We start from the raw sequence: 144,179 nt of genomic DNA on the forward strand, positions 1-144,179 counted from the left end.
GTCAGTGTACACTACTGAGCTAGACCAACAGCCTGACTCTGGATAAGGCAGTTTCATATGTACCACCCCATTCTCTGCTTCTGTACAGATAATCCTCCAGGCAGAAAGACCATGCATTTGAGAGTGCAGAAAGACCCATTTCCTGACAGCTATCTGATACGCTCCAAAGTGAACTGAATCTATTGCAGTGTGGATGGTGCCCTATATTTGACCTCACATCTGCGAAGAGCTGCATACAGAGACCAGGGTGGGGAGGTGACATAGAAGCCCATGAAGTATGCTAGTAGAAGATTTTCCCTTGCATGATGCTTTCTGTCTTTAGTAAAGGCATCCATACAATGCCAATGGAGCCACCACACCTTTTCCTCCAAGCCATGAGAGGTTGAGGACGGTCTTTGCTGGAGCATCACTGCCACCTCTGACAACCCCATAAACACAACTAGTTGCTGGCCAGGACCTTCCCCCGTCCAGCCTGAAAGCCTTTGAAGAAATGGATGCTTGTGAGTCTGCAGTCCCCCTACCGCATGGGATGTATGCCACCCTTTTGGTTGCAGTGGTCATTCCCACTGTGGGTGTTATTGGAACTCACCAATAAGAATTATGATAGAGATGACAGCTCCCAATTGGGATGGCTCCAGGTTTTTTGTTTTGTTTTGTTTTGTTTTGTGTTTTTGGAGGGGGCACTTCAGCTAGATATCCTCCATGAGCCTCCCACAGCAAGTCTTGCTCTTCACCAACACTATCACCAGCTGCTGCTGCTGCTTCTCCTTATCACAGCTATCACCTGCTTGCATGCCAGGCAGAGAGCGAATGGGTAAGCACAGAGTGGCACTTTCCCTGCTGCTGCACCATTGCCTAGGCAGAAATGAGAGAGATGCAAGAGACCAAGCAGGTTGCAATGGGGAGCAGGAGGGGCAGGTCCAGGGGGCTCTTCTGAGAGGACCCTTGACTGATGCCCCATCATGCTGACCCACCATGCAGTCCTTCGCTAATAAATAAAATAAAAATAAAAACCACCAAAATAAGTGACATCTGATTCTCCTATGTTAACCAGGGGAGATAAGGGCAGGCTAGCTTGTTGGCCGTTAATAACTTCAGGTGTAAAGTAAATTACTTGGGCGAAGTAACTTGTCAGTTCAGATTAACATGTGCCAAAGCAAACACCCACACAGATATGTTAGCACAGATTTGTGTTACCTGTCACATGCTCATCAAAGGGAGTTATCAGGAAATATTTCAAAGAACACAAGGAAGATTAAGTAGGAGGTTGTTTACTTAAATGTTTGCTCTCCATTGCAGGATGCTTTCAGACTAGTTAAAAAATGGCACTATATAACCTTTAGGCACTTGCTTTAAACATGGTTATTTAAGGAAGTCCGTAGCTGAGAAAATGAGTTTTCTGATGCTCCTGGTCCCACCCCCACCCCCCAAAAATAATCTTGTTTTTTGGTCTTATGGAATGCTGCTTTTGTTCCTTGCTGGAATTTTAAGCTCCTTGGGTTGTGTTTTATTACGATTGTGGTTTAAGGAATTTTGTGGGGTTTTTTTTTATATTGTTAGATGTTTTGATGATGTAAACCATCTTCAGTTCTCCCTTCTGCCCTTTTTATCTTACTTTTTTTTAAAAAAAATATCTTATTTCTACATGTTAATATTTATTATTATCATTATCATAGATAAGAGATTTCTACCATGCTCCTTCAACTCTAAAAGGGTTTCTGGAGCAGCTAACAATGAAATCTAACTGCCAAATAATGAGTTCAAGTTAAAGAAAGTTTTGCAAATCAAAAGAAAACTGGTTCTCCCTCCTTTGTAACAACATTTTTTTATTTCCAGTTACAGGTGGGTAGCCGTGTTGGTCTGCCATAGTCAAAACAAAATCGAAAATTCTTTCTAGTAGCACCTTAGAGACCAACTGAGTTTGTTCCTGGTATGAGCTTTCGTGTGCATGCACACTTCTTCAGATACCATCTGAAGAAGTGTGCATGCACACGAAAGCTCATACCAGGAACAAACTCAGTTGGTCTCTAAGGTGCTACTAGAAAGAATTTTCAACATTTTTTTATATTCAATGTGGCTAATGTCACAGTTTGACTTCACCCCCAGAGGAACATTCCATTGTCTCTCAAGACAGAGGGCTGCCAACAACAACATGTCACAAGTATAACCCGCCCTTCATCATAAGATGTTCTCAGGGTGGGTCACACTATATACCAACCCATAAAACCGCATATAAAAACAAAACATGCTTAAAAACTCAATATACTGTTCAATGAAGACCCACATCTGTTTCACAGTTTAGCAGACAGACCCATTATTATTCAAAATGCATGAAAGAAGGAAATTTTTCAAACTCTCAGTGTTTTGATTAAATACTTGTTGGCCTGATGACACAGACCTAGCAGATAGCATCCACTCCTTGTTGACTGTTGTTGTTGTTGTTCAGTCGTGTCCGACTCTTCGTGACCCCATGGACCAGAGCACGCCAGGCATGCCTATCCTTCACTGCCTCTCGCAGTTTGGCCATACCAGATTAATTTGGGGCTTTGTTTTCTTTCCTAATGCAATTGTCTACTCAACGACACTTTAAAAGTGGGAGAAAGCAATCAAGCAGGATCTTAGGGGAAAGGAACTGCCCTCAATTCATTATACTGTCACAAGGGACTCCTAATAAGGATCGGACATATCAGATGTAGTTTGCACTACCGTTGACCTGTTGGATCCTGTGCCAAGAGGGCTCTCAGTTGGTGGGTTCCTTAATGGATCTAGGACCCAACAACTGCCCCATCTTACCAGTGCATGGTGGCCGCTCTGGTTCAGCAGAGAAATAACATACATTGCATCCTCCATGTAGCGTATAATTGCACAACTCTATTTGGGAAGTAATGCTCCTAGCATGGCAGCTGCTATTCACACTGATATTGAATGCAGAAGTCTGCACCATATGGATGTTGCTGAAGATTCTCAGCACCTTGCCAAAGTCATATGCCTGTCACAGCATTTTGCCTGGGCCAAGTGGGTCAGCAGCTTGCAAACTATAGCTGTCTCAACTGGCACTACTGGTTGCAAGCCAAACAGCAGCAGGTGCAGTGGGGGGGGGGGAGTGTAGATTGGATGAGTTTTGACTTTGGCTAACATTCACACAACTTATGTTCCATGTTTGCATGGATTTACTCAAGCTACATATTCCACACTCCAATTTGGCTTTGTAAATATATGGATCTTACCACCACATCTCTAAAAAGTGACCGCCACATTCGTAAGTCTATTGGCCTCTTCACTCATTCAACTGTGCATGTGTCACTAGGGCTATCAAAGAGGGTAATGGCAGGGTGGGCTTCTATTCATGGTCTCAAAAGAAACAAGTCATTGGCACACATGTTTGATTTAGATATGGCTTGTGGGCAATATCTAATTCCCTAAAGCCTGGGGGTTTATGGACAATCTTCTTAGGAGCTACAACATTTCTCTGTAGAGCACACAAATGAAAAGTGTGGTTGTACACACACAACACTAAGTTAAGTTTTAACTGTGTCTGTGTGAGCTAAAAGACCACTTCTGAGGTTTCCCTTGGACCATGAAACAAGAACACTTCTCTGTGGTAGTACTCTGTTCACTTGGGTGTTTAAAATCCAGAGAGCAAGTTTTAATTAAAAGAGAAAACCCAGAGGCATCTCACCACAATGTGATTTGCAGAGGCAGCATTGAAAAGGCCATACAACAAGTGGACTCCTAAACAACAAGAGCCAAATCCTATACTGTCCAGTCCTTCAAACACAATCAGTATGGGGGAAAATATTTAGCTATAGTGAAATAACATACGGTTAAACACTGGCATTAATTGTTTTGAAAACGCAGCACACAACAATAGCGGGGGTAGGTATACGAGTGACAAAGATAAAAAATAACGCATGTTAGCTCTTGTCTGATTCAAATCTTTCTGACATATTTCATGTAGCTATTGCTTTCCCTTACCTGGCACACGCAAAAGCACTCTAAAAGTGACATTCCTTTGCAATTACTTTGACACATTGCTCTCTGCAGAATTGCTCTTGCATGCACCAACAGCACATAAGATGTCCGGTTAGGATATTTTCCAGTGAAATCTGGACATACAAAAACATGTCTGATTTATTGCACCCGAAGGGTTTCAAACAAAGTCGGCCAAAGACTACCTGTTGTTAAGCCTCATTGAAAGGAATGGAGGTTATACATCAAAACCAACTAACAGAATTTAGCATTTATGTAGCACCCCTCCATACAATCACTTCAGAAAATCCTTCAACTTTTGAAAACAGACTGGCATTATTATCCCCATGTTACAGAAGAAGGGCTGACACAGAACTGATTCACACAAGTATTTCTGTCATCTGAGGACCTTAAACATTGGGGGGTAACTTACATGTGTGAACAGACTATTACAGTTAACTACGTAAGGAAAAGCCTGCTGGATCAAACCAACCAGTTGCCTGTGGGAAAACCTCAGGCAGGACCTGAGCACATGAGCACTTCCCCCCCCCCTTGGTTTCCAGCAACTGGTATTAAGAAGCGTCCTTGCCTCAGACTATGGAACAGAGCATAGCCAGCATGGCTAGTGGCCATTGATATCCTTATCCCCCACAAATTTGTCTTTTAAAGGCATCCAATGTGGTGGCCATCTCTGCCTCCTGTGGGAGCAAGCTCCAGTTTGACTGTGTGCTGCCGTTATGCTGCAGCCTGGTTTTCTCACCACTTCATATACAATGCTCTTCAGGGCTGGGAAAGACTCTTGGCTGAAAGTCCAGCGAAGAGCCACTGCCAGCCCATACAAGGAGACATTTGACCTCCGAGTCTGGGGGTACAACAGTAGAGACACAATTCTCGTTCTCCGGTCCTTTATATACACAGCACATTCTGGTTTTTGTTTTAATCTGCCTTTGAATCTGAGAATAAGCTTGTCTATTTTTTTATTTTTATTTTTTGGCAAAATAAAAACAAACTCTGCACGTTCTTTCAGAAAGCATTTTGGCAGTTCTTATAAATCACAAAATCCCACACAAGAGATGTGTTTGAAAACCTCAAACTCCCGTCCAACAATGCCCTCTACTGGAAGAATTAAAGCATGCAAGAAAGAGATGCGGCTAACAATTCTGCATTTGAAGAGGCCTCCGTGAGAGAACACAAGAGGCATTTTCTGACTGGGGGCGGGTGTCACCAAAAGAAAAGAGTAAATTACTGTTCTTTCTCTGCATCGCCTAAACTTTTTGCATTGTTCTGTCAGGGTTTGCCGGACATATACACTCAGCTCCAGAGTTGCTTGGTAGACAACATGTATCTAAATTCATATATCTGTTGAGCCTCTAAGTGCCTCCCCCACCCTGAAAAGAGTATTCGATGCTGCTGCTCATCCTGTCCGTAGACCTATTGTAATGTATGTAGCTGTTCATAAACACTACTTTATAACTCCACCCACAAATGTTAAATCCAGTATTTTAGGTATAATGGCAGGGATTTAGGTGTAGAACTGGATTGTCCACCTTTGGGCGTTATGTTCAGCTGGATTTTTTTTCCCCTTCTGCATTTTTTTAAACAATCCAACAAATAAATAAGCACCTGTAATGAAAACCTGAAAAAAAGAAAAGGAAAGCAGGACTATAAAGCTCTTAAATGAAAAGGAGGCCACGGATGCATTCAAAGCCATCACAACAGTAATGGATTGTTTTTATTTCAGCCAGGTAAGTGAACAGTTAGTGTTAATTTATTAAAGGTTTCAAGGTAAAGAAATCAAATACTGTATTCCAAACAAATAATTCAAATTTATTAGAGAAAACGTTTGCTCCTTAAAGCTAATGCTGTCGTCCCCCGCCACCACGTGACGGACGTTTTACATTTTGCAAAAACAGAACTGTATTTCCAATTTGAATCAACAAGGTAGAAAGGAACTTAGGAAATTAATCTGTTCTTTGCGAGGTCCATAATCTTGATCAGCCAGGGCACGTGGTTAATTCACTCAAACATTTTAAATTTGAACATTTTATACCACTATGTCATTTGTTCCTTGTGGTAAATATCAATAAGAACTTCTAAGAAATAGTATACATTAATACTCAACATGTGGTCTGACACATTTGGACATTTTAAAAAGTGTCAGATATATGGCATGGTATTCGTATCGTAACAGCCGAATAACTTTTCAGCATACCAAAAAATGTATTTTAAGTAAGGCCCAGTTCTGACAAACAGCAGAGGAGGTGGTTAAACTTGCTGGGTTGTACCATTTTCAGATTTCAGGTGGGGGTTCACAGGATTGAATGCTTCTCCATGTGAAAAAGAAGAAAAACACATCTGCATGTAGAATGCTGGCATGAGAGGGAAAGAGATATGTTTTCTTTGCATGTAGGTGCATTCAAGTATGTAAGAACACAGGTCTACCACGTCATCTGCAGACTGTGGGAACTAGTCTTCCCCCTGCCCATGGCCCAATAATTTTTTTTCCAGCTCAGAGTACCACAAATAAGGATTTCCGGTGCTACAAGGAATAGTTAACTCATTGTGCGTGAGTTTCTGAAAGGAAAGGCTGAGGTCTTCTTTCTATTTTCGGTGGATTTGATGACAACGTGGGCAGTCAAACAAAGTTTGGGGAAGATGGAAACACAGTTTAATAATAATAATAATAATAATAATGAAGGCAACAAGATTCATTACTTTACTGCTCACACTATATACTAGTTTTGCGGTTTCACCTGAAACCAACAGCAATCATGAAACGTCATGAAAGATTTAATTAAAAAAATCTCCTAGAGCAATTACTAAAAGAATAATTATATCACACTAGGTCAGTAAACCCCAGAAGAAATAAAATAAAATAAAACCAGTGTCGTCACATATCTTAGGTCCATTTCCCACACAGTATCCACTTATTTAGACACGATCCATAAAAATCTGCCATGTTTGGCCACATTGCACATTTTTTTGTCTTAAAAAATGTTGTATACAGTTAAAAAATGCCTCTTTTTTCTTTTAGATTCCTGGTACGAATTCTGAAGTTAATGTCCAACCCTAAAGTTAAAAGATCAGCTAAAAGGAGTTTAAATTATTATTTACAAATCCAGCAGGTAAGAGTGTCCATCATGGCTTCTTTCCATCCTCCTAGCAGCTGTCCATCTTGTAGAAGCTTCTACAGGCATTGGGCTCCTGGAGGCTTCATCATTGATCATCTGTCATTTTAAGCAATTCCAGAAGGGCCCCAACAGCACCGAAATAACCCTTCAAAGTTATTGAAAGGAGAGGAAGGCATTAGTACGTAATGTTCTTTGAGCTCAAACCAATTGTCACAGAGCCAATGAGTTCAGCACAACATGAAACAAATGCTCTCTGTCTCTCTTTAAACAAAGGTGCAAGTCTGAAAAACATCTGAAACATCAGACAAGCAGGTACTGCAAAACAAAATACAGTGCTGTTTGAGAGCAAAGGAAGGAATCCATACCAGCCAGGGCCAATTCTACTGGAAATTCAAGTGAATGCTGGGAGCAGCAAGCAAGCATATTGTCTATTCAGTAGAGTTGTCCTCAGAAGTTCCGAACACTTAAAAGTAGTTGGGCCCAGTAAAAGATAACATAAATATTCCACATTTTGTACAAATACATTGGGCGTGAGGCGTTTACACAAAAGCCGGAACTTATTTTGTTTGCATGCATATGTAGTGACATTTGGATGTCATTTGGAACTTCTTCCAGTGGAAGAAATGTTTGGACCCTTGGAAGAGAGTCATGTCATCATAACAGAAACAGGTCATTTCCTTGCCTGTGTTTTTCATGCACTGAGCTGTAAGTAAGGCACTGGGTTGCTGTACAAGTCCCTACACCTGAGGACGTGGATAGAGACTTCTATAAGTGTACTATAAGAGTCACAAGGATATCTAAGTTTGCCAGTATGCTGTGGTACGGAAATAGGCCCTAAGGGAGATTTCACAGTTTTTTTATAGCTTTTTCATTCTACTCTCAATTGGTTAAATGACCCAAAGAAAATGGCTCAGCTTCTTATGCATTACAGGTGCCATTTGGAAGCTACGGTACTTTAACACAGCGTGAGAACCGTCACTATGTGCCATATTTGTTTTGCACCATTTCACCATGTGACTAAAGCAGCTTTCTCCACAATGTTGGAAAGAGCCAGAAAGGGTATGTGGAGAAGAAGGAGCTGCTGCATCCAAATGGTTCACCCAGTGAAGACAGCATCCCCTCTGAATGAATTAAAACAGCCTTCAAGTGGCACTCTTTCCTAGAGTGTGTGTATGTCACACACACACACACACACACACAGAGAGAGAGAGAGAGAGAGAGAAAGAGAGAGAGAGCTGTGTTTACATGTCATGTTAAACCATAATTTAGTGCAAAATCAAAGGGCAGGAATGAGCTTCAGCAAGCCTTAGGCTTGCCCTTTCCTCTCCCACCTGTCTAAGAGGCATTTAGAAGTTGAGACTCTGTGGTTAATCTTAACAACCGTTAGTTTAAACAAGCCTGCTTCTGTAACTGTGGTATGAAGTTGACTTGTTTGAAAATAACAATAGCTAATGGCAACCACAGGGTTTGTCTGGATGACGTGACAAGTCACATTCAGCGAAAGTAAAAGCCATAGTTCTTGATACCAAAGTAACCCAAGCCGGGTTGTTTAAACTAACTACTGCAAAGATTAATCACTGTCCTGGGCACTACAGCAAACTGTGGTTAATGTAAACCTACTCAGATTATTGGAATAATCACTTATATGTGTCCCAAGTTTAAGAGGAATACATCATGAATATACAAAAGATTGTGGATTGCCGCCCCGAGGAAGAAGTACCCCTGATGCAGGTACTGTATTCTATTCAGAGCCAGTTTTTTTTTTTAAAAAAATAAATAAATGTCTTTGCTGTTTTTGTTTTATTTGGCATTTTAAATTTTGCATGTTTTAGCTGGTTGAATGGTTTTATTCCTTGTAATTTCATTGTAGTGTTGGTTTGACAGCACATTTGCAATTTTAAATTTTTTTGTATGCCACCCTGAAATTCATTTTTGGACAAAGGGTGGATTATAAAATTTTGCAATAAAGAAATGAAAGCCACTTGTCAGGAGGAGATGGGAGAAGGAAGCATGCAAGCCCAAAACTCCGTGCAACTTGTTCATGTCCTGGTAAACGAAAGTATTGTGCAACATGCAAACGTAGCCAGAAACTCCCTGGATCTACCACTACCAAGCACCTGCATTCATGAAAACAAATATTTACAAAAACTCATATTTGACTCTATAACACACACAAAAATTCTTTTTGCATTCCATTGCTTCAATACTAATTAAGTATTGTCTTCTACAGTTCACAGTCTTTCCCCACTCCTGCACAGTTGTGTTAAGACCAATCAATTATCCCAAATTAAAAGTGTTCCTTTCCCATCATCATTGGCTGGCTGCACATAAACTAAAACGGCAGATATCACCTCTTGAATGGGTCTTTCTATTCACATTTCGGGAACTGAAGAAAATCCTATCACAACTCAAACCATGACTTCACTAGCAGATCAACCGAGTTAAAGATATATACATATTTCTTTTGAACAGTCTTTACCTCGTGTTCCAAAAAGAGAGCTTTGAGTTGTCCCTTTGACCAGTAGTCCATGGCATATGCAAGTACCTTCATAGCGACCATGTTGATTCTCAGGAAGTTTCCGACAAACACCACCCTCTCAATGTTCTGCAACATTTAAGCAAAAATTAGGAAAATATATACATTCAACAGGGTGCCATGTTTAGCTTAAAACTTATGGAATTCACAGCTATGATATTCATTCAGTGTTCATCAGATGTCTCCTAATGGTAAAGCATCAGAAAGACAACCAAAACTAGATTACCTTATTTAAATGGAATCATACACCGGGGGAACATTTCTCCTTAAACTAGAATGCTATTTTTGAGGGCAATGTCATGAAGTTTCTGTACAGTCAAACCTCGGCTCCCGAACGGCTCCGTTTTCGAACGATTCGGCTCCCCAACCCCGAAAACCCGGAAGTAAATGTTTCGGCTTTCGAACGTTTTTCGGAAGTCAAACATCCGACGTGGTTTCCGCTGAGTGCAGGAAGCTCCTGCAACCAATCGGAAGCCGCAATTCAGTTGTCGAACATATCGGAATCAGGAACGGATTACATTCGACAACCGAGGTTTGACTGTAGTGTAGTACTGTTAAGACCGTCAGAGTTGTTTGACAGCGGGTTGGACTCCCTAGGGAGGTTGTGGACGATTTTCACTTAGCAAGTACCTTTTTTAAATAAAGTAGCCCCCATGATAACACAACCTACCAAATGTCCTCCAGACAGCCACCAAAAAACTATACTAGCCCATCCTCTCTCTCACCCATACACATTGTGATACGTATTCTGTGGTAGATGAACAAACTAAGGAAGAGAACAGCAAGGGAGAGACACTCTAGGCTCCAATCCTATACACACATCCATCAGTATTTAGCATGACTGATCTGCTTTGGAAAGAACAGGATAGCAAAAATTGTTCAAGTTCACACTACTTAGGGCGGCCAAAGTGTTATCCCAATAGTGCAGTTTCAGTCCCAAACTGACAGTCCAATTAACACCCTTGGGGGCTTGGGTGACTAAATAAGCACCAGCCGCTTCTTATGAATCACTGCAAGTTATTTTTTGCTTGGAAATCTTTCAGGTGCTAATGTGATAAGGACTAGTGTTAATCAAGCACATCTGAAGTCTGCCTCCCCCCCCCCCCCGACAACTCAGTGCTTTCCCTACACTCCACTCAATAAAATCAGGAAATACTTATGTTTGGCATTTGTATGGTGCTTTTTTGAACTTCTCTTTGAACCCCCCCCCCCCCCAGAACATTTTTATCTTTACAAGTACCCTGTTAAGTGGGCTGGTGCTGCCTCCATCCCCGAATCTGAAGCTAAGTGATGGCCGCTTAGAGGCCACCCATCTTGATTTGAGTGAAACCTTTCCTGGGACACAGTCCATGCCCTTTACCACTTAAGCTTCTAGAAATGTTTTTTTTTAAAAAAAAAAATCCTAATTGCTTATAGAAACATGGGAGGCTTCATTTTTAAGATTACTTAGGGATTCTATAACACAATGCATTTAGCTAGCTGTCTTACTGTGTCAAAATGTACATGGCTCAATCATGGTCTTAAGAGAAAATGGGGAGCTTAGGGAGGAAAGAACAACTGGCTACTTGCTTTCCACCTAACACAGGCACAGAAGCATTAGGCAGCTTCCCATGTTCAAATGTCTGTTAAGGTAGCAATAATGGTTTGGAAGAACATACAAAATGAGCCATAGATTAACAAACTCAAGACCTTTGCAAAAAATGTTGCTGGGTTCAGAAGACCACTGGGGTGCAGGTGCAAGCACAGAACCCTAAAATCCATTTTTTTTCCTCTGTCAAATGCAATTCATTAACTCATTCCTTTATTTGTATGTCCCTTTTCCGCACACATATCATGCTCAAAGTGGCTTACAACAAAGCAACAGGGATGCATTTCAAACAATCACCACAAAAACAGTTTCATAGTAACATAGCAAAACAATAACATAGCAACAATTTCATAATGTAGCAAAATAATAGCAATTTCATAGTGACAGTTTATCTGAATCTGTGCAATCCCATCTATTCATATCTGTATTGTATCACAAGTTCCTTCATGATATTCATGCTTTCCACAAGCAAATCACCATCCTCCTCTTTCAAAACCAAATATGTCAGGATACAGGTGGCGATCAGTCTCTTCATTTTAAATGTACCCTGTGTTGCTCACTGCAGCTAACTCTCTATGCTTTGATAGCCCTGTACAATGCTGCTTGAACTCCATGCCACAAGGCAACACTGTAAAGAAGCTGAAAGCAAAGAGAAAGACTACTTGTTTCCCCGAGAAGCTTCTAACAATACTTCTATACGAAAGGTTTCTTATCAATTCAGGAATACTGAAAGACGTTCTCAGTCGCCAACACTGAAGCAATTAACAAATTGATTCGTATGTACTGGATTTGCTGGGCTTGTTATATTAGACTTCTGCGACTCCACCAAATGCCCCCAAAGTTATGGCAGACATGTGGCTGTTGTCAAAACAGTGAACCTGTGTCTTTTGCTTCTCTCTCTCTCCCTTACTGCAAGAAGCGAAGCTACGGGGCACCAGGCAGAGGGCCTTTTCAGTAGTGGCGCCCGCTCTGTGGAACGCCCTCCTGTCAGATGTCAAGAAGATAAGTAACTATACAACCTTTAGAAGATATCTGAAGGCAGCCATGTATTGGGAAGTTTTATTGTTTAATGTTTTATTATGTTTTTGTATATGCTGGAAGCCACCCAGGGTGGCTGGGGCAACCCAGTCAGATGGGGGAGGGGTATAAATAATACAATTTATTATTATTATTATTATTATTATTATTATTATTATTATTATTATTATTATTATATTTGCAACGGAGTATTCCATTGTTGTGAGTTTACCTGCCTAAACAAGTGACACAGCCAATTAAATGAACAGGAGGTAAAATATGGAGCTTACATAAAATGTTAACTATAGATAGATAAGACTGTCCTTGTCCGCAGACTCATAAGTCTAGTAGAAACAACACAAAAGGGGGGGGGGAATGGGTAGAGAACAAGAAAGTAAACACTGGAGCAGCTGCTGCTTCAATGGCTGAAGGATACCCTTGGCAAAAGGTATTAGCTTCACAACTACAGGTGTTGACTTGCCGAAAGCCACCACTGAGCGTCACTGCTGAACAGTGATGCTCTTCCTAGCTCTGCAACGCCAACTTGCAGGTGTCAAGTTAACAAATGCACACCTTCAAAGGTGCCATGCCATAGTCAACACGACTATCAAACCAGGTTCCATCAGGCATATGAATATGACTGGAAGCTCTTGTGGGTTGACCTTAAAAAGAATGCAAATATGTTTTTGGACGCTACAGGATTCTTCAGACGGTAGCCAAACTAAAATAAATAAATAAATCCAGAATGCTTGAATGAATGACAACCAATTCGACAGCAAGCATTCAGGAAGAATTTCACGCAAAGGACCTATCAGTGTACAAAGTAGTATTCACTACCAGCCTCGTTCACCACCACATCAGTTCACACGGTTACACTGTTAATATTGGTGGTCTAAGAGGACAAAGGCTTTGCACAGAGGTGGGACTCCATAGCTGGTGGTCAACTATTAGAACAAACCAGGAGACGTCAAGCACTGTGTATGAATGAAGAGGCACTGTGTTTCTGTTCATTTTAGCCATTGAAAAGAAAACTCTGTGGATCATTCTGTCAAAGTTTCACATGAGAGCATGGAGTGCACTGTAAAAAAAATGTTATTCGGTATTTAACTAATGCAAAAGCATAGATCAAAGTAATGCAGGAGCACAACAGCAGCTTTCAAAAGCTTGCTAATCAGCACGTTCTTACCTCATTCAGAGCACACATCCGAGCGATGGAGCCGATGTTATTGGTGATGGTAACTAAGGTCGCTCTTGCCAGGTCCTCTTTGCTGATGGAATCTCGCTTTTCTTTGCTCATCATGTTGCCGAAGCTGCGTGATAATACTAGAGGATATGATCTTTCTTACATTTTTCAGAAAGGCCAAGGTTTCTAAAAAATATGTTTTCCAGTAGTTTGCCCGGCACAAACAGGCGTCACCATTGCAGGATGCAAGACACGCACACAGACACAGAGGACGTCAACTAACTTTAGTGAGCTAGCACCACCTTCTTACAAAATTGCTGCATTTTGTATTGAAAGCTTTTACCAATTTTTTTTAACATTGTGGATACTTACTAGTAAGCAAGTCTCCTAAACAACAGAGTCTTGCAACATCTGCAGTCCAACTTTGACAGGTAAGCAGACAACTTTACATCATAGGGCTGGCATGGGTTGTCCTGCTCACCTGACAACGCCACTTGCGAGCGCATTCCACATGAGAACTCAAGTCACACGGCCAATTCAGTAGGGCTGAACTCCTCGCCTCTCAGCTGACAAGACGGTAAGTTCAAACCCTATTTTCTGCAGTGATCCACTGCACAATCATTTCCCCATGGGGAACACAGTCAAGCAGCCAATCCAACCGCCTCTCTACCTGTGCCACACCTGTCATCACACATGGGGGCAGATGTGCAGGTGGATGTTTGCCACCCCTGCTTTAAAGGCTATTAATTTTGGTATGAAATACACAGAGAAGCTGTTGGATATTGAGGAAGGGAAAAATTACTTTCAAGGCAAGATTAATGTACAAGCAATGCATCCTGAAAGCAAAGCAATATGATATAAGTGAGCTGAAATTAATCAAACTAGGGTCCTAAGCAGTACACACAATTAATTATACCCACATAAGCATTACAGGCAGAGGCCCAGCTATAAATTTAAATACAAACACAGGCAACCAAACTTTATTTTCAGGAAAACTGTTTTGGGAGGGTCCAATTTGATGCAGAACGCATACAAAACCTTTTCCACAAAACCTCTTATCCACTCCAAATTAACCCCCAGTGATCTACCCCCACCCCCACCCTCGTGGTAATGTGCAGGGAAAAAGCTTAGCAGAGAAAATTTGGAACAGAAAAGCAACAGGTAAGGAAATGATTACGTAAAACACACACACTTCTCCCTACTCCAAACTGTCCCACCTGAAGCAGCTTTTCCTGAAGAACAAAACAGCTACCTACTCGGGTTTGGTTGCATGCAACATGTTCTTAGGCTCTCAATATCTAAATCCAGGTTTCCCAAACTTGACTCTCCAGCTGTTTTTGGACTACAACTCCCATTATCCCTAGCTAGCAGAACCAGTGGTCAGGGATGATGGGAGTTGCAGTCCAAAAACAGCTGGAGAGCCAAGTTTGTGAAACCCTGCTCTAAGTAATTTCCCATAATCTGCAATAACTCATTTATATGTGACCAGTTGGTATGTACCTTGATGCTACGGCAGATCCCTGAAGACCAAACCGTTCATAGTCTCCTCCATAAATATCCTTCACCAACTTATCAACATTGGTGCTGTCCCCTTTAGCTGCCATTTCCAGAGCTTCTTCGAAAGTCTCACAGCCGGTCAGCAAACAACACAGGCCCAGGAATGTACCACCACCGAGACTAGGAGGAAGAGAAGAATCATTTCAGCCAACTTGCAGGTTTTCCTCTGTTTTGTTTTATGCTGGTTTTGATGTGTGTGTTATTTGTTTATTGTTGTAAGTCACTCTGGAGTTACTTTTGCTTGGGTTTTTTTAAAAGCAACTAATAAGTTTAATAAATAGTAATTGTTAGTAACAACCGTCTGGATTCCTAAATAACCTGTTCTCTGGGCAATCTTCAGATTCCTTTCTCCAAGAAAGCCCCTCAAATTGTGAAACTTCACTACTATGCACCGGGGTGGTGGAGGAACTGCCTCTTGATAGCTTAAGGTATGATGCATCTGGTTGTAATCTGAAGACTGTGGTCTATTCAAACGTAATCAGACATGGCTCCCTGGTCAGGGCAGGAGTAACAAGCCATAAAGCCTTGGTTTGTCACCATGTCTGAATCTGGGATTGTGTCTCCCACGGGCCCCCCAAAAAACATGATCAGAAAGCCAACAAGAAGTCACAGCAACTGCGATTTAAGGAGAAACAAACCACAAATCCCTGATTTGGACATAATGACAAGCCATGTTTCACAGCTTATTGCTGGCACCAGGGGAGGAGTGGAGCAGGAAGGATCAAGCATTTGACACCAGCATCCTGTTCAAATCCTGATAAGCCTTATCGTTCCATGTGAATGAATCTATTGTCATACTTGCAGGAAGAAAGATAGCAGCAGTACTAGAAGAAAATGCCTGTGTAGACATCCTGTTTGAAGATAGTACTTTTCAAGAATCTGATTTTCAAGCTAAGCTTAAAGCAATAAGTTGTTGATATCACACCTGCAAAAAGTTGCAGGTCTCTTAAGAACATTCTGCTCACTCAAACATGTTGGCTAATAGTCCTGTGGAATTAAGTGGGGAAGTTTGCTTTTGTCTCACATCCATACAGTGCGGTTTAATAGCTCTGAGGAAGAAGGTGGGTTCAAATCACAGCCTGCGCCATGGTGTCTCTTAGCTCTGAAGCCTCAGCTCAGGGTCATTTTATTTATTTTTCTGCCTCACATATGCTTGAGGAGGTTTAGATACATTAACCAAACTTCAGGAGGCCCTCTGTAAAAACAATAAAATAATTCAGAACCTCCAATCTAGAAAGGTTAGTATTTTCTTTCAGCAGGAGCTGTTTCCTGCAGACAGTATATTCACCTGGTCCCTGTAACTCTCTTATAGTTGTCCTTGGAATACACAGCTAAGATGCTGACCCCGGAGCCTATGTTAACCAGCAACATAGGAAAAGGGTTATCAAGGCAGCAAGGCTTTTTCTGACACCGTTCAGGATCTGCAGGGTTTTCGAAATAATAGCACTCCGGGTGGCCGTTGAAACCGACAGAATCCACATAGAGCAGGCCCTGGATCAAGCAGTCCAACTCATCTAGCTTATGAAGCTGGAGGTCAGCAATCTGGAAGAGAAGTTAATAAATGAACCCTCGTTGATACAGTGTTAAGAAACCTAATGGAAGAGTCAAAAGGCCCTGCTGAAGTACTTTGTACTGTTTGAGTTGCACAACAGGTCATCACAAAAGTAATAAAGAACTATTTGCACAGGAAGTTCATAAGCAAGCAGGTTAGCCATCAGCCTGAAAACAAGTGCATCACAAAGTCAAGCCATGTTGTGCATTTCGATGTTTGGGTTTTTTTCTCTCTCCTTGAAGACACTGCGATACTCACAGACCATAGTTGCTGGGGCTTTTTAAGGAAATCTTTTTATTATTATTATTATTATTATTATTATTATTATTATTATTATTATTATTATTATTAGGTTTTGAAAGAAGGATCTACCCATCCCACTTTCACCTGAAGTCAAATAGGTTTTTAATATTGTCCCCAAAGCCTGCACTACCTGTTTTCCAAGAGATGAGTCAAACAAAATGCTTTTGTATCTTATGAGAAGAATATTGCCCTCAAACATTGTCAGTTCCCATAACAATGTATGTTGCCAGCTTTAAAGTGCAATTATAAAGCCAGAATCCAGCTATGCAGCCTAACAGCAACTTTAAAACAAACGCGACCTTTCAAATTTGAGGGGCAGGCAACATGGCCTTTGTCCACTACCTCACAGAAAAAAAGGCCTTCTCTCTAGTGCAGAGGTTTTCGAACCGTGTGCCATATAGCTGCCGGCTCTATAGGCAAATGGTGGCATAACTGGGCTTCTGAGGCTCGCAGCATGTTTCCCCACAGAGGAACTGCAGAAAGAATGCAGATGGTCAAGGGAACCATGGGCTCACAAAGGTTGAAAACCTCTGCTCCAGTGTGAATACCAACAGCCTGGGGCTATGCTCTCCCCTAGCACACCTCTGGTGCTGATCTTCACTTACTTCACTCAGGTACCAAATCTGCAGCTGTGAGATGCACACAGTGAAGAGCAAAGACTCCACTGAATTACACACCTTGGGTTTGAGCTCCCTGGCCAACGGTTGCCAATCCCTCATGTTGAACAAAATTTGTGCAAAACAAAATAAAATAAAAAAAATTCCTTCAAGTAGCACCTTAGAGACCAACTAAGTTTGTTCTTGGTATGAGCTTTGTGCAGTTGAATATAAACACCACACAAAAGACAATCCTAATTAAAAATCCACCTTTCACTTTGCACCGAAGTTCCCATTAGTCATTATAGTTGTAGGTGGTAGAGAAAGAGAACCAGTTTTTACCATGAAAACAAACACACACACACACGTGTACCAAGAACTGGTCTGTTTTCTTAGTCAACCCTCTACAACCACACAGGCAATATAATTGAGTTTTGTATAATGAATGAAGGGTGTATAACTGAAACTGTACTCCATCACAGGACTGGAAATATCAGCTGCTTCTTGTTACAGTGTTGAAACAGCTCTGTTACCATCCCTTCCCTGGAGGGTTCCATTCGTTAGTGAAATACGTACAATATGAAACCCATAGCTGTGGAACACCAGATGTTTGCGTATAATGCATGCTCTGAAAATTGTGTTGGGTGGGGGTTTTAACTGACATGTCAAAAGATGGCTGAGAATAATCGTTCCCACCTCTCTTCTAGAATTAAGGTGCCGTAAGGTGAAAAACAAAAGAACGTGTGTGCATGTGTTACATAATCCTCAGCGGCATGCTCACCCACAGAAAGCAATACAGAAAGAGTATCGTCTTACTTACCTTGCCTCACCCATTGCCTCAGGACAGCAGCAAACACCGTAAACATGCTGAGAATTGTAAGTTGACACAGACCTGCCTGAATTCTTAGTGGAATCTGTTCAAGGGTTGTGTGATTTTGAAAAACAAGTGCTTTTGAAAAACAAGCGATTCAGAAAACCAGTTCACTGAGCTCTCTCTTAACCACTCATTCAAGCAGCCAGTTTTCCTTAAAAAGCATGGATGTGTAATCCTCTAATTCAGCGGTAACCTACTGGCCCTGCCCTCACATCCTTTACATACATACACCAACCACATATTGAGGACATGTCTGGGGTGGGTTGGGGGAGAGGAATACCTGCAGAATGCATAGACTTACTCTCCATAATCTGATTGTGTACAAGGCTGCAGATAGAAGCACACTATAGCCACTAACTACATAACCTCCATGCCCACAAAAAAACACCAATAAGGGAAGGTCAACCTGACCCCAATGGAACACCAATGCCAAAAAAACCAGGAACTTGCTTTGTTGACAGACTGACTACAATACAGTTTGAGGCTGTGTGGCATGCTGAGTCGAAGCTGTGCTTTCCTGCATTTAATCTTAATATTGATAAAAATAATAGATATAAGGAGAAAATTCTTAGCGTGGTGTATGTGTAACAAATATTGCCACCCCTGTGCCTCCTTTCTCCCCCCCCCCCCCCCCCGCCAAGACCCCAACTGTAGTTAGCACTTCTAGTTAACTCCCCTCAATTAGCACTTATTGAAGCTTAAAAGCGGGTTTGCTGGCTTGGAGTAACAAAAATAAATAATGGCGTCCTAAGGTCTGACTGACACAAACACACACCCTGTATTTGATCTGGCAGCACCAGGAAAAGGGTAGGAAAGAGCTCCTTAAACCAAGACATTGTGCAAACAAAACATACCATTCGAAAGTCTTCTTCAAACTTGTAAGCTCCGCCTCCCGTGGCACAAAGCGTGGTGTGCAAGCTTGAGAAGTTCTTTTCACTACCCATCTCTATGAACCTGTGCATAGCACAGCTTGGAAAACGAATGAAATGAAGGTTCCCTTTCCGCCCACACATAGTCAAGTTTTTCAGTTCGAGGTGGACATCTCGAATCCCAGTTTTGCCATAGGCTGTATTGGAAGTCAAGTACTTCCTGATGCTTTTCAGGTTTTCCACCTCCTCCTGTTCCTCCTCGGCAGTAATGTCCTTTGGTTCAAAGTAGACCAGTTTCACAAGCGTCCCACCAATATCCATGCCAAACCAGGGGAACGCTGGAGAAGGGGCAGGAATAAAAGAGAGACAAAAAGAAGAATTAATGTGAGCATTCTTAAAGTATTTCTAAAGGCGGAACTTTAAGGGTAACAAAGCCATTGAGCTTAGAAATGTGGCGCTGATTGGAAAGTGATATTCATGCCCATGTATCTGAAAGCTTTCGTTTGCGTGTTTTAAGTGAAGTTTCAGGTGGCCTAGGATGCCATTTCAGAAGGGCAAAGGGATTCCAGCAGGGCAAGAGTCCCACGGAAAGTTTAAAGATCCTCTCTTGGATATAACTCAATAATAAGCAGCAAAGCACAAATCATATTTTGGTTACTTATTTAGTACCTCTTCTGTTATGTACTGAGTTGAATCGGATCCAAAATGCAGCAGTCTGATTGGTCCTAGAACAATAGGATCCAGAATGCAGCAGTCTGATTGGTCCGCAGGAGCCACCCAATCCAGCTCCAGGTGGAAGTGAATCCGCAACCTGATTGGCATACAGGAGTATCCCGTAATTAGCCAACCACGTGGGGCCCATTATGTAAATAATGTATATAAAGCAGACGTTTTGGGGAAACTGGCATTCCTCGCTACTATGAGCTGGATAGAGAGCATGAAATCCACACTTGACTCCGTGTATATTTCATCTTCAAAGCAACCGTATCAAGACAGTTAAAATCATACTTCCCTCTCTCACTCACTCTCTGAGCCTGACATGCATATTTAGCATGAAAAATCATTGAATTGTTTATTACAATGGTAGTTCAGAATTTAGAACCAGTAAGCTCAGCCACAAATACACATTCTCCTAACCCCTTAACCTCAACCCCCAGTTGGCTGCAAAAACAACCACCACCACCATTTTTCCAAGAGCTGTATCAGCAAGTTCTGAATATTTTCACCCATTGTTCCTTTTTCTCTATCCTCTCTGCCCAGCTTCATTAAAATTTAGACTGTAAGCAACTTGGGACAGAGACTTGTCCTTTTTTAATTAATGTTACCCTGTTGTGCCAGGCACATTCACAGTACTGAGCATACAGGTATTTCCTGACATAAATGGAAAACAGAGCAGTGAAAAGCAATCACCTCCCAGCCCTATTTCCCCATAGCAACTTCCGTCTTAATGATAACCTGCACAGGTTCCCACAATGCTGGTGCTGATGGAGGCAAAGCAGCAGGAATACTTTGTGTTAGGAAGAAAGAGCAAGCAGATATCTGTGTTCTAGGATGCAGCCCACTCACTATTCTACTTTTGAAAAGCGGCACTGCCAACACCACCCTCACTGCCCATGGAATTGTTTACCCATGCCTATTATTAAGCCTTACGTTCACACTCAAAGGAACAGCGCACAAATGTAGAATTACGTATTTCTCATTACAAACACCTCCTCAAATCTGGATCTACGCACAGCAGGTACACAGTATGTTATTATGGTTGATTCTTAGAATTACCGAATAGAATGAGCCAGGATAAAAAGGGAAAGGAAGAACACTTCCTGGCCAATCGCTTTCCCTATCTCCCTCCTTTGGGGAAACAACGCTCCAAAAATAGTTCCCCTGCTTCTATTTTTGGAACTGACACAAGTGCTACAGGGGGTGGTTAGGAACATGCCTGCCCCAACCAGTTGCTCCAAATTGAACAAGGAAACAGATGGAAAACAGCCTCCCGTCAAAGGAGAAGATGCCACCAGAAACATATGGGCTGTTTATGTAATTTATCCTCTGTGTTACCTATGCATCGTTGTTGAAATAAGCTACATTTACCGGTATTTATTTGCTACTGGAAAACATTTAAACAGAAAGTCTATTTGAACAATCCATTTTCTATGTTGAGGCTGCCCCGAAACCACCACTAGCCCATGATCACGCTCCACACATCAATTATAACATTAAGGGCTACAATTCAGGGAGTACACCTTACTGAACACTTACTTTGAAGCAGTGTTCAATGCTCCCATTGTTCTAGACGCGTTTTGTGAAAGGGAATTTCTTTAGCACGATCAGCTTCTGAGTTCTGGGCACAGTACTGCGTCCTAAAATTTCAGATTAAAACTGCAGAGTGGAAGGAAAGGAGGACCTTTTTCTGCCTCCCCACTTCCAGCCACCCTCTGAAGACTGGAGAACAGACCCCCTTGAGAATATTAGGGGGTGGGCAGGTGAAGGACCAGACCATGTGAAAAATGAACATAATATTTTAGCTGCACTTCATTCATTTTCAGCTTTGTATTCTTGTTATAAGAAAAGCGTGCCTAGACATTGTTACACCCATTTAGATCTTAGCTTTCTTACCTCAGTTTCTAACACTGCTTTGAAGTACACATGCCTAGGATTCTATTTCAATTGGATTTACTACTGAGTAGGCAGAAGGCCACTCATCTATAGGCTGCATGCAGCATTGCAATGTCATTGTACATTCTGGGAGAGAACAATAATGACATGCAGATACTTCATGCACCAGATAGGGCAGGGGGGGGGGGGCATTAAGAGCCCTTTAAGTGAAACTGCTGCTGCAAGGCATGGAGTACTGATGACACAGGGATGTGCTTTCCATGTGGCATACGAGGCTGCATTTAACTCAGTCTGGAATAGAAAAGCAGTTGGGGCAACACTATATTCTTAACTTTCTCTTGGGAGTGAAAAATGCAACTATTCTGCACAAATGTGAAGAAAAGGGCAGAATGTTGTCCCTTCTTCCAGAGACTGATGTTTTCTTGGAGAGGGGCGGGAGTAGACTAACATTCTCAAGTTTAATTTTTAGCTAGCCATTGTGGAGGGCTTAAGAACCAACAGCACTCTTTCTGAAATCTCCAAATGGGCAGCCTAAAAAAACCTAAATATATTGGTTTACACAATCAATTACAAATTAAAGGATGAAGAAACCTCAAAGAGAAGCAAACCCAGCAGATGCTGTAGCCAAGGTATTTCTATTCCCCACCATCTCCCACTCCTATACTTTTTCTGGACATGTCACCCACTCTTGGATAAATCTAACCTGTTGTCTAGATAAAGAGAGATAAAAGATGTACCGGAATCAACCCTGAAGTCTTGAGCTAAGGCAGACAAAAGAAATCCAAATACGATTAACAGAGATACCTAGAAGTTTCCCCAAACCCTTCATTAAAAGAATTGTTTTCATGTATTTCCATTGTTTTGCCAGGACAAGGCTGACCATAGAAAGAGGCATAGTAAATTTTATAATAGTGGGAAGGGTGCTTTAAATTCCTAGAAGGTGCCCTCAGATTCTGAATGCCTACTGGTGAGCAGGCAAAACTCTAGACACGCTACAAATAGTTGCTGTCAAAATATTCAAACGGTGACTGTTGTTCAGTCCAATCAGCTTCTGGAGACTGCACAGCTTTTGGTTTTGGATTTTCATTCTGCGTTTCTGGCAATTTAGAGGAGAAACCTAATGTTTAAGCTCTTACTGATAGTACCCTTATGACTGAAAGGCAGTGTTAGTATAGTATACAGTTAACCCAAAAACCTGATCCTATGAGTACTCATAAGCAGGTCCCACTGAATTTAATGGGGCTTCGTCTTACATAAGCAATGCAGAGGATTGCAAGTTAATGATTCCCCACAGCCTTTTATGAAACCTTACATTTATTACGAATTGTTATTGTGAGTTTTCCCTTCTTGTTCGTAATGTGGCCCTGAGGATTTAAGCCCTTTCATTCATATTCCCAGAGCATCTCAAGGTCCATTTTCTAGAAGTTTTAATTTCTAGCGCTTAAGAGATAAAGAACATTATGTACCTAAGAGGGAAACTGAATAGGGCACTTCTACACCCACATACACACACAGTTCACAAAAAGCTTTTGTTGCTTCCAAACCTGTTTTACTTCACAGTAAAAAAAAAAAAAAAAGCTAGGCACCTCATCATTTTGCATGTCTAATTTCTTACCGTACAGCAGTGGTTTTCAACCAGTGTACCATGGCAACCTAGGGTGCCTGCTTGCACAGCTGTTTATTGCAGCAGCAGCCCTGGCTATAAGCTCCGCAGGCGAATGGTGCCTCTGGGAGGAACCATTTCTTTGGGGTGGGGGCAGCTCAGAGACTAGAGACAGCAGCAGCTGCTGCCCAGAGGACTCTCAAGGAGAGAGGAGAAGAGGCTGAGGGAACCCTCCACAAGGTAGGGTGAGAGGCTGCCAGCTTTGCAGGCAAGGGCTGACATAACTGGGTTCCTAAGCCCCACATGGGTGCCACAGAAAGAATGCAGTTGGCCAAGGGAGCCATGGATTCAAAAAGGTTGAAAACCACTGCCATGCAGATTTCCTTTTCAATTCTACTAGTTTAATGCACAAAAGTAATCTGTCAACTAATGAGAGGTTTCTGCAAAGCCTTCTCTCCCATTGCAACACAAAATCAGTTACACCCTCACCAGATGGATTTGTCAACCTAAGACGACAAACGCATGACAGAGAAGCTATGCTGGCAGAAATGTTCTCTTATTTACCGGGTAATATATCCCAAACTTTAAATATTGCACTTCAAATACCATGAAGACAATTTGCCATCATAGTGATCCCATTTCCCATTTCCAAGTAATCAGCTTCTGACTGGCATTTCTACAAACAAGCAAAAACAGGAGCCAGGTTATTTCATACTCTACATATTGAACCCGGTAAAAAAAAAATTAAAAAAAGACGCCGCCTTCAGCTATAAAGGCTGAAGATTAAGCTATATTTGTGTTGAACAGAATCTGCGCTATGAACTCTTTTAACAGACACATCAAGGTGTGTTTGTTTAGTAGCTTCCAACCACAGGTTGTTCATAATGCTAGGAATACACATACGTGACCTTCCATTATTGCCTACCCCCTGATAACACCAGATTTCCTCCACCCAAAGCCGGTGCACAACTCATATCCGCTCACAGAGGACGTGTACTACTGACCAGCGAAAGAATGAAAAAATGATGCCTCATAGCTTGACCTGGCTGCAGCAACAAGTGAGGCTCTGAAGAGGTCATTTGGCTGACCGGGCTGTTCAAAATATTTGAAGTTCTACACTATTTACACAAAACTAACTCCCTGCTCTCTCACACACTAAAATGTACTCTGTTGTTAAAGTTGTTGGTTTTTTTGGGGGGGGGGAAACACCCCAGCACAGTGGATGCCAAAGTCTGCCCGATAGGAGACTAATCTATAAACCACCAGGGAATACTGTGAGTATATGTTTCTGCAGTTACCTGGTGCAACATCAAAGATCTTACTTTTAAAGACACCCTTCTATTTAAGTACTAGCCTGGTACCCATAGGCAACCAAGGACTGGAAGCAGGCAGGTGCATGAAATTATACCCAGACAAGTGAGTCACCCAGGCGAGTAACATGCTTCTCCACACACAGGATAGAAGCTGCCCTCTCTCCAGCACCCAGGATACAAATTTTCTCAGTCAGTCCCCAACAGGGTGGTAACTTCGGGGGGGGGGGGTTGTTACTTACAATGTCATTTTCATAAAACTCCAGAAGGCTTGAGGTCAGTGCCAACAGGATAATATTTTAGATTATCTAGATTAAACGCTGCAAAAGCTCACATCGTATTGCACTATGATGCATTGAAGCTCACAACACTAATCCCATTACAGATTTATACAAATCCTGGTTTTTAAGCAACCAAGAACTCTAATTACAGGTACATTCACACTCGCTCTATCAACTTAATTATTTGTGGATGGCAAATTAAAGGAACTTGCCCATTTGCACCACAGCGAAAGAGTTCCTCTGGCAACAGGTGTTCACCAAAATGAAAATGCAGAGCCAGCATAAGTTAAGTCTCATCTACTGATGAGAAAGCTTAAAGCTATACTTGAATCTATACAAATCCATGGCCACCATTGATTGGCAGGCGTGTCCTTACCACCTGGAGCCTGGCACAGCCTACACCTGCACTTCAGTGCTACTCCACCATCCCTGTACAGTGAACTTTAAATTCAGGGAAATTTCAAAAGACAGCTTCTGTTTACTGAGAGACGCAAGAGGGGAGGAAAGTGAACAGTGTAAATAAATGACATCCAGTTGTGCCAATGCAAACTTTGCATCAAGCTACAGCATGTGCAGACGCAGTAGGTGCTCTCTCTCTGTCTCTGGATCATAGCTTACGGCTACAATGACCTGACCTCATGCATAAGCTGCGCAAATGGAACATGTCTGAACACAGGAAGATGCCTTATTTGAGTCAGACCATTGATCCATGCAGCTCAGTACTGCCTACACTAACAGGCAGTGACTCTCCAGGGTTTCTGGCTGGGGGCCCTTCCTGGAGATGCTATGAGTTGAACCCACCTGAGCCCTTTCAGTGTCTTGCAAAAGACGAAGAGGGATTGTCCCATTGTTGGGAAGAAGAAACATCTTGCTACAAACAGAAACGCAAGTGTATTTTGACCTGCGTTTCCACTCTTCCCAATTTTTAAGAGCAAGCAAAGAGATCCTGGGAGTTTTGTCAGTCCGTTCTTGACAGGGGGGTTGTTTTATGTACTGTGTAAAGAGTAGCTGCCTCTTCTCTTCCATTGGGGGGGCAGACAAACAGAGAAAAGGATTTCGACTTCCCTCTTTCACCATCTCTTTATCACCTAAAGCACATTTCAGTTTGCTTGCCAGTGTCAGCACAAACAACTTGCAGGGCCCCCCCCTCCCCGGTGTTAGGAGTCGTATTAATTCCTACACTACTTGCAAGCCATTAATCCAACACAAAGGAATTTGAACTGCAGAGATGAAATCATATGACTGACCTATCAAGGGCACACAAGCTTTAAAATCCACATGAGGGCAGCAGAGAAATTACAGTACACAAACAAGACACTGGCCAGTGGTATTGCAGTTATGTTAATTGGTTGTTGGCATCCATCTGTCTTGGAAGTGATGGAGGAGTGCGCCTTTGGGGGTGAAGTCAAACTGTTGGAAGGTTGCAGCGCCTGACGTGCTATGTATTCCCATGTGCCATGTGCATATATCAATTGCCACAATGGATTAGCTCACCCTGACCTACTCTCTAAGCAAGGCCTTTGGGGGCACACATTGAAGAAGACAGGCCCAAAGCTTTCTGAAAGATAATTCTATTTATTCCAGCAACAGTTTCGTAGGGAACAGAGTACATAAGATCTATTTGGGTTTAACGTCTTCTCCCATATACATAATAGACATTAAACTGATAAAACCCATTCTGATTCCAGACATTCTGGCTTACTAGCATTATTTTATCCCATTTATATTTCTTCTGCCCTCCCATCTCGCAGGAAATCAGGGAGCAACAATCATGAACATAGGCTAGGCTAAGTTTTGTGGCCAAATGGAAATTGAACCTCAGGCCAATACTATATGCTTACTGTACCACAGCGGTTAATATTTATTTCATTGCAATAATTGTAACATGACAAGTTACAGGTTTCAGCTTGTGGATAGCACCTGAATATCCTAAGATTGTTAATTTTCTTGGGTTTGGGATTGTTGTTGTGGTTTTTTTTTAAGAGCATCTATCCTTTAGGATTGAAAATAAGATTTAAAAGATGCCTTTAATGCTGTGAAATTCCCATGGCCTTGGAGAAGTTACACCCCACCTCACACCCTTGGCAACTTCTCACTGAAATGTCACACACCCATTATTAGCAAATCCAATTAAAATGCTAGCACTGTACAACTGTATTTTAAAAGAAATCGCTGAATATTTTATATTATTTAAAATTATCATACCAACATTATTCATTGCATGGTTTGGGATTGCTTCCTTTTACATCTCATCTGCTCTGAAGAACTTGTTAGCAATTCCCGTGCCTAGTCTCATTACTTTAACAAAATCCGAGAGATGGGAGAAGGTGTCCACTACTGTTGTTATTTCATGTTGTACCAGGTTATAGGAACTTGCATTGGCACAACCCAGTTCTAAGTATCTGCCTGCCTTTTTAAAAAAAAACTACAACTCCCACCAGCCTCAGCTGACATGCCAGTGCTTGCTGGAGCAGGTGGGAGTTGTAGTCCAAAATACCTAATGCAAGGGTGGGGAACTGGCTCCAACTGGTAGCCTGGACCCTTACCTCCTCCATCTCAGACAGGTGGGCAGGGCTTGGTTGAAATGGCCAAATGGGCAGCCCTAACTAGATCTGCAGGCCAGAGTTCCCTCCCCACTAATCTAAAAATGTGCCCGGTTGGGAAATGCTTTTATAAAACTGGAATGTTGAAAGAGGAGGACGAGGATATCAAAGGGTTCAAAAACCAAATCCTGTGTGAGGAACAACAGTAGGAGCTAGATATGTTTAACCTTTTAGACAATGGAAAACAGCTGCCAGGTAGAAGGGGGAGCTTGTTCTGTGCTGCGCCAGAAGGCAAGACTAGAACTAACAGGTGGGAAATTATTAAGGAGGCAGCAGAGTTCAGCTAAGAGTTAGGAAAAACTTCTGAATGCTGCCTCAGGAGGTGGTTGTCATCATGAAGAGGGTGGCTGGATGACGAGAGCAAGTGGAAGGAGCCAGGAGAGGCTGAACAAGGGGAAATCCTAGTGGGTTGGGGGGTGATAACTTGGCGCCATGATAGGATTCTGACCCAGGGAAAGGTCCCAGAGGATTGGGAGATCTGGATTCAGAGGAAAGGTCCTGTCAGAGCAGCAGCCTGCCTCCGTGGTATCAAAAACCCCATGTGATACAGTACCAGCTGCGGCGGTAGCTCCAGTGCCTGGGTTCAAGTCCAACTATGAGCAGGCTATATCTACACAACCTCCATCTCCCAAGGATGCAGAGGCGCCTGAGTGAGCAGGCCATGCTAGCCCAGCCTCTATGGAGTTGTTCCTGTTTGCTTGCCCAGCCCTGAGGCTCAGGACATCAAGCATGTGAATAAGCTGTGCGCACCTTGTTCTTCAAAAGTAAGAGTGCGGGGGCCATGCCAAGTATCAGATCAACATCTTAGGTAAGCCTACACATGTATTTTAGTGCTCTGTCATGTTTTGCCTGCTTGTAACCTGTAGTCACATGTTGGGATGCTGCACTGACTTCATCAATAAAAGTTTCAAAACCTCCAGTTGTGAGGGTTTAAGGTCTGAGGGGAAGAGCAAGGGCAGTGATGGGCTCTCATTTGACAAGAGGTATTTAGCAGAGACTCAATGGCCATCTGTCAGGGATAACATAGTTGCATCCTGCATTAAGGCAGGGGTTGGATTAGACCAGGCATGGCCAAACTTGGCCCTCCAGATGTTTTGGGACTACAATTCCCATCATCCCTCACCACTGGTCCTGTTAGCTAGGGATGATGGGAGTTGTAGTCCCAAAACATTTGTTTTTTTTTTTTTTATAAGAATTTATTGACATTTTTACTTATAACAACATACAACCTTAACCACACCTACATTTATACACATACAAAACAAATACAATTACACATCTAATACAAAAATTGCCATGATTTTTCTTCTTAATTAAACATCTCAAAAAAAAAATTTCTTTTTCCAATCTTGACAGTTGACTTCCCCTGCCTTTTCACCTTCGAGTTTATATCCATAATCTACTTTTTAACCTCTTCATTTAAAAAATTAAACTTAATTATATATATAAAATAAAACATTCATCTTAATCTTCATCTTAATCTTAATCGTCTTAATCTATAAACTTAAACCCCTTAAATTGACTTTATTTATACTACATCCTCATAAATCCTCACAAATCGTCCTCAGCAAATCTATCTCTTCTATCCTTTGAACTGCTGCTAATAACATAGAAACTTGAAATATCTCTTTTCATGTTCAAACAAATAATAAAACAAACTATTGTTGACAGTGTTCACCCTCCGATTTCAAAATACCATAACAGATTGCTTTAGATTTTACTTAATACTTCACCCCACACCCCCTCTGTCCATTCTTCTTCTCCTGATGGCATCAGCACTGAACTTCCATGCAACTTCCCTCTCCCAACGTCCACAGATCCAGGCACAGTCCAAAGCTCTCCTTGCCACGAGCTCCGAGGTATCCAACTCTCCCTCTCTCAGCTTCTCCGGTTCTTTGTAGCATTCCTTTTCTTCTTGTATATACCTTAATTCTCTGTCCCTGGCCCCCGAGCTCACACCTCGGGGACTGGATATAGCAAATCTTGACATCGCCTTGGGGCTGCCACCCCCAACAAGCGAATTTCTTCTCCGAAGTAGCTCATTCATTTCTTCCCATCTTTCCATCCATCCTCTCAGCTCTTTGACAAGATTTTCTTCCAAAGTGTCAAAAGTTTTGTTAGCCTCCTCTGTGGGCAGTTGGTTCCATTTCAGACCCCCACACAAGACTTTAACTTTTCTGTAAAGTAGTTCCACCTTCAAGGCAGTGAGCCTTTGTTCATCTGTTAGTCCAGAGTTCAATACCAGTTCAAGGACGAAACCCAGCATACTGGCAGAGGAGGAGGAAGTGGGTATCATATTTCTTCCCCTGTCTCTTTGTTCGTCGCCATTTTCCTAGGCTGGAGCGCAAACACCGCAACTTTAAATAGAGATATTTTCCGCTAGTTAGCTTCCCAAGAAAAAAGTTTGCCAGTCTCATGTATCGTTTTTAGATACTTTATAACCAGTTCTGTGGCAGCAATCCCTCAAATTGGTTAAATTCTTAGGCTCGAAGGGAGGGAGGCAGGCTGCCTTTCTCCTTCCCCCCGGATCGTTCCAAAAACACGATTTCTGCCAAGATTATTTACTCACGACCACCGGGTTCCTTTAGCTCCATTCTTCACAGGTAGAACTTAGACGCTCACCGCGGGCTTTGCCGCCGCATTTGCATCCCGGTTGGGGCATATCCCCGTAAGCCCGGCTCCGTTGTCCCTTCACCCCCACTCCCCCTTTACAGGGGGGCAGGGGAAGGGTTCGGAGCCTCCGCGGGCGCAGCCGGGGAGCCCAGGGTGCGGGACGCTCTTCCCGCACCCCGACCGGAGCCGCGCGCTGCGGTAGCGCGGCTCCTAACCCCCGGGATGGACAAGGCGCTTCAGACCCGAAGCAGCCTTCGACCACCCGGCGATGGCGTCGCCGCCGGAAGTCCGTAGTCCCAAAACATTTGGAGGGTCAAGTTTGGCCATGCCTGGATTAGACGATCTCAAAGTTCCATTCCAACTCTGGGCACTCTTAACCATTCAAAGAAAAAGCATATGACTGTGGCTTAGTTCTCGAAGTCATATATTTTGGGGGGTAGGGGCACGTATGATGGTATGCCCATGGGGGGGGGAGAATCCTACATAAAAAAGGAATTCCCCCCCCCCACACACACACACAAGCTTAGGCTAGGTTGGAGGGCCTTCTCTTGACATCTAGCTTCCTATGTGCAGGTAAGTTATTTTTTTCTGGACAATTCAATCATGTGAGCCCCCACGTGCTATTTGAAGTGGTACAGCTCAGACCCATGTTTGCCACCTCAATGAGAAGGAGGTCTAAAGCAAACAGGAGGTATCTAAAAGATTACAAGGATCACTTAATTTGATGGCTGCTGACAGCTGGACAATCTAGGGGAAAGTTCATTTGTGGATACTGTGAGAGTACCTTTAACACAGTGCACTTTAAACTGGACTAATTGTCCAGAATTGGGAAGGGGGAAAAAACATTCAAGCTGTGTGTGCTATCTAGATTGGGGGTAGGGAATTCTAATCTAATTTACTGAATGAGGGTATAGACTAGAGCAAGAAATGGGTGGATCTGCAATTACCTAGATGGCCTACAAGGGCGAGATCTTTATGTATGAAGTTCATGACTTTTTCTCCCTTGCTGGAAAACCCTGTGCACAGCAACAAGGTTATCGCCTCAGAAAATGCATGCTTAAATATTCATTCATTATTATTTTTTAGATCCTTACATGCGGACATGAATCAAACAGCAAAGCAAAGGCTGCTGCACACCACACATTACTTTAATGTTCAGACTGCACACATTAAGATCACGCCAGGTCACTCGTTATTGCAACACAACATCTCTCACTGCAAGTCATCTACCATGCAGTCAATAAGCGCAGGAAGTCAGAAGTGGAAGACTGCACCTCTCACCCTATTCGTGCGACCGCAATCTGCTTTAAGCTGTTTTTAATATTATAGTTTTAAATTGCTGTAACTTGCTCTGGGGTCTTATGGTGAAAGGCAGGTAAGAAATGGGGTAATAATAATAACAATAAGTACATGGTTGTGCGGGATGACACAGCTTCCTCCTCCAGTCCTGATGTAATCACTTGCCTAACAAGTACTTAGGACACACCTAGCCTCATGGTGGGTAGTAAATACTGTATTAACAGCCACCACCAATAAGGTGGTGGCTGTTATTATTTATAGATTTCTCTTGATTTCTTCAGAATTTGTGGCTTGCAGCAGAACACAAGAACTCTGCTAAACAACATTAGGTTTGTGTTTTCATGACAGTTCTGTCTATGATGCTTAATCTGTCCTGCATCATTCATATTTATACAGATGCATCATTCAAACATATACACATGATGCAGGTTAGAATCAAGCCTAGACTGTTTCACTAACACTGTCCAGTTTAGGGTTGTCAAAGTGCTTTCTAGAACGAGGAATTATTTGATTGGATTTATGGAATCACAGGATTGTAGCATTGGAAGGGAACCCGAGGGTCATCTAGTCCAACCCTCTGCAATGTGATCAGGGTTCTGAAGGCTTGGGATAGGCGACAACATGCCATTTCCCTCCCCCCTCACTATTCTCCTTCCCATCAGTGGTTTTAGTCGAGCCTCTAGAAAAAGATAGTTTCAAAGTTGAAGGGAAGCCTATGGACTGGATTGAATATTTAAGAGAATCATTAATATCATGATAAATTGCTATCAAGGAGAGGGCAGTCTTCTGGATGTGCAGGACCCAGGCTATTTAGGGTTTTACGAATGATCACCAGCACACTGAAATAAGTTCAGAGCACTGGGAGGTCTTACTGTCAACTCTGCTCTCCGCAGAGATGCAGAATTTCTGAGCGTTTTATAGGCAATAATGCCATTATCACCACCACCACCAATGAAAAACCTTCTTGGTTTTTTGTGAGGAGGGCACAGAGAATGGAAATACGTGCAGCATTTATTTGACTAGCACTACTCAACTCAATTATATTCCTGGGGCATGAAAGGGAACATTCAAAAGCATTAACTCTTGAATCCTCAGATAAGGCCACTTCATTTGCATTGGTTTGAAGCCAGTTTCTGTATAGGCTTTAAAAAGAAAAAGTTTGTTTTGGTAGCCAAGGTACACAAAGCATGAAAAGCAGTTGCATACTGCAACTCCAGAAAAAGTGCTTTCTGGCAGGCAGGGAGGAATAGGAAGATATATAGACTCAAGGGCAATTCTATACACAAACGGATATGGTATAAAGAGCTGGGTGAGCCCTGCCCTGATTCAAAGCACTGGATTCAAATTTGCATTTATTTTTATTCCCCACCCTTCAAGGTACTTTGTACAATGCCCTCAGGCACATGCAAGCTGGAAGAGCCCAGCTGTTCCAGGGAATGTCTGATTAAAAAATAACTTTTGAGAGAAGTTATAGTTTCGGGAAGAAAGCAAAACGAACTACATCAGTACCACCTGCCACTGCCGCTGTTGGCTAACTCTTTCTCTTGTTTTTCCCTCTGCCCAAGGAGGTAGCTATGACCAGTCTCGGTAAGGAAACTAGGCAGCTCGGAGTTCTTTCTCCAGAACTGGGACCCATGCCTGACCCCATGGAATGCACTGAAGAGCACTCTCTAAGAAGCTGCTGCACAGGGGAACCCTGAACCACAAGTAGGTTGAACAAAATAAACACTCTAAACCAGGGGTAAGGTAAAGGTAAAGGGACCCCTGACCATTAGGTCCAGTTGTGTCCGACTCTGGGGTTGCGGCGCTCATCTCGCGTTACTGGCCGAGGGAGCCGGCATACAGCTTCTGGGTCATGTGGCCAGCATGACTAAGCCACTTCTGGCGAAGCAGAGCAGCACACGGAAACGCCATTTACCTTCCCGCCGGAGTGGTACCTATTTATCTACTTGCACTTTGAGGTGCTTTCGAACTGCTAGGTGGGCAGGAGCTGGGACCGCACAACAGGAGCTCACCCCATTGCGGGGATTTGAACCGCCGACCTTCTGATCAGCAAGCCCTAGGCTCTGTGGTTTAACCCACAGCGCCACCCGCGTATAAAAGGTAGTCAACCTTTTTATACCTACCGCCCAATAATGCATCTTTCTTGATGGTAAAAGTTTCCTTTTGTTGTTGTTGTTCAGTCGTTCAGTTGTGTCCGACTCTTCGTGACCCCATGGACCAGAGCACGCCAGGCACGCCTATCCTTCACTGCCTCTCGCAGTTTGGCCAAACTCATGTTAGCAGCTTCGAGAACACTGTCCAACCATCTCCGCCTACCAGTGCTCGATGGAAGGATTCAGCTTGTGCCATAGAACCCCCTACCACCCACCTAGAATCCTGAAACACACACTAGTGGGTGGTAGGGACCAGGTTGACAACCCCTGCTCTAAACAGATGCAACCTATAGACATCACCTGGCTACCCAGCATGAGATCACCACAATTTCCATCTTGAGACCAGTAATGAATGTTCCATCACAACGCAATGGAATATATCTGTTGAATCCAACTAGAGTTTCAACATAACGCAACATGAGCTCCATCTATTTCAAATAACCTTCTTTTTCCACAGGTCTGGATTTCCATGCTGCTTGCTACCAAAAAAGAGAGATCTGAACTAGTGTACATTTAATGCCTATATAGCTCTGGCATTACAGTATAACTGGACTGATTTTTTTCCCTTGACACTGAAAAAATAATGTTTTGTGCCATGCAAGAAATTAGTAGTCAGAGATGTACAACTTCTGGAGGCATGTGTTACCAAGACCTATTCGTTAGGAAGTTCCCTTCCTACAAAGCAGCTGATGCAATTTTCATTGTACCCTTTAACATACATAGCTAACAAGCACCTTTGCAGGCCAATGTTGAATAATCACATTAAACCAGTAAGACTGGATTTTTCATTGTTATGTTCTACTCAGATCTGTTTAGTGCCAACTCTCTATTTTAGTTCATTAATGGGGGGTGGGGAAAATCACCCAGAGGGTTTTTTTTCCCAGCTGGCCCAAATGTATCTCAGTGTAAGGATTCTGTACTGTCGTTTTACATTATTTTTGCCCATTCTCTTCAGAAAAAAAGTATTAAAATGTTATTGTATTTTTAAGGTCTATGTAAAACAACAGAATTTGCAACCTGTTTTGCAAATAATTTTTTTTAACTTATTGCATTTGAGTGTAGACTGGAGCTAACATTATCAGCACAAATGTACTGGCCTAATATTTATTTCATTTGTTTATTAAATTTTTCAGTTGCTTTATCTTGCCGAGGACAACACAAAGTGATTTGCAACCAAACAAACAGACAATATACCCCATATATATATTAAAATCAGGAGGAAAGAGAAATAAAAACATCCCACTTTGCATTTGTTGAAGATGAAATGCAACACTGTCTTTGACTATTTTTCTTAAACACAAAGTTTAAACATGACATTAACAACAACTGAACAAAAGGAAATTGGAAAGCTTCCTTTCACCTTTGCTTACTCAAACCAGGTTTGAAGATTACATGTACAATCTACAGAAATCAAATGACCAAATGCACAGTGCATAACTATTTTTAAGTTTTGCTTGATATATAGAAAGACATATACACCTTCAGGGTGTTTGTTATCTGACTAACTCATACTCAGGGTAGACCCACTGGGATCAATGGATTAAAGTTAACTATGACTAACCTAAGCATGTTTATTTTAATAGATTTGCTCTGAGCATGACTTTAGTCAGATGCAACCCATGGTATACAAAATTGGGGGGGGGGGTGTAGCAGGCCAGCTCTGTAAACCTGCAAACAGAGAGTATTCCAGATAGTAGTTTATATTTTTCCTATTTTTAAAAAATTGCATTAGGAAATGAAATAGAAAAAATGGCACTGACGCAGACCCATCAAGTCCGGGGGGGGGGGGGTCAATTGGCACTTGAGTGACTCCATGAAGTCTTACTAACTTACCTGCATCAGAATGAACAGTATCTTTGGAAATTTTTCCCTTTTTTAAGATGAGTATGTTCCACCTTAAAGAGTAAGTGATGCTTAGGCTTAATCACTACAGTAGGGCTGTGCATTATTTACAGAAGTAAGATATTCATCCAAAGCATCCACAACCCACAGCGTTTGTACCCTGCAGCACCGCGTCTGCACACACGCATGACGCAATTCAGCGCTTCTGAGTATGCGCGAAGCACGATTTAGTGCTTCTGTGCATGCACGAGCGCCAAAACCTGGAAGTAACCCGTCCCGGAACTTCTGGGTTTGGTGTGGTCCGCAACCTGAAAAGACGTAACCAGCAGCGGCCGTAACATGAGGTATGACTGTACAGTATTTGTGTTGCCAGCCATAATAAATAAATCCATGTGTGAAACAGGATTTAAACCTCAGCTCCAGTGAATATGTGATTCCCATGTGCTCACGTTTACTTTATCATTTCTATCTCTTATCCAGCTATAGAACTGATCTCTCATACTAGCCTGCTCTCTCTCATCATGCATCGATGATGCTACATAATGAGATAACAATAAACTCTCGAGTATTTGTTTTCAATGGGAGTATGAGTGCACCTTTTCTGGCTGAGCAAGTTATCCAGAGAGGTGGTTGGCTTTCCTTAAAACAAACAAACAAAAAAGGCAGAAGAATGACAGTCAGCTCACTGCTGTTAATCCTAAACATAACGACCAGCAAGTCCCACTCAAAACAATGGGTCTGGCTTCCATGTAAACAAAATTAGTAATAGGCAATTAATCCCACCGTTTCAGTCATTTCCAAGGCCCCCTTTAGGGGCAAAAAATGCTATGAATTTCTAATTATTCTTGATTATCAACTAAAACCCACCCATCCAAAACAGTCTCACCTACAGGAGTTTAACTCTGCCATCTAATCAAAACCTTCCTCTTTTCTTAAAATGCTTTCCCTACATTTAATGGAAGGCAAAGACAGAAAGAAGTTCAACTGTCAGTGCCATTTACTTACAATGCCTCTCATCAATTATAAGCTTCATTTTGAGCTGCTAAAAGGCACAGAGAGCGGCTTCCAGGAGGCTGGCAATCCAAGCCTGCGCGTCTTTTGCACCCCCAACAATCGGCATCTGCTTTAGCAAGGTCACATTTATGCAGGCTGTAAATTGAGAAATCTCTCATTTTAGCGACTTGCACTCAGCGGTGTAGAAACCGAGGCAAGCCCACTCCCTCCCGGCCTCCTCATTGGTCGGCCGCGGGACCGGCCTACGTGGTATCAGTGGGTGTGATCGCCGGGAGTGCGGCCCTATTGGTCGGAGCGAAACGGTACTTAATGAACTGATTGTTGTACGTTCGAGCAGGAGGCTACCGCACGCCGCTGGCGGAGCGCGCGCGCAGGAGGAGCTCTTTGGAGAGAAAACCGAACAATGAGAAGGAACGATTGGGTGCTTTAAGGCAGAAAAAGGCATAACGAGCGCGCTAGTAGGGCAAACCAGCCTTTCTAATCTTACCTCCTTCCTGCCTTAAAATATATACTGTGTGTGTGTGTGTGCGCGCGCGCGCACAGACAATATATATATATATTCACATATGATATTATCTGCAGCCAGCTAAGTATTCAAGTCGTTGCTCTTCATGCCTTGGATTTCGTCACAGGCAATCACATTTGACAGCACACACGTGAGCAAGCCAGCAGCCAAGAAGCGCCCTCGCCTCATTCACAAGGCAGCCCCCCCCCCATCCAGCCCCGAGGTGGCCGAATGATGGTGACTCAGGCAGGGCTGCTTGCCATACGACTGAAACAGCCTGGCCTGCGCTGCATCATGCGATGCACAGGGCTCATGCACGCCTGGAGATGCACAGATGCATGCGCGCGTGCATACTTGCAAGCCGACCGCGCTGCCCCCCAGCCCGAGGCGGGCCCTCCTCTGCATTCCTCACTTACGTGGCCTGTTTTTCTTGCCCGAGTCCATCCTCCGGCGCGTCCGGCATTTCTTCGTCGGCGAGCCCTGGCTGGGCACCGGCGGGTCCTGTCGGAAGAGCAGCGGGCGAGCGGGAGCCTCCCCATTGCTGGGCAGCCCGTGGAAGCCGTTGTGCAGCAGCCCATTATGCAGCGAGCAGGTGGGGGTGGGGGCCGACGCGGCCGCCGAGGAAACGCCGGCTTGGCTTCGCAGCCGCTCCCCCATGGCGGCCGCACCGACGACGACGACGACGACGCGGAGGAGGCGGCGGCGGCGGCGGCGGCGGCGGCGGCCCTTCGCCCGCTCCCTCTTTGTCCTCCTCTGCCCTGCAGCGCGCGAGCGAGGCAGGGAGGAGACTCTCAGCGCCCGCCGCCTTCGCTCATGCCTCCCCACAGCGGCTCCCTGGAGCCCGGAATGCGCCGCCCTCCCCGGCGCAGGCGTCCTGCCCTACGCAGAAGAGAGGGAGGATTGACGAGAAGGGGCGGAGGCAGCCGCAGAGTTCCCGGCTCCTTGCAGGCTGAGCTGGAGCGGCGGCGGCGGCGGTGTCCTGAGGAGGCACCTTCTCCCTCTCTCGCGCGGCTTTTGCCTGGGCATGAGGCGGGATTGCGCCTATTCCAGCGAGAGAGAGCGCTCCCCCTCCTTCGCGCGCGCACTTCATGTCTCACATAGGGACTCCTTAAATCGCCCTCGCGTGGAAGACAAAACGTGGTGAAATAACCCTCCGCGACCTTTTGTTCCCTGGACGCCTCGCGTCTTCTTGACAGCTCTCGCCTTTCCTGCTGAAGAGCTCGAGGCGCAGCTCCTGAGTTTCCCTTCACAACGGCCCTGTGAAGCAGGCTAAGCTTGAGGGATGGGGATGGTTTCTGAGCCCTGGTCGGCAGCTAGGGAGCCACAATTCCCTCAAAGCCCCCCCCCCCCCAACACTCACACGATAAAAAGTTACAGGCCATTTGAGGGGAAAGGACAAACCTGGTAAAAGGGTAGCAAAAATTCCTTGCTGGGCATTGCTTGGAGTGTTGGACTAGGACTGAGGAAACCCCCGATTCAAATAAATTTCCACTCAGCTGTCTCTCAGTGGGGGCAGAATCGCTATATACAGTATCTCAGGTTGCTGTGAGAGGAACAAGTGTGTTTACTGACTCCCTCTAGCTCTTTGAAAGGCATGGTTTCGTTTTGATATATATATTTTAACTAAAAATAATATATCCTTCCCACTCATCAACCTGTCCCTACTTCTTGCAGAAAATGCCATTTCCACTTGATGGATGTCAACAATTCTCTTTGGCCAAGAGACCTCCCATTCCCAGCCTTGTTTGTTGACTGTATCTGTTTGGGATCTTTATACACAGTCCTGAAGTTTTACTTGGTGCTGGTTTTATCACCCTCATCTCTTGGTCTCTTTCATGTCCTTTTCCTGCCACTGTGGATTGTGTTTATTTCATAAAATGTAAACACCATTTGGTTGTAAATACCTCAAAACAATTTACAAAGAGAATAAATGGATGCACCTAAAGGGAAAAGGGTGTCAGATGGAGACACCCTTGTTTCATCTTGGTGTGTGCTTGACACAGTTGTAATTTGCAAATTGAATTTCCCCATAATGATTGATTTTTATCCCTTCCACCAATCCTGTGAAGTAATATGCTGTCATTAGGGCTACTTCATACTTTACAAAATCCCTTCTGTACAATAACAATTTGTATGAACTTTCACACGATGATTGCACATCAAGTTTTTTGCAGCATGTTCTCGCAATAAGGACACCAATAAGCTATAGTCAGTTGCAGGTTTCAGTGTTTATACAAGTCACTTTATTTCCTATGCAAAGTTTTGTAGGAAAATCACAGATGGAGAATCAAGGCCAGTAAATACAATTGAATCTTATGCACATTTATTCAGAAGTATGTCCCAATTAATTCAAAAGGACTTACTCCCCAATAAGGATGCTTAGAATTGGAGCCATTGTGATTTACCCAACTAAGGCAGGATTTGCATCCTTGTATGCCAGGCACGTCAACAGGTAGATTGTGATATACCGGTAGATCACTGGATATCTGTGGTAGATCACTGGCTCCCCCCAAAGAAGCTAAACAACTTTGGCTCCCCTAAAAAAAACCCTGCACCCCCCCCCCAAAACGGGGCTTTCCTCCTCCCTATAAAAACGCAACAACTTTGACATGAACCCCAAAAAACGGCTTTCCTTCCTAAGAAAAGTTCAACAACTTTGAGCTGAACCCCCCAAAAGGGGGTAGATCACTGCCAGTTTTAACTCTGAAGAAGTGTGCATGCACACGAAAGCTCATACCAAGAACAAACTCAGTTGGTCTCTAAGGTGCTACTGGAAAGAATTTCCTATTTTGTTTCCTATTTTGTTTCGACTATGGCAGACCAACACGGCTACCCACCTGTAGTTTTAACTCTGAGTAGATCACAGTCTCTTGGGAGTTGGCCACCACTGTTGTATGCTTTTTGTAATGCTTACTGTGAGGATTAAACCCTTTGTTATTGTTTCAGTGCCAAAGCTTAACCCTGAAGAGTAAAATGATAACTCAGAGTATTTTCCCCTCACCTCTGAATAACCATAGTCAGTTCTTTCACTGTAGATTTGAGTGAAGAGCTTGAAGAGCAAAGGGCATGATTTCTAGTGCCTCTGTTTTTAGATATTACTAAATCCTGTCTATTCACAATCAACTTCCATAGGTGGCTCCCACTGCATGTGGGCCAACTTAGGGATCACACAGTTCTGCCCCTGAGCCAAGGCCAATATTGCAAATACATTATCACATCATGGCACATGGCACTTTCTGCATAATGCAACATGGGGTCACATCTCCCATTACTTTTTCCAGATTCCTTTTCTAATGTGGGTGCATTAAAAAAATGTGCAAATTCCTGTGTATTTTAAGTACCGGTAGTGTGAATCATGAATAAGGGACACAATCACACCGTTCTTCACACATCTTATTTTGCAAACTCCTGTGAGTCAAATGAAAACATACTTTTCAGTTCTATGTCAGTATGGAAACAACTACCACCAAATTTCTATATTCAGAGCCACTAACATGGATCAGATTCATTCTTCACTGATAAAGGTGCATGCCAAAGGTGAGAAAACACATCTTTTTAGCCACTCTTAATTTTGAGTACGAGAAATATATGATAAAATGTATTATAGATGGTGAAGCGAAGGACACGCTTAGGAGTTGATGATGCAGGCGAGCTGTGCGTAAGCAAGCTGATTGCTAGCTCGGAAGAGGCTCTTTTTATTAGCAAGAACATGCACATGTTTAGGAACAGTCTGACCTTTAGCACTTTTACATCATGAGCTGACACATATGTTTCTTCTGATACAGTATTTGCAAGACCTGCTCCACCACAGTCATGAGCCATGCCTCTGCAGAGGAGGCAAAGGTCACAGACAGGGCATAGCAGCAGACCACTGAGAGAGCAAGAGGTTAGATAGAGGGCATGGCGCTTGTCTGTGGGCGGAAGTGTGCTCCACACCCGGCGGTACGCCCGGTGGTCATTCCTTTAGATGGTGGGTAACAAATTCAAGCTGAGTGAACTTCCACCGTTGTTACACCGTTGACTGACAATTCCTTTGTTAGGTTTATTGCTAGTTAATAACTAGGAATACATAGTAGCTTGGTCAGAGCTAATCTATATGCTTTTGGCCAAGGTGACAGCTCTCCTGCTGAGGGATGACCCAGATATAAGAAGTGTGTGTGTGAGAGAGAGAGAGAGTGAGAGAGTGTGTGTGTGCATTTTGCTCTTTTGGAAGGGTCAGAAGAAATGCAGGCAGATAACTTTGAACTGATCAGGCAGTGTCTGATCTCTTTCTGATTATCTGATGTAGGGTAGCAGATATGCAGCCTTGTAGGAGGGCTGCTTTGCCTCTGCTTCTGTTCTACTTATATATAAACAGTCTTAAGAGCTGGTCTTTGACCGTAATAAAGAATGATGATGATGATGATATAAACAGTCTTATTTTTCTAGAAAAAGAGGTGCCGGAGCACAGCATGCACTTCTTCCTTGTTCTCTTAGAATGGCAATGGTCAGTGGTGTGCAGCAAAATTTTTCATAAGAGAGCAGCATGATGTCTAGATGTCCCGCACCTAAGCATAGCGCTTCTCTCCATAAGCCAGGCAGAAGCTTCCTGGGCTTTGGGAAGGAGGAGCCAGGGCTCTGGCAAGACACTGGAGCCCATCTGCCTCCTTTGCAAAGCTTTGGGAAGGTGGCGGGAGGGACCGTGGACCCTTGGAGCATCACACTTTCCTCCCTAAGCTGAGCAGAAACTTCCCAGGCTTTGGGAAGGAAGAGCCAAAGGAACATTTAGGGGACTAGCTTAGTCCCTCTAGTCCACTGACCGCATGCCACAGGCAATGGTGCCCACCTGAGAGGTGCTGGAACTGAGCTCCCGCTGGGGGAAAAAAGCCCCAGTATATAAAACAAATATTAAAAAGGTACTGTAAGTCGGCTGCAGTGTTCTCTCATCCAAAGAATGCTAAACCTGCAGTTCCCCTATACAATAATGTATCACTATTTGCAGATGTGGAAAGTGCACTGCATTATATGCAACACAACCTAAGAATATTTTCTTATGTTCCTACTTGGAAGTAAGCCTGCTGACTTCAGTGGGACTTTCTCCCTCCTTAAAATGCCTATGATTGCAGGCTAAATCACCGAATGAAGTGGGAAGTGGGTCTTTTCACACTTGATAAACTTGGTGTGGGTGTTTATGTGGTCTTTATATAGAAGCCATATTATTCTAAATGACAGTCGTCAAAGCAATCTGCTTATAAAAAAATAAAATCCACTTCTCTCCTCATTTGTGTAACTGTATGTACTGTAAATAGTACTCCTCTTTATCCAAACATCCCTGGTTTTATCCAAACAAATCTGAAGTGTTGTAGATCTTTCTTACACCATGCAGATGAACAAAATGTCGTAGACAAAACAAAATAAAAAATAAAAAATTCCTTCCAGTAGCACCTTAGAGACCAAATATTTGTATCTGAAGAAGTGTGCATGCACACGAAAGCTCATACCAAGAACAAACTTAGTTGGTCTCTAAGGTGCTACTGGAAGGAATTTTTTATTATTATTATTATTTTACTATGGCAGACCAACATGGCTACCTACCTGTAAAACGTTGTAGAGTTCGTTACCGTGTTGACGTGAATGAATCAGTGAATGTAATATCTGGCACAGTATGAATACAAATACGTTTGAAGATTTGATTTCCGGCATTTATTGTGAAAACTGTATTTTTAAGTATTTACCTGTAAATGGCTATACTTCTTTCCTGCTATTAGATGGGGCTGTGCTTTCCCATCCAGATGCACATCTGCGTTGCTTTAACTCTGCAGCAGGCAGTTTCCTACTGTGAACCTTACATCTGTGTTTCTCATCTACATAGGTAATTTGGGAACAAATAAATAGGAATGGTACTAATGTGTGTAAGTCAGCTTCCATCACTCAGATCTAAAACCAGGGCCGTCTTAGCCATAAAGTCTAGTGGCGCGGTGCACCAGGGCACCACATTCTGGAGGGCGCCAGGAAAGGGGTCCGGGGTCACGTCGGCGGCTCAGTAGGGGTGGCAGCCTGCCCCCCGCCAGGGGAAAGTCAGGAGGAGGCGACCGGCGCCGGCGAGCTGGGTGCGCAGCAATCAGCCCTGCCTCCCTCCTTCCCTCCCTGGCTGGTGTGTGCACCCTGCCCGGGAGGCGGGCGCAATCCCCAGCGGCCGCCCCTCCTCTCGGCGCCGCAATTGGCCGCTGGAGCGCTTCTCCAGCCTGCCACTACGCAGGACTGGAGGAGGGCATGGGGAAGGCAGGAGGAAGCGATCAGCGATGGCGATTTAGGGGTACTCTCATTTTGGCTGCCCCGTTCCTCCCCCCCCCCAACCCCCAGACGAGGGACTTGAAGTGGTGGCGGCAGCGCCGCTCTCGCCCGCCTCTTCTTGGGCTGCGGACGCGGGGAGGCTGTCGGCCACTTCAGCCAAGCAGGCGGAGGCAGAGCACAGCTGGCAGCGTCCTCACCCACCCCTCCGCACCCTCCAGCTGTCCGCCGCGCCTGGCCCTGCCCGGCGGAGCGTGAGTTCGGCGTCCCCGCGCGCCGCGCCACACCCTCTGGCTGCCTGCTGCGCCTGGCCCTGCCCGGTGGAGTGCAAGGGGCGCCGGAGAGATCTTCGCGCCAGGGCGCCGGATTTACTTAAGACGGCCCTGTCTAAAACCATATGTGTACTTGTCACTTTCCTGGGCTTTCATAACACTGCACAGTACTGTTACAGTAAGTCAGCATATACACATTATGTGCAGCTCACACTTCAACAGATAAAACTTTTGCTACTGAATCTACTGAAGTGGTCAAGCCTGTTAAGACAACTTACTTTAATAAGCTTTGGGGCCTGCCTCTTAAGACTTGACAAAGAAATTTAGATTGCCAGGATGACCCAGTGATATGTTACCATGGGAACCAAATAGTTAGAAGTCCATTGTTTTTCAGTACAGGACCATTTATAGGTAGGTAGCCGTGTTGGTCTGCCATAGTCAAAACAAAATAAAAAAATCCTTCCAGGATTTTATTTTTTATTTTGTTTTGAATACAGGACCATGTTAAGGAGCACTGGCAGATCAAGCTGAGATTGCAGTTTGAAGAGAGACAGACCACTGGCCTTAGGCTCTGAAAAGCAATCAGCATCTAAGATATTCTGAGAAAAGCAGATTTGGGCGGCATTGGGAGTATTCAAAGCTGTGTTTCCACCTTTGCTCAATTGGTGTATTTGTAAATAAATATGAATATTTCACAACACCATAAGCCTCCTGTGACCTCCTTTCTAAAGGGAAACCAAGCCTGGGAAAGCACTGCTCCCCTAGAGCTTTTCACTTTTGAGGAGGGGGAATCTTCAGAGATCTAAGATGAGAGAAGAGGAATTCTGCTCACAATGTGGGGTATCCTCCTATGTGTCAAGATTCACAGACCCTGATCAGTAAACCACAAATTAATTTGCATATTGCATCTTTGTTCCATTGCTATACAGTAAGCCCACAAATTTGAATGCACTGAACTTGTGCACATTCAGCTTTACACGCTTAATAATAATAATAATAATAATAATAGTTTAAATTGGGCAGGCATCCAGGAAAGCCCCACCATTGAACTGAATGTGTTTTGACCATACACAATTTTGGCTTTGGGTGTGATCTCTGGAATGCAACCCCTGTGTAAGTCGCAGAGCTACTATATACTAAAATTTTCCTGACACATTATATGAGGCCATTGACCATGCTTGCTGGGGCTGATGGGAGTTGTAGTATAGCAACATCTGGAGGAACAAATGTTCTCCACCCTTGCCTTATACTTTAACAACTTGAGATGGCATGCATAGCTCAGTTGGTAGAGCATGAGACTCTTAATTTCAGGATCCATTAAGCAAAATATTACTGCATTTTAAGGAAGTTAGACAACATTACTCCCATGGTCCCTTCTAACCCCACAATTCTATGATTCTATGATACGTCTCATATATGTCCTCATATATGTCCACACAAAAATAAGCTACATTGACTTAGGTGGGAGTTAACTCCTGGTATTGGCATCTGTCTTTCTTGGGAGACAATGGAGGAGTGCACCTTTGGGGTGGAGTTAAACTGTTGCCAGGTTACAGCGCCTGCTGTGGCTGTAGAGACCAATATGGGAGAGACATGTTTTCTTGTGGATAGGGCAGATGAAGGTGTCTGGCTGCACTGCTGCAGATGTACCATAGCATTTCTTCTCTCTATGCTCCTCCCAGCGGTCATTCCTAGTTAAGTGAGTATAGGATTGCAGCCTAAGAATCTGAAGTCTTTGTTTTGCTGTCTTTGAATCTGAAGTTTCGGTTTAAAACATAGTTACATACAGTGGTACCTCAGTTTAAGAACAGCCCTGTTTACGAACTATTTGGTTTACAAACTCTGCAAAACCGGAAGTAGTGTCCTGGTTTGCAAACTACCTCGGTCTAAGAATGGAAGCCGAACGGTGGAAGGGCACTGGTGGCGGAAGACCTCATTAGGGAAAGTGCACCTCGGTTTAATAATGGTTTCGGTATAAGAACAAACTTCCGGAACGGATTACATTCGTAAACCGAGGTACTACTATACTGTACTTCCCTTACTTAAATCACATTAATGAGAGTTAAAATAATGCAGCAGGTGCCTGAGTTGTTTTATACCCTGCATCTCAAAAATGGCAATTAGGCACCAAGCTCCCAAAGATATTGCACAAGGCTAACTTCTCTTGCATTGCTTGGGGCTTACAGACCTCTGGCTGCAGGCTAGGTCAAAACAAGTGTAATAGGTGCAACATATACTTGCAAGACCCAGGAACCAAAAATATTTCGCCAGAGCATTTCATGTGAGTTATTCTTATGCAATGCCAACTCGAGAGAGTGAATCGTGTTCTGGAAAGCAATTTTAATAAGTAGCATTCATGCGCCTTCTCAAATGACAGAGAAAGCACCGTGTAGGGCAGATAAATACAAAAAGAACTTGTTACAGTTACTAGCAAATCTATGCTCCAATAATTACCATTCCTTTCTGTTTTACTCTGTCTACATTACTGCAGTCTTACTGCTACTTATACATTTTGTTCAATAGATTATACTGTACTATGCCTTAGTGGGACAACACTTCTTGCCATTTCTGTTCACTGAGTTATATATATTCAACCCTTTATAGCCTGCTTTTCTTTCGTTCTAAGGAATGAACATATTGACTGATCTCTGCTGCTACACTTCCAAGGCAGTCCTGGCTGCCTCCATCATGCCTTGTTGCCTGACTCTCAGACCTTGTGCACCTGGTAGATGACAGCAAGGCATCTGGCACTGACAGCAAGCTAGTTTGCAGAAGGATGCATCATTCAGTTTAGGAATTTTTTAATGCCACTGTAGTTTTAACTTTGGCCTTTTACAGGGGCCCTTCTGCCATTATATTTATTCTGCCTGAAAAGCAAGTTAAAGGAAAACTTAATAACATTAATTTTGTTTCATAGATTATACTATGCCTCAGTGGGACAACACTTCTTGCCATTTCAGCTCACTGAGTTATTCAGCCTTCTATACCCTGTTCTTCCTCTCTTCCTAAGGAATGAACAAAACTTTTTGGGGGGAATCTCAAACACATCTACAACTAAATTCTATTTAAATTTACAATATATTGTTTCCTAGAATACTGAAACATTGATTTTACAGCTTTCAGTTTTTTAAAGAACACAACATAATAAAATAAAGCTGAAAGTCCATTCTACATCAAGATCTATTTTTGAAATAAGGGTTTTCCTCCCAATACCTCAGAAGACTGCCATTTTTTACTTGTAAGGTAATAAAAGCTTTCTGGAAGATGATATATAATGAAGCGAAAAAAATGTTTTTAAAAAACCTTTGTTAAGAAACCAGAAGCTTTTTTTAATTAGTAATTACAGGTACCAACATACCAAAGGGGCAGAAAAGACTTTTTACGTATGGAACAACTGCCATTCGGATCTTATTAGCCCAGAGTTGGAAAGAAGACAAAGTCCCTACCAGAGAAGAATGGCAAACCAAGCTGATGGACTATACTGAGATGGCAAAGCTGACCGGAAAACTCAGAAACCAAGAGGACAAAATCTTTATAAAAGAATGGGAAAAAATTATAAGTTACTTAGGAGACCACTGTAAGCAGATGGAAACAAGAGCAGGATTTTGATTCACTTGAAGTGAAACCCCCCCACTATGAACAATATGGTTTGATAAAGAAGTTGGAGTACGAATGAATATGCAGTTGTAGATGTTTAAAATAGGACTCCATGGGGGGGGGGGTGACTCACAAGATTCGGGGAGTCTTCTTATACAGATATGTTTTTACTAGTTTGTGTTTATTTGTACTTTGTCATTTTTTGGTCTTTGTGAACATTCACTTGTAATGCAATATAATTTGGCTTTTAAATCACCAAAGATCCCAGTTGGACTGTTCTGGAAATGCCTACTGTTTGCAGTCCTTGATTTCCAGGAGTAAAGAGGATCTTTTTCTGCGTCATCACTTGTTTGATTTTTAGCCTGCCAACTAGACAGAGTCCACAGGATGATGAAGAAACGTCTTGTAATGAGAAATACCCCATTTATGTCAGCAGTTGTCTTCTCATTGCATCAATTGCTTCCATGGTGAGCAACGTTGCACATCCCCTGTGCTGTTTAACATCTACATCTACTCACAGTCAACACTGCTCCTTGCAATATCTGCATTTATTCCATCCAAATATGTGAGTCAGCATCTAAGCAGCCATTTGTCAATAGGAGTGGGCTGGTAATTAAATCCACCCGGTTACACTCACTCCATGAATGAAATATGGCTGTGGCTGTAAGCTCCTCATCAGAACAGAAGGGCAGTAGTCAACTAAATACTTGTGCCAGCGCAAGGATTAGCACCAGTGCCACAGGATTGGCCCCCTCTCCTCCCACACTTGAGGAGGGATGTTGGTTTGACAGCTTCCATCCTTTCCTAACCAGGTGAGGATAAGGTTATTTTTCCAGGGAAGAACTTTTATTTATGTATAGAATTTATATCCTGCTCATCACAAGTGATCTTGTGAAGGGCAGTTTACAATAATTTAAAATACAATAACTAGTAAAGACAATAGTTAAGATGCGAGGAGAAATCATGGTTCACGTGCCTTGTACAGGAGGTCTTCCACTGATACCAAATGACAAAACAGCTGCCAATGAAGCTCATGAGGTAGAACCATTTGTAATTGAATCCCCAGATTTCTGCCAGTGAGGACACTGCTAGAGGAGGCTCCCCAGCTGATATCAAGGCTTGGACAGGGCTACATGGGATAAAGGCATCCTACATACACTAGCATCCTAAGACATTTAGAGGACAAGATGGTTGGACAGTGTTCTTGAAAATACCAACATGAGTCTTGACCAAACTGCGGGAGGCAGTGGAAGACAGGAGTGCCTGGCGTGCCCTGGTCCATGGGGTCACGAAGAGTCGGACACGACTGAACAACTAAAGCAACAACAACAACAAAACTTTGATCTAGGCCCAGTGACCAACAGGCAGCAAGTGCAGGTCTTTTGAGAGCCAGTATTATTTGATTTATCATAGATATGCCCATCAAGATTCTGGCTGCTGCATTTTTTCACCAGCTGCAGTTGCTTAAGGACAGAAGTGAGTTGGACTAATCTAGTCGGGAGGTTACTACTGCACAGATCACTGTGGCCAAATATCCCTGTTCAGTAACAGCTGAAACTGAAAAGATCAGGGTCCCAATTTGCATTATCACCAGGATGCTAGCAACAGCCACCTCAATGTAATATTCAGGGTGGCGGGGTAAACAAAATCAACAGCAGCCTGCTTTAGAGTTGCTTCTTTTTAATTAATTCCCTGACAGTATGAGTCAGCCAGTCATCACCTCTAATTTTATAGTAACTGTGATGAAGCAAGCAAGCTATATTCATCATGGCTTCTAAGGTTTGGTCAGGTTGGTGATACTGAGCTCCATTTTAACAATGCCCATTTTTTTTTTGTTTTAGACTGTTGTTACCAGAAACAAACAATAGTCCAAAATAATGTTTATAGCATAAACACATCTAAACCGTAGAGCCATATATTACAATGCATTCTAATACCAAATCCTAGGTACTGGTGAGAAGGATTGCTACCATATTATTACCTCACCCTAGCAGGCTTCCTGAAACTCAGCCATCCAGACGACAATTCCCATCATCCCTGACCACTGGTCCTGCTAGCTAGGGATCATGGGAGTTGTAGGCCAAAAACGTCTGGAGGGTCGAGTTTGAGGAAGCCTGCCCTAGAGTTAGAGATTGATACTTGGATAGTTTAGGGCCCCAAATGGGGAAGTTGAGGGAAGTTGGTGGTATTTATAGGAGACACTTAAGCCTATAGTATTGCCTTCCTTCTTTTATTTTTTGAGGGGGTGAGACAGATGATTTATTGTTGTCCAATCTGCTGGTTGAAGAAAGTAGCTTCGCTAACCCTCAGGGTAGAATCATGGCATGGGGGAAATAGCCAACTTACACATGTGAATATGTAAAGATAGTGTCAAAAAGAAACCAGCAATGGTTCTAGATTGAGTAACAATGAAATCTTTTATTAGGGTTCCTCCCACACTGAAAAAAGACTGCTGCATAATGACCTTTAATCACTTGACCTTATAGAATGGTGTAAGGCTTCAGTCCTACACCCACTTACCTGGGAACAAATTCTACTGAACTCCTTGGGAGTGACTTCTCAAAAAGACGTGTATGAAACCCAGCAAAACATACAGTATTAGCAAATCTGATCAATTGGTGATAACCGGGGTAAATTACTTTTAATATTAGATTACATATGGGACATATAATTCCTTTTAATATTACATAATTACATGATATTGCATAATTACATACGGTAATTCCTTTCAATATTAGATTACATATGGGATGCGGGTGGCACTGAGGGTTAAACCACAGAGCCTAGGGCTTGCCGATCAGAAGGTTGGCGGTTTGAATCCCCGCGATGGGGTGAGCTCCCGTTGCTCGGTCCCTGCTCCTGCCAACCTAGCAGTTTGAAAGCACGTCAAAGTGCAAGTAGATAAATAGGTACCACTCCAGTGGGAAGGTAAATGGATTTCCCATGCACTGCTCTGGTTCACCAGAAGCAGCTTAGTCATGCTGGCCACATGACCTGGAAGCTGTACGCCAGCTCCCTCAGCCAGTAGAGTGAGATGCGCGCCGCAACCCAAGTCATCCGCGACTGGACCTAATGGTCAGGGGTCCATTTACCTTTACTTTACATAGGGGACATCCACATGTCCTGGCAATTTTACATAGATGTACATCATCTTTGCAAACAGAATGAAATGTTATATCAGCACTATTTTACTGATGATTTGTAATTGTTTTGTTGATGATTTGTTAATTATTCTACACAATTTATGTTGTAATGTTCCATTATGTTATTGTTATTTATTGTTTGTAAGCCACTTTGTGACTCCACCCATTCTGGGGTTTTGTTTAACTATAAAAGATAAAAATGTTGCTTTAAGGCAAAATAACTACTAAAGGAAGTTTGCTTAAATGAGCATCAACAGCTTTTGTTGGCTGGTGGCTATTATTAGGCTGACTTCCGTACCATTTGGTAAGATCCTAAACAAATGACCCTAATCTGTAAAGCAACATTAGTTTGCCCCCAAAAGCAACCAGCATGTACCAGTAGCCGTTGTGCACCCAAAGCTGCAGCTTCCTAACCAGTTGCAAAACTCTTATTTTGTATCCTTAGCTACTAGACTCTTACTTCACAGAGCCTAGCTCCATGTTTGCAAGTTATAAGCCACATTGGTTAATCTTTTCACACCCATAATCCTTAGTAATGTTATAGAAACTAAGTGGGTTTATTTTTGCAGCCCAAGTCTATAATCGGTCAGAGATGAATGGATGGAGCAGGATGCAGTGAAAAGCAAGGCAGGTCTTTATTTTTCTGTTGCAACAGAGTTCCCTCCCCTCTTTGCAAGGAGGCAACAGAGAACCAGAACAATGGTGTGCAAGCTCCTTTGGAAAGATTTTGAAAATTGCCTACCCTGTTGACATTGTAACGTAAGAGGGTACAATTTTAACTATTCGCACTGTTACGGAAATTACAGGGGAGGTCACCTAAGCAAAGTCTCCTCCCGAGTAAACTCATTGGGGTATGGAGTGCTGCCCTTAAGGGAACCCATCTTTCTGCCCTGATCCAGTAGAGGAGAGACCACATACTGTATTCTGGGACATGGTAGGAGTTTTTAAAAGTTCTTGTAACACTGCTCTGGGGTGCAGTTTTACTGTAACCTATTGCGCAATGAACCCTGTCTTGTCCTTGCTCCACTGGCTGGACTTCTTTTATTTAACTCCGCAGAAACCAGTGGGCTTATCCCCAAGGGCCAGGTGCCTGGGCAGTTCCACACCTGGGATTGTCCGTTACAGCACAAATGTGTGTTATTTCAGGCTCAAAGAGACCTTGTTGTTGTTCAGTCGTGTCCGACTCTCCGTGACCCCATGGACCAGAGCATGCCAGGCACACCTGTCTTTCACTGCCTCCCGCAGTTTGGTCAGACTCATGTTGGTAGCTTGGAGAACACTGTCCAACCATCTCGTCCTCTGTCACCCCCTTCTCCGTGTGCCCTCCATCTTTCCCAACATCAGGGTCTTTTCAGACATGCAGCAGGAGGCCTCCACGTATTTGGGACTACAAGTGGCACCATCAACCCCAGGGCAGCGGTTTCGTGGTCCAGGAAACAACAGGAGGGCAGATGCACACAGCTGCACAGAGGTATTTCACCGCTTCCCTTTAATTATCTCAGATTTGAGAGCGCACGGAGCCCAAGAACGAGGCCGAGCCCCAAGCCCTGGATCCAAACGAAGTCCTGCCTGCTGCCCCGAGCTTAGCCAGTCGCTGTTCCCACGTGCGTGTTCTCCCCCCCAGCGCTTTCCGCGTCTCCTGCCTTCCGAAAGACACGCAGGCGAAGCTGCCCCCCCCACCCTCAACAATCCTTCCGTAGTTCCCGGATGGACGCGGAGCCTCTTGGGATATGTAGTATTTCGCCGTGCCCAACGGGCTCCTATACTCAACTGTATAGAGAAGCGGCCGGACGCTGCCAGTCCTCCGCGACTACATTTCCCAGCGTGCTCGTCGACGCGGGCAGTTGGCTCCCATGAGCCTCGGCGGCGAGATTTGAAAAAAGAGCGCAGGTGAGCTTATTTACCAGGGGAGACTAGGTCGTTGCCGCTTTTAGGGGTGTTTGTGGGCTTAACGGGGGCGAGAACTGGGATAGGATTGATGTCTTCTGTTTCGCGGGGGGAGACCCAGCTGGTTATCGATTGTATGTCGTTTTAAAAGTAAGTAGATAAATGGTGGCCCTTCCTTTGCCCCTTTCGGTCTGCATTCGGGTCCGGAGTACTTTATTATCAAGCCCAAAGCTGAGCTGGTAGAAAGCCTGTAGTTTCAGGCATCGTTGCGTTATATCTTATGTTTTTGAAATAACGCACCGAATCCGAATCTTGGTAGTGCAAATGCAAACACAAAAAAGCATGCTAGACTTTACTAAAGATGAAGTTTTGAGGCCGGGGGGGGGGGGAGAAAAACAGCTTCCCCCACCCCTGAAGCAAATTCACAGGAAAATTGGGGAGGAAAACAAACCCACAGTGCTGTGTTGTTGTTGTTGTTTTTAAAGTACTCCTTACTTATCAAAAGCCAACGCAAGGAAATTTGAGGAATAAAATGATCATGTCTGGTATATTAAAAGTACAGCCTATTCAGGCGATAGTGACTGTGCATCTGACCCACAGAAGCACCTGCTAGCATGCTAAATCTGTATTTTCACTCTAGGTCTGTAGGTAACTTTAAACACATGTGAATCAGAGGTATGGCATAGGATGCTCTCAGTGTTTTGCTACATCTGCACATTTGTGCAATATCAGCATCATTGCTGGGTCAACTTACCTGAAACTTGATCATGTTTCTTTTTAGCTAGGCTTTTGTTCCTTCATTTGTAGTGTTTAAAATACTTGTTGCCTCTTTTCAGAGGTTGGGATGTGTTAAACCTGCATTTTATATTACAGTTGTGTTTTTTGGTTTTTAATTTGTTTTGGTTTCTTACTACTATTTATTTTTGCACTCTTTTGTAAGTTACTTTGGGTTATTTTTTGTGTAAAAACAACAACAACAACAACTGAGTGAAATTAATGCTACTGCACATCCTTGCAAAACTTCCAATGAATTGCAGGTTCCAAAGAAGACACTCAGGACCATGGCACTAAATTGGCCTTCTCAATATAGTATCCACTGTCTACCATATGTTTGCATTACAAGTCCTGACAATCTTGGGAATAGCCAGCACTTCTAGTAGCTGTACTCCGAAACACATGATGGGCACCAGGTTGATGAAGACTGTGTTAAACTGTAGCTGTGCCCATTTTTTCATTCTCCTTTTCTGCAAGGAAAGTTCAGACAAACAGGAAAAGGCAACTATACTTCACAGGAACTATAGCATGTTTTAAATATGTTTTTATTTTATTTTTGCTGCCTGTGCTCCTTTGTGAGGTAGGGCAGGAAAGAAATCTGATTAATACAGTCATAGCTCGGGTTACGGCCGCTTCAGGTTGCGCGATTTCGTGTTGAACACTGCGCCGAACCCGGAAGTAACAGAATGGGTTACTTCCAGGTTTTGATGCTTGCGCATGTGCAGAAGCGCATGCACAGAATCACTGAATTGCATCACTCGCGTGCACAGACACAACAGCGCAGGTTGCGAGCGCGCCTCCCACACGGATCGCATTTGCAAACCGAGCATCCACTGTACAGTGGTGCCCCGCTAGACGAAAATAATTCGTTCTGCGAAAATTTTCGTCTAGCGAAGCGGCAATGACAGCCGCGCTTTCACTAGACGAAAAAAAAGACGAAAAATTTTCGTCTTGCGAGGCAGCCCCATAGACAAATTCGTCTTGCGGGGCAGTCTTCCGCTAGACGAATGCCTTCGTCTAGCGAGTTTTTCATTGCGAGGCATTCGTCTAGCGGGGCACCACTGTACTAACAATCTGGCATATGAGTTCACATGATGAAGAAATTTGTGTAGAGTTCCAAATTTCATGTTATTGGATGTTCCATTCAAGCAACTTTCCCTCCCTCTTTCCCCCTTTTAATAGGATGGAGTCAAATATGGATAAGACATCACTGCTCAGACCATCCTTTATTTCTGCTGTGGAATTGTCCCCAAGAACTATCCCTGTGGATGTTAGTGACATTAGGAAGAATCTCTATAGTGATTTATCATCAATCTCTGATATAAGCCAGGTAAGGGAATTGGACGACTCCAAGTGATAATGACAATGTCTGTTGTCCTGTACTTGTGAAAGTGATCCATGCAGAAATGGCTGAGGTGGATGTAATGTCTTGGAATACTCAGTTGCTCATGGAATTAAACAGTTTGCAGTCCAGCTTCTGTATGGGAAGTTGTTCCCCATGTGGAATAACTTAGCTGAGTACAGCCTATTGAGATTAAAGTCTCATAAAACCAGGAGCCTTGAGTATATGGCAATATTGTTGGACAGCACTGTGGTTTTTCTCTTTCCCTCTGTAGAGAGAGAGCTTGGAATCCAGAGAACGCATTCATGTTTGCCTGCGCATTAGACCATTGATGCAGTCAGAAAAGGAAGGTGATTCTCAGGTGTGATTTAAAAATAAATTCTAAAAGCAAAATTTGTTTAAGAATGCTATCTGCTGTACTAAAAATATCTATCTCCCCTTTCTTACAGAATTGTATTTCTGTTCTTGATGCATCAAGCGTTATATTAAAAGCTCCCATGTCTTCCAAGGTATTCCGGCTTAGTGAAAAAAACTTGCAGCAATTGGTGCAGAAATTTACTTTTTCACAGGTAAATAAAGTGTAAAGGGCTATTGGCGACTCATAACCCTTGGTATGGAAACTTTGCACATAATAATGCTTGAATATTTCTCACTGATTTGAAAAGCTTAAGAAAATATAGTCTTGAAAGAAATTGCCTGGAATTTCAGTATGGAAAGCCATAAAATATCTTGTTAATTTTTTAGGTGTTTGGCCCTGAAACAACCCAAGAAGAACTCTTTGAAGGGACTGTGAAGCAGCCAGTGCAAGACTTTCTGAAGGGACACAATCGCCTTGTATTTACGTATGGTGTTACAAATGCTGGGAAAACATATACATACAAAGGTACTACTGAACATCCATATTTCTCTGGACAGAATGTTAACTTGAGTTCCATGTTACTTGTGTATGCTCTGTGTCATCGGACTGTGTGCTACAGTTATTTCAACCCTCTACTACTTATTTTTATTTGGAATATGGGTATAATATGATGTTTTTAAAAATGAATTTTGAATAGGAACATAGGAAACTGGTTTTGTAACCCTGTATAGTAGTAGTAGCAGTAGTAACAACAACAACAACAACAATTTATTTATACCCCGCCCATCTGGCTGGGTTTCCCCAGCCACTCTGGGCTGCTTCTAACAAAATATTAAAAATACAATAAAACATCAAACATTAAAAACTTCCCTAAACAGAGCTGCCTTCAGATAGTTGTTTATTTCCTTGACATCTGATGGGCCCTCTTTAAAGGTACTTTAAAGGGGTTTTCCCATCCCCTGCTCCTTGTCATTTTCTGATTGGAGACGGCAGGAACTGAACATGTGCTTTGCTGCTGAGTTGTAATCCTTCTTCCCCTTCACTGAAGCTGGTTGCTCAGCTTCAATTGACAGGTCAGATGAATTGAAATGATGGGATTTAAGCTGAGACTTAATGTAGGATCATAGTACCTTGGTGATGAGCTCATTTGTTAGCCTTGGGTACTATCACTCGGCTTCAACTGCCTGCCCCCTGAAATGTGAGTGAATGGAATAGATCTGAATATGAACAGCACAAATGGATTTCTAGTTGACCGCCTATATGGGTTTTCCAGGGGTGGGGGAGGGATTAGTACATTCAATTGACTTCATTTGTTTTAGCATTTCTGTTTTAGTAAAGAAAACTGAAAACTGTGATAATTTTATGCTCTGTATAAATAGTTCAAACTTTTCCAATAGCCAAAAGTATTTGAAATGAAATACTTGACTTCAGTGAGTAGGGATAATGCGTATCCAATATAGTTTAAATGTTGCTTTCCAAAATGGGGGTTGAATATATTTTTATTGGAATACTGATCCAATCACCTTGTGCTAACTCCAAGGGTAGCACTAATTCCACATGTATACAGTTCATGTTGCCTCCTTGCCCCCTTTTCCTGATTCTGCTCCAAAAGAGTATTCAAAGTCCTGACAAATCGTCTTCATGACAGGTACTAATGAAGATGGTGGCATTCTCCCAAGGGCACTGGAGATGTTGTTTCAGTGCATCCAAGGCAAACAGTATTCAAAGATGGATCTCAAACCCCATCGTTGCCGAGAACACAGAAGGCTGACTAAAGAAGAAATGAAAGAAGAAATGTCTGTCAAATGCTCACTTCTCCGTCTTGTCAAAGAGGTTTGTCAATTTAGAATGCAATCCTGAATACTTACTAGGGATTTAAGCCCCACTAAATCAGTTGGACAGATTTAGAATTGTGATAAGTTTTATTAACAGCCATTTGTAAAGAAACTGAAGTTGGTTGTGTATGTGTGTGTTTTTGTATGTATACATACACACATATGACTAAAATTCACTGTGACCAGAGTTTTCTATGTTGGTGTGATGGTTTTTTTGGCTGTGGGAATTTTTACCTATTTGGCAGAGACTCATTGAGATTAATGGACCACTTGGTCATGTCCGTTAATTTGGTGAGTCAACTCTGAGTAGAATTCACATTGGCTGCAACCCATATGCTAACTGTGATTGTCCAAAATGCCAGAGAATCTGCTGTGTTTCTGCTTTTTCTGCAGTCTGACGTATCTTCATACATTTCTGTTCAGTTTTGAAGAATCTCAGTTCAAGAATAAAAGGTGACATGACCACGTTAAATACGTAAAGAGAAAAAAAACCTGCCTTTCAGTGACGAATCATATCCAAGGTGCCATACAAATAGCCTATATTGCAACAAAGTAGATTGTCAATGTGATAGCAGTAGTACAGAGTGGCATAATAAAAACCACATGGGCACCACATATTATGTAATGATCAAATATATTTGTACGTAATATAAAGGGCAAGCAGGTGTGTCCATTGAATTTTTCAGAGGCGGAAGCAGGACCTGGCCTCATCCTGACGTTGATATGCTAGTTATACACGCATGGGCACTTCCCTTTGAAGGCTTCTTCACCATGATTACGACCCCATTGACAGGATTCACTTAATGAAACCCGTCGGCAGAATCTTAGCGCAGTGGCGCTCCCATCGCCTTCTCATCCCTCCCATGGCCACTTGAAATTGCCTTAGGATAATCCCGGCACAGTGCTTGTTGGGAGGAGAGATTGTTCTGCTTGTCAAGCTGTGATGTTTGCATAGATGAGACATTTGCAATAGTGTCATGTTAAATTCCAGCCTAGGTGCGTACCAGTCTTTGACACTGATTATGGGGGTTGGGGAACTGCCAGGAGAATCCTACCAGCAAGGGGTGGGGGGGCGAAGAAAGAGCTTATTGTTGGAAGTGATATTGTAGCACAGCCCCACAACATTTTTTTTTAACACAACAGGCTTCGAATTTGTTCATGCTGCACATAATTATTTATTGATAAAATTACGTTGGAACTTGGAAAACAAAAAGAAACGACTCCTACAATTACGTGATTTATATAATAAAAAGCGACTACTTTGTAATATGATCATGGGGCATCCAGAAAGTATAAAACAATGCAGCTACATAAGAACATCAATCATTCACAAAATATAATTATCAACGAGTCTCTTACATATATATCTTAGTTGGTATACAAACTCAATGAGAGGTGTGAGCTTGCTTTTGCCAGGAAATCTCATTTATATTGGGTCTAGTTTGCGGCAAACAAACTCTTATTTCATCAATGCAAATAAGTTTCTCTTTTCCGATCTTTCATATTTGTCAAAGTTGAAAATGCCTGTTCACAATATTATGTCATGGAGAACTGTAGAAGAATAGCCAATGTTATTCTCCAGCACTGTTTGAACGGTGATTCTGGATCACAGCTAGCATTGTCCTCGATATCACTTGATGCTCTCATTTTGAAAATAAATTTATCCATATTCTACACATAGATAGATGGGCACTATACTACACTCAAATGATTAAATGTTTCTTTGGGTGTCCTTGAATCTTCCCACATTTGCAGTCTTCTCCTGCCACACCCTTTGAAAACTACTGCCATAGGTCATGTTGTCTGAGGCTGATTGGACCTGGAGGCCAACAGCTTATGGAGGGCAGCACATTGACTACTTCAGTTCCAGCTAATGTAACATTGCTTCGTCACAGAGGGCCATCCCTGTACTATCCATGCTTTCTTCCTATGCCATTGAAATATTGCATGACCAGCATGCAACTGTTATCAAAAAACAGGAACAAAGGAAGCTGCCTTATACCATTGGTCTATCTAGCTCAATATTGTCTACACTGACTGGCAACAGCTCTCCAGGGTTCCAGGCAGAGGAAATCCCCAGCCCTGCTAGCGACTGAACCTGCATTTGCAAAACAGATGCTGTCCCACTGAGCCACCATGCCTTCTGAAGTGCCAAGTATGCTCTGGCACGAATATTGTCTTGTTATGGAAATTGTGGCATGAGCTGGAATCTATTTCATCAGGTGCATGAGAGGGGAAAGAAAACTTGGTGATCCAAAGGCAAAAAATTGCAAGAAATAGCTGTAGGTGTTTCCATTGCTATGCAGAGCATAAACTCAGCAGCCTCGTGTTTGAACTTTACTGGAGGAGTTGTTGAATTGTGGTATTTTCACGGAGATTGAAATGTACTTCCACTGACTTCTGAATTGTTACCATATCCAGATTACTTTGTGAGCTACACCAAGTGGGTTCTGGCCCATGAATGCTTATTCCTTCGCCCCTTAAAGTGCCATACAATGCTGCTGTTCCAGCTTGCATAGGTATGCCTGGTAAGGCTTGCTATGGTTACCATAGAAATGGCAATTTCATTGCAACGATCCATTAGCACATCATAATTTTCCAGTCCTGCCATAGGAAATGCAATAGATGATAGTATCAGTAGAACATCTATGATAACCCATACTTTGTCCCTGTCTTAATTTTCAGGTTGATTATCCAAGTGTCGTTAATGGGAATCGCAGTGAAATTGCAGATAATTCTGATGGTAAGTTACGTATCCGAAAGCCAAAATTAGGCTCCATAAATTCAGCGTGAACTATTGCCACAGCAAGTAATGCTGAAATGAGACTTCCTCTGATGCTTTGAAAAGCTGTGGTTTTCCAACCTTGGGTCTTGCGATGCAAACAACAATGCTGTCTGAACAACGTTCAGTGCTATTGAAGCAGCCTGTTTTAAATTGTGGCGAGATGGACTCACTTCAACAGAATGTTAACGCCACTCCATTGTTCCGACAGAGTTGGATGAACTAGCGAAAGAATCTGAACAGTCTAATGTGGAAGAAGGGAGAGGCGCAAAATTCTCCATCTGGGTGTCGTTCTGTGAAATTTATAATGAGTGCATTTACGACCTGCTGCTCCCAATGTCCAATGATAGAAGAAGGAAGGTGTTGCGTCTGTCACAAGATGTAAAAGGCTGTTCATATGTTAAAGGTAACAAATATCTTAAATCTTTGGTAACCAGTTTCAGTAGCCTTAAAGTGTCCTGCTTATTCAGTGCCTAGGCTGTGTGCAAACTAGCTCCTAATTCAGTGTAATGTTCCTAACTCTTATTTCCTTTAATTTCTTGCTTTAATGGTGAATAATGAACCATTTCTATTTCCTGAAGATCTACAATGGATCCAGGTTTCAAATTTCAAAGAAGCTTTTAAGCTCATGCAACTAGGCCTGAAACACCAGAGTTTTGCTTCCACAAAACTGAATGCCAATTCCAGTAGAAGGTAAGAGGCCGATAGTAAAATCAGGATATGTTCAATGTGTAGTAGCATAATGGTTCACTTTCAGCTTTTACTTGCAAGTTCATGCAACACAGACTTGTTAAAGTAATGCCCAGTACCTAAGGATCCCTACACCGTTCTTGCTCAGATGTGTTTCTTGAAATAATCACTCACATGCTTTTATCTTGTGCTGAACTTTGGGACTTTTAATTATGTGAAGTTTTCTGTGACTTAAAAAATAGTAATGGGTAGGTGATTTCTTGGAGATCCAGTGTGATTTTTAATGTTAAGTACAGTAAGCACACAACACAGGGCTTGCGTTCCAGACGATAAAGCGTAAAGCCAAAATCGCATATGGTCAACACACATTGGGTGCAACGGTGGGTGGGATTGCCAACATATTTTTTCCCCAGACACCCACCCCCTTAAAACAATAATTGGCCAAGTGCATAAAGCTGAATGTGTACAAGTTAAATGTGTGTAAATTGCAGACTTACTGTACTCCATTGGTGAATAGGGCAGTGAAGAGGCCTGCAATATTCTAAAATCCTTATCTGGGATGTTAAAAGAAGTTAATATGCATGGTTACGTATCTTCCAAATAATATAAATATATCTTAAAATCTGTCACTATATACTAGAATGGATGAAGTGCCTCGAGGTTAGGAGCTATTAAGATTTTCAAAATGGCAGAAGGCTGCAATGTGTTCACTGATGTTTAAAGATAGCATTGCTGGCAGCAACATCTGTGTGTTTTTGATCTTTCAGCCACAGTATATTCACAGTGAAAATGCTAAAAATTGATCCTGAAACAACTCATGTGATGCAAGTCAATGAGTAAGTTTTGTATTTCATGTGTTCTCACTGATTAAAATTGTAAGACCGAACAACCTAAATTTCCCACTCCTTTTCTTTATCTCCAGATTATTCCTCTGCGACCTCGCTGGCTCAGAGCGCTGTACACGAACCCACAACGAAGGAGAGAGGTTGAAAGAGAGTGGGAATATTAACACTTCCTTGCTTATTCTAGGCAAATGCATCAGTGCCCTAAAGATGAGCCAGCAATCAAAGTAGGTTCTGGGAAAGCGGTTCACTTCATGTTGAGGGGTGGGGGTGGGGGCTTCTACCAGCCCTCTGCAAAGAGAAGGAAAACACCTGGTGAATGAGAGAAGTATGCATATTCGTCATGCGGATCTCTGCTACCTTTCTTGTAACTTAGGTGTTTAAGAGAGACCAAGACTGCTTAACAGCCTGTTCCTTAACCCTCCCTCCCCCCACCTGACATGATCCCTACAGGATGTGAATCCTAACAAGTGGGAAATGGTGTAAGAAGGGGACAGAAGGCTATAAAGAGCCAGAAATCGCCTTTTCTTTCCAAGCATCACCTTTAAGCCTTTAACCAGTCCTTCCATTTTTTAATCCTTTTGCTAGTCAGGTGAAGCATGATACTTGACCAGTTCTTAATTGGCAGTGCAGTTTCCAAGCAAAAATAATAGATTATTATTATTATTATTATTATTATTATTATTATTAAACTGAACTAAAACATGCAAGTGACAGGGCCACAATGCGATTATAATATATTTAAAAAGCTTTCCCCTGCCCAAGTTACCCAACTTTGCTTGATCAAAGAAGCAAGCCAAAAACCTCCCTGATTGTACAACACTTACTTTAAAAATGGATGCCCAATCCAAGCTTGTTGCATGTCCACCACTTGTTTCCCAGGGAGCACCTGCAGTGTTTTGAAAGGACAGCTGCTGTTCATAAGCGTGAGAGGTACCCAGTGAGATGCTGAATCTGTGTGTGACTGCCCCATGTAGTGAACCACTGCAGGTAGCAGCCTTCTCTGCAAAGAACCCACTCTTCTGCTTTGGAAGGAGTATTCAATGGCTTTCTGTTCTGGCAGAGCCTTCCTTGAACAACCTACTCTGCCTGAGCTCTGACGTACTCACAGATTGTTGGTTTTTGTTTGGTCCTGGCCTACGCTTTGGTCTTGTTATTTGGTCCTAACTACTGACTTTCTCCTATGGCTTCCAGTTTGGGGCTTCCTTCAGGCTGTTGGCTACAACCCATCCTCAATGACAACAATCCTTTACCCCATTGCCTTTCGGATCTGTGTTGAAACTTTTTAAAAACAAACAAACTGGGACGCATGTGGTGAAGAAGCAACAGGCCTGAATGGACCTAAAGCCTTTCAGTCTATGGTGCCTGTTTAAAATGAAGCTTGGCCCCATATCCTAGAAAATCCGCTTGAAAACACTCTTCGAAAAAGTGAGCTGCAGCTGTCTTGTTGGTTTTATTTTTAGGCTGCAGCAGCACATCCCATTTCGGGAAAGTAAGCTGACTCACTTCTTTCAAGGCTTCTTCAGTGGTAAGGGGAAGGTGTGCATGATAGTGAACGTCAGCCAGAGCCCCTCTGCGTATGATGAAACCCTCAACGTGCTCAGGTTTTCAGCGATTGCTCAGAAAGTAAGTGTTCACATTTGTATGAAACTGGAAATAAATGATTGGAGCCACCATGCAGTTAGAGACATGCAAAAGGCAATTGTCAGCTAGCTAGCTTCTGCCCTTAGAGCTCTTTTGAAGGGCACGTGAATGTTTCAGAAGTCAGAGCTTGGTAGGACATACTTGCAAACAAGGAAGTACAGGATTGTAGTCCTAGTATTGGAATATTAATGGTCCATTCAAACAGGATTGTTACCTATCCTAGCTGAAATTCTTAACTGCTTTTGGGCCATCTTATACTTTACATTATGACCCCTGAGAAAAGTGTGTGTGTGTGTGTAGGAATTTAAATGCCACACATTTGCTTTCTTACCAATACCTGAAAGAGGATGGAAAATGTGGTTAATTATGGGACTAATCTACACGAGTGACGAGGGGGGGGGGCGAAGAGGAAAAACAAATCACCGGTTTTCAAGAACTGATACACGAAGAAGTATCCTTGGCAGCAGCTGCTTATACAAATTAACTTGTGTTTCCTATTCTGTAAGCAGGTCATTAAGTGGTATCTTAAATCAAGTACACATCTTCTCTAAAATGTGAAGGCCTTACACAGATATTACCAACCTAGGAAACTTCAAATGTAAACAACCAAATGTCCCCCCCTTCCAAATCACTGTAACGCCTATTCTGAAGTGTCAACTCGCCTTCCTTATAATCTCAATTACTGCAAATAACTCTTGTGATATTCATATAAAACAAATCCTTCTGCATCCACAACCTGTGTGCTTTCTGCAAAGTTGATAAATTGTATCCATGTCTGGTGATTGTGTTGACTCCCCAAGCTTTTAGTTGATAGGCAAAAGCTCACCTAAGGTGCCACATATATGGATGATGCTAAACAACAGAGTTAATGATTTGCCAATCTGTAGCGGAGGATGGGAGGGAAATGCAGCCCACCTAGCCTCTGCATCTGGCCCTCAGGCTTCTCCCCAGGCCACGTGCTTCACCAGCCCTGCTCTGCCTTATCCTCCAGTGCCTTTCACCTTGACTGTGTTATTGGAACTGTGATCATGTCCCTTTCCTGCCTGGATGGAGAAGGTTGCCTGGTTATAAAATGCAGTGCTCCCATCTTACTGTAAAATGAGACCTAGCACCTTGACATTAATGACCTAGAGGGGCAGTGGGCTCTGTCTTGTTGGGGGTTTTCAGAACGAGGCCAGACAGCCGTTACTTGGGGTGTTCATTCAGTGTGTTGAGCTAGCTGGATGGCCTGCAAGGAGGTTTTTGGCTACCTAGATGGCATGCAAGACCCCCTCCACCACCTCTGTTTCTGTGTCATAATAAAGAAGCTATATGGCATGGGTTTGTGCTGGAAGAAAGCATGGATTCTGGAAATCCTTAAAACAAGCAGGGGTTTGTTTTGGCAGGAAGCTTTAATAGCTAAAACCACTGTCACAAACTGGCTTTCATATGTTTTTTCCTTCCTTCCTAAATAGGTAATAGTCTTAGATTCCAACGATTCTCCCCCAGAAGAGTCACTTGAGCAGATGGCTGTCAAAGCTGAATCTGAAATGAACACTGAAGAAGATGTGCGTTTACCCGTTAAAAGAGCAACTGTACTCTGGGAGAGGACTTTGGAGGATGTGATGGAAGATGAAGAGGAGGGGGAGGGGGAAGAGCTAGAAGAAGATGGCAGTGGGATGTATGATGTAAACTCTGTGGCAGAAACCAGACTTGACAAAGAGGCTGAGCCTGAAGAAATGGGAGATGTGGGAGATGAAGACAGTGACGTTGTCATTGGAAAAGAAAAGTACCAGGTATGCCCTTGTGACAGGAATAACTATGTGGATCTGTTGCAGCAAAAAGGAGGAATGTTTGAAAATAAGAGCCACTGAGTTAATTTGGGGCATTTACACTCCGCTTCTCTAAGGTGTTTCATACTCCAGTCTGCTTACATTTTTTAAAATGAACGTAGCAGCCAGTTTGAAATCAATAAAGATGCACCGTCAAATGATCTGATGTCACGATAATACCTTTTTTGCCTGCTTGGTTTGAAATCCAGGTGCGTGGGTGAAGGCAGGCACAACTTGCAAAGTTTCGGTAGTCAGCTGACAAGCAGGTCCTGCAAAGTGCTTTGTAAGGGGCTTTGCAGGATGGCTATTATGAAGCCCTATGCAAAGGGCTGTGCAGGCATGATAGGTGGGACCTGCAGATGCCCTTTGGACTGAGCCAGGCCTGTCCCACGCTTAAGGTTCTATATGAGATTGGGTGTAGGGCAGGGCGCAATGGCTTGACTGATACAGTCTCGAGAGCCAAATGAGGTGGTTCTCCACCATTGCCACAGGTTAAGGCTTGGGATTCAGTGTCCTCTCAAACTTGGTAATTCAGTTCCAGGGCTTCCTGCCTTTCTATAAACCATTTTAGGTTTTCCAAGTCTCCCTAGTGATTCACTAGAATGCATTTTTACGTCTGCCTTTCTTGTGACTCACAACGTGAGAAGCCACAGGCTTTGGGGCTCCCTGTAAACAAAATGACATGATGCGCCACGACAATGAATCCCTAAACATGCCTTCCACGTGCTGACTCTGCTCCCGGTGCTCCTGTTTAGAGGCTGCTTGCTATAATAGAAGATCTGAAAAACAAGCTGATTGCCGAAAAGAAGGACAAGCTGCTCATGGAGCTGAAGATCCGTGAAGAGGTCATCCAGGAATGCGCTCAGTATTTTGGAGAAAGGGAGAGCCATTTCAAGTAAGTTTGCTGATCTTGTATTTCTGGAGGGCTTGCCAGCATTGCTTTAATGTTCGGGGTTGGCATGCATCCACATACAGCCCAATCCAGCAGCCAGCTGGCTAGGAACTGTGCGCTGAAACCCAAGGGAACAAGGCACGCTTAATGTGTGTGGCTTCTTTTTCTGCAAACATGTCAGCTTTCAAGTTGCCTGGTTGGAAACACCCCCTTGTGCATCTTGCTCCACTGTGGTGGAATACAGAGCTCATAAATCTTAAGGCCCTCTTGGGCAGCAGACTTGGGTTCTTCTGGCCCTTCCATTCCCTTGAGGGCACACAAAAGGTAATAGCTGCACTGAGGTATCTTCTTGTTGTTACTCTTATTCAGAGTGTAGGATTCGCCATAAGCCACATTCCTCTCCCTGCTTTCCATTCCCAGATGTGTTTTGGCTACAGATATTTTAAAGCAGCTCCCATTTACAAGTACAGGCATTTTCTTTATGCCCTCTACCATTCTATTGTCTTAAAACCTGCACCAGCAGTTGGTGCTTCCCAGGAGCCCAGGGGCTTACCATCATTGCTCTTCCTGACATTTTGCTTTTTGCTGCTGCTGTCATCCTCTGGAGCAGGATGGAGCAGGTTCTCTTTGGGAGAACCATTTGACATGTATTTCATTTCCGTCACTGGTTAAACTTAGGACAATTGTTGGCCGTACGCAAGAAATCATGGAGGACAACTGCGAGGAGCGCATGCAGATTTACAAGGGCTTGGTGAAGGAATGCATCCCACTGCCAAGTAGAGAAGAAGCTGATGAGACTCAAAAGGTACAGCCTGATAAGACTGGGAATGTCAGTAATCTTATATTCCACCTTGAACCTCTTAAGAGATGTATTTCTGAAGTTTAGCTCTCAAACTCACTGGGATCCTAATGTAAAAATGGCACCCAAACCAATGTGGTTGTAGAGGTCTTGCTGTGCCAACAAGGTCAGACTGTATAGTTCTGCTTCCTGAAAGACACTTGAGATGCTCACAGTTTGAGACTTCAGGGTTCTTTCCAAAGGTAAAGCCCCCTTTCTACCTGAAATATAGACATTTCAACAGATAGGTTAGCTAAGTCTAACCGCTGGGTCCCCTGATTTTGAATGCATTGAGGAAGAACAAGAAAGTGCAGCCGTACAGAAGGACACATCTCAATTGTAGAACTTCTGCTTTGAATGCTGAAGTTCCCCGGTTCAATTCTCAGCATCTCCATGTAAGTGCAGGAAGAGAACCCTGACTGAAATCCTAGAGAGCAACTTGGCCAAGTTTCACCTGCACAAACTCTACTTTATGTGGCTGAAGGCCAGCTGGTTGAAATCACACAGACCCAGCGGAGAACTTAAATGCTCTTTTTGCACAGGGTTTCCTTGGCAGGGAAAGAGCTTTTGAGCTCTCAGACCTGCTTACCCCGGGCTTTGGAGAACTTGGACCAGCCTTGCAAGATTCACAAGAGCCTCCCAGAACCTAGCAAGTAATGGAGAGCATAGAAACTCTCTGCACTGCTTGGGATGGTAAAACCTATTTAGCACACCATCTCTGGAAGGTGAGATAGCTCACGCAGGGGCAGTTTCAAGGGGTTGGTTTGAGTATATGCGTTGTTACATATACCCGCCATCCCCTGAACAAAGCCCTTGTGTACGATGCAAGTTTCCTGTACTGAGCTAGATGGTGCACTGACTCTTGAAGATGCCATATACAATGCTGCTTTAACTTGAGTGTCAGCCCTCATCATGCCAAATTAGCTGGGGTATATGAGCAACGTTGGCTGGTCTACCAGATTTCATGAAGGACCCTCCATTCTTGGCTCTCTCCATCTCCCTCCAGAGGACTTTTCCAGTGGTCCTCTGGTGTGATATTGCCTCCTGGTGGCCAGTGAAGCTCCTCTATGAGCAATGAATGAATTACTCTTTATTTGTGCAGCCATCGGCCATAGCAACAAAAGAACAATGTGATATACAAAGAACAGAAATAAAAAGACAATTATATAAAACACACTTTAGGGTCCTGAATCAACAGCCAAATAGTGGCCCTTATTCTGATTGCCCCAGGTAAAAACCTTGCAACCTTTGTTGTCATCTGCTCATCTTGATCTGCCAAGAGAAAAGAGACTGTGGCAGTGGTTGGGCGACCCGGAATGGACAATAAAAGAGGGGTGATAAGCCTGTATGAGCAAATTTTCATTGTTCCGTTTTATTTTTGTGTGTTTCTTTCAATAAGGGAGCGGAAGCTAGAGAATCTGGAAATCCAGCTCATTTTTCCTGCATGGTCGAGTCACTGCAAGAAAATGTCACTGATATTAAGCAGCAGGCCCAAAGAGCGTATGGGATGCTTAGTGCCTTAGAAGCGCCCCAAACAACCATTGAGCGTCTTGAAAAGCAGTTGGCAGAGGTCACAGCTGCGTTATCTCAAACCCGGGAGGAGCTCTTGGCCAGGAAAGAAGGTAGGTATGATGGAGAAACTTTATAAAAGTATTGACTAGGATTTAAGAAACAAACAGCCAGTTCCATGCACCCAACAGGACTGGCCTTGTGTTTCTTGGCTAGCAGTCTCTGAGGGCTTTGTGGGGGCTTTTGGCGCCCTCCAGAACTATGGCTTATTTTAGGGGTACGGCTTATATTTTGCAAATGTGAAAAAATCCTGCTATGGCTTATTTTATGACTACGTCTTAAAATAGGGGAAACACGGTACTTTAAAGTATCAGACTTTGAAGTATCAAATACAGAATGTGGTTAGGACGTCTAATGCATTTCCAAGCAAATTTGAGCATTTCTTTCCACGACATGTATTTAATGTTAACTTTTAATCACTCTATTACAGAGGTGACAAAACAGGAGAATAAACTGAGTGAATCTGCTAAAGTGGTTCAAGATGCTACTCAGGTAAAGTGTGTTTAGATTTCTTTAATATCTGCCTTTGCAATAGGAGTCGCCAACTTTTCTGGACATTCTGGTTTTGAGTTTTGGGTACCAGTCACAAAATGGCTGTCAGGGGGCTTAGCATAGCACAAAAGGACTGTTATGAGGGGAGGCATGGCATAACACAAAACTAGTTATAGTATAGTTATTGCTGATCCCCACCCTGCCCCGCCTGCCATGAGAACCTCATGCTTGCCATGGAAAGTCAACTATGTCTGCTGGTCCTCATTGTAGAAATTGTTGTTGTTGTTGTTGTTGTTGTTGTTGCCAGAAGGGAGGAGCTCTAAACCCATAGCTTATGAAGCTGTGAAAAATCACCTGGACCTGGCCTACAATTTGCCTCACTGCATGTTGAGTTTCCAAATGGCCACATATTGCAGTGCATTGTCACGTCTAATCCTTAACTTATTTACCTTCTCCTTAAGAAAATGGCTCTTCAGAACAAGCGCATACAAGAGCTAGGTGAAATTGTGGAGGAAAAGGATGATGAAATAGCAAGGCTGAAAGTCCTGATAAATCAGCTGGAGGCGATCATAAAAGAGTCTGTGAGTGTTTAATTTTCCACTTGTTAATCTCAAAAGTAGCAGTTGCATGTTGACATAGTGGTGCCAAATTAAAATGCTGTCCCAGAGCAAAACTGGGCTCCAGAAGCCACATGCTTAGTACGGTTCCCCCAAGGGGGACTTTAAAGAGCTTTATTTTTTGAACAGCAAGCCTTCAAGTCTCCTCACAAAAACACTCTTAAAGTGGAAACTTTCAGAAAAGGTGTTTTGTGATAAGACACGATTTCCTGCTGTTCAAAGAAAGTTAAACACACACGCTGCATGCTTAAGCCTTTGGGTGTGTCTCAAATAGCTCTATGGCTCCTGGATTCCCGACTTAAAACTTGTTACTTGTATTTTATGTTACCATTAAAGCATAATAGGATTTGCCTTGCTGCCTTTGGACAGAGCAAATGCATTTTTGTTCCCAGGGCCTGGTCTGAAAGCACATGATGTAGCAGCAGCATTTTAGAAGCTAGGCAGGTCAGGTTCTTGGGAACACCATGTATAATGTCTTGAAAAGAAAGCTTGGCTATAAATGCAGTCAAATTTTCCTTAGAAAAGCACCAACTTTGGATTTCAAGAGGGGCAGAGGATGATCTGATTAAAATTCATGAGGTACCTTAAGGCAGATTTTAAAATGGCAGCAATGTGCAAGGAAGACTGGTCAGACTTTGGAGGGCGGAATGGGGAAGATGGTAGTAAGAGTGAACGGCAGAGGGAGGAAAGGGGGGGGAATGTATTTTTCTTTTTCGCAAGGGGCTTCAATGTGTGTCAATCACAGCAGTTTTCATCAAAATAGAAGAAATTCCAAATTCTCAAGTGGAATCATGTCTTCTATTTAATGTAATCTTCCACAAAGTGAGGCCTTCCCAGTTTCTTAGGGCTCCCAACTCCCATCAACCTGCATTTATGGCCAATGACCAAATCTGATGGGAGTTGTCATTCAGCAACATCTGGAAGGCCAAAGGTTCCCCACCTCCTCTCTTAAGGCAATGTGAGAGCTGCTGAGGGAGTGGAAGACAACAGTGGTCTCTAGCCACTGACTCATTGGTTATTCAAGCACCAGATGGGAGTTCTAGTCCATAAATTGAAATGGCTATACAGTGGTACCTCGGTTTTCAAACGTAATCCATTCCAGAAGCCCGTTCAACTTCTGAAAAGTTCAAAAACTGAAATTCAGTAGCCAACAGCTAGGATTCAGGGTCTTGCACTCTGCGGAAGCCGTCTTTCCTGTTTGATTTCTGAGGCGCATTCAAAAAACCGAAGCAGTTACTTCTGGGTTTTCGGTGTTCAAAAACCGAAATGTTTGACTTCCGAGACGTTCGAAAACTGAGTTACCACTCTACTAAATTTCCATCCCTTTTTATATTAATGCAGGAGAGCACAATAGCCAGTATTAAACGACAAATGGCGCAGGAAAACGCTACCAGAGAAAGCTGCTCCTGTTCTGGTCAGCCTGTGGGGAACTGTGTGGGTGGCAGAAGAAAACGATGCTTAGAAGATGCAGAGGAGGTGGAAGGTCCACCTGCGAAGCAAGGTATCATTTCCTGTTCTGCAGATGCAGAGGCTCGTGAGGTCAAAAGCTAACTTCTTGTTAGCAACCCAGCATAAAGGAAGGGTTGCGAAGAAAGCCGACAGTCAAATCAAACCAGGACATGCATCTTGCCTGAACTCTGTTGCTTATTGTTTTATTTTATACAAGTCTGAAATAAAAGTGTCTTAATTGCAAACTTCCTTTTGCATGTTGTGTCTATTCCTCATAGAGTAGGTGTAAGCTATCCTTCTGCTGCATGAGCTATCCTCTGTTTAGTGAATCTGCTTGTTCAGTTCCTGTGTGCATGTAACTTGATTTTTCTATGTGTTCTAGTCAAAAGAATTGTCCCAAATATTTTCTGTGTAGGTCCAGCATGATGTTCCCTAACAAAGCTTAAGTATCAGGTGTCTTCTGCAGGTTCCCACCTCTCTTCCATGTTGTTCCGTCCTTTTCAGCTTTTGCATGGTGCACAGCAGTGTTATAGCCACACTGAGGTTAAACAGGCCATGGTTAGCGTTATTTGCCAGGTATTTGAGTCAGCCAAAAAACATTGCTAGAGAACCAACTGAACAAACAAAATCGCTTTGCGCAACGTGCAACACATCCTACCAATATGAAGGGGACCCCCCACAATGATCTGTTGATGTTTGTGTTTAATTTTCTTTTTACTTTTAACTTCTTTCTAACTTTTTATGACTTTATTGTCTCTCCTTACATTTTCACATTGTTGTAAACCGCCATGATATATTTTAATGACATAACATATAAATGTTTTTTATAAATAAATTGAGAAACATCTTGTACTTGGTCCCAGTGCCTAGAGCTGAAGAAATCACATTCTGGGCCTTCGGTAGGAAAATTATTCAGATGATTCTTTGCCTTTTTAAAGCACGAAAGTGGTTCTTGTAATGTGAACATGGTATTTACTGGTAAAACATCTCAAAGCAGGATTACTCAGTATGGCAAGACCAGAAACAAAGCTAGCCAATAAATAACTGTAACTTAAAGGATAGTATTTAACTCCGTTTACAGTAACACTGTTAAAGTAAGCTTCCTAGGTCCTTGCCCAATGATGATGCTCATATATTTTTAGGTGTTGTAGTTGCCTGAACCGAACTTTAGAATGGAGCAGAAATTAAAGAAATGATCTCCAGCTGTGTGAAAGCACATGGATTTCTTGAGTGAACTTGTACTATCCAACAATCTTTTTATTAGCCGCAGATCTTCTGGAAAATATTTGCTTGGTATTGGCTTACTGTTGGATAGAAGTAACTATCTTTTTTAAAAATTTTGTAGGGTCAGTTATCAACCAGTCTAAAGATGCCACAGAGACAAAGAACACCAAAGAAATGCAAGAAATGAAGGAAAAGGGAGCAATGATGGCATTGCAAGAAATCAATCAAAAATTAGAAATGCAGTTGGCTATGCTCGGGAAGGAGATGGAAAAACAGAAAAACGAGAATGAGGGCTTTTCTAGAAAGATAGCCAGCTTGTGTCAGGAACAGTTTTCTTCTGAAGAAAGGGCTTCTATCTTAAGCAGGCAAATCCAGCAGCAGCAGGCTAATTGTGAGAAGATAATGGCTGAAAAAGTTCTGCTGAAAGATGAAACTAAGGGTCAAGAAGAGAAAATTCAGGCTCTCCTTCGAGAATTAGAGGCTGCCAGCCAAAATATTGCACAGAAAAAATCCAAGGTAAAAGAAGTTGAGGTAAAAATAAGCGAGTTAAGCAAGCTAGACCCACAGTGCCTCACTGTGGATGTTGACTTGGCAAATCAAACAGAGAAGGCAGAGATTCCCAAAGAAGAGCCTGAGGAGACTCTGGCAACTGCTGTTCGAAAGAGCTCCTTTCATTGCAGCATTGAAATTATCTGGGAAATAAGCAAGCAGATCATTCACGCTTCTTCTCAAAAGAGCGCCCGTATTGAAGACCTCTTCCAACAAGTTGACCAGTTGCAGAGGCGGGCCTCAGATGCTGAGGATCAGGCATCTCGGCTAAAGTTAGAGCTGAGCGAAATGACCAACCAAAGGGATGTATCCTTGCAGGAAAAGGAATGCCTCCTGAGTCAGTTAAGGGACCTGCAACAGGAAAACCTGTGTTATGCTGAAAAATGCAGGGAAGAGCAAAACAGAGCCCTGGGCTATTTAGAGACAGTTAAAAAAACTGATGGCCTGTTGGAAGAGTGTAGGGCGAAAGAGGCTGGAATAGCATCTCTGGAGCAGGCACTGAAAGAAAAAGAATCTGCAGTTTTAGCCATGGAAAGAGAGGTGAAAGACATGCAGGAGAAACTCAACGTTTCAGAATCCGTATTGCACAGGTTAAGTGACCAGGAATCTCAACTGAAGGCAGAAGTTCTAGAGTTGAGGAATAATTTGAGAACCGTTGAAAAGGATAATGAAGAATCGAAGCAAGCAATGGAACGGTAAGAAACTATTTTATCTTCCTAAAATGCAGGCATGAGCATAAAAGGATGTCAGTTCTTGTATTGCTCTGTTTACAGTTCTTTTTCCCAGGTGTGGTTTACATTGTGGTGGTCTCTATCCCGACATTGCCCGGGGTCAGGTCCCCATTCCACCCTTTTAGCTTCAGTAGTTGAATTGCATTATGTAACAGAGTTATTGATTGGCCCTTATGGTTTTATTGCAAATGGGTGTTGTGTGCCGTCTGTGAAGAGACAGCAGTGAGAAAAATACAATGAAAACATATGTGTCTTCAGACTGTTCTGAGCCGTTTTTTAAAGTTATGAGCTTTACCTTTGCAAGCTGTTCTAAAATAGTGTAGATTAAATTGAGGAGTGTGTAATAAAGGCATGACGAAGGCTTCAGACATGTGCCGTTTCTCTGGGAGTAAGCCCCACTAATCAAGAATGGGATTGCTTCTGAATAAGCAAGGTTGGGATTAGGCGGAACATTTTTTAAAAAGGCTTTGAAAATAGGTTCATTGGATTTGAACACTGTTGGGTAACTGATGTCCCTGATGGGTAAGGGGCACATGGCACAGGCAGTTAGTGACTTGTGGCGGCACCTCCACCACCCTGGGGAATTGTGGTTGTCCTATTGGCCTGCCAGGTCAGCTCAGGAAGACCTCCCTCATTCATGATCTGATTATGGTTGAGGAGGATGATCCTGGTCTATATCACTGTGAGCAGGGCAGAATTGGTCTCACTCTGTTGTGCCCACCTGAGTACTCAGGGCAGCATCAGGGCAGATTTGAGAGTCAGCAAGGGGGAGTTGCTGTGGTCTATAGAAATCCCCCCTCCTTTCTGTCCAGTGGGTGGGTGGGTTCAGAGTGTGTGTTTCTGGCGTTGGGCAATTGGGACAGATTAGGGATTCTGCTGGTTTACTGCCCGCCTCGTTGCCCAGCAGTCTCCCTGCCTGAGCTGGCTTCAGAGGCCATGTTAAGGACTCCCAGACTTCTTGTTTTGGGGGATTTCAACACCCATGCCAAGGCGACTGACTCTGGGATGGCTTGGGATTTCATGACTGCCATAATGAATGTGGGGTAAACATGCTGCTAGCCCAATGCATATGGGAAGCCACACTCTGGCCCTTGTTTTCTCAACTGGGCAGGAACCCCCATCGTTCTACCTGGACACTGAGGTCCAGCACCGAGGGCTTCTGGCGGTTCCCTCACTGCAAGAAGCGAAGCTACAGGGAACCAGGCAGAGGGCCTTCTTGGTGGTGGCGCCCACCCTGTAGAACGCCCTCCCATCAGATGTCAAAGAAATTAACAGCTATCTGATGTTTAGAAGACATCTGAAGGCAGCCCTGTTTAGGGAAGTTTTTAATGACTGATGTTTTAATATATTTTTAATCTTTTGTTAGCCGCCCAGAGTGGCTGGGGAAGCCCAGCCAAATGGGCGGGGTATAAATTATTATTATTATTATTATTATTATTATTATTATTATTATTATTATTATTATTTAAAAGTGGGGGATATTGACATCAGATCACTTTCTGTTGAGATATAGGCTTTTAGCACCTTTTCCCTCTCTGTGGAGGCAAGGGACCTATTAGGGTGGTTGCTCTCAGAGGCTGATGGAAACAATGGGTTTTCAGACAGATATGAGGGATTTTCTAGATGATATGACTGGTGCTCCTGTCAAAGGCTTGGCCAACCTTTGGAGCATCCTCCCAGGCAATTGACAGATCATGATGGTTTTACTATTCATTGCCGAAATGTTCTTGCTGATGAAGTTTTGCTTCTGTTTTATTGTGTCTATCTTTATGGGTTATTGTACGCCTTTTATAGTAATGTGTTCATTTTTTCCCAATTTTGTGTTAACGTTATGCTTCTGACTTTATGTTATGCAATTTCATTTTATGTTATTTCATTCTCTTAAAAAATTGTAAGCTGCTTGGAGAGTTGTGTGGCAAGTGACCAATAAATTAAATAATTAATAATAATATTATAATATTTCTACCAGGCTTGCTCAACCTGGTTGGAAAGTGCTAACAATGGTGGCAATAACCGAGGCTTGGCTCATGCAAGCAGATGAATTCCACCGAGGCTTTAGTAGGGAATTTGCTGGGTGAGAAGTGCATATTGAACCAAAGAATCTGCAGTTAATAAAAGCTCCTGGAAACCCCGATTCTCTTCTGCTTCTTGACTTCCTAGAATTAAGCCCCAAGGCTTAAAGAAAGAAATTCTCAAATAATTCCCACCCCCCCACCCCTGCCCTCGCTGCTTTTTCTTTCCAGGTTGAATAAGGAGCTCTCTGAGAGCACAACTTTTTCCTCCTGTCTACAAACAGAAATCCAACAGAAAAATGAAGAATATGCTGACCTGAAAGAGAAACTCGCTGATGCCAAAAAGCAAATCGAGCAAGTTCAGAGACAGGTTTGTAGGAGGAGCAGTCAGGAAAAAGCACTTTCTTTAATTTATATAATTCTTTAATATATATCAATAGATATCATTATTGTACCGCTGGAATTAGACCACTTGCTCTTTATGCAAACTGCTTTGAGCACAGATGTGTGTATATGGAAAATGCAATCTAGAAATGAATTTGACCATGAGGAAGTATGTCCTCCTGACAATCTTTCCCAGTCAGCTGGGGAGTGCAAGAGATTGAGTGCAAGAGGTGGTGGGGTTTGGCGCCATCCAGTGCTGGCTGCTGGTCTGTTAGCTAAGAGAGAATTGGGTGCCCCCACCCCTACTGGACACCATTAATCTTACAGTATGCTTTGCTGGTGCACTTTGTTTCTATGTCCTGCTCCTCGTGCTCCAAGTTGCAACCAAAGCGGGCAACTTTGAACCATGCAGTTGCTTGTGGCTTATATGTGCAGAAAAAATAATACAGCATCAAACACCTACAGAGACCTGAATCTCCTTGCAGGTGGGGGACATGCGTGCTGAAGAGAAACTACTACGGAATAAAGTCAGTGAACTTGAAAAGGCCAAAACCCAGCTATCTGAAGAGCTGGTCATCAAGCAGCGAACTATCCAGGAATTTAAGAAGGTACTTGTTGTTGTTGTTGTTGTTGTTGTTGTAATAATAATAAAAATCATGTCTGCTTTTGTGTAATACTGTGAGAACTCCCTGCATAACAAATACAGAAGTCATACCTCTGGTTGCGAACGTGATCCGTGTGGGAGGCACGTTTGCAACCTGCAGCATTCGTAGCCTGAAGCGCCACGTCTGCGCATGCGCGTAATGTGATTCGGAGCTTCTGTGCATGCGCATGACGTCGTTTTGTGCTTCTGCGCGAGTGCTGAAACTCGGAAGTAACCCGTTCCAGTACTTCCGGGTTTGGCGCAGTCCGCAACCCGAAAATGCGCAACCCGCAGCGTTCATAACCCGAGGTATGACTGTATAGGGATTAAGCATATGACTAGGCTGTCCTCGGCCCTGACTGGTTGTGGCTGATGGGAGTTTTGTCCAGCAGCTTAAGGCTATGTTCTGCTACCCCTGTTGGACACAGAATACCTGCTGTCGGGAATCTCAACTGGGGAGGGTGCTGTCACATGCATGTCCTGCCTTCAGATTTCCCATAGGCACCTGATTGGCCACTTGTGAGAACAGGAAGCTGGATTAGATAGACCTTTGGTCTGACCCAGTAGAATTCTTAGCATTCGTTACCCCTAACTTAAGACATACCTCTATCGCTGTCTGTTCCCTATATTATGGATGGGATAATACAGGTACTTTGCACTGGCCCCGTGAGGATTTCAGAGGTTAATGAAGCATGTTGAACACTTTTTAAAATGCAAAGTGTCAAGAAGCATTTACACAAAACAGATCTCAAATAAGATCAGGAATAGGTCAAGAACCTTTGTGTGCCTATGCCCGTATATGTTGTCTCTATGCTGCACGGGTGCTGGCCTTTTTTCAGTCTTATAATGAATTTTCCACTGTGTGGATGCACCTCTCTCCTGCATCACTATAATCCAGTAGCCTTCAGACCTGGGACCCATCTTTTTAACCCAAACCTGCATTGAGATACCTGTTTAATTTCTCCCCATATATTTGTTTGCTGGTGGTACTGCTGTTTCACCCCATCTTGGATCGGGGATGATCTAGTTGTAATTCCCAACCCACCAGTTGAAGACCGATGCATCAATCTACCTTCCAGGTCTGCTGACTTTGCCATAGGTGAAGCCAGAGTTTCACAGTTGAGCTCAGTTTTAGAGTTAAGCTTATGCTACTGAAAAGTTAGGCTGGATCTTGCCCTTCATCAGCATTAAGTTGGTTCAAAGGAAAACTGTTCAGCAGAGTTTATTTCTTAGATTGTTATTGTGTAACAAGGCTTTAAATTTATGGACAGCTGTTGATATTGATGTAGTTTTCATTTTTGCACATATGCACCGTTTCCCCCTCTGTGTCCAAATTAGGAAGAGCTGAATAAGAAACTTGAGGAAGCTTTGCAGCAGTATCAGAAAGCATGCAAGGGTATGTAATGACCAGAGTTTGTATATTTTATAGAGAAGTGTGCCCTAATTTTGGTTTATGCAAGTTGCTTATTGTGTTCACAGTGTTGAATGTTTTTGTTCTGGACTATTATTTCAGTAGTCAAACCTTGCTATTTTTAAATATTGAGTTTGGCTGCGGCTCTAGACAAGTACAGTGGTACCTTGGTTCTCAAACTTAATCCGTCCTGGAAGTCTGTTCCAAAACCAAAGCGTTCCAAAACCAAGGCACGCTTTCCCATAGAAAGTAATGCAAAATGGATTAATCTGTTCCAGACTTTTAAAAACAACCCCTGAGACAGCAATTTAACTTGAATTTTACTATCCAATGAGAAATGAAAGCAATAAACAAAGTACTGCAGTCACTCACTCAATCAATCAATCAGTAGCTGAACTGCGTTCCACACGGTCACAAAAACAAAACAAAAAGAGCCACGAAAACACAAAATAAATAGCAAAAACAGACAGACCTCAGCGTAACACTCAAATTAGAAGCGTAACACTCAAAATGGATCATGTTCAGCTTCTGAAAAAAGTTTGCAAAAGTTTGCTATGTTTGGGTTCTAAGTTGTTTGAGTAGCAAGGTGTTTGAGAACCAAGGTACCACTGTATGTCAGTATTCGTTAATCTTTTTTTTATAGATCTATGTTCCAAAGAGAAAATCATTGAAGATATGAAACTGACTTTGGAGGAGCAAGAACAGACTCAGTCAGAACAAGACCAACAACTTGAAGCCAGGTTTGAAGAGAATAATAAACTCATGGCAGGTAAGTTATGAGGACAGGACAAGCTCCTTTACCCCCTTTTCTGAGCCCAACCTTCCCCCATCCCTTTGGTAAACGTGTGTGTGTGTCTGTGTGTATCAAAATATATATTTATAGTTAAATTTTTGTCAAAGCTTCTGTTGAATTTGAGAGGCATAGCCTTGTTAGTCCTTTATAGCAGCTTGAAGACTAAAGGTTTTGCTATGGCATAATAAATGTTCATGAAGTAGAGCAGGGCTAGGGACGATATGATGCAACCTGGCAATTTTGGAGGATACAGACCTTCTAAATAAATACGGTAATATTAAATAATGTTAAATTGGTACTGGGTGGTGGTAGGGAAGAGAAGGAAGTGGAGTAGTTGAATGTCATGCAGTGCAAAAAGTACAGTCTCTGACAGTACATTTCAAGTTGAAATAGCTGAAATCCAAGCACATATGAGCAACTTTTAATAACAGAGAAATGCTAGAATCCACAGTTGGGAAATACTTTTATTCGGTCCAGCCAAAATGACACAGAAGCAAGTTCAAGTTCTCCAGAACTCTTCACTGGGCAAGATGTTAAATAAATTGGGATCGGGGTGAGAAACGAAGGAGAAAGTCCAAAAAAAAATCCCTCCGTCAATGCAGTTTATGCAGCCTCTTACATTGTTATAAATGTATCTCCCCCTGTAGATCTAGAAGCATGGAGGAAAAGGTACCATGACCTAGAGGAGCAAATGAGGAGTCTGGCACAACAGAAGGTTAACACAGAATGTGAAAAAAGCAAAGAGTTGCTCTGTGAAGAGCTAAAAAAGCTGCAAGAGAAGCTGAAGGTAATGTTTTGGTTGCTGTTATGGTTTAAAGATTTCTACATGGCTTTGTTGCAAACCACTTGGAGGACCTCATTGCCACCTGTCCTACCTGTTGTCAGAAGAATATTAATAAACTGCTACTGGATAATCTTGGCAGTATTTTCTGAGGGTATAAGGAGCAGGTAAGCCTGAGCTTCTAAGACCTGTGTGTCTGGAACATCATTATCCAGGTGGTTTAATGATTTCCCACTTGGTGTGAGTCTCTCTTACTCGAGCTCACCTTAGTGAAACGGGTTGTTTGGCCCATCATGAAGGAATAGTGTTACCTATGTAAACTACCCAAATGCATGTGCAACTTGCACCTTTGACTGAACCAAAAGTATCTGGAAATGTGCATTTGCATGGCCTGCTAATACTGGCATGAGCAAGTTCCTGCTGACTCCAGTAACTTAGAGCTACAAGTGGGTTCTTCTTAGGGCTTCACTGGGCTCTTTATTTCTTCAGCTGCTGTAATTTCTTTCCCTGAACCTAGAGCCTTCTGAGGTGTAGTAGGCAAGTGGAAAAAGGATTGTTGCATCCATACAGCTGAGAATCCTAAAGCTTACTTAGTTCTTCATTTCATTCCTGGTAACAATGCTTGGTGTCCCATTACAACACACACAAAAAAACTTACTAAGGATTAATAATTGGAATAAGAGGCATAAAGAACAAGGCAAATCAAAGAAAATACGCAACACTGATATTTTATACAATTATTAAAGGTCAGGATATTATTCATCCCAGGTCATATATTTGATAGGAACTTATACCAGGATCACAGATCGTAAATGAGGGGTGCCTTCTTTGTTAAAGATATGCCAGCTGCACTGATGTCATGATCCGTAGTAACCTATTTTTTCCTTCACTTCTCACTTCACTCTTTGGGCCCTTAGCCTCATGCTGTCCCCCCCCCCCCATTTGTGCATTTCATTGAAGTTTCATTGCACAGCACTAGGGGAACTGCTTAGTTGGGTACCACCCATAGTTACCATGACAACATTATTTGGGTGGGATCTGCCCTTCATGAGAGTTGTTCATGAGGCTGTGTACAGTTTCCCAGACTGGTGAAATGGAAGCTTCAAATTTCTCCCCTTTGCATGCAAAAAGGAGAGTGGGCAAAAGAAGAGCATGCAAACAGAAGGCTTGCTATTGTGGTATTCACATAATGCTAAACCATGGTTTGGCACTGCCTCTGAATGCAGCATAGCTTTGGAACTACTGTACAAATAACTCAGCAAGGGTCCTTCATGTTGGTAGACTGACATTTTTTTCCTGTAGAAAAGAATAACACGTTCTTTCCAAACCGTGTGACAGCTAAAATTTTAACATTTTGACAGGAATATGAAGAACAACAGAAAATAGATCGCAAAAAGTGGCTGGGGGAAAAAATGGCTCTCATAACTCAGGCAAAAGAAGCAGAGACTCACCGTAACAGAGAGATGAGAAGATTTGCTGGAGACAGAGAACATCATGTGAAGCAGATGGAAGAAGCAGTGAGTAACCATGAGCTCCTAGTGCACAAACCAGTTCTAAATGGAAGGGTCAAACAGTAGGTGTATACAGGAGGGGTGTGCTAAGAAGTAAGTCCTACTGTGTTCAGTGGGATTTACTTTCAGGTAACTGGGTGTAGGATTCTTCAAGCAACTCGGGGGTGACAGAGATACTTCATTTTATCCTTGTGACAATCCTACAAGGCAAGTTAAGCTGAGAGATGGTCACTTGCCCTAAATTGCCCTTTTACCTCTGGTCCCACTCCAGCCCTCTGTTGGGGAACAAAATCCTGTAACTTCAAAGAATTGAAGGATCCCAAAAACGTAATCCCAAAGGTTGTAGATAAATGGGAATGAATTTACCAAAGTGGTGGGAAACCTTTTTGGATCAGATCAGTATCTCCCCACCCTGCAGGTCAGCTTTTACAGGTCATAATGATGTCAAGTGATTGATAAGTGGGTGTTCTGCCCACCTATCAAAGTTGGCCTGTGGAGGTGGAGATAGAACTTTCTGTGCATTAACTGATGCACAGGGAGTTAAATCCAGCTTTCTGCAGGGATCATCCGTGTGAGTAGCCAATCCAGCCACATCTCTATGTGATGTCCTGTGTGCAGCAGCTAGGAGTGGTTTGGGGAAAATGACCTAGGAGTCCAAATGGGAAGGCCTGGGAGGCATAATTTGGCCCATGAGTCAGGTTCTCCAACCCGATCTGCTACTTCTCTGCCAAACGACACAAACTAGTTTACAATTAGAATGACTTGTAAAAATACCAAAGCTTCCCTGCATTAAAAAAAACAACAACCCTGAAACAACATGTCCACAAAAAGTCATGCAGCTGGGACAATTCCTCCCTAGAGGGTTTTTACTATGATTTTCAATTCCTTGCCTATAGGAAAAACTTGTGGCTGAGAAAGATAATGATCTCCAAAAATGGCGGGCAGAGAGAGATCAGCTGGTGGCAGCTCTGGAAGTTCAGCTTAGCTCTCTACTTTCAAGCAATGCACAAAAAGACCAAGAAATAAAAGAACTGAAGGAAACTGTACTGAAAACTTCTGGCAAGGTCTGTGCAATTCCCTCTCCTTTTTTCGGATCTGCCTTTTTGTATTGATGTGTCTCTCTCTCACACACATATTCTGCTTTTTGTGAAATGTAGTGGAGGTATGCTTAAGGGTCTTAATGACATTTCCCCCACTAGAACTTGTTTGATATTTACAAGTCCACTGCTTGGCCTACTGGGTGTTCCATGATTGTTAGCTGAATGTGTGAACAGACTCCATGATATCTAGGATGATCTGAAAGTTCTGTTGGTGTGGCATGTGATAGCCCATTCGCGCACAAAGTGATCACTTAATGTACACCACCAAAAAACCCCGAGCACGTGGCTGTGCAAACTTCTGAATATCAGAAGTTGCTGGGGAAAAACAACAGCTTTTGCCATTGGTGGCCTCACAGATCACATCTGGCAGGCTACACAGTGAAACTTTGTTAAGCACTCTTGCTGATCTGCGTTGGAAAAGGAACTACAGCATTTCTTGCAGTTCCAGATTCTGAAAGAATCTAGCTTGTGTTTTTGTAGCTGCCGAATCATGATGGGCATCTTTTTTTTGTACTGTGTGCAATACAAGCTGGCTTTTTAATCGTCAGGGATTTCTTTTGACAGATTCAGTGTGACAGATATGATTTGCATGTGGATTTTCAAAAATATTTTGGACTCCTTTTTTAAACAAACAGAATCGCGCACTGAAACATCCACATTGAACGTATGTTGCAGTTGGATTAGCTTGTTTTTATATAAAAGAGTGGAATCTAATGTAGTGCACTTTAACCTGTGCTTGACCATTCATTTCTTGATAAATATAGTGAAACACACAGTGCTTTTCTTTTCTTTTTGTCTTTTAAAAGGATTGCAAAACTACAGCTAAAGAATCCAGAGACGACGTTACAAATAACATAAGACGAGTTAGTTCTGAGAAATCTACAACTATGTCACCCATTCCAAAAGAAGAAGCGGAAAGCAAGATGGACAACCTCTGTGACTATAAACTGGTAATTTAATGTTTTTAGCATCTTACAATGGAATCCTATATGTTACCACTGTTCTCAATGGGACTTACTCCCAGATAAGTGAGGAATACAGCCAAAGTCTCTTACTGTTAGGTCAGGTGCCATTTCCCCTGCAATTACTACTCATACACAAAAATAGTAAATTTCAATGCTTGTTAATAAACTTGTTTGTGAATAAAATGTATATATATATTTTAATTTATATTGATAATGATGATTGTTACATATAGGGATATTTGCCTTCATTGTTTATATTCCTGGATTCTGTTTTTTTTATTAAGATTGTGTTTGTTGTAAATTGTGTACCTGGATTTTTCATACAAATCACTTGGAGATCTTTTGATGGTAAGTGGGTATGCGAAGGATCTAAATAAACGAAATAAAACCCTTTAACAAACCTGGCAGAGTAGCCAATGATAAACACATAGCCAAGTGAACAACCACAGTTTAAAAAATCAACAGAACCACCACCCCAGTTACCCAGATTAGAAACTCCTTGGCTTTCATTCTAACATGGTTCAAGGCCTCTCCAGTTGCTATACAAAGCCCCTGAACAGCTTGGACCCAGGATTACCTTAAGCAGCACTGGAGACCTTCCTTCCCAGCTCAGTCACTGGGATTGTCTAAAGGGACGCTGTTAGCTGGCCTCCATGTTACCGAGACGCAGCTGTCTCCACTAGAAGCTAGGCATTTCACGTTGCTGGTGGAGTAAAAGTGCCCTTTTGAGTTCATCCCTCCCGCTGTAGAGAATGTCGAGAGGCTTGGTGGGTATAGAATCATATAATTAGAAGGGACCCTGAGTGTTATTTAGTCCAACCCCTTGCATTTCAGGGATCTCATGTGACACAACTGCTAAAGCACCTGTGCTGGCTGCCCGCACCCTACCAGGCCAGGTTCAAGTGTTGCTATACAAAGCCCTGAGCAGCTTGGGGCCAGGATGTCTTAAGGGCCGCCCCATCATTATGATCTTCACGAGGAGTGCTGTCAGTTTTCTTCCATGTTTCAGAGGCCTGACTGTCTCAACTAGAAATCGGGCATGTTGTGTTGCTAGTTCCATACTGTAGAATACAAGCAGAGATTCAGCAGGCCACCCTCGCTTTTGACTTTCAGGCATCTCTTGAAGACTTAATACTAATAAAAAAAAGCTAACAGGTCTATGCCACTGTCTAAAACATTTTCATTAGCAAGACATTGTTCTGCTTTTATTGGTATTGATATTTTATTGTGTAGTGTATTTGTTGTACACTACCCTGATGTCCTATGAGGAGCAAAATATAAATAGTTATATAAATGGACATTTGTGGCTTTTCAGCAGCAAACAAGCTCTGCAGGAGGAGGGCATTTCACAAGACAGGCACTGTTTTGTAAGATAACTGGTGCTGCATCTTTTTATTTTCTTTTTCATGCATATTCCGGTAGGCCTCCAACCTCCAACCTCTCCTTTTACCTCGGGGCTCATGTGGAATTTCTTGCCTTGCTGCCTGTCACTCTGAACGTTACCCGTGTGGTTTTTGTCCTCTCTTCTTTCTGTTTTACGCTGCTTTACTCCAACCGTAGGACCAGTCAGACACCATCCTGGATTCTTGCGAAGTATCTTCAGAGAGCAGCCAAGCCAGTCGATTTCCAAAACCTGAAATGGAGATTCAGTTCACACCTCTGCAGCCCAATAAGATAGAAGTGAAGCATCAGGGGAATTCTGCCACAGTGACCATAAAAGTCCCCAACGTAAGGAAAAGGAAGAGCAGTGCCATGGATGAGGTATTTAGTCATGAGATTGTTTAATGTTGTTCAGGGTGTGCGCACATACCACTGTAAATACAGTTGTACCTTGGAAGTCGAACAGAATCTCTTCAACTTCCGAAACATTCAGAAACAAAGGCGCGGCTTCCGATTGGCTCCTGATTGCACAGGCGCGCCGGAAACAATAGCGGAAGCTGTGCTGGGCGTTTGGCTTCCAAAAAAAAAAAAAAACGATTGAAAACTGGAACACTCACTTCCAGTTTTTGATCGTTTGAGAGCCGGAACATTCGACTTCCAAGGTCGAGGTACGACTGTAGTACTTAAAATATTGATTAGAAAAATCCCTAAAAGTTTCAATCCTAAACACATCTTAAAAGCTCACAAACCCATTTGATGAAGTGGGCATGAAACCTTTATGTCAGAATACACCTGTTATTCTTTAAGGTGCCACAAGAAGCTTTGTTGTCTTTTAATTACAGTGGTGCGCCGCTAGACGAATGCCTCGCTAGACGAAAAACTCGCTAGACAAAGGCATTCGTCTAGCGGAAGGCTGCCCCGCAAGAAGAATTTGTCAATGGGGCTGCCTCGCAAGACGAATTTTTTTTTCGTCTAGCGAAAACCGCGATTTACATTGGTGCTTCGCTAGATGAAAAAATCGCTAGACGAAAATACTCGCAGAATGAATTCTTTTCGTCTAGCGAGGCACCACTGTATATCATATTTTAGTTGCCCCTCTGGACTGTTCATAGCCGGAAACATAAATTCCGTCTTCTTGTCAGTTGCTGTCATCTAAGCAAAAACTAAAAAAAGTTGGAGTTCTTGATAGAGGCCTTGTCCTGGCGCATTAATTTCACCTGGCATATAAACTTTAAGAAATAAATCTATCCATAAGAGACTTGAAAAACTTAAATCATTTAAATCATCGTTGTGGCCTGAGTTCTTGTTTCTCTACAATTTTCTGCATCATCTAAGCAAAGGCGGCACAAGCAAATGCATAGAGGACTTCTCTGTATTTCCCAGGCGGAGAAGGTCACAGCCCAGGGAATTTGAATTTTACTTTTTTACTTTTAGATTGGCTTTCTAGGTGAATGCAGCCTGTACTTCTGATTATTGGCAGCCTTCCAATCAGTATATCATTGCCAGTGGTAGAAGTGTGCATCAGGTTGTGCCCATAAAATATCATACTGGCCTTCCCTTCCACATAAGAGTCCCACCAATTCATAATTAATTTTCACACTAATGGTAGCTTTCTGCTAAGGAGAGCAGTGTGTGGTCCTTTTGGATCACTATCGGTGGCAGATACTTTTGGATACTTTTAACGGCTGGTGTTAAAACTTCCAAAGAGTGCTGCAGAAGGGACCAGATGAATTCATGAATACTTGGAGGAGGTGAGTTCACTGGAAAAATAACTGGTCTCCTCAACTATTTTTCTTCAAGACAAATACACTCTCAAGATGCTGGAAAAGCAGAGTTAGGAATAAATGCACTTCTGATGGTCCCAGTCAGGTACTGGATCTCTTTGAGCTCTATGCTCTAGATGTATGTGTAGATGACAGCAGTATTAGTTCTTCGTATTTCATGTGTTGTGTCATAACACTTCAATGAAACTAAACCATAGCTAAATTCAGCTTCCAGAGCTCATCTCTCATCAACCACCTATTACCTATTGCGGATAATCTGCTATTCTAGTATACTTGTTTGTCACTAAGAACAGGAGATGTACAACAACTGAAATCAGCCTGCCAGTAACTTGTGTCAATTAATTCTATGAGGCACTTGGGCTACAGTCTTAAGCATCTGTACCTGAAAGTAAATGCTACTAAAATGGGTTGGATTTCCTGCATCATGGGTTGGTTTTGGTGTTTGTTTGTTTTATTTTGCAAGTTTTGAGAAACTTGCTTAGGAACTGGGATTATAAAGCTGGCCTTTATTGGTGACAGCACTTTAAAATTCAAAAACTAAAAATAATAATAATGAATGGGCTGTTTTTATTTAATTGAGTGGAGGCGATGGAGTCCTGAACTTGGTCATCTTCCCATTTAGACACGCAAGCCCCCACTATATATTCTGTGGATTTTAGTGGTTTATCAAATCATAGAATCATAGAGTTGGAAGAGACCGCAAGGGCCATCCAGTCCAACCCCCTGCCAAGCAGGAAATAGTGTTTGCTACCTCAACCTTGACAGAAACCTGCAAAAAGTTCCCGACTATTCCACCAACCTGCATCATATCAGCTATTCATTAATTCCTTTACACATAAGCAAACATTCCCATTTCACTGGCCTATGTGCTGGCTATAATACTAGATGCTGCCATCCTGATTTCTGTAGCTATTAAAAATGGATTTCTGAGCATTGCTTTTAGTTAGATTTCTAACAATAGTTTTCTTTTTCCTTTGAGAAACAATAGTTTTCTTTTTCCTTAAACAGCCCTTCTTAGAAATAGTATTTGGATGCTGAGCATGCTGATTTGTTTTTAAGGACTTCCTGAAGAGTGAAAATGAGAAGAATGCTACATCCTCAGCTAGTGCCTGGTCCGGTTCATTATCCAGAGAAAATAAACAGGTGTGTGTGTGTACATATACGTTGTGTGTGGGAAGGATTGTATCCAATGGCTTTAATGATGCAATTGTCAACTTTAATATGAAATCACCATTTTGACTAGCAGATGCTCCCTAATGTTTTGGGCTGTTACAGGTCGTGCCAACTTTGCATGGAGGTTCCGTTTCTGGCCCCCGCGCGCATTGGCTGAGTAAGCCCATCTCACCCTCTTTTGGGTCCAAAAGGACCCACGTCAATTGGACATGCGCAAAAAGGTCATCACCTGTACAGCCATCCGGAAGTCCGTTCGACTTCTGAAATTTTCGAAAACCAAAGCACGACTTCCGATTGGCTGATTGGAAGCTCCTGCAGCCAATCGGAAGCCGTGGAAGCCCCATTGGATGTTCAACTTCCAAAAGAACATTAAAAAACCGGAACGCTCCTGGTTTTCGATCATTCAGGAGCTGGAACGTTTGGGAGCTGAGGTACGACTGTACTCAGAACACACATAAAGTGTTTTGGAAATCCCATTGGGGCATAACAGCACCCCAGAAATCATTAGTGTAATCCCCCCCCCCCCGCTGGCCTCTGGAGGGTAGTTAAGCTCTGCCTTAAAATCCTGTGCAAATAACTTTTATAATAAAGGCCTCAGCTTTATTAGTTGTATTATACTGTAGCAGGATCCTGCCCCTCCCTCCAGAAGATCAGCTGCTTGCTTGCACGCAGGCAGTTGGTTATATGATAGCACAAGTCTTTCAAACTGCACTAGATCTTAAGCCTACCATCCTAAGTGTCTGTTGTGATGTTTTGTGTCCCTTCAGACTGCTCCTGACCACTCTCCTAGACGGGATTATCCCTTAAGAAGCAAACAACTTCCATCGGCTATAAAGTCACCTGGGAATGCGGGTGGGGCACTGCAGAAAGTTGGCTATTTCTTTCAGAGTTCTACAAACCTACAGTCCAAAGGTAAACAGCAAAACAGATGAATTTATTTCATTTCCTAAAGGTTTTCTGTAACTCCTACTCTAAAGGAGACAGCCTGTGTTAAATCACATGGGGGAAGAACGAGTTTTCATGTTTGGGGGATCTGTCTTCCATTTCCCCTGTTTGCAGTATTTTCTGGGAGGCACACTTAGAGCTGTAATGACACTCTTGTAGCCTGATCCTCTTGCAGAGCGAGGACTTGGAGATGGCTTCAGCCCCTTTGCTGCAACATTGTCAAACATTGGTTATGGTGTGAGACTAGGACTGGGGAGACCTGGGTTCAAATCTCCAATCAGAGATGAAGCTCGCAGGTGACCTTAGGGCAGTTGCTGTCATGGATGCCATGGAGTGGTGGGAGGCACCAGCCGGGGAACCCCCAGGGGAAGAAGGCTCGGAGCCAGGGGAGTGGTGGTGGGACGATGATGAGTAGTCGGAGAAGAGAGAGCGGACTGGGAGGAAGTGTCAGAAGATAGGAAGGCTGCTGAAGAATCTAGGGAAGCCCCCACTCCAGCTGCAACCAGCTCCCCTTTCCCCTGGTCTCCGAGAACATGCAGATAAATAAACGAGAGGCAAGATGACAAAGCCTTAGGGTGCTGGGAAATTAATTGGGGGAGGGGCTCAGTGGTGGGAAGGTTAGAACTTTCAGTCCTCGCAACTGTCTCATTGGGGCAAGACCTATTGGGAAGGGTTGATAGGATCACCAAGCCTACACTGTTTTGGTTTCTTTGAATAAAGAGTTAACTTCACTGATGGCAGTGATTTTTATTGCTGACCGACACCTGCCTCCTGACAATTGCTTTCACTCAACTTGACCTTCCTCAGGGCTGTTGTCAGGTTAAAAGTGGAGAGGAGGGAAGAACCACATATCCTGCCTTGAGCTCCTTGGAGGAAAGGTAGACTATGTGCCCATTTTTGCTACATGCATTCTAGTTGTCTTGGTCCTGGCTTGTGACCGGACATCAGGAGAATATCTTTTTGATGAAGGTTTCAGTGTGACGGCTTAGGTAAGAGAACAGCACAAGCAATAAGGTGTGCTTGCCTTAGATTTACTTATTTGCATTATACTTATTTGCAATGGTTCCTATTACATTTTTTTTTAATGTTACATTTATTTACTGTTCATTGGCTATATGGTCTGCTGCTGTGGATGCAATCCTGTGGGGAAGTGCCTGTGGGGAAGCGATGCACCTGTGCAGTTTTGCACATAACAGAAGGGTAAAATTTTGCTAAATGCTTCTTCCAGCCAAGAAGCTGATGGCAACGATGAAATCTCCCAGATCTACGGAGCAGGACTCCATTAAAGAAAACAATAGCAAGCCAAAGCGAGTGAGGCGCAAGCTGTACACAACGGATATTTCTTCCCCTATGGAGTTCTCTGGACATGTGGTAAGCGGTGTCGTGAAAAAAGTTTTTTAAAGGAAGCTGCCCTTGGGGGACAACTCATCTGATAAATTAATTTATTACCTCTCCTTCACCCCCCGGGGTGGGGGTTGTATCACAACAATTTAAAAGACAACATTAAAAATTTGTTTAAAACAAATTGCAATCTCACACTTCTATACCATTCAAAAAAAGGTCTTAGTAAAGTTTTACTTACTTTTAGTCCAGTAGTTATTCACTTGATCTGTTAACAGCAGTTCCTTAAATTCCTTTTCAGATCGTGATGGATCAAAAGGAAAGCGATCACGAAATCATCAAGCGACGGCTCCGAAGCAGAAAACCACATTGATTTTAGTGTGGGTTATGTGGTGTTGATTTTTTTTTTTTTAAACGGAGAATCAGCAGTTGAATTTCAGAGCACAGCTCTTCTAAAATGGAAAGTGGGTGTAGATTGGAAATGGTATAGCATCTGTACTATTAGTTATATGCACAACTCGCTTCTGTATAGGCTTTGTCGCAGCTGGGAGGATTAAAATAATGGACATTGTTTTGATTGGTTGTGTTTATGTATGTCTTTGTTTCTATCTATACTCTCCAGACACAATAATCCACAGCAGTTGTTCTCATCCACACGAGGGTCTGTGTGAGTGGTTTGATGCAGGTATACCAAATAAGGTTGTCAAAAATGCCGGAATGGCCAGCTCTAATGCTCTGTTAAAGAAGGGTGAAAACTTACAGCACAACCTGCAGAGCCTCACTGCCTTTACAGACATGGGATGGACACTTCCGCAGTGAGAGGTTGTGATGATTTTTCCACCAAGCGCTAATATGTTAACCACTGCTTATATCGAAGACAGCATACATCAGTTTGGCCAGAACCTCCACCTGACCCATGAGGGCATAGGTGGCAACTATCCAAGGCTTACTGATATCTCCCGTCTCTGGGCCGAGAGCCCAGCATCCCAGGGCCCACATAAAAGCCAGCAAATTAGCATATATCAAAGCAAGTGTATATAAACATATATGAGCTCATTCTTGCAAAAGCTACCAATTGATTGTAGGGTTATCTCGACTACCAAGATGGTGTTTGCAGAGCGTCCATAACATCTTTCAACACAGGGTTGAGTGCATTCTGTGATTCTGTACTTGCACCAGGTCAAAGTGGAAATTTGGTATGGGGCTGACAGTTTCAGAATCTTTGCTTTCATTGCATTTTTCTTTTTAACAACTTCTTCATCATCATCACTTATATCCGCCTATCTAACTGGGTTGCCCCAGCCTCTCTAAAATCTTCCCTATACAGGGCTGCATTCAGATGTCTTCTAAAAGTTGTATAGTTACCGTATTTGTCGCTCCATAGGACGCTCCGGACCATAGGGCGCACCTCATTTTTAGAGGAGGAAACAAGAAAAAAAATATTTTTCTGGTTTTCCTCCTCTAAAAGCCCTGTTTTGTTTTGTTTTTTGTTTTAGGATCAGCTAAAAGTTTTGCAGCTTTTTTTGCAAAGGGAAAAGCCCTGGGGTTTGGGTTTTTTTTTTTTTTTTTGGAGAATCAGCTAAAGGTTTTGCTGCTGTTTTTGCAAAGGCAAAAGGCCTTTTTTGAGAATCAGCTAAAAGTTTTGCAGCTTTTTTGCAAAGGGAAAAGCCCTAGGGTTTTTTTGTTTGTTTTTGTTTTGAGGATCAGCTAAAGGTTTTGCAGCTTTTTTTGCAAAGGGGGAAAAGCAAAGAGGAAAAGCCCCATTTTTATGGGGTTTAACTCACATTTCTGAAAAATCTTAAGGAAAGGGAGCCATTTCTACTGTTTTCAGACAGATAATCTAATCAGCCAGTCACATGTCCTGGGGAAACAAACAACCTCCCTCTGCAGCACATTCAACAAAGGAGGGCGGGGCTGAAAGGGAGCCGGGGACTCTTATCTCTCTCCCGATCTCCTGCTGATCAGCTGCTGAGCGGGGTCCTTTCAACACTCCCTTTTCTCTTTGTAAAATAAAAAGCACAATCTGCTTTTGGCCCCTGGGCAATTCAGCTCCAGGGACCACCATTCGCGCCGTAAGACGCACAGGTATTTCCCCTTACTTTTTAGGAGGAAAAAAGTGCGTCTTATGGAGCAAAAAATACGGTACGTATCTCCTTGACATCTGATGGAATGGCTTTCCACAGGACGGGTGCCACTGCCGAGAAGGCCCTCTGCCTGGTTCCCTGTCACCTCCCTTCTTGCAGTGAGGGAACTGCCAGAAGGCCCTTGGTGCCGGATCTCAGTGTCCAGGCTGAACGATGGGGGGTGGAGTCGCTCCTTCAGGTATACAGAGCCGAGGCCATTTAGGGATTTAAACATCAGCACCAAGACTTCAAATTGTGCTTGGAAACATACTGGGAGCCAGAAACCTGAGTTTATAGACTGGGGAGGGGAATCTTAATTTCAGGCAGTCTTTGGCATTATTTGGTCTCCCAACACTGCATTCAACTCCTCCTCTCCAGACCACTCATTTCTGAATTGCTCTGTACATGTGCAAGAGGAATGAGTGGCTCAGAGAGAAAGCTATATTTTGATGCAGGCGCTGTCCATGTTCCACCCACGATTGGCTGCAGCCTTCAAATCTCCACAGCCCTTCATGAGAAAAAGAATCTCCACTCCTATGAAAGCTATGAAGGTTGTTTAAAACTTGCAAGCAGCGCCTGGTGAAAAGGTGGGGGTGGGGGGTTATGAAGCTGAGCTGTACTTCAAGTATTATTTGCTTCTGGTAGTGGCACTCATAAGAAACTTACACCTGAGCTCATCTTGTGTGTGTGGGATCACCATTATGAGCTCCCGAGAAGTAGCTGCCCCTACTAAGTTGCTACAAGTATATTAAGACAGCCTCTGTATTCCGTATTTACCACTCCACATATGTTGGCTTTGCCCCCCCCCATCATTTTGTTTCAATTACAGCAGAGGCGAACGCTTCAAAAAACTGTCTGCTTTTCTGTGAAATAATGGAATTTAAGTGAAACTCCATTAGAGAGAGCTCTTCAGCTTGGCTAGGGCTGTTTTTGATGTACCCAGTTCTAAATGCATCGGTTTCTCACTGGGATAATCTCTGTTTTTAAAAGAAAAACAAATTAACAAGTGTTCTTGGGCTAAATTCGAACAGTATATATTTACTTTAATGACTGTGCTAATGCACATTTGTGCAACTGGCAGGGAGCGAAATTAAGCACTTCAAAAAGTCTCACCACATTAATTCTTCACTTCCCTCAGCCAACACAAAGTGTGTGCTCTTCTTTATCTTCTAGTGTCCAAGCAACATATGGAAGTATTGAGGATTGAGCCCCACATTAATTCTGTGTGGTTGCTCCGTCCAGGTCGCCTTCTGGCAATGTTTGTCCTCCCAATCTTGCAGTTTGTGTTAGATTTGACAAGACCAACAAGCAAGAAAACCGGCTTCTTCATTGCTCCTCACCATGCTTCCAATAGGTTGTCAGCCTTAGTTCAAAAAGCTGTGTAGGTGTGTGTGTTCATTTAATATATTTGTTCTTCTTAAACAAATTTAATATGAAATTGTAAACTTTGAAAAAAATGGACTTTGGAAAGAAGTGGTTTAATTATGTCACACTGTCACAGGGCTGCAGTCAGTTGGCAGCGTACCCAGCAATGTCTTATGCTATAGAACAGGGATGGGGAACCTTTTTCACCCTGACATGTGTTTCCTTCTGGACAGCATTCTGAGGACCACATGCCAGTGGTGGGCAGAGCAGTGAAAGCAAAATTTACAGTCGCACAGCTGGCTATGTTCTACACCCCTGCCCCTTATATCCTGCATCTAGGCAAGCAAGATGCTTTATTAGAGTTCAAGGACAGATTCACACCAGGCAAAAGCACTTGAGGGAGAAAACGGGGCCAGTAATTCTGCGTGGCCAGCCTGAGAGTTCCATGATCATCATAAGGTGTGTGTTGTATATTTTGTTGCTATAAATAAACCACCTTGTGTATAGAAATACAGAAAGGTGGTACACAAATTAAAAGTGAAATGAAATGAAAGATAAGAAGAAGGTAGTTTATCTGGACAAAATGGAGCGTGTTTGCTTCTACAATCAACTTGCAGGTCAAATGATGTATGCCTGCACACAGACATGGTCGAAATTCCACCCATCTAACCAGGATCCACTAGATGGCGCTTCGACACTTTAAAAACAAAAAGCACATTTGAAGAAAATCTGGTCTCAAATGACTTATTTCCCCCTGAGCCACAAATAAAAGGGAAGCAAATAACTTAAAAAAAAATCTAAACAAAGGCATTAAATAACAAGGCCTACGGGTCACTTTTGAGGACTAGTCTAATTTGCGCAGCTTCTAGTCTTTCTTAGAGTAAGGCAGGAAGTAATAAATTGCACATGGCACAGCCTAACGTGTGGCATGTCAAGCTGCTACAAATAATAGATTATTTGTTCTATACGCGGGAAAGGTTTTTTGGCACAAAAACTTCCAACCAGTGGCTAGACGGCAGTCCTTGCCTTCCAAACTATTTTCATTGCTTTTAAGTAATCCCTTTTAAAAAGAATTTGTTTAATAGCCAATCACTCCTATTTATTTTAATGCTGGTATTATTACTATTTTTTATTTATTTGTCACTGAATTTATATTGCACCCTTCCTCCTCAAAGTACCCAACTTTAGAAGAGCTGCGAAAGCAAAAATATCTAACTTGGGTGGTGCTTCTTAAAACCAACCCAAGTGCAAATGTATTGGCATAGTCATTTCTGCTGTAATAATCTCTTATTACAATGTAAAAGAAACGAACTTCATTAGTAGCTACAGAAGCCGCTTTTAGGCATCCTTGTTCAGGCTTTCTCTCCAAAACTAGGTAGTAGGTCTGCCCTCTGTTGGGGAAGTCCTGGAGTAAGAGGCAGATCATGTGAGATCAGAAGGGCTTAACTCAGTGGTAGAACATCTGCTTTACACCCAGAAGGTCCAAAATTGAAACACAGCATCTCCTGGAAACATCTCCAATGAAAATAGTGACATCCCATTCCATAACGATAATTTTACTATTTATACCCCACACACCTTACTGGGTTACCCCAGCCACTCTGGGTAGCTTCCAACATACATAAAAACATAATGAAACATTAAATATTTTTTAAAATACCACTTCCCTATACAGCAGCCTTTCTCAACCTTGGGTCCCCAGATGCTTTTGGCCTACAACTCCCACCATCCCTAGGTAGCAGGACCAGTGGTCAGGGATGATGGGAGTTGTAGGCCAAAAACATCTGGGGACCCAAGGTTGAGAAAGGCTGCTATACAGGATTGCCTTCAGACGGCTCAGTGGTTGCATAGCTCCATACCCTCCAACATTTCTGCAATGAAAATCGGGGCATCCTAAGGAAAATCAAATGAAAAACCAGGATGACTTCTCTAAATCAGGAACGTCCCTGGAAAATAGGGACACTTGGAGGGCCAGTGTAGACATTACTGAGCCAGAAGGGCCCAGTGGTCTTGATGCACATAGAGACCTATAAGCTCAGCTAACTAGCCAGGCTAGAGGCCTTGTGTCTATTGTTTCTTTGTAGTGCCTTATCTTGTGCTAGGAGCAGCTTTAATCCCAAGGTTGTAAACACATTCCTAAGTGTCTACATTTGACAATGAGATGTGCTGTGCCCAGATGTGCTAACCCCCTCAGGTAGAAAGGAATGCAAAGAGACCAAGTGCAGCGGGGGGGGGGGGTTGCTTAGAGAGGGAGTCCTTTCCTTGCCTAATGAATAGGTAATGAAGGAAAGACCATACATGGTATAATTAGTCTTGTGTTGTAACTTTAGATTGGAGGAAGTTTATGCATATGTATTGCTTTAACAGATAACAGCTATGCATATTAAGCAGGCCCCACCCTTTTGGGCTTGTTCAGCTTTTGGAGAGTGACCCCACTGAGCCATTATTGCTAGCGTGGAGATTTCCTTCAGCCCCCAAACGTTAATTTTGCTACAGTCAGGCTCCGTATTAGACATCTTCCTGTGTTCCTCTGGCAAAGCTGCAAGATGTTTTCCTCAAGAATTCATCTACAGTTGCACATTTCTGCTGTAGCTCTTTGTGCTTTATCGCTCTTTGTGCTTTATCCCTCTGTGTGCTTTGCACACATTTCCTGGTGGAAATGATTATATAAAAAATGATGTTGAATATGGCTGCATCATTCCCTATCCACGTATACACACTTTGCTTCAAAGGGTTTTATTGGCCCATGCTTTGAAATGAATGTTACTACTGCTCTGTGACTTTTACAATTATGCTTCCCCACCCTGCTGTGCTCTGTTGATTTGCTGTAGCCATTAATCTGGTGTTGGATTTGATTTGTGTTTTTATGTTGTCTGTTTTGAAACTCTGGATTGTATGTGCATTTAGCTGAAAGGTGAGCTATAGAAGCTGATATATATATATATAATGCCCAGATTACAGGTTGCCCTCTATGTAACTGGAACTATGTAACAGGAAAAATGCAAAGAGCAAAGAAAATGTGAGATCTGTGTGTGGCGGCAGCAGGAGGGCAGACGGATGACGATATGTCTTATAGCTTTGGTTGGTTTAGCTACTAACAATAAACTTTAATTTACTGGGAACTCCAGGCCAGGACACCTTAAACCTTGTGGCCCCATATCAATCTCTCCAGCCTTTCAGATTGGCCGGGGTGTGTATGTGTCTTTCTGTCCTAGCCAGACAAGAAATTGTCCAAGCTTGGGGTGGCTCCATGATTGGTGATGCTCCCATGATAATGGAGCTTCACCATGCTCCCTCTCTTTTGAGGCTCGTGATGGAAAGTCTAGACCAGCTTCCCCCAACTTGGTGCCCATCAGGTGTTTTGGACCAAGGTCCCATCAGTCCCACCCAGAACATCACAACAACCCTGTGAAATGGACCTAGGCTGAGAGAATAATTGACCTAAGCTTGCCCAGGGAACATAATCACTCTGCAAGGATTTGAACACAGGTCTTCCCACTGCAAGTCCAACATGCTGTCTACTCTGCAACACTGGTTCTCAAGAAGCATGAAGGTGGATGCCATAAGACTAGACCTTTTTTGCCTTCTATCTGTCCAGAAATATTTTGAGCCAACAATAACATTTCTACAATGTGTGTGCATCATGTGTAATATATAATTTTAATAGTTGATCTTATCTTTCAGAAAGCTCTCTATCCTACTCCACCGCTCCCCCTCTGATCCATCCCCGTGGACATTATGTTCAAATCTCCTTCTGCCCTTAATCAAATATTTAGATCTCTTTAAAAATACCATGCTGTCATCTTGTTAATGTTAGCTACGATAAGGGGAATGAGGATTTTGGCACGGCGCAGCACTATGTGTCACTCAAGAGGGTAACGAGATGGAAGAAGGACCTCCTTAATGGAGCTGAGATGGAAGAGGAACCGGGTGGCCAAGTGTTGAGTGTTTGCTACAGACCTGCCAGTTCCTGTCATTTCCTGTTTACAGAATTCAAGCACTGAATGGTTATGGATGGACAGGACTGTTCTAGAGAACCTAGCTTTTAATTTTTAATTGTGTGTGTGTGTGTGTGTGTGTGTGTGTGTAGCATTTAAAGATATCATCTCTGATCAACTGAAGGAAGAATGAGCAAAACAAAGAACTCCAAATATGCTGGCAAAATGCCCAGGTATGTGTGTGACACAAGAGCTTGCATATTGCAGCGATGCTAGGTGTGTACTCTGTTCCTGACTGCTTTTCAGGCAGTTGTTTGTTTCATGTGAGGAACTGTGAGGGGTGATGCCCTCAGATTGGTGGGGTGAGGGTCATCTATGGGTAGGGGAGGCACATCGGTACTTCTTTTGACCAAGACAGTTACAAACTGTTGCCAGAATGTCACGCTGACTGGCCCCACACATTACAGGTGCATCACTCCCCCTCCCCCCTTAGAGGTTATTTCCAGAAGTCTCTGTATGTTCTTCAGCTCTCTTAAGTTGTCTACAAGTATAAAGATCAACTGCACGAATATTAAAATAGAAACATTCATAATAAAAACACACACGAAAAATCCAATTAAAAAAATCAAAGCAACCATAATTAAAATATAACCCACCCCCCAAAAAAAATCCAGTTGAAACAATACAAACATTAAAACAAGAGACCCAGGTTGAGGAATTGGGGAAATGCCTGTGTGAACAGATGCGTCTTCAAAAGCCGGTGGAATGCCAATACAGATGGAGTTTAGTCCATTAGGACCAATGGAGCGCTGCCAATGCCAATCTGAGTCAGCCCCTACCAGTCTGCCTTCTTGCTGGAGTCCTCCTTAGTCTCAGTGTTGTCTTTGTAGAACTCATCAGGGAGTAGGATGGAAGTAAAACCAGGGTGGATTGGCTCCACCTGTAATTGGCTCTGGCTCCACCTACTGTTTGTCTCTCTGCTTTCCATCTGCTTGTCTCAGTGGGCACCAGGCACTACAGCAGACGATAATTCTCTAGCAGCTAATCATGCAAAAAAAAAAAAGGGGGGGGGGAGCAGGGAAGCAAGCTCTCCTCAAATGACTACAGTCAAGGCAACATACATTTCAGTACGAGTAGCCTTAGTTTCAACCCTTAACTTTCAGATTTTGGAGGCAGAGCAAATTTGGGAGAGCCAAACCGAAAGCACAAAGCAGACACACACAAACTGTTTCCGACCATTAATCCAGTGTGAAAAGCTGATCTATATAAGACAACTGCCTCTTGTGGTGGTGGTGGTGGTGGTGAGAATTATTTTAAACATCTCTTTCTTTCGCAGTAAGTGTCTCAAGTATTGATTTAAAACAGTGAGAAGAGGTTGGTGAATTATCTTAGTTGCTGTAAACTCAGGGGGAAATGCCATCTTGAAATGTTTTGGTGCTCATTCTTAAGCTTGACTCACGAGCTGTGCTTTTACATTTCAAAACACTGCCTGAAGGATGTATCACTCTTTTGACTTTGGAAAATGGCTTCTTAAAAAGCAGAAGTGCCTGAATATAAAGGAACTCAACTGGCAAAGCATTTTGCACACAAGTTTTTTTTTTTTAACAGAAGAATGAGTTGTTACAAGTATCAGAGTTGCTATCTTTCTTATGTCTCCTGCTTCATCTGTTGTAAAATATGTCTCTGCCGTCTTTTTCTGTGTGCAAGTCCCCACAGAGGGTATATGCCTCATCCTCAAATTAATATACAAGACCCTGAAAAGCTTGGATCCAGGATACTTTAGATCCCAGAGCTCAGGAGGTCTTTAAAGTCAACCACTGACATCACACAGAGGAAGGCTGTTGGTTGTTCCTGCCTCACAGAATCCCACTAAGCTTCTGCTAGAAGGAAGGCATTTAGTGTTGCTTGTCCGTATGCTTCACTAATATATGCATTTGAGGAGTATGGGGTGTTAGGGGAGGGGGTAGTACCTCTGGTGAGAGACATGTTGTGCTCTTCTGGGGTTGTTTGTCTACCTTTGGTCTCCATCCTGCACTCAGTTCTCACCTGTGGCTCTTAGAAGCTACCAGCTAAACCAGGTGAGGGTTGCCGATGGGTCCCAAACCCTTGGTGAGTTAGGAATTTCTGCTGCATGTTAATACAGGCTCCGGCAGATTGACCAGACAAGACAAATAGTGGGTCCAACAGTCAAGAAGGTGGTTTCTGCACGTGCTGTACAGAGAAGTAAGGGGCAGTTGGGGCTCGTCAACCTGGGAAGGTGGGCAATCTAGGAGAAGGAAAACTCTGATCCTAACATCTGCCTAGCAGGATATATTTGGGAGGAGAAAAGGCTAAGGAGTAAACCCTACACAAATCCAGAGAGGAGTCCCTAAGACAGTTGGATAGTTGGATAGTGCCTTGTACTAAGGTTACCAGATGCCCCCATTTCCCAGGTACAGTCCTTGGATTTACAAATCAGTCCCCTGACAAAATCCATCTATTTAGTAGGAAGTTGAAAAGTGTCCCTGGATTCATTGGAAAAAAATCTGGTAACCTTACCTTGTATGCTTCCTTCCAGCAACTCCTACAGCCAAGCTGGTGCTAAAACAAATTGCTCTGCTTTCCTTTGGACCAGGCGTTGGCAAGGTTATCTGGCCACGGGCCAGATCAAGTCCGCGGAGAGCATCCATGGGCCGGACATGCGCAGTGCGATGCTGGAAATCGTGTTTGCGCATGTTCATGATGCTGGAAATCGCATCTGCTCATGCCCAGATGCCAAAAATCGTGCCTGCGCAGATGCGATTTTCAGCATCTGGACATGCACAGATGCGATTTTCGGGATCGTGCTGCGCATGTCCGACACCACGGACATGCGCAGACGCGATTTCCAGTGCCGGTCATCAAGTCCCCACGCCACACTGGCCGAGTGAGCGGCTCGCTTGGCAGGCGGCTCGTGGGTCGGTAAAACAGCCTTCATGGGCTGCATCCAGCCCATGGGCCAGAGGTTGCCGACATCTGCTTTGGACCATATCAGTGAGGAGTCAATGACCTCCATACACACTTCCCAGGCTTGCACTTTGGTGCTGCTAACGCAACGGTTTGATTTCACCCCTGGAGATGCACTCCATTGTCTCTCAAGACAGATGGATGACAACAACAATTATGCATTTATATGCACACTTTAGTACATGCAGAGCACATGACTCAGATAAGTGTGAAGGCTAGTTATGCTTTAGTCCACCACTTGTTTGGGAGATCACAGATAACGTAAGTTCAGCTTGGAATGTGAACTGGGTCGAATTCTCCCCTGTCCCTTGGTGTGAGGCACAGGCAGAGGGGACCAAATGAAGTCATCCTGCACTGGCAACATCCAGGAAAGGGAAGTGGATTTTCTCCATTGCTAGCAAATGAAACTGAACTGATTTAAGGTTCCGGTAACAAGGTTTCTGCCGCTAGAGCTCTCTGGAGTGGGATTGTTTCTCAGTGCTGAAGGGGAGAAAATGACTAAGTGGGTGTTTGAAAGAGCAAGGGCAAAACAGCTTGACAGATTTTTAAGTAAAGACAAAACTTTTGTGGTAATTGCATTTATGGGATGAATGTCCCTTGTTGTTGCAATAGTGATGCCTCACAGCAGCAATCAAGGAAGAAATGCCCTCTGCAATCAATACAGATGTTGTTCGAGACTCATTTCTCTCTCGGTAATTTTCTGGGAGCCAAGGTGTTGATTCCCTCCCCACCATTTTGATCATGCAAACGCCTCTCTCTTTAACCTCCTGGCTACATATCTGCTTTGAGCCCAAACCACATGTGGTACTAAAATGCATCACTCGTCGTTTTCAGATCTATTTGGTTTTTTAAAAAATGGTAAATAGCTGATGGGGGAAGCTCCTAATCAAGACTGCAACCACATCATGCTGGGAGAAGGCTTTGCCCTTCCTTTCGTTATTGTGGGCCTGATGAAAAAACCCTCTCCCCACCCTCAGTGGAAGCTACAAATAACACTGGTTGAACTGTGTTTGCGGGTGGGGAGAGGAGGAGAAGAGGTCCCACTCATAAATGATTGTGCAGAGTAGGAACCTGTGACCCACCAGATGGGACTCCAACTCCCATCAGCCACCACAACCAATCGTGATTGATGTTGGGAGTTGTAGTCTAGCAGCATATTGAAGGCCACAGGTTCCCCACCCCGATGCAAAATAAGCACATGCACTCTTCTTCAGAAGCAGCAAGACACAAAAACAATTCCATGTTTCCCCCTCCATTTTTAAAAAATGTACACAACCCATAGGGGACGTGGTGGCGCTGTGGTCTAAACCACAAAGTCTAGGGCTTGCCGATCAGAAGGTCGGTGGTTCGAATCCCTGCGACGGAGTGAGCTCCTGCTGCTCGGTCCCTGCTCCTGCCAACCTAGCTGTAGGTCAAAGTGCAAGTAGATAAATAGGTACCGCTCTGGCGGGAAGGTAAACAGCGTTTCTGTGCACTGCTCTGGTTCACCAGAAGCGGCTTAGTCATGCTGGCCACATGACCCAGAAGCTGTACGCCGGCTCCCTTGGCCAGTAAAGCAAGATGAGCACTGCAACCCCAGAGTCATCCACGACTGTCAGGGGTTTTTACCTTTACCTTTACCTTTACCTTTACACAACCCGTAAAGACTGGAGTGACATTCTTAGCACCCGCTGTTCCAGTGTGGTGTAGTGCTTAAGTGTGTTAGACTCGTAATCTGGTGAACCGGGTTTGCGTCTCTGCTCCTCCACATGCAGCTGCTGGGTGACCTTGGGCTAGTCACACTTCTTTGAAGTCTCTCAGCCCCACTCACCTCACAGAGTGTTTGTTGTGGGGGAGGAAGGGAAAGGAGAATGTTAGCTGCTTTGAGACTCCTTCGGGCAGTGAAAAGCTGGATATGAAATCCAAACTCTCCTCCTCCTCCTCCTCCTCCTCCTCCTCCTCCTCCTCCTCCTCCTTCTTCTATAAAGCAATCATAAAATGAAAGTTCTCACTCTTTGGGGAAAGTTGGACGTAAAGTAACCCGCAAGACTAAAAGATGAATGGAGAGAACAGAAGAGCCCGCAAAGTTTACAAAATCCGTAAAAAAAAAAAAAAGCCTGCAGAAGCCCATGGCTTCAATGTGCTTTAAGTGTACCTCTATTGAATTGCTGCAGTGCAGCTCAGATTGAAATGCCTTTTTATGAGTGAAAGGGAAATTGGTTCTTCAAGGATTCTTTCCGACAGCAGATTCCCCCCCCCCGACACTGGTTAGGATCCAGACTGTGTTAGTTGAACTTAGGCCCCATTGATTTTCAGTGTGAAAAGTTTATCACTACAACTGCATTAATTTGTTCTTATTTCAATGGGGACTACTTGCAAGTAACTAACTACTTCCAACCCATAGTTGTGCCCAACAAAGAAAGCTGAATAGGAAACACTACCTTTCAAAGAAGCAGTATTTCCTGGTAAAGATGTCTGAGGTTAGTTGGGCTGCTTGTGAGCAGTATTCTCTTGTGCATTTCTGATCAGATATAAAAAGAAATATGAGTTGCGCAAGCCGCCCTGCTGAATCTTGCCAATTGCCCCCTGCTTCCAGCGTTCCTGTCCATTGAGAGACATCTCCTTAGCAAATGTGGTTCATTGACTGCTCTGCCGGGGTCATTGCCAGCATTTCTGCTTTTGTCTCATTAGTCCTACCTTGCTCATAGCTCAGTCTCATAACTAAGAATCACAGCACTGTGAGGGATCCCTCAGATGGCCAATTCCCTGACTGACAACAATATAAAGTTACAATCTGCAACCTATTAGGCATTGTTGAAACAGTTTATTTACAGTATATCTATTGCATGTGGCCACCCTGTTCTGGCATGTTTTGACATTAATCTATCAAATCCATATGGAAGTTTGCATTTTTAATATGCATTTTTAAAGCTCTATCTATCTATCTATCTATCTATCTATCTATCTATCTATCTATCTATCTATCTATCTATCTATCTATCATCTATATCTATCTATCTATCTATCTATCTATCTATCTATCTATCTATCTATCTATCTATCTTATGGAAAGTATAAAAGCTTATACTTAGGGGATAGCTTAAGTTCCACTCTGTGCCTTAGTTTGTGCAGATCTGGTAAATTCCTATGAAAACCCACCTATGGTAGCAAAATAGGCATCACTGTTTTTTAGTATGTGGTGGGGAAGTTTGACTAAAAGTTCCCTACCACATTCTAAACAACAGCGATCCCTAATTTTCTACCATATGATGATGATCAGTGCTTCCCCCCCCCTAGAAAAATAGGTGCTGGTATTCACCATGAAGTTGTTACAGTAAATATCATACTTTTAAACACTTTTTAACAACAAAAAAGAGGTGCCAGCAGGGGCGGAGCAAGGGGGCGGGCCACCCTGGGTACCGCCCTGGGGGGTGACACTCGGGGCGGTGCCCCGCCCCTGTGACCGGCGCTGCCGGCGCGCGGCAAGTTTTAAGGCTGCAGCGCACAAACAGCAGTGCGCGCTGCAGCCTTAAAACTTGCCGTGCTGTCGAGAGGGGTGCCGGCTACTCGCGCCTGCCATCTTGGGTGGCGGGCACGAGTGGCTGGCATCCCTCCCGACCGTGCAGTGGCATGGCAAGTTTTAAGGCTGCAGTGTGCACTGCTGTTTGTGATTCTTTCCATTTTGGCTTCTCTCATTTATTTATATTTTTCCCCAGTCTTAATTTCCATTGTCCACTTTCCCTATCAGGCTGTGATTTTTATTATTATTATTAAAGTCCTCACAAAAATTCAGCAGCATTCATCAGGATTTTCCTCCCAAAATATAGGTTTGTATGCAATTTTGCCTAATGTATACATTTCTGCAGAATAATATTCTCATATAATGCATTTTTGTATGCAATTTTCATGAACATTTGCACTTGTACACACACTTTCCCACAGTATATGAATATTGGCATGCATTCGTTGGCTGGAGAACTGCATTGCAAAGTTCAGAGAAGTGTGGATTATGAAGGGTGGCTCTTTTCCAGTTCTTGAATTGTTCTGGAAACTGTGCAATAGGTGTGTCATATTTAAATGCAAACTGAAAAGAATTTCTTCCTGATCCCTAACTACAACTTTCAGAAGCCCCAGCCAGTATACTCAATTGTTAGGATGATGGGAGTCGTAATCAACAACGTCCTGGAGGGTGCCACCATGACTACCCATCTTCTAAAGATTGGTGGCCTGAGATTTCATTTAAATGCATCTTTACTGTGCAATGTGGATAGGCAACCCTGCTTACTAACCTTCATATGAAGGCTGGGATGCCAGTCACAGATGCTCAAGGCTGCTGATCACAGCTTGATGCACTCCCCCCCCCCAACTCTTCACACCACACGTATAAAAAAGAAAAAGTGAAAATAAACAGCCCTGCTTCTCTGTGTTTACTTTCTTCATAAATCTCTCGAATTATGAGAAAGGAGAGGAAGAAGCATCACAACATTTTGATTATGCATAATAAATAGCACAGCAGCTTTTGCCGTGTTTGATATCAGTAACAATAGTAATAGTACTTAGCTCTTGTACAGAAGTCAAAGACAATGTATGTCACCACAGTAATGATTCACAATCCAAACAAAAAGAAATCAGACAAGGAGAGGCATAGCACAAGAGGTATGTGTGTCCTGTAAGGTGCTGGCAGGGCAGCTATTTAGGCATGGCAACGTGCAGGTGTGCCTCCTTTCCAGGTTTCAGGTCACCTATGCTTTTTCTTAGTGGAACACAGGTGGCGCTGTGGGTTAAACCACTGTGCCGCTTGGGCTTGCCGATCGAAAGGTCGGCGGTTCGAATCCCCGGAACGGGGTGAGCTCCCATTGTTCAGTCCCAGCTCCTGCCAACCTAGCAGTTCAAAAGCACATCAAAGTGCAAGTAGATAAATAGGTACTGCTCCGGAGGGAAGGTAAACAGCGTTTCCATGTGCTGCTCTGGTTTTGCCAGAAGCGGCTTAGTCATGCTGGCCACATGACCCAGAAAACTGTCTGCTGAAGTGGACAACGCCAGCTCCCTTGGCCTGTAAAGAGAGATGAATGCCGCAACCCCAGAGTTGTTTGCGACTGGACTTATTGTCAGGGGTCCCTTTACCTTTATGCTTATTCTTAGTGCAGAGTGCAACCATATCCCTTCTTATTAAGAGCTAACATAAGCTCAACAAATGCCCATAATATGCACTACCCCAACCACTCTTCATAAATAATATTGACTGTAGCAGTAGTGGCCAAGCTAATGCCCTCCAGAAGTTGCTGGCCTATAACTCCATAATCCCTGACCATCAGCCATGATGGTTTGGGTCCGTGGTGTTGTAGTCCAACATCAACTGGTAGGTGCCTACCCTGGACTACAGAATGTTTAAATGATCCCGTCAGGTGGCCATGTATGTAGGCTGTGGAGCAGGACTGTCCCTGCCCCCAATGTCATGTACCCTACTGGCTCCACTCCCCACATCAGCACAGTGCTTGAAAGGGAAGCCTAATACACATACAGTTCTTTGTGTACACATTCTCCATGCAGGTTGAGAACATTCAGAGGGAGAGACTCATTGCATGCACTGCTGTAAGAGCATGGGCTTCTCTTTCAAATGTGTCGAATACTTGGAAGTCGTGGCGGTGTGAAGCTGGGGTATGTGGTCCTGTTCTCCCTCTGTGCATTGAATGTTCATGGGTGTGTGTCTGCTATGAGTCATTCATTCCCCTTACATTGCAAAGCAGATCTTGGAGCCTTGTGTTTTCCCCATTCTCAGCACTACAACCTGAAACACCAGGTTCCCTAGCAGTTTGGGCTGTGGTGTATGTTTTAAATTTCTTTTACATGTACTTCCCCTAAGAGGCATCAGCTGCCATGTTAATAAAAAAAATGTCCAGAAGGTTTTTGCGTGTGTGTGTGTGTGTATGTATGTGCGCATTTGCAAATGTGCCTAGTGATTTGCTTTATTAGAACTCTGTTACAGGTGCATGAAAAAAGTGCCCCCAAGACACATCAACATCCACTCTGGAGTTTCTTATGACCACATTGATGAACAGTCTTCTTAGTGCAGAAATTCAACTGAAATAAGTTCTAAAGACTTTATATATGTATATCAGATAGAGCCAGACATTTACCTTTAACTTCTTCAAAACCTTTGGTAGTCTTCCTGCTAATGAATTAAGGCCTGGTGGACAGAGTCTCTCAGAGATGTGCCTTCTCCAGAAATCTCGAAGTTTAATTTTAGTGTCAGGATGCTAATACACAACATAGCAAGCCTGTGCCACACAGTTTACAATAGCCCCGATACAAAAGGCACAGAGGCACGCTGAGAAATTGTTCAGCCCATTGAACATTATGTACTTGGATGGCGACATGGGTGGAAACATGAACATTTCGGAGGGGATGTGAACGGGTTAGGGCAGAATCATTATCAGTCTCTTGTGATACAATTAGTCTCTCGGACCCCGTGAATCGCAGCTCACTGCAGTGAAGCATAAAGCAGCTGGAATAGGCATTCCTTCATTTGGAGAAGAGAGCTGATGTTGATGGAGACCTGCATTTCTCGACAGAAGTCAGAGCGAGTTAGTAAATTGAATTGGAATAAATTGTGTGTGCGTGTGTGTGTGATAAACAGAATATGGGCCCTGCTGTTTTAATGAGGTTTGTCTGCCAAATTTCCTAAAGTCACATTGGCTGGAATGATTAACTCACCCTAGGATGAATTTGCCTTTGCTCTGCACAGTGAGAAGAGAAATCATATCCTACAGATTCAAAGGCATTAAAATCGCACAGCAAAGTGCCCCCCCCCCTACTTGCAAACTGCTTAAACAAAACGAAGAGCTGGTGCTGGTCCCAGTCAAGAGAACCACACAATACTTAATTATATTTCACCAGAGCAAGGCTGGCAACCCTCTACAACTCCTAGCAAGTTGAGCTATGGGATACCACTGGCACAAAGCCTACTGCAAGTGTGTTTGCCACACCAGTACCCACACCAATTTAAAACAACTGTGCCCTGGTTTACCCAATCTTGGTGTCGTCTCTCATCCTGCTCCTCCCAGACCTGTTCCATTCCTAGCTGTGGACATAAAGGGTCAAAGTTCTACCAATGGTGAGCAATAACCATTTTTGCTATAACAAACAAAGCCATAGCAAACTCCTTAACTGAACTGTTATCCAACCAAGAGAGAGACTACTGGGGCATAAAGGTCTATAATGAATAGAGCTTGCATCATTCTGTTGATTGTTTTCAGTCAGAAAGTCTTGACCGCCAGACAAATTAAACCCACATGAGAGAAATTTGCAGTCTTTATAGATTCCCTTCCAGCAATATTCACTCTTTCATGATTTTGCTGTATATTTTTTGTTGTGGTTCTATTAGGTTATTGAATGGTTTTTAATATGATGAATTGTTCTTTTTCTGATTTTATGTTAGGCTTTATTATCTTGCAATTTTGTACGTTGCATAGAGACTCCTAAGGTGGCAAGCAACTAATAAATTGAATAATAATGATGATTTGTTGCTAAAATCTTCATTACATTGAAGAACTGATACTGTAAGAAGTTCTGCCTTTAAATTTACACAGGGAGAAACCCTTAAAGGGCTGCTCCAAATTCTTTTCTTGAACTTTTCCAAAATGAGTAGAACCGAATCTCATTTTGTTGAAATATGCTGGGTCTCCATCTTTTCTCTGTATTGGGCATTAGTGCAACATTCAGGATGGTGGACAGCTCTGTTGAATTTTTGTCCAGCATATGGTAACCCCCAATTCTTTATTTAAGCAGAAGAAAAATGAAGGCAGAGTACTAGCAGCCAGGCGTTTGGTCCCCAGAAAGACGAGAAAAGAATACCTCTCCCTTTTAAGCACAATGCTGCTTTTGCATAAGAAATAGAGGGATGGGGAAAATGAAATTTCTCCTGCTTCCTACAACATCTGCTTCCAGCACTCAAGAGTTTACTGTTTGCTCCTGAATTAAAAATTCAGGCAACTGAATCAAAGGCAGAATCCAATAGTTATTACAGGGAAAGGAGTTTCTATGCCCATATCTTTCTCATAACACTGTTGTGGTGGGAGGGGTTGCTTGTAAGGGTAATTTGGCAGCTGGGAGAGAGTATGCTCAACCCTTGACCCCACCCACTGGCTCTCCCCAGCACCTAGACTTCTCTACTGCTGTTTCATTGATTTGTCCCGAAGATGGACTCTGTAGTCAAAAATAAGCTCTGTTGTGGGGAAAATGCCTGGGGTGGTTATTAAGCGAATTATTAGTTGTGCATCCGTCCTAGTCCCATCCATTGATCCTCCTCTGTATGTGTGCCCCACTTCCCCATTCTCCTTCCTTTAAAAAAAAAAGTAAAATAAAATAAAACCTAGGGCTTGAGAACACATGTCAAGATGACAACTAGCTCTGCCCTCAGCTATCCATTCCTGTGCAACAGATTTTCTTCTTAGAAGTATATAAAAAAAAGTTCCACCTGGGGATTGGCTGCAAACGATGGGCATTATGGAGGAGCAGAATATACACATTGTTCATTGGAATAAATGCGCCAGCAGCTGCTTTCAGCTCAGCACAAAATAGCCCTCTGCTTTTTGCTGAGCGCCAGTTCACAAGAGCAGCAGGACACATGTCCCCTGCGCCGAGAGGGGAGGGAACATATCAATATTTCCTTTCACTCAAGCCAAGTCTGCTCTAGTGCAATGTGTGCTTTCCTTCTCAGGGCTTATTCTGGAGACAGAACCGTGGTGCCTTTGGAGACACGGGTCACTGAATCAAATTAACCTCTTTCTGAGCACAATTTAAACAGGCAAAATTTTTAACTCAAACTAAGAAAAGTTTCTTTGAAGGAAACCAGACAACTGGGGGGGGGGGCAGTTCAAGGAAGGATCATAGTTTGGTGGGGCAGAGCTTGATATGCATGTGGGAGGTTGCAGGTTCAATCCTTGGCATGTCCAGGAGAAATGCTGGGAAGCTGCTGCCAGTCAGTACAAGGCATACTGACCACAGGTCTGATTCAGTATAAGGCAACTTTCTATGTAAGCATGTATAGCATTCCCATTCTTTTGTCTTCCATGAGCATTTTCTTCCCGATCATGCTTATTGTGCCACAATAGTCATACTTCACCCCCAGCATGAATTTCTACTTGAGAGACAAAAAAACCCCCACACCTGCTCCCCACTACAAAGAGAAACCCTCACACTCAGAGAGAAACTTGGCACAATTCAACTAGAGTTAAACATTCTTAATTCTTTGAAGCAGAGATGGGGAATCTCTGGTTCTTCTGATGTTGTTGGCCTCCACCTTCTATCAGCTGCAGCCAACATAGTCAATGGATAGGTCCAACCCCAGAAAGCCACAGGTTCACCACCTCTGGTTTAAAGTGCTTACACCTCTCCAGTGGAAGTCAGTGCAACTTTGTAAGTGGGGGAATACTGTATCTCCTATCTCCCCAAGTGAAGGGCAGCTGCAGCTGAGGCTGGAGTATGGGATTTGGAGGAAAACTTTAGTAGAAGCTTCTAAGACTCCAGCATTATACAACCTACTTGCTGGTTAGGAGAGCTTTCACCTCCGTGTGAGGCAAGGAGACCGAAGGGTTTGGTAAGGACAGAGGAGAACATCCTGCAAATTTCTCCGTAATAAACTCCACTTGCAATCAAAGTCGCACTTTGTCGATTGGGCTAAATGTGTGTTTGGCGAATCATATTTGGGAAGACCCCAGAGGGAACAAGGGCAAGAAGAAAGAGAAAAGACCAAAGTAAAGGCTGAACAATCAGAAGAGTGGAATAAACTAGACAATGAGCCAGTCCAGTACTGTATATCTCTTTCACAATCGTTGAGGTGTTTGGAACCTTCTGAGCTTTCAGGAAATTGAGCAGCAGAAAAAGTAAATAGTCCGTCTTTGAACTCACTGAAGTCCTACTGATTTCTTTCAGTCCTGAAGGGCTGCGGGGGGGTGGGGGTGGGGAAGAATACTGTAAGATCAGTATATCAAGGCACATTTGAAGCTTAACAGACTGGGACTGATTGGATAATAAAGAGCCTGAGGCAACAGAGTTTTAAAGATGTGAAGCCTTTGAATTCTAAAGAAACAAGACAATAGAAATGGATGGTAATGAATTAGCTATGGAGACTCTATAAATTATTTTGGAAGTCTCTCAACTACTGTGAAAATGAGTTTAAAAAAAATTAGATGTAACAATTATTTAGTTCCATTTAAAGTGATTATATAGGGCACAAATAAACTTTATTCAGAAATTTTATTTTGCAAACCTGATCAGCAATTGCTATTTGCAACACACACACAAATTCATTCTACAGAAACAGAGGGGATAAGAAATGAGATTTTGTGAGATGTATTTGAAACGTTGCATAAGCAATTATGTGCATGAGAGATATTTAGCAGATTGCAAGCAGTCTGTACATAGAGAACATGGCAACAAATTTCAGAGTGACCCAAGCCCCTGATCTACTGTGCTGGAGGAGATTTGGGTAGAGTAGAGAAGCTCCTCTGTTCAGCTCATTCTGACCCATCCAACCTCCACTGGTCGGGGAGCTCTGCTGTCTCCAGGGAGCCTCAATGGTGCACTGCACCTGCTCAAATAGTTGGAGGAAGCTACCACCCAGCAGAAACCTCGAAAATGGGGTGTTTCAGCTGAGCCTAGCACTGGATGCACAGGATCCAACCTGGGAACAGGTGCAGCAAAGCAGCATTTCTTCCACCCTGGGCTGTGTGAGCATTGAGGCTGTGGATACAGTGCTGGCTGCCCCACTCCATCAAGCCCCACCACTGCTGGCCACGGTTTTGCCTTTTAAGGAAATGCTTAAGGAATCTGAAAACTACTATTCATCCAGTGCTTTACCAGCTGCACTGGGTCCCGGTGGAGTACCGGGTCAGGTTCAAGGTTCTGGTTGTGACCTTTAAAGCCCTATGCGGCTTAGGACCCTTGTACTTATGGGACCGCCTGTCCTGGTATGCCCCACAGAGGACCTTAAGGTCCACAAATAACAATAGTTTAAGGGTCCAAAAGAAGCCAGATTATCCTCCACAAGGGCCAGGGCTTTTTCAGTGTTGGCTCCGACCTGGTGGAATACTCTGTCCCACGAGACTAGGGCCCTGCAGGACCTGACCTCCTTCCACAGGGCCTATAAGACAGAGTTATTCCACCTGGCCTTTAATCTAGCCTGACCCCCTATTCCTTTTCCCCTTTCCTTTTTTCTGAAGAAACCCTTCTGGGTCCCTACATTAAGTTCCTCCCTGGTCTCGCTACTGGCCTAGCATGACTAACCTGGCCAGTTAGCCCTGGGGATCCCACTGAGGTTTATTTTTATGCTGGTTTTTAGCTGGTTTTTAAGTTGTTTTAATCATTGCCTTATATTTGTTGTTAGCTGCCCTGAGCCCGGTCTTTGGATTGGGAAGGGCGGGGTAGAAATAAAATTATTATTATTATTATTATTATTATTATTATTATTATTATTATTACTACTATCGCAAATTCTGTACATCTGAATTTCTGGACAAACTGCTGCCCGAGGCAGTCACCTCCCCTTGCCTCATGAGTGGGCCAGCTCTGGCACCTGCATCCACTAGCTTGGACCCAGGACTCAACCTTGAAACATCAAGGGCTTCCAGTCCATCATGTGCGGGGTGAATGATAGGCACTCCCACCCTGACTTTTACCCAGAGAGGTCTTACGCCCACCATTATTGTGGGCTCTTGCTGCATTTTGGAAGTTGTTAAGGGGAGATTTATATAAGTACAGTGGCACCACTGGTTGCGAATGGGATCCGTTCCGGAGCCCTGTTCACAACATGAGCAGCACGCAACCTGAAGTGCCACGTCTGTGCAGGTGCACGGCGCAATTTGGCGCTTCTGCGCATGCGCAAAGCACGATTTCGCTCTTCTGCACATGTGCGATGCACCGAACCTGGAAGTAACCCATTCCGGTACATCCGGGTTTGACGCATTCGTAACCCATGCCAAACGCAACCCGCAGCGAACGCAACCAGAGGTATGACTGTACAAAAGAACTGGCTAAGATGAAAACCATGTTATATTATTCAAATAAGCAGTTATAATTGCCTGTGTATCACCACCCCCTTGCAGTCACTTATACCTCAGAGGACCGGGATAAAAACGAGAGGAAATGTAACACAAATGTTCCCTGTCACTTGATACCCACTGAACTGTGCTGGGAGTCCTGACTTTCAAGGCCTTCAGTATCAGTCTGAATGTGACCTTTACCTGATCCCAATTTAAAACTGGCAATTTTTCGATAGGGAGCAGCCCTGCCCTGGCAAGGACATCGATTAGATGAGCCATCAAAACTTTTCTCATTTTCATGAAATATTGACTGTAAGATATCTTGACTGACCTGAGCCTCCACTGCTGCTCTCAAACAGAAGGTCTTCGGATGCTTTATGATTCTTCCTTAGAAAATTGGATTGTAATGCAAAACGAGAGCTGTTAAATGGCCCACAAGTCCTTTTGGGTAGGAGGACAGTATTTTAATTGTACTAATAGCTTTAATAATAATTTGTTGTTGTTCAGTCGTTCAGGCATGCTCTTTTGTGGGGTTTGAAATTTTGTATGTAACCATTTTATAGAAAGAAAAACTGAATGGGAAAAAGAGGCCTATGCTTTAAGATAGTATCAATTGTCTGCCAGATTAAAATGCTTTTTGAGATTCTTATGAAAATAACACCAGGGTTTTATTCGCCTCCATGACACATGTAAACAGTAACTGGTGTGTGTGTGTGTGTGTGTGTGTGTGTGTAGGGGTGGAAGGAAAGACTTAATTTTGCCGTAAATCTAAAGCGTGGCACACCAACTCTTTAGGAAAATACTATATAAATAAACTTTCATTAAACAAAAATCCCCACTCTGAATACACTGCATACAATACACAAATAATGCCTGCTTACATCACAGCAGATGCTGTGTCCTGTGTTAAGAAGAAGGGAAACCTTCTCAGTTTTTCAGCTCCCTTTTGCAACTTTGTTTTAGCCCTAACCTGCTGAAAGTAACCACTTGATGTATTGCAATACATCTTAGTGCCATATAATGTATTACCGTATTTTTCCCATGTATAAGACGATGCTTTTTCCTTAAAAAAAAGAAAAGGCAAAAATTGTGTGTTGTCTTGTACACGGATAGTGAATGCAGGGGGGGGGGGACATGCGATTAATGGCGGCAGCAAGCAGGAGATTGGCAGCGGCGATTGGGCGGGTGATTGGTGGCTGCGGCAAGGCCTGCTGGCGATTGGCTGTGGCTGCAGCAATTGGGCAGGCGATTGGCGGCTGCGGCGAGGCGTACAATTGGCAGTGGCTGTGGCAAGCAATTGGCAGTGGTGGGCAGGCGGGTGAGCTATTGGCGGAAGTGACCCCCCCAAAAGCTAAACTTAATTTCGGGTTTTAAAAAATAGTGCTTGTCTTATACATGGTGGCGTCTTATAGAAGAAAAAAATGGCATAATACGTCTTGTTGTGTGACATTGTGTGAGTCAGATTATGAGCAAAATACACATAGCACAAATTCTGCATGTCAAACCGGTGAAATGAATCTCAGAGTTACTGAATTGTGACCCCTGCACATACAGGCGCTGTGCAGCTTTTCTCTTCTTTTGGAATTGCCTCTCCTGCTTTTCATGCTGCGATAACCTCTGCTAAATCGAAACGAAAGCTTTCCCCAACGTTCCTCCTCCTCCTCTCTCCAGAGGAGGAGCTGCTTCACTCATGCATTGCTAATGACCTTCAAATATACCCCCTACTGTGCCCTGTCCTATCAGGCCATTAAGTAGCTTAATTGACAAAAGAGTTGAAATATTTCCCCCCTGCCCTGGTGATTGCAGCTATTAATACTTTTTAATAGTTTTAAGGGGAAAGGAAAAACAGATCCTTCTGGGTAAAAAAACAACAGCAACCAAATTTTGATGCAACATGCATCACAGACTTTCCTAGATAGTGAACAGTACAAAAAACTTACATGGAAGCACTGGAACCCTTTTGGAAGCCCAAGCGGCTCCTTGTCGTGCAAATGGAGAGTTGGGGAGCCCCAGCTTCAAACAATGCCTCATCCATGACCTTGCTAAATGTCCTTAAGGACTCAAAAACACGAGAAGCAATTGACTCATTTTACATAAGGCTGTAGAGTCTCCTTAACACTTTTGGAGTGTTCACAGCACTTCACATATATTATTTCAGGAAACCTTAAAAAGGGTTGTGTTGCAGTTGGGAGGATGCTAAGGCTGAGAGATAACAGTCTAAGGCAGGGGTCAGCAAACTTTTTCAGCAGGGAGTAGGTCCACTGTCCCTCAGACCTTGTGGGGGGCTGGACTGTATTTTTTTTTGGGGGGGATGAACAATTTTCACCCGCCCGCAAAGAGGCATGAAGATGCTTTGCTTTACCTGTCCCAGTTGTTGTCCCAATAGCTGCAGGCAGCCAGGCACCGTGGCGGGGTAGGAGGCTGTGTTGGCCGGCGAAGACAGAAGCAGCAGCCCCAGTGGAGGAGCTGCAGGCGGAGGGAGGGGAACCGGGGTGTCGCCGGAGCTTTTACCCACCACCTGCTGCTACTGCTGCTTCCTGAGAGGCACCACAGAGAAGAAGACAGAACCGTCCGCCAACCCGCAAGGAATGAAGGAGGGAGGCAGGCAGCGATGAATAAAGTGCACGAGGAAGCTGCGCAGAAAAGGGGTGCGGAGAAGGAAGGAAGGGCAGACTGAGGGAGAGGGAGGAGGAGCAGGAGGAAAACGAAGCAGCAGCCGGCATCACACGCCCCCTTCACAGCGATGCCCTGCTGAGGTGGGCAGGCAGGTGAGCCGACTCCTGCTGTCAAAGGTGCCCAGCGTGGAACAAGATTGCTCCGTCCCTGAGGAGAATTGCACCGCCATGTGAGGGAGAGGGAGGGAGAGGGAAAGAACGTGCACACTGGCGATCTGCACGCTGGCGATCCATGCTGCGATTCACGGACTGTCTGTGGGCCAGATCTGGAAGGCAATTGGGCCTGATATGGCCCGCAGACCTTAGTTTGCTGACCTATGGTCTAAGACCACACCTGGAGGTCATAGCTTGGGGAGCAGAAGGGCTGAGTAGAGCTATGGAGCTGCTGCTTGTGAAAGCCAGGGAAGAAGATGAGGGGTGGCAGCACCAATTTTTTCTGTGCCAGCTCTAGGCTGGTGTGGTGGAGAGTCCTGGATCAGGCTGGCCCAGCTTAGAACCCAGTGTATCCTTCACAGGCCTAGCTGCACTCCATCCCACCCAGGAAACTTCCCATTAATGGGATTCTCTCCAGCTGCCGCTGGCAAGGGTACCACCAGTGGTAACTTCTGCCCATCCGCATTTTGGCCTGGTGGCAGAGGTCCATGCCAGCAGAGCCAGGCAGAAGGCTGCTGCTGCATCCAAACCACCAACAGTATGATGGAATTGGGGTTTGGATTCCTCTGCTTGGCATAGTTCAATCCTGCAGCTTTCTAGCTCACCACTCATAATATTGGCTGCTATGCTAAAATCTCCTGATTAATTTGTATGGGGAATTAGCGGAAATTCTGTGAAACAGCAATGCAAACTAACTTGCAGTTAAGGGTGCAATGTTTTGTTGCAGGCCTCACTTTTTTAGTCTATTGTCATTTTCAGGAATCATTGCAAATCCACAATCCCCTGTTACTATCTAGTGCACGTTGTCCATTTTCTTAAGGCATGTATGAGAGAAAGTCTTTTCAGTGTTGGCTCGACTCTGAAATACTCTTTCTGCCTGGCACCTAAAGTGATATATTTTCGGCGTCAGGCAAAGAAAAAGCTTTTTTTGTTCACTTCACCCTGACTTTTTGACATCTTTTAATATTGTGTATCCCCAGTGGGATTATTGCAGCAATTCTAAATGGGGTATTTTGGGGGTTGATGTTGTCTTTTATCTAATTTGATATTTTACCGAATAATTTGATTTGTCTTTGTGTTGGCTACATTATTATATACCACCTAGAGTCTATGCTAATAGGTAACTCAACACGATAAATAATAAACAAATATGTGCATTGAGGTTTATAGGTAGATTGATAAAAACATTAAAAATAATGAAATATGTTGAGGAACTAAAAATGAAGGAAACACTCCCTAGCATCTTGCTTTTTTGTGTCTCAAAATTCCCCTGCCAGGCCTCTGCATTAAAAAACAATCCAGATAGACAGCAGCATTTTCAAGGACACAATCAGCCTCTTTTCTTTCATCTTTGGGCTTGTTATCTTCACCAATGAACCTTTAGCCAAACGTATATTCTGGGATGTAGGTAATGAAAGGGAGCTGCTTGCAGTCTCAAGTAAAGCTTGCAATCTTGTACACCTGATCTCAGAAGAAAATCCCCTTGAAAGCAGTGGGACTTTGAGGCATGATCAGTAAACATGAATAGGTTCTGGCTGACATTATGGGCATAGAACTTTCAGTGAGTGATGAGAGGATCGGTCTAAATCTCAGCCCTTTTTACTTTCACACATGTTTACCCAGAAGTCTGCTCCATCCCATTTCTGTATTAATCTGCATTTAAAAAAAACAACTCTCAAAAATTGCATTTAAATCCATATTCCTAAAACACCTTTCCCCTCACAAAATACAGCTTCCCATGTATATTTGCATTGTTCTGGGTTCAGAACTGCATCAGCAGGAGAGTAGGAAGGAGGGTGTGGTGTGTGTAGTCCATCCTGGGTGTCATCCTAGAGGGGGGTGACAAAATGGCACACCGCGGGGGACGGCACTTACCGCAGGGCCTGACCTGCAGCACGCCTGAGCCACACGTCTCTCCTGGGAGTGACGTGGTGGCTCGGGCCCCCGTGCTTCCCGAAACGGCAGTGTGGGGCTTGTGTCCGCCAGGCGGACTCCGTGGGCAGCTCACCGCGCCACCCCCCTGGGCAGATCACTGCAGCACCCTGTGCGCAGATCACCCCGCCCCCTGGGCACCTCACCCCGCCCCCACCGCTCTGGGTGCCAGAGCAGCTAGCTATGCCCCTGTGCATCAGAACATTTGGGGAGACTGGAAATTGATGAATAGCTTAAGTTCCGATCTATGTGTGTTAGCCCGGGAAGTGCAGATCACCTTGGTTCTTCTAAGAATACATGAAGATTGAATTCATCCAGCCTAAAAAAACAAATGTGGGACCAAGAGGCAGGGAGCATTAGATGGGGCAAATGCTAGTGGGTCAAGAATCCCCTGGCTTGCCACTGCTTCTCCACTCAAAATGGCAGTGTTTTTATTTTATTTTTATTTAAAAAAACAAAAACACCTTAAGGCATTGATACACACACTTGTGGAGAATTCCCAGCTTGCTTCTTGGTATGTAACCTGAATATACCCATTTTGTACAGAAATACAAATTCATGCCGATCAGGTTCCACTCTAGGGCTATTGCATCAATGCAAGAGCATACACACACATACACACACAACACACTTTAAGTGTACTTGAATGGCTTTTCTGCATTATTTATTTCTGTGAAGAGAGTTATGATTAATGGTTTGACAGATTTAAGAAATACACTCATCTCTGGTCATAAATTGGGGAACTAAGCAGCACAGTTATACTCAGCGGTATATTATAAAATCATGCTGAGCACTTATGTTGTGCAGATCTTGTTGATCTCTACCATTATGAAATGGTTTTTGGAGGGGATTGGGTATTTGATTGTTCCCCTATTAAAACAAAAAAGCTAGATGCAAAACTTGGATGCTAAGGACAAGAGAATGTTTCACAAAGAAAATCTCTAACATGGGGATTCACATCCTGATCCATGGTGTAATTGTTGATTATCTCTGAACATTATTGCCAACAAGCTCAACTCTTGGTCAGGCATAGGCAAACTCGGTCCTCCAGATGTTTTGGGACTACAACTCCCATCATCCCTAGCTAACAGGACCAGTGGTCAGGGATGATGGGAGTTGTAGTCCCAAAACATCTGGAGGGCCAAGTTTGCCTATGCCTGCTCTAGGTTTTGAAGGGCCCTGGGCAGGATACCTACTACCACACGGGTCCCACAGTGACCCCCTTAATTGGACCTCCCAGCCTCTCCCTCATGCTTGCAAGTGAACTTACCTAGTGACCCCGCAATGGACTGCAAGCCAGAAAACCTGAGCTAGTGGCCACCAGATTTGATCTTCCACAACTTTTTGTAGATAAAATGTGGTTGTCACCAAACCCTGATCAGAGCCTACGAGTGGCTTGGCCCATTAAATCACCTCCACTACTGGGAAAGTCTAAGGCTGGTGGCTGCCCAAGTAGTGGCAGGAGCTGTGGGAGCACAGCCAAGACAACCGCCCTGGTGGACACTGACAAATGCCCCACTCTGACAATAGGCTGATAGCCAGAACTGGTGAGCAAGCAAAATGGTGGCAACCAGAAAGCCCACGGCTAGGGCCAGTACTGACCTCAAAGCAAGACAAGGAGAAGTCCTAGGTGATAAACACATGGGAGAGACTTGCCAACACCCAAAGTCCATCATACTACCCATTTTCAGAAGAAAAGTGAAGGAAAGCCAGATACACCTTTTTTTTTAAAAAATGTTTAATTTCTCTCGCTCTTAATGATCCAGCCATAAGTGCCCCTCCAGATGTTCTTTTGATTGCACATTCCTGATAAGTTGTGCTCAATGATGCTCTTGGGGTAGTCATACATGATCCCAGTTTCAATACACTTTGCACCTGCAAGCATTTTAGGGTAGTCATAATGCTTCATTTCCAATCAATGCATATCTTGTAACAGTAAGTTTTGACTTGATGAAAACAGAAACGAGACTGGGAATTGATTGTTCTCTTATTCGTCTTGTGGCTGGAACAGAAATCCATGCAGTGAATATGATCAGTATTTGCTGCTGTTGATTCAGTCTGTAAACAATACACAATTGATTACACCCTCCCCATATGCATTGAAATTCCTTTGCACTGAAATAGGTGGGGTGGAATAACATAATGATAATGCACTTTACGTAATGAATTACGTAAGTTGCGTATGTAATTTAATCACAGCAGACAACAAGACAAAGAATGTTGGAGGTGAAAGTCGAACTGCAGCAGAAAGGAAACGGCGCTGCATGCAACAAATTCAGCGTGGAACAGGAAAAGATACCTCCTTAAACCCCTAGAGAGGAGCAAGAAGAGCAGTAGATGATGGGGATATTTTAAAAAATGCAATCACACTGCATCTCCTTTCTTGTCTTAGTTGTTTTTCACAAATGATCCCACTCATAGCTTAGGTCAATAGGGGTGGAAGGAGCTCCTTTAGAAGCTTCTGCCGACTTCTTGGCCATATCTCCATTAGAAGCTAAACACTGCAGGAGCTGTGCAGCAGCATGAGAAATCTGCCTTCAGGCATGCATTTCAAAGCACATAGGAAGACTCCAGCTACAGGCTGGGCTATTTGTAAGAGTGGCTAGCAGAACAGAAGGGGTATGTGTCTTGGCATCCTTTTTTTCATTTACTCAGCATAAGTCTAGGCAGTTTAATTAGGCTCCTAAGGCTGGCAGCCAGGACAAATAGCAGCCAGGGCACCCCAGTTAGTGCTGCCTCCCACTCTGCCTAGAGAGTGTTTGTTTCTTCAGGAGGCAGGAAGCAGCTAAGGAGAAATGCACCCACACAGAGACCTTGTCTGCAGATCAAAAGAGCCAATGCAATTATTTCTTCCTTCCTTCCAAAGAGGTGCAAACTTTAGCAGCTAAAGAATTTGGAACCCCACACCAAACTATGATCTGTGACTTAGAGAACAAAATTAAGTTCCCGAATATCAGAATTGTTGCTGTTGTTTACTTGTGAATTAAACTTTTAGACTATCCTGCAGGATTTCAGGGCAGTGTTCAAATAAGACCTCTTCTTCACAGGCCAGAAGTGTTTTTCACAGCACTGGATTCTCCATTTGCGAAGAAGAACTCTGACATCCAGAAATTACAGCTTTGTTGTTGTTTTTTGAAGCAGGGATGGTGGGATGCAGAGTTCTCCATTTGCAAGGTCTGCCCTCCTTTGGAAAGAAAGAAATCTGTTCATTATTCATAAGTGGCTATTTATTTTGCTCTATGCTTTGCAACGACAGCCCATATGTAAATCATTTATATGCGACCTGCTTTTATTTTCTTGCAGCGGAATGAAGTGCCAACCAGCTCTAAGAAACAACTTCACTCATTGCAAAGCGATACATTCGGCCTACCTCTGCCCTCACACAATGATACACAGTAGTAAAACACATTACCCACCAACTCTTGAAAATAAAATATTTTTCCTTCCAACAGAGTACAGATTTAGAGGAATGTTTTTAACTGCCAATGAAATACGGGGGGGGGGGGATAAGTTGAAGCATTTCTTCTCCCACACCCCCAAGTGTAGAAGTCCCCATTTGAATGTTTTAAGATTTATAAGGTTAATTATATTCCCCCAGCATTCTATAGTATCCCTGTCTGCCCATGCCTTCTGATCTGAAAAAAACCCAAGGGAGGCGCTACCTCATCATAACTTCCCTTGAACTTTAATTGAAGCACAGGCACCCAGGGAGGCTGCAGAGTGCAGACCATTGGTGAGATAATTTGTATAATGAAAGAGAGGGCACTCACAAAAACCTATTGGCCACTGCTTGGTAAGGAAAATGTGACACAAACTATGAAGTCAACTCATGAGAATTTCACCATTTCCCCCCCCCCCTTTTCCTCTTTGATAATTAGGGAAAAGATTCAGAACAAGACTCATACTTCAAGGTGGTTCCTCTAGTGTTTTGTTTTGTTTTTAACTCTTAGATGGTTTTTCAATAGTGATTAGAATGTCAGGGTTAGACTGGGGAGACTGGAGTTCAAAAGTTTAAAGAGGAGAAATTAATACATTCACTTTCTATCAAGAGGTCAAAAATGGAACATTAAAGAGCACACAGATGTTGCAAAGCTACATATGACTACAAAGTTTAACTCAGTTCAAAGGGAGTTATTTCCAGACAAATGAGCACAAGATTGCAGCCTTTGTCTCCTTTATCTTATGGATTGGTTTATCTTCCTCTATGAATCATATAAAGTTCATTGCTGACATTATTATATGGCATGGCCTTAACCGCAGTAGAACTGAATGCCCTTCTATTCTTATAAATTGAAGATTGACGGCATACATTCTATATTTGATTTATCTATATTTGAGTTTACTTTGGGAGGAGGAGGAAATGAATTCAACCAAGTCAAGTAATTTTCAGGATTTCAAATGGAAATAGTTTTTAAAAAATCATGCATGCATAAGCTGCATTGAACACCATCTGGTGTTGTGGTTAGTATGTCAGATTAATGCCAGGATGATCCAGGTTCACATCCCAAGTTGGGCATGAAAAGCACTAGTGGATAGATTGCTATTTGCCCTTTCAGAGGGAAAGGGAATTTGTTGCACATGATCTCCAAGTCAACTCTAATTATGCAATCTAAATTTGCTGGCTTGTGATGGAATGCCACCCCAAAATAGTAACAGTCTGGAGGCACCCTAAATCTCAACCTCTGTGCTATATATAGGGCAGGGATAGTTAACATAGTACCCTGCAGATGTTTTGGACTACAACTCCCATCATTCCTAGCTCTTGGCCATGTAGGCTTGTGCTGATGGGCTTTGCATTCCTCAACATCTAGAGGGCACCATGTTGCCCTTAGGGATTTGGTGGCCAGCTGGCTGGATTTACAGATCTGTCCCTTTCCTGTCTAGTTGGCCATGGCTTAGTAAGGTTGCAATATGAGAAGTTACAAAGATGAGGCAACTTTGCAAGCTGGTCTTAAAAACAAAGGGGTAAAAGCAAAGAGTGCAGCAAGAATAAATGGAGGAGCATGTGCGAGCACAGCAGTTCAACTGGTTCATTTTATTCCATTTACCCTTGCTGGTGTTTATGCTTCATATTTAAACTCTACAGCTCTGTGCAGCAAGAAGCCAGGTTTTAAAACCTTAAGTGCACAAAGGGGCACTGTATACATAAATAAAAATAATGTACAGCTGAGCTATGTAGCTTGCTCGGTTTCCTTTAACAAATTTAGCACCTGCCTGAAATTATGTTGTTTTCCCCACAGTTCCCTTGGAACTTTGAACAGCCTCTCTGTAGTTTATTTGTTGTTGTGTTCCATAGCAAGATGCCCTCTTATCATCAATCTGAAGTGAAGGGGTCATTCCAATTGGTCACGGGACAAGCATTTGTTTGATGTACTTTGCTCAATATGACGTACCTGGACCCTGCAATTGTCATCTGAGGCCCTTCTTTGTGTGCCTGCTCTATTAGAGGTCTGGAGAGTGGCAAGACGAGGACTGACCTTTTCTGTCGTGTCTACCCATTTGTGGAATGCTCTGCCCAGGGAGATTGGGCCAGCGCCTTCATTAGACATCTTTAGGTGCCAGGCAAATACTTTCCTCTTCAACCAGACCTTTGGCTTATTGATAACCGATGCCCTTTTAAATGTGTTATGGGAGGGGGATTATTGGTTTGTTTTTTGCTCTTATTTTTATTATGTATTTTGTTTCATATGTTGTGATTTTATGTTGTTAACCACCCTGAGATCTACGGATGAAGGGTGGTATACAAATAACAATAACAATAAAAATACTTGAAATATTAAAAAGGGATGGGGGAGAATACAATTTACTGAGCACCAGACAGCAGCAAAAAAATCACCAAGAACGGTTCTAGTCCTGAGGAAACCCATCTTCTGAAGGATTTGTTTTAGGATGAAGTCTCCCATTGGCATGCATGCATACCCACAGCAGCTGTTGCAATTTGCATTTTTTTAAAAAAATAGCCCTGCACATTTGATGCCAAAATCCAACAGTCACGTGTAGCTTGACCCACAAGGGAGAAATATAACTAATTTCAGAGCTTGTTTTTAATAAGGAATACAATGCCAAAGAAGCTTGGACGTTTCAATCTGATGAATTATTTCTGCCGTCATTTTGGCTCAGAGGATGAATCACCAGAGTTTTAATATATTGTTGATCAGCATCCTGGAAAAAACCAGAAGAATTATCCAAACAGAATGAGGTCTCAAGGGGCTCGTGGAAAAAGCCTCGCTCTTTCACGAAACGTTTGTGAGGTTGAGAAGGCAAAAAGGGAAGGGAGATAACCAAGTGGAGGAGGGGGTCTCTGTGAGCTGCTTGTATCTCCCTGAGTATATCCATTTTGATCTTATGTTTTTATCCATTGTTTGCTCAGGGTACATGTTGGTTCTACCCCCACCCCAAGTGCAAGAGAGTGACCCTGCTCTGTATTTGGGATGATGAGTACAGCAGCAGAACAAATTGTCTCTGAAAGGCACAAATTGCACATCAGTCTCCCTCACAAACACCTGTTTCTTTAAGAACTAACAACAGGAAAATGCACTTAGGGGAAAAAAGAAAGCCATTAAAGATATGAATGCCGAGTGAGTGCCGCAAATGAGGTGGCACTATGGGCCAAAGTACACATGATGCTCAATCATGTGTGGAGTTTTTGTCTCTCTCAGTTCTATGGATTTTCTTTTACAATAGACAACCACCAAAGCTGCAAACTAAAGTGAAAGAGCAGTGGGAGGATGGAGAGGGGGCAGAAAATTCTTTGTCCTTTTCACTTTCACCATTTTCCTGCAATGAATCGCTCCCTCTCAGTTATGAAGGTACAAACATCTGCATCTTTTCCCTTGTGGAGCCAAAAAACCCCAATGACTTTGTAACTTCTAAGGCTGCATTCTTCCAAAGGGGAATAAAAGAGGTATATACTGAGAATCATGTGTAGTTCAGCCCTGTGGAACAACATGATGTTTGTATGTATGAGAAATTGCCCCAATATGCGCAGAATCTTCCTCACACTTTAAAGAAAATTCAGAGAAGTGTGAATTTTTGACAGATCGCTGTGTTTCATTCTTTGTATTTTTTTTTAGAAAATTCAAGTTAGGTAAGTTCACCTTTATATGTGAACTGAATCAAATTTATCCATCATCCCTAATTGGGAGCCGGAGCCAGGAAAGAGCAGAGTCACAGAGAGAACTTTTGCATTTGTATAATAGATGCCATTCCAGACACACAAAAGTCACACGCATCTCTCTGTCTACCATCCAGGCAAACAACAGGCATCATTACTGTCCAGGAACACATTCCACCCAGACCCAAAAGTCAAGGATGATTTAGAGCTTGGCCAATGGGAAATTTGGTCTAGAAAGATTCCCAGGAGCCAGACAGAGGGTTATGGAAGGCTCCCCACCCTTCTCTAGCTACAGCTGGTTCACTAGACAGTTTCTAGGAGCACAGTCACGAAAATGTATACCCAGCTCAACTAGATATAAGATATGCGAGATCTGCAACTGGGATCTCCCACAGGTTTTCAAAATTATTACTCGAGGGTTCACTTCAAAAGCACTTGCATGGGGATGCTAATTTGTTTGAGTGTTATGGGAAGGGATTTTATTTAATTCCTTCCTCCCACGCTGTTGCCATGATCCAAATGCCTCCCAGCTGTTATTATTAGTTCATGTGGGGTGGGGGTGGGGGGAAGCATAAGTAGCTTTTGTACCCACTTAGGTGGCTAAGGATTCCTCATGTGATAAGAATAGAATCCAACCTTACCATAAATACAGAAGTTAAAAACAAGGATACAGAACTCTAAAAGCTTCAAAAGTACGGCCTTGTGCAGAACCTGTGCAGTTCAAAAATTTCAAGTGGCTGAACCCATGAGCTACAGGATTGTTATAATAGCCACACATCAACAATATGTATAAAAACATAGAATCATAGAGTTGGAAGATACCCCGAGGGTCATCCAGTCCTACCACCTGCAATATAAGAATCTCAACACGGAGTTTGCCAGCCAGTTTGAAACCATCCCAGACCCGGATTAGTTTTGCAAATGTGCTAGCCATTTTATTGCTGAAAAATGCAGCCCAATCCATAAAGGTCAGCCGTCCTCTATGGCACATATTCATGTGCAGAACTTCTTTATGCATGAGTTCTAAATGCCAAAAACAAAAAACAAAACAAAACCCAGGTACAATAATTTAAACATATAACTCCTATGACTTCAAATGATATGCTCAGCAATGTCTCAAGATACAACTTTTGCTGATAGCTATCAGGAGGCTGAAATGTGCATGATGTTTGAAAGATTCACTGAAGAACATTGATTATATTTTATTGATTGGGTTTATACAAGTTTTTATACAAGTTGTTGATATATGGCTATTATTACAATCTTCTACTTTAAGGATTAATCAGTATTGGCCTTGATGTTCAGATTAACCATAATTGTTACAGAACTTTCATTTAGCTTGTATATATGTCTCCTTGGGAACTCTTTCTTTTCTACCTATTTAGCTTTTCTATCTTCAAAGCAAAGCACATGGTTCTTCCATTTTTTTGTGAAGTAGGTCATGTTGAGAGATTGCTTTGCAAAAATGTGCTTATTGGGGAAAATTGCACGCAAACAAACATACATCAGGATGAATTTGCACGAAAATGCTGATGAATATTCACAAAGACTTGTTTTTTTAAAAATGACAAATTGATGTGGGAATGAGGAGAGCTGAACTGAAGATTGGAAAAATAAGAAACCAAGAAAAAAATGGCATTGGTATATTTGCCCATCCCTACACAATAGCATCCAATGAGCCACCTCTCTCTCACACACGAATGACAACATTTCCAGAATCTTAGATTACTACACCACTAGAATCCCTTTCTGAGACTGGGTGGGAGGGGACTCAAATTCTCTCAAAGCTTGTAGGGATGCAAAAACGTTTGATGCTTCTTAGGTCATATGAGAAGCAGTGATAGCAACAAAGCCAGACAGCAGCTATAAAAACAACTATAACAATTGAGGACTGAATATGAATAATAGCAGGCAGCATTCTGGGGATGACAGCAGCTTAAACATCAGTATAAAGTGATGAAACGCAACGAGGCTGTAGGAACTGCCGTCTGATAAAAATATAAAAAGGGATTTAATGCAATCTGACTAAATTGTCTGCACATGTGAAGGACATTAATGCCATAAGAGGTTGAAGGCTGCAATCTTACATGCATGAACCAATGCTAAGCTTCGCTGAAAGCCCTGGGAGCTATTTTAGGAGAATTGAGTTGCCAGATTCCAAAGGAAGACACTGATGGGCTGGTTCACACACACACACACACACACACACACACACACACACACACATTGATGATTTCAGTTCCGTGGATTGACTTACATGTGTGAATGAGCCACCCAGAATCACTTAGGGCCAGGACGTAAGGGTAAGGGCTGTAGCTCAGTAGCAGAGCATCTGCTTTGCATGCAGAAGATCCCAGGCATTGATCCTAGATATAGGAGTCAACTCCTAGGGGTTGAAGGGTCTTCGTCCCTCCCAATAAGATATCTGAGGGAGCTGGGCCCCCCAAAGTTGATGGGCATTGCCATTCAAATGGTGTGCGTGCATCGTGTCATGTGATCAATTATGTGGGATAGGGCTTATCTCTCCCCCCCATATTTCATTCGAGTTGGCACCCCTGGCCTAAACATCTCCAGGTAGGACTGGGAATGTCCCATTTGAAACCCTGCAGAAATGCTGCCAGTTGACATCGACAGAACTAGGCTAGTGACGTTTGGCCATCACTGAGCACCAATCTATGACTCATGTGGGCCATATATATATGCACAAGGACAAGATTGCTAAATGCCAGCTTGCTTTTCTGGAAATGCCAGAGTGTGCCTTGCAGTTGTTCAGTTAGTTTTTGCTTGTACACCTAACTTGTGTTTTGTTCACCTTACCGCCGGAAGTGGTAGCTGTGATGTAGTTGCTGACCACAGAATGTGATGTATGTGATGTATGGGACCACAGAATTACCTCAGGCTGCTTCAAGTGATAAGGATGAACCATTCTAAGAGCGATTTAATCTGCAGCAATAGGTTTCTTGCTAAAGTACAGTTAAGTGGATATAATTAGAGCAATGTTATAAATATTTAAGGTAGTGCAAGTACAATGAAAGTGATTATCCTGGATTTATGGAATGCCTAGTGAAACAGGCTTTTGGGTGGAACTTCTGACAGGGAAGCTTCTGTAATTTCTATCGTTTTGGGTACTGAATGGATTGGTCTTTGATTGGCTCAGTGCACCTGGGCTGTTGAGAGCCTGGTGGCGCAATAACAGCACCTCTGTTATAAAGCTCGCAACAAAACATCTCATCGTGCTTCATCTTTGAATGGGTATTTTCTTTAACAAGTATTTCCACTTGGGGCTGAAAGTATCAGTAGAGGCCCCTTTGAAAACTCATTTTGAATGCCTTGGAGTTACCTAGACGTACTTCAATAATAAGAAACTATGAAAACAGAATTTGGTTCTTAAACTGCAACCCAACCTAGTGGTATATATCCTCTGCTTCCACTTGGAGGTGCCACTGCTGCTAAGTCCTCCACCCTGCCCAGCTGGGAAGGAACCTACCACCAGTGGTTCTTCTGCTGGTAGCAGCCTGTGGAAGGACCTGAAATGGGTATCCAATGAGAGGAGTCCAAAGCGCTGCAGATCCCTGAGAGTCCTGATCCTTGGGCTGTGTCTCTCTGGAACTGGCACAGCAGCCCTCTTCTACCCTGGTTGATGTAGGTCAACAGAACTTCAGAAGCAGCAGTTGCTTTGCTCTACCGTGCTGCTCCTTGTCTGGAGGTTAGGATTACTCTCTAATCTGGGGCTTAGTTGAGTCCCTCTGTGGACAGGGGGCATTACTTCTAAGTAAACACGCACTGCAAAACGTCTCACTGCAAGCTGTGCTCGCCCTCTTTCTCAGCCTCTCAGATCTGTCAACCCTTCAGCGAACAGGCTCTGCTAATAATCGTTCATTTATGTCTCCAAGGGTTGTCATAAAATATTTTTACACTCCCCAATCCATCACTCTTTCTGTTCATTCTTAACAGGGTCTAAAAATAGGGAAGAGAGCTATTTATTGAGAATAAATAAAACAAATGGATGGAAATAGCTTCATTCTCCCTTGGCACTCAAAATTCCCACGGCTCTTCAAATCTCACCCCAGTCTTCATTACTCTCATCCTCTGGCTTAGCTGCTTGCGGAGTGTTGGCGGTGTGGGAACTTCGACAACGAAGCTCCTTGCTGCATTGCTTGAGTCATGTGAGATGTGCTGAGACCAATGGGCATTGCCCATGGTGCAGCTCTACATCATGCCAGCATTAGCCTTCCTGCAAATTGGAGCATCATTGCTGGGGTATGTGGGAAACTTAGGAACAAAGGCAAGGAACCATTAGAAGAGCATCATAGCTCAGCATAGAACATTTCCTTTTATGTAAAACCTCCCAGGTTCAATCTCATAAGTGTGTGCAGCACTTTAAAAAACAACCAGGGAATTTTATATTTTTACTTATTAAAGAAAATACAAACTTTCACTGAATACTCAGTCATAAAGGAAATTGTTTTCATTCATAAAACAAACTATAACTTAACTAAACTTTTTAAAAAATTAACAACTAAGCTTTCCTGGGGGGAAAATACAAAATTTAAGAATGAGACACGAGATACCAGATTTTGGTGACAACAAGGGATATGCAAAGTCAATTTTCATGATCTTTAACTTGATAAATGGACCAAAACAGATTAAGGTTTCTTATCTTTCCTGCCCTAGAGAATGAGAGTCACTCTGTTCTTGCGATTGCATCGCTGTAAAGTGAAGGGTGGGTAATATAAAATAAATTAATTACTGTATACAGATCACCCACTAAATGACAGCATTTCACTCTTGTATTATATACCTTTGCCAATTAGGTTTGGTAAGGATTAAGGGGCAAAACAGCATGGAAATATCTATGATAAATTGATTTGCTAATTTGAGTTTTACAGCTAATTTAGCAATTTATTCCTATCTAATAAATATTGTAATCACCCAACCTGAATCAGATACATTATACTGTTATTCCACTAGGAATTAATTCACCATAGTTAAATAAGTTATTTTCTTAAGAGGAAGGAATTAATATTTAGAGCCTTTTTTCCAATATAGAGAGCCAACTGATCTAGACAATTCAACCCAGAAAATCTACAAAATCTACCATGAGATTAAATATGACTACCGTATATACTCGAGTATAAGTCGACCCAAATATAAGCCGAAGCACCTAATTTCCCTACAAAAATGTGGGAAAGCTTATTGACTCAAGTATAAGCTGGTTCACCTTTGCCACTGTGGTAGAGGAGGAACGAGCAGCCCAAAGCAGCCATTTGGGCTGCTCCTTCCTCTTCCTCCTTTGCTGCTGTGGAGCTCACCCCGTTGCAGGGTTTCGAACCGCCATTCTTCTGATCAGCAAGCCCTAGGGCTCTGTGGTTTAACCCACAGTGCAATGTTCCCTTGTGTTATACAGAGAAGGCTGGGATCCTGTCCTGTTTAAGCAGGAGCCAGGGAAAGTGAGCACCTGTGGGGTTTTAATACTTCCTTAACGGATAGGCTTTCTGCCTTCTGGGGTCTAAAGTTTGCATTTATGTGAGCAGTTCAGGAATGGAACAAGCTGCCTGGGGAGAGTAAAGAACCACCGTTCTTGTACACTTCTTAAGGAATGGTTGACGTGAGTATAAGCCGAGGGCAGCTTTTAAAGCACAAAAAGTGGGCTGAAAAACTAGGCTTATACTCAAGTATATATGGTAATTTAAAGCAGTGGGGAACTTCTTTCACATCCTTTTCACCATAGAGTCCCTCATGATCAACTGCCTAGAGATTACATTTCAGAAGTGGGTGGAGCTAGAGTGCTTCTGGATCTCCCGCTGTCACTTGAAACTCAGGTGGCCACAGTAGCACAGAGTGGCTTCCATCAGATTTTGCTGGTGGCCCAGCTGTGCCCCTATCTGGACAGTGAAAGCCTAATTTCCATTGTCTATGCTCTGGAAATGGGCGGCGCTGCCTCTGAAACTTCAGCTGGTGCAGAATTCAGCGACCAGTTTGCACACTGGGGAAAGACAGCTTGAGCATATAACACCAATCCTTGCCTGACTGCATGGGTTGCCAGTCAGTTTCCGGGCCCAATTGAGAGTGCTGGTTTTGAACTCTAAAGCCTTAAATGGCTCAGGACCACAATACCACTAGGCCTGCCTCTCTAAATATGAACCCGAACCCTATGCAGGGGTGGAGGAAGGGGTGTGTGGTGGAAGCCCCGGGTGTCTTTGCTGAAGAGGGGGATGACATTTGGTGCGTCGCCCGCCCACAACTCCTAAGCCTACCCTGAGCCATCGGGAGAAGGGGGGGAGCTGCAGTGCTTTGCCCACAGCATTTCCCCCTTCCCCCTTCGTTTTGACAGCTGGGGAAGGCTTGGGAGTCGCGGGCTGGCAGTCCACCAAATGTCTGCCATCGGCGGCTCACTCCGCTCCTGTGGGTGGCTCGCTCCGCCCCCGGCTGCAGTGCATGCACACCACTCCATGCACCAGAGAGGCTATCCCACACCTGGGAGGGCTACCTTCCGTGTCCTGCACCCCTCAGGAGCATGCCCCACCCCACTCGGGAGCACGACCACCCTGGGCAGCGCGGGCATATCCTCTGCCGTTGACCCTATGATCATCATCTGAGCCTCTTCATTGTGTGCTTCCTCCACAAGAAGTCTAGAGGGTGATAACATAAGACTTGTGGAATGCTTTCCCCAGGGAAGCTTGCCTGGCACCTTCATTACATATTTTCAGACGCCAGGCAAAAGCATTCCTCTTTTTCCAGGCTTTTGGCTTAATTAAACAATCTATAGCCTTTTAAACTGGTTTCAGGGAGGTATTGTTTTTGTTTGAAACTATGTTATGTATTTTTGTGTTTTTATATTATAAACTGCCCTGTGATCCTCAGATGAAGAGTGCTATAGAAATTTAAGAAATCATCATCATCATCATCATCATCATCATCATCATATAGAATCCTCATATTATAGAGAGATAACTGGAAGAAGATGGTGTTATGCTAGTCTTTGACAGATGCAGAAATTGTTTGCATATTAACTTTACCGCAGCGCTGATGTCAGTGAATGATTTGGCAGGGGAAGTGGAGCTTCAAATTTGACCGTTCTGTTTTAGTGCTGACAACTTATGAATCAGAATTCTATTGAAAAGCAGTGAGATATCTGCTCCTTTCAAAATAAGTAAAATGCCCGCTTTCTTTATTATGACCCAAACTCTACCCAGTAAGTGCTAGCTATTTTCGGAAAATAAAATGGCTGAACTCAAAACTTTGCCATTCAAGCTAGAAAAAAATTTCAGGGACATAGATCTAGCAGTTCCCAGGTTATGACTGAAACCCACAACCCCCCCGATAGTAGTGTGAGGTCTCATTAAAGCGCTCTAGACCTTGGCAGATGGGAGAACTCTGTGTGTTGCAGAGAGCCTGAAAGATATCGTGGAACTGGGGCGATTAGGTGGAAGTCATAAATAATCCACAGGCAGAATGTATACCTACAGCCAACTGTGTCACAGCTCTTTCTAAAAGAGTCTTATGGAAATGCAATGCACATTGTTAATACATAATGGAGCCAAGCTAAGTAATGGTTTGTTTGGCAAATAGTGTGATATAATCCCATTTTTCATTTGGACTGGAAAATGGGTTTCAGAAGTTTGTTTACTTGACCCCAAGATACTGTGCATTTGTGCTGCCGGCACAGAAGAAAAATGAAGGCAGCTTTTAAAGATCTGAAACCGTTCCCATTTTATATTCTTAAAATGTCGCCAGTGCTCTTGCCGTCGTGTTGGCAGCTGTGAATGAGTGCACTGGCTCAACTACAAGGCAAAATAAGACAGCACTATTGATTGCACTTACTCATGGTGATTTCTGCTGTTTTCAGTGGAATTTACATGTTTAGGTTGTGTGTGTGTGTGTGTGTGTGTGTGTGTGTGTGTTTAAAGCTCACACCTGCACTTAGCCTTTGCTGTGTTGTTTGACATACACACATAGCTCCTTCATCCCTCCACAGCCTGTCATTAGTATAGCCCCACCTTGTCTGATCACCAAAGATTTATTCTATTCTATAAGGAGGAGTCCATGTTTTTGGCTTGCAAATACTTCCCTGGCCACTTCCCCCCCCAGTAGGGCACAATCTCAATGGATCTTTCTTTCTTTTGTTCCTGCTTTTGCTATGTTATTCTGGAGATGAAGGGATATTTGGATTCGATGACCCATTTCACAGATTTGGTTGCTATGGATTTCTCCTGAACTTAAATGCTGAAATGTGACATAGTTCGTACAGACAGGAAACTTAAAGATGCTTTAAAAGTGAATGGCCTGGAGAAAATGTTAGAAGGCAAGATAGGGTCTGACAAAGTGGTTGTGTGCGTGTATGATTGCTTTCTTAGTAGTTGCTTTGTCAATTACTCATATCCTAATTGCTATTGTTCTGTTCTCATTGCACCTTCTCGATCATTATTATTCTTTTAATCACATTGCATCCCCTTGATTATAACACTAAACTGCTTTTATGGGTTTTTCCATATGTTCTTGTGTAGTCATTTAGGCCGACAATATTAATTCTCAACTGTTTCTTTACTGAGCATTGTGCATCAATAAACCATTTAATTTGTTTCATTTCTACTTTTGCGTATGTGGTCTTCGTCTCTGATGGAGCTTTACCCTTTAAGGTGCAAATACGGATGTTGTCAATATTGTATCAACAAATCACATGTGTCAAAATGTATTCCTGGTAGTACTTTCAGACTGATATCACAGGAAAACATTGTTTTCACATGTAAAGTTACTGGATTACTATAGTAAAACAAGAAGGGAGCCTCTCAAAAGTATCTTCAGACACAACTGAAAGTATCTGTGGCATCTTGGCTTAAGGCATTGCTTTGGAACAGTCCTAGAAATAGACTGAAGTGTCAGTGGGAGAATGCAACAAGGCATTGTGGGTAAATGAGTCTGACAGCTGTGGATAGCAATGGGAATCTTTAAAAGTAGAATTCTACACATTGTGCAAAAAAAAGGTGTAATTTCACACATTATGCAAAACGAGGTGCTGGAATTCTTGTCTGTAACACTTCAAACTGGAAGGGGGCATGTCATATTTTTGAATGGTTCTTCATGTAAAATAAAACAAGAAAATGCTGTCCTTCTTTTAGTAAGTTAACACACTAGAGAGAGGATTTCCTCCTTGATGCGCTTGTTTACCACACTGAGGTGTATCGAGGAGCATTAAAACATATTAAACCTCCCATACCTTAGCCTCTCTTCCTGTCTAACATTATTATGCTGGCAGTGTGGGAGTTCTTCATTGCAGTCCTTTCCCGCACTATCAGGGCAATGAGAAGTATAGGGCTAAAGGGGAGGAGCCTACAAAAAAGACTCTGCCTTATCCTAGCATTTCCCACTTCTCAGAAGGTTAAAACTGGTGTGAGGAGAAGTTGCAGGATGGGTTCTCTCCCCATCAGGGGCGTAGCAAGGTAAATTGGTACCCGGGGGCAATTTTTTTTTGTCAACCCCCCCCAGGCATGGGAAGGTCAGGTGGTACCTGGTGCGGAAAATTTCTTGTCAATCCCCCCCCATTGATTCCCCCCCTGCAAAAATGGTTTTACATTATTTCATATTTTCTTACAAAGGAATAAAAACAAGTAATAATAATAATAAACTTTTATTTATATTCCACCCTCCCCGGCCGAAGTCGGGCTCAGGGTGGCTAATATCAGATACATAACATTGGTATAAAATCAAACAATAATTAAATTACCTCCTAAAAACACCTCAAAATCCAATTGAAGTCTAATTAGATGGCTTTCCACAGGGTTAGGGTTGGGAACAGTAAGTGTTCGCTGAACTGAAATTTCAGCCTTCATGACATAGGAAAACAGCCAAGTGAACAGCTATTTTGGTGGAGGAGGGTCAAGATATTAACCGATATGCATGAAATTTCATATATAGCTATATAATCCCTAGTATAGTAAGATAGGACCTTCGGAGCAGACAAAAAAAAAATTGTTCCTTGATAATTTGTCACCCCCTCCATTATGGAACCTGGGGTGGCCCGCCCCCTCGCCCCCCCTTGCTACGCCCCTGCTCCCCATGGCCTGGGACTGCATTACAAAGCAGAGGAAACGGGGAAGGGGGAGACAGCACCAAACCAGTAACAAAAATGTAAAGACCTCTTAGGTCTTGTGTCTGTTTCCAGAATTAGTCCATATTCCTATTTACAGAATCATTTAATGGATTAATCCAATTACCTGACATGTTTTGAGCATACACCCATTTCCCTGAGGCAGGAATGTTAAGTTAGCTTTCAATGGATATATATATCCCCTTACAATCCCAACTAGCTATATCCTGAATAAAAAGTATGTGTTACCGCCAAAGGGTTACTGGGAATAATTGCTGTTCAGAGCTGCTGACCACTGACTCACATTGTGGAACACATAACCACAGCCTCTCAGTGGGGAGAACAGGACTGTCTCTGCCAACCTGGATATCTGTTGGCTTCTGCCAGGCAGGAAGAAATGCAAGAAGGTGTCATGTCTCATTGCTTTAGCAGCAATGTGTACCTGAACATGGCTGTGTTTCAGGTTTTCATCTTCAATCCTTTCCTGACTTGACCTCTGACCCTGACTGACCTTCAGTCCTGACCAACTCAAGGTTTGTTCCGTCGACACTGCCTTCTGGGTTGCCATTGTTTCTAGCCTGATTCCTAGCTCATTCTAGGTCTCACACGAACCATTGTGGTAAAAAGGTAAAGGACCCCTGGACGGTTAAGTCCAGTCAAAGGCAACTATGGGGTTGCGGTGCTCATTTCGCTTTCAGGCCAAGGGAGCCAGCGTTTGTCCACAGAAAGCTTTCTGGGTCATGTGGCCAGCATGACTTAACCGCTTCTGGCACAATGGAACACTGTGACGGAAACCAGAGCACATGGAAATGCCGTTTACCTTCCCACCGCAGCGGTGCTTATTTATCTACTTGCACTGGTGTGCTTTCAAACTGCTAGGTTGGCAGAAGCTGGGACAGAGCAACGGGAGCTCACCCCATCGTGGGGATTCGAACTGCCAACCTTCTGATCGGCAAGCCCAAGAGGCTCAGTGGTTTAGACCACAGCGCCACCTGCGTACCATTGTATGCATATGATCACAGAGCTATAATTGGACATAAGCTTTTCCTACTTTCTTTTCAAGAGGAAGTCGAGGCTTATTCTGATGTTAGCACTAGGGTACTATACTGCTATGATCAAAGATATGACTGTGCCAGCTCCTGCTTTGAAATTTTAACCACCTGATATCATATGACATCAGGTGATTGACAGGTGGATGGCCTTGGCAACCTACAAAAATGGACTGTGGAGGGTGTGCCAGTTCTAGATTTGGGTGGGCCAGTTCTAGATTTGGCCCTAGCTTCTTCACCCCTGTCCTATAGCGATTATTCAAGAGTAGTAAAATGGCAAACCAGTACATTATATTCTGTTTGGGTCCCACAGTTAATCAAACAATGGAAGCTAAAAATAATGTCCTGGTATTTAAGTAGTTACATATATGGAATCATTATAAAGGATTAGTAAGTCTGACAATCTCTTCAATCAGGAGCAGATGAAATTCAGGAGGAGGATGGTTTTAACATTTGCAGGAGAAATGATTTATTTAGTTACAGAGAACTGATTAAAGATGGAACAATGATTCAGTTATCAGTGGTCAAAGAAGCTATATGGAATGCTAAGATACATTGGTATCTTATTTACAACTATGAAATGTAGTATCAAAATTCATAAGGGAGAATGCAGTGCTGAGAGCATGAACAGAATCTGAACATATAGTAATAAAGAAGGGCAAACATCGGTTATCTAAGAGATATCATCTTTTGTGAAAATACAATTGCAAACAGGAACAGGTAAAGGATTATATGATAAGGTGGGCTTGGGATACAGAAAATAACATAAACGTGTAGGTGTGGGAGAAATGATGGAGAAAGGATCATAAATTTTCTCTGAATGCAAATGTCAAAGAAAATTGCTTTGAAGTTATGTCATTCCATGATGGTATCTGACTCCTGTAAATATTGGAGCAATACATAAATCATATTCAAGAACATGTTGGAAGTGCAAAAAGGACAATGGGATATATTAACTATATGTGGTAGAGAAATAGCTACATGAAAATACTGGAATGTGATTTTTATAATAATAACAAATATATTGAAATATGAAGTTCCCTTAGATCCAGTACTGATATTGCTGAACTATATGTCACCTATCTTAAAGAACTTACCTCCTACCTGTTAACAGCTGCAAGGCTGGTATTGGCTCAAAACTGGAAAGTTACATTACTCCTTCCCTGGAAAGAAACTTTAACAAAGCTTGTGATTGGGCTATAATGTCAACAAAAACATGTTATTTAAGAGCAAGAATGGCATGACTATATAAATAAATTCTGGGAAAAGCAGTTGCAATATTGTCAAGAAAATAATTACCTCCCACAAAAGCAAATTAGAGTTTTGTTAGAATTATTTATTCTATTAGAATAAATTAGAATAAATAAAAAGAAAAGGGGGAAGGGGTAATTCCAGCTCTGAAATTATACCTTATTGTTAAAACAACCTTAGCTGATAATCAAGCCTTTCTCAAACTTGAGTGACCAGATGTTGTTAAAGTACAACTCCCATCACCCATAGCTAGCAGGACCAGTGGTCAGGGATGATGGGAGTTGTAGTCCAACAACACCTGGGCATTCAAGGTTGGGAAAGACTGGTTTAGACTGAAGACAATGACTGACTCATGGACATGGAGTAAGCTGATAGTTGAGTGGGTATTCTGAGTCTGGATTTTCTTATATATTATCTTCACTAATATATTAATGTTACTCCAGTATATGGTATTTTGTACACATCACTTGGCTGCTTAACTGAACTGCACAATCCAGAGCATGAGTTTCAAAGGATGGCTGCATTTTGGTTCTCGCATAGTTTCGGAAAAGTCCAACTTAGGCATGTTTGCCTTTAAATGTGAACTGAACTGAATTCCTCCCTATCCCTCTTTAGACCCCAACTTTCCCCAGTGGACCTCAGGCACCATATATGGGACTTCTAGGCAGTCTTCCCTCCACACCAACCTGCTTAGCTCAACAATGGTTGCTCGTTGTGCCCTCAAACCAAGCACTACCAGAGCTCATAATCTCTGTCAGTTTCTGACAAGTACTCTTTTCAGATCACTTTTCATATACTACCCAACACTTCTCCCTAAGGATTTTTGAGGTATTGGTTCCAAACAGGCAGAGAAAAGTTGCTTGCACTGCAGAAAACTCTTCCCACGTTTCAGTGTAGGAGTAATGATGGCATGAAGAAGTACTTCTCATTATGGCAACAATAATGCATAAATGGTAAAAGTAAAGGAGGATGAGTGGGGCCCTTCTTTAAATCAATTGTGCACATCACAATGCTGTAATATATCTCCCATTAGCAGAAGTGCTTGTTTCTCTGGAAATATTTATGGGCGTGCAATTAACAAAAGTCAGTAGCCAGCTAGCAATGCAATATAATGCTACAAAAATGGTAATTGTATCCACTTTGGCAAATAACATTTTCAGTCTCATTCTTCACACAGCTGCCTCCTACACCTCTAATTATTTTAAATCACACACACACCCCAGCAATCAACACGAACACTTCAGAAATTCTTTAGAAAGGGAAACATATGAGTAAGAAGCAAAAGGAAATGGCAAAACGCTGGTTTATTAGTCTTTGAATAGTACCAGTGAGTATTATGCAATTTGGCTTCAAAAGCATTTCCGATTTGAGGCAAACTAAGGGAGGCTACTTGACTAATTTCGAGAGGTGAAAAGAATGGTTTTGAGTAGGAAGACCTGGCTTCCGGTCCACATTTAGTCATAGGCCTCAATGACTGACCTGAATTTCTCTCAGGGCCTAACTAGGCAGGACATTAACTTGTGTTGCTTGCAAAAATGCCAGCTTTTCTTTATTTAATTGCAGGCATGGGGAGGATGGATTGTCCCCCCCCCATTTGGACCACAGTTTATGGGAAGGTCTAAACCTTTCCCCTCCTGCTGTCCTGATCCCTTACAGCTTTGTAAATCCCTCGGAAAACCAAAATGCGAAAACTATGCAAAGCAACAAGAACTGCATGATATTCTGGCTGGCAAGACAAGCTACAAAAACGTGGGTTGGATTCAGAGCTGTACCCGAAAGCTACTGCTTTCCACATTGGTTCCTCATCAGGTTGGAGAAGTGATGGGGTGGGCTGCAGGGGTCTGTCTTGGGCCCAGCCTTGTTTACTTGGATGAAGTAGAGGGAGACCCATCAAAGTTGCAGATGACGCCAAACTGGTGGTGGCAGGGTAGCTAATACCTTACAGCACCATCCTTATCATGTTTACTCACATGTAAGTCTTACTTACTTCAGTGTGGCTTAGTCCCAGGGTTAGGACTGGAACCTTACAGTCTAAGCCTTAGATAATGACCAGGATTCAGTATAATCTTTACAAGATGGAGAACTGGGCAAAAACTAGCAACCTTGAATTTATAAGGAGATAAGTTTTGCTTTCAGTTCCGAAGGACAGAGATGTGAGCCAGGAGTGCCAATGCAGTACAGACAGGTTAGGAACAATGCATACTTACCATTATTTTATTTGTTTGATCGTTTAAGGTAGGGTTAGGCAACATTTGGAGGGTACCATAGCAGCTAGTTCCGGTTTAAGGTATTTTTATACCACCCTTCAATACAGAATTCCTAGGGCAATTTATACGGAAAGAAAATACAAGTACAAGCCCAGCTGTCATAACATTTTCGTATAGTCCAGCTCCCAATCAGAATTAATTTAGTCAAAAGGCAGGTTCTGGAATAGTCCTCACGATTCTGTCTGACACCCTTGCCTATGTGTGAACTGCATTGTCCTTCCCTCAGGTGCGTGCCACTCACATGCCTAACGTACCTGCGGCTTCAGTTGTACTGTGGCCTCCTGTAACTAAACAGAGGCAGGGAATTTAGCAGTAATCTCCTTGCCACCATTCTGATCAGACAATATACTTCTCCTTGCTAGGAACATGGGATGATGTATGCCAGAACACAGAGTATTAACTGAAGCATCGCGGGCCTCCTGTGAGAAAACCTTTTCCTCTTTATGCACTGCAAGAGCCTGTCATTGATTGCTTCTTGGAATGGCTTCATAGCTGAGCCGGCAGAGCAAATAGCTGATATCAGGGATTTGGGATGGAGTTGTGGTACCCATAATTTTCTGGTCAGCATTTTTTGATGATTTTTCTCAGCATAAGAAGAGGCCGGCTAGATCCAAGCAAAAGCCCATCTAGTCCAGCATTCTGTTCTTACAGCACCCAACCAGATGTCTATGGGCTTCACACAAGCAGCACATGAGCGCAGCAGCCTCTGGGAGATCACAAGGAGGGTTGCAAATGCTCCCTTGTTGCCTGCGCTCAGCACTAGATGTTTAGATGTGTATGTGGGGCTTCATGTTCCTGCGTCCCTCTCAATGTTGTTAGCTTTCAACTGCCATCATACCCGACCACGCTGGCTGGGGCTGATGGGAGTTGGAGTCCAAGTCAAGAGGACCACAAGTTCCCCTTCCCTAGTATAGGTAGGCCTATCCTTTGGGGTCCCTCCCCCCAAACAGCCATCTAAGCTAACCCTTTTCTAAGCCAACTAAGGGAAATCAACACATTTTGTGATGTTACATTTCATAAAGATGATCATGTGTTTGAAGTGAAGATGTACAGTGGACGTTCGGGTTGCGAACGTGTGGGAGGCACGTTCACAACCCGCAGCGTTCACAACCCGTAGTGCCCCGTCTGCGCATGCACAGGTCGCTATTTGGTCTTCTGCGCATGCGCAAAGCGCGATTTAGCGCTTCTGCACATGCGCGCATGCCAAAACCTGGAAGTAATCCATTTCGGTACTTCTGGGTTCGGCGCAGAGTGCAACCCGAAGAAACGTAGCCCGCAGAGATCACAACCCGAGGTATGACTGTACTTCATTTTATCTGTCTAACTCTTCAACCCATTGGCAATCTGTTTTAATGGATGGCCCTCAAGTTGAAGTGAGGGAGAGAATTTTCTCCCCATATCTTTCCCTCATGCCATTAACAATTGTATAAACCTCTCTCTTGTTCCTCTCATCATCTCTCCACCTACCTGGTGTGTGCATGGGGGTGGCAGAAACCCTGCAATTTTAGCTGGAAATTTGTTTCAGCTTCTTGATTATTTTACAGTGCAATGCTATGCATGCCTACTCTGAAATAATTCCTGCTGAATTCAGAGTGGCTTCCTCATAATAAAATACATATTGCATAGGATTGCAGGTTGGCAGAGCAATTCAAACAGGGGCTGAAGGAGGTGAAAAGTCGCAGATCGACCTCCACATTCTAAGCCATGGTGATGTATGCCGGCAAAGCTGGAGGAGAGGGGCAACTCTCCTGTTTTTGTTTTGGCAGCTCCATGGTGACATAACATTGATAATTGTATGCATCAAATGACATAAATCAGAATGGTTGCTTACCCCTTTGCTGGGTGGGTGCAGTTGCAGCCCCTTGCGGATTGGCTGCCACCCCTGGCAGAGTGGGCAAGCAGGCTTGACTGGCCATTGATAAGCTAGCCAGCCAGCCATGCTGCAGGGCAGGATTGCCTGCCAAAATCATTACTTCAAATAGACCAATCAGGAGCCCGCTACTTGGCAGTCTTGCTGGTGGATTGCGAATTGGCTGCTCCCACTCCGGTCCTCCAGCAACGGATAAAAGCCAATTCCGCCTGACACCTTCAGCACAGTCGGCAGAAGAGATACACACAGAATGTACCCGGCATATCTGTCCTAGTAATATCTTGAACAGTTTCACTTAAAGCAAAAACAATTGAGCAGCAACTTTTTAGTGTGATTTTCAGTAATCACAAAACAATTAAAACAGTACATTTTCAAAGAGTTTAGGAAACCACATTTAAATAATATTTGAGCTGATGTGCAATCCAGGAGAATTGCTATTTTAGCACTTACAGGAAACGGGTTCCTAGAATAAGCTATAATTACATAGGAGGGGTAAGAAGGATAGCTTTTTTAAAAAAAGAGTTTACAATGAGAACTTTGCTTTAGCCTCATTAAGTCACATTCGAAAATTGCTTGATGGAAGGCACTTTTTAAACTTTACCACCAATCACTCATTGGAACTCTTTCAAGCCTTAATTTACTTGCATTTTTAGCTTCACAGCCAAAACTGAATTAAAGTCAATGGTCTGAAGGCGATGAGGTTTAGCACGAACCGACCATCAAAAGTCAGCTATGGAACATCAAAGAGCAGCTAACTCTCCATCCCAAATATCCCAAACAGATTAGCCTAGTAGGCATCATCAATACTAGTCTACACAAATATGTTCTGCAGGGTCACATCACCACAAACTGACTTTTCAGGTTATTTTCATTTGTTGTAATTAGGTTCAGCCGATGTCCAGATTTCAACAAATTCTGGAAAACTTTCAAAAAGTGGATACAACCAGGAGCTGGGTAATCATAATCTTGACATGTGTTGACGTGTTCACAAGGACCAGTTTGCCCTACTGAAGCGAAACACATGGTGATCTTTCTTATGACAAGTGGAGCTACCTTCTAACCAGAGAAGAAGAAACCTCATACCCTGGTGATGAAATTGCTGTTTTCCTGCCCTGCCAGGTACTAGAATCTGCTTCTACAATTGTGAGTGCATGCTTTTTTCCAGTGTGTACCATCCAGTTCATGCTGCCACGTAGTCTTTTGCCTGTGTATTTAATGGTGTGAAGAAATTGAACAAATGAGCCTGAAAATGGTCCAATGTGCCAAATAACGTCACATTGGCTTTGCCACATTATGAATCTAAATTGTCCCTTGTGATGTGGCACACACAGACAGTCTGAATGGTCAGTAGGCACCAATTCCTAGGCTTTCTCAATGTTGCCCTTGAATAGCATTGAACAATGTTTGCTGGGACAATGTACCGAAAGCCCAGGCATTGGTGCACATCAGCCATTTCAACAACTGGGACCAGCAACAAAATATTGTAGCGTGTGGTGTCTTGTTGTTCAGGATTCCATCCAATCCAGTCCATCCCTCCTCCCTGGTTTTCCTGTCCCTCCCAGCCCACATTCAACATGCAACATGCTAAACCCATCATATTGGCTGGGTTTTTTTTGGGGGGGGGGTCACCCCCTTATGGTTTTCCCCCTAACTTTTTTGTACTTTTGAAAACCTCAGGGTTCTCCAAAACTGCTGATACCTGTGCATGGGTAGTGTCGCTTTGGATATGTAAGGCACTGCACCCCAAGTCGGAACATCGTAAATAGAGGGAATGATCACATTCGTTTTTCATTGAATAAAATCTTGATAGGAAGCCTGGTTTAACAGAACTTGCTTGGAGGCAGGGATGGATGAATCAGCCAATTTTGGTTTCTCATTTTGACAGTCTTGAGCTCAGTTGCCCACAATTCCACATCCATTTGCAATTAAAAACAAACAAACAAAAAAACCCACCATCAAATTCATCAACATTTTAATGCAAATTTCACCTAGCACTCATATGTTTGTGCACAATTTTGTCTTATACACACATTTTTTGCAAAGCATTTCCCCTTAATATAATGCATGTCTGTATGCCCTTTTCACCACTATATGCACTTTTATGCACGCTTGACCTTAGCCCATGCATTTTTGTACATGTTACTCAGCTGGAGAACAGCATAGCAAAATCAGGAAAAGTGTGACTTTTGAATGATGACTGTGCTTCAGTTTGTGTATTGTTTTGGAAAGTGTAGATTAGGTAGGTTCATCTTTAAATGTGAACTGAACCAAAGTTCTCCCCTACCCCTACTTGTAGGGTGTATTTTCAAACATAAGTAGTTATATGCTTCACTGAATATCTGGGCAGTGGTTTTCTGCAGTGACCTGTTCATGTCTAGATATTAAGGTTGGTTTGTCCCCTACCACTGCTACCATCCCCAGTGAATCATAATTATGCTTCTAGTAGATTTAACATTCAGCAGATGCGCCTACTTGGGAAGCTATCAACATCCACTGGGCAGATAAGGAGGAGAGAGCCTCTTTGCACCCCTTATGAGTAGGTCACAACTCTAGTCTGCTGAATGGCATCTGTAAAAATGGCACATTTATTCAAGAAAGGATCTGCTTTTAAAACAACGCCCAAAGGCAATCAGAAGGATTATATACTCCAGTAAGCCTATCTTTTGTTTAGAGAAATGTGACAGACAGCTATTTGCTTATGGTAATGTTGAATACAGAAAAATTAGGGGCGGTTAATTATATCCTGATAGTGTGTACATCCCCTTCAAGGATTACTGCCTTGTCGTGACAAAGGGGCTTGAATAACTCCAAGCTATGAGCTATGCCGTGCAGGGCCGCCCAAGACGGACAGGTCATAGCCGAGAGTTTAGACTAAATGTGATCCACCTGGAGAAGGAACTGGCAAACCACTCCAGTATTTTGCCAAGAAAACACCATAGAAATAAAAAAGGAGAAGCTTTGAGAAGAAAGCGAGAGTTTCCAAGGCATGCACTGGTTCGTGGGGTCACGGAGAGTCGAACACGACTAAGATGACTAAACAACAACAAAGTGTGTACATGATACATAAGGGAAACGTGTGACTCCTTGAACAGTTATAAATTCTTGAAGAAGTTAATTAACTACATTGGGAAGGGTGACTTTAGGGACATAATTTATCTGGATTTTTTTTTTTTTTAAAAAAACAAAAGCTGTGAAAAGCTTTTGTTTAGGTCTCACCAGAAGATTATCTTTTGGGGGAAAGGGGCCAAAGATGGTAAACTGCATTTGGAGAGAATGCCATACAGATGCTTTAATTCCTTTGAGGCTAATAGCAGAGTGAGTGGCAACTGCACACCAATTACATAACCTGCAGCATTTCACAGATGAAAATTGGATCACTCCCATACACAAGTAACTGCTGATTGGGATGCAGGGTGATCTGGTGGAGCTGGTTCTGTTTATCCCTTAGCAGAACGACCTCTGATTGTTCCCATCAGCTTCAGTGGGAGCCTTTGGTGGTTGCAAGCAGTGCTCTAAGCAGCATGGCAGGACTCACTAGGTTTCTGAGGTTAGACACTATTTTATTTTACCCACAATGTCCCAGAGTGATGGTGTGGTGGTGGTGAATTGTGGAAAATTAATATGGCAGCTAGAACTCAGGCGCCCACCTTGTGCTGTGCAACAATTTCATTTTTTAATGGAAGGCCCAGAGCAGGAAACAGAAGCAAGTCCTGCTGGGGCCTTGGGAGCTGTCCAGGGATGCCGGGTGCTGATGGACAAAGGTTGCAGTGGAAGGCCAGGGCCAATGTCATCCAGTTTTAAACAGGCAACATGCAGAAAGTGGGGACTCCTTTGGGAGGAAGGGCAGGACAGCCATTTTAAAAATGAACGAATAAGTAAATACATATTACATACAAGCTGAAGGCTCCAAATGTCAAGAACTATGATTCTAGTCACACCCCATTCAGTAGGTAGGTAAATAAGTAAATAAATCAATAGTTTAAAATGCAAAAAACAAAACAAAAAACCTTTCAGTGTTTTTCTACTTTGTGCACCCCATCATCATGTTGACCCAAGGTGTATTTTATATATTAACCCCACAGCAGTGTGGAATTAATTTCACAAGAATCCACACAAATTGCAAATTTCATTTCATCCTTTTCCAGGAGCCTTAAGATGTGTGCAATTTGGTCAAATTTTATCTAGTTTCATTCTGTGACACTGACACCTCAGCTTTCATGCTATTTTCCTCCTGGCACCTCTATTTTCCCTTGATCTCCAGCCTCTTTTCTACACAATCAAACACTCCTATATAGATTTTTCCTCTTCTCTTAACAAGGCTATTGATTGCCTCATTTGCAGTATCAGTAACTAGACAAAACAGATGCTGCTTTCTTGAGAGTGCATAATCCTAGCAGTCTGATGTAAAGCTGGTCCCTTTTGTTTTCAGCTGTTCATCAGATGGCCTACAAGCATGTATGCATTTTTATTCTAGATCATGTTTTCATATGCAGCTTCCTCAGAGA

The 144,179-nt window shown here is 43.1% G+C and overlaps 2 protein-coding genes across 7 annotated transcripts; one reads left to right on the plus strand and one right to left on the minus strand.

Moving 5' to 3' along the window:
* Positions 1-5,665: 5,665 nt before the first annotated feature.
* PANK1 (pantothenate kinase 1) lies at positions 5,666-37,709 on the minus strand. 6 transcript variants are annotated; one of them, XM_033149229.1, is made up of 7 exons: positions 37,431-37,709; positions 19,161-19,513; positions 16,270-16,523; positions 14,925-15,101; positions 13,428-13,551; positions 9,580-9,705; positions 5,666-7,245 (listed from the first exon to the last, which is right to left on the minus strand). In XM_033149229.1, exons 1-7 carry the CDS (start codon positions 37,669-37,671, stop codon positions 7,186-7,188), a joined length of 1,335 nt encoding a protein of 444 aa, XP_033005120.1. In that variant the 5' UTR covers positions 37,672-37,709; the 3' UTR covers positions 5,666-7,185. The 6 variants fall into 6 exon arrangements, with proteins under 6 accessions (XP_033005120.1, XP_033005124.1, XP_033005125.1 ...); XM_033149233.1 differs by lacking the exon at positions 37,431-37,709 and adding an exon at positions 36,501-36,657; XM_033149234.1 differs by lacking the exon at positions 37,431-37,709 and adding an exon at positions 25,359-25,381.
* Positions 37,710-52,273: 14,564 nt separating this feature from the next.
* On the plus strand, positions 52,274-89,358 carry KIF20B (kinesin family member 20B). Its single transcript, XM_033149236.1, has 34 exons — positions 52,274-52,333; positions 54,140-54,287; positions 54,574-54,660; positions 54,749-54,868; positions 55,044-55,182; positions 56,306-56,490; positions 59,178-59,235; positions 59,486-59,680; positions 59,856-59,967; positions 60,732-60,800; positions 60,887-61,033; positions 62,270-62,432; positions 63,905-64,225; positions 65,017-65,156; positions 65,832-65,958; positions 66,287-66,307; positions 67,391-67,613; positions 67,991-68,052; positions 68,514-68,633; positions 70,011-70,170; positions 71,464-72,586; positions 74,866-75,004; positions 75,504-75,626; positions 77,000-77,057; positions 77,716-77,841; positions 78,513-78,652; positions 80,008-80,163; positions 81,054-81,221; positions 82,064-82,207; positions 83,783-83,983; positions 86,446-86,529; positions 87,327-87,471; positions 88,733-88,875; positions 89,147-89,358. Exons 2-34 carry the CDS (start codon positions 54,141-54,143, stop codon positions 89,216-89,218), a joined length of 5,418 nt encoding a protein of 1,805 aa, XP_033005127.1. The 5' UTR covers positions 52,274-52,333; position 54,140; the 3' UTR covers positions 89,219-89,358.
* Positions 89,359-144,179: the final 54,821 nt, after the last annotated feature.

The sequence above is a fragment of the Lacerta agilis genome, chromosome 5, assembly GCF_009819535.1.
Source record: "Lacerta agilis isolate rLacAgi1 chromosome 5, rLacAgi1.pri, whole genome shotgun sequence".
In the NCBI taxonomy this organism is placed as follows: Eukaryota; Metazoa; Chordata; class Lepidosauria; order Squamata; family Lacertidae; genus Lacerta; species Lacerta agilis.

What these genes read in the sequence shown, in the direction of transcription:
- PANK1 (XM_033149229.1), bottom strand. Translation starts at nt 37,671, where the DNA reads ATGGGGGAGCGGCTGCGAAGCCAAGCCGGCGTTTCCTCGGCGGCCGCG. An exon ending in TTGAAGAAGACTTTCGAATG is followed by an intron (nt 16,524 to 19,160) that starts GTATGTTTTGTT and finishes CTTCTCTTCCAG; the next exon opens with ATTGCTGACCTCCAGCTTCA. An exon ending in AAGAGAGTTACAGGGACCAG is followed by an intron (nt 15,102 to 16,269) that starts GTGAATATACTG and finishes TCTTCCTCCTAG; the next exon opens with TCTCGGTGGTGGTACATTCC.
- KIF20B (XM_033149236.1), top strand. Translation starts at nt 54,141, where the DNA reads ATGGAGTCAAATATGGATAAGACATCACTGCTCAGACCATCCTTTATT. An exon ending in TTGGAAAAGAAAAGTACCAG is followed by an intron (nt 64,226 to 65,016) that starts GTATGCCCTTGT and finishes GCTCCTGTTTAG; the next exon opens with AGGCTGCTTGCTATAATAGA. An exon ending in TGAAGCAGATGGAAGAAGCA is followed by an intron (nt 80,164 to 81,053) that starts GTGAGTAACCAT and finishes CCTTGCCTATAG; the next exon opens with GAAAAACTTGTGGCTGAGAA.